Raw genomic sequence first — 144,179 nt, forward strand, 5'->3', positions numbered from 1 at the left:
ACCACCCAGATCACTATGCTTTGCAACCATGGGGCAACTGACTGTCCCTTCCTGACAGAGTCACTCCTTTCAGCCACAGTGCCTATTTGGACTGGTTCCCCTGTGGTGGAATTAACTTCACATGGACGTCAGGACAGCAGAATCACTGGCCATCTTCTCAAACAGACTGAACACCCGCCTCTTCAGACTGCATCTTGGTTCCATCTCAATCCCCGCCCCCTAACTACTACTTTTATTACTTGAAACACATAACATAAGCAGCATTGTGATTTGTTTTGGATACTGTGCATCTAATAACGTAGTTATGGATCTAGTGACAATGATGTACAACAGTGGCTTCCCTTAGTTTCTAGGCTGTCTAGTTTCAGGTTAGCGCAAGTAAACTTGTGGTAGCACTTGAATGGTGTTACGCTCACACTCACTGGTCCAGGAGTGTTGTTAGCCTGGTCTGACACTGTTGCTCATTTAACTTGAAAGGATATACTTCTGTTCTCTTGTGCTCAAGCACTCTGGATAAGAGTGACTGCTACATTAATGTATTGTAAAGATTAATTCATTTTTTCCTCTCAATTTGTACTTTCCTATAACATTTTTTTCCTGAGAGAAACATTGTGCTGAAGAAACAAATTAGCCATATAGGATGTTTTCATTAATATTTTATTGTAAGTGTATTGTAACCATCGCAATTTGATGAAATAGCACTGGTTCTGGTAAAAATGCTCATGAAAGCATTTTGCATTGTCTGTTTGGGATTTCACCTGTGACAGTGATGGACAGGGAGGTCTGGCCATTGTTGATGTTGAACAAGTACAGGATCAAGTTGGTGGCATTGCAGTCCTTGGCATCCATCCCACAGAATAGAGCCAGGGCCTTCACATTGCTGGAGGGAGCCACACATCCTTGCAAGCATTATACATTACTGCCTAGGCAAAGACATAATCCCTCCTCACTGTAATAATACACAGTTTTTTAAAAAAAAATCAAGTTGTCTCTGAACATTACTATTACTCAGAGCAGAGTCAGGGTCAATTTCATCTGCTATACCTGCCACTTGCAAAGTACCCATAAAACACCATATTCTTCAGTGAATGCCCATTGGAAAGATCTAATACACTTCTGCATGTTTGGGCAAGGCACTATCTATGGATTGAACTGATGACAACTCATCAGCTCTTTCCAAAAATGTACATTTTGATGAATAGGAGCCATCAAGTCATGTGAATTGATTTTATCTTCATGTTACATTACATTACATTCATTTAACAGACACTCTTATCCAGACTTCCAGAACATGTGCTTAACATTTGTGATAATGTTCCTTGCATGACCTTATGTAGCAGAGCTGAAGTGATTAGCTCGTGTGAATCCTGCGTAAAGCCTTAGGTAGCGGGTAGCAGGTAGCCGAGTGGTTGCAGCGGCTACGTCACTCCCCCTGAGACCTGGTTAAGTAGCGTTGTCGCCGACAGGCTAACGGCAATTTGCCTTTAGCTCAACTGGCAACGACGCTGGCTTTAAGGGGTTGGCAGCGAGCAGTAAGAACCTCAGTTCGAAACTCGCTCGCTCGCCGACTCGCATCACATCATAATTAAACACAACGCAAGATACCACCCGTTACACTTACACCAGCTTTATCAACGTACACAGCAGGGTTTCATTCACTTTTCAAGTAAAGCAAGCCCAGACCTTTCGTGTCCCATGACACACAACAAGGACAATATAAGGAATCACGGAAACTGTACTGTTAGGTAGTATTTGGAATACACCTTGCAGTGCTTCAAATTTTTAATTTGGAACAAATACAAATACAGTGCACATACATGTGCAATGGCAACTCCAGTTTTTCCAGGAGGAGTCCTCAGTTGGGTCCTCACCCCAGTGCTGGGAAATCAAAAAACAAAATGTACTCAAGGGCTGTTGAGCCCTTTGGTCAGCACTTCAGTATCTCCATTACAATTTAACCTGAAATCTCACTATTGGCAAAGGTCTGGCCGATATAGCACTGCTTCTCCACCACATCAGTCTTGCCGTTTTCTGAGTCAGGGAAGAACTGCGTGGCCTTGAGGAACTGGCTCTAATGGGCACTGCAGGTGAATCCTGCCTGACGTCTGACCTTGATTGCCTGATCTGCCTGCCTACCTGGTTTCACCCAGCCTGTTCCTGTTTTTTGATCCCTGCTCTGCCTTCGGACGGCCTGCCTGGTTTTGACCCTGCCTGTTCTGCCATTACGCTCTTGTCCTACGATTCAAATAAACCGCTTGGAACCTGAGCACGTGTGGTCTGCGTCTGGGACTGTGCCTGAGCCATGACACCTAATGACACCTAATATGAAATTGATCTACAGTGCATCTTCCAAACGAGGCAGTAGAACAGCATATTCAGAACATCAGTTTAGGCATTTAGATCAGTAGTAGGACAGCATCATACTTAATTGGAGGAGAAAAGATGACTGCATGTGGGTGTGTGTGCAGTGGATATGAGGTAAGTGGACATACCGGGAGAGACAGCTGGAGACTCCCTTTCAGGGTCTGGAGTTGCTGCAAATCAAACATCAGACTTAAGTCATACCCAGGGCACAGGTTCTGAATGCAAAGTGCAATAAATGTGGACAGACCAGTCACATACAGTTATGAATTAACATCAATCAATTATATGGTAACCTTTGATAAACATGTATCCTGTTTGTGCTGTCAAGGGTACCATTCATTTTTACACAAGTAATTTTACTTTTACTTTAGTACAATTTCACCATAGTAACAGTACTTTTACTTGAGTAAAATAATTTAGTACTGTTTACACCTCTGTATCAAAGATAGTTTTCAAGCAAACAAAAAAGGAGCTGCATAATTAAAGTATAGCTTACAGTACCTTCCTAAAAGGAATGAGGTAAACCATTACGTTATATACAGACAATACAATGTCAATACATTTAGGGGGCATGATAAGAGATCTAGGAAGATAGAGTATACAGTAAAACACTGAATGGATGAGACATATGCGTTCATATTGACTTTCCTTCATAATTGACACCTGAGAGTTTCGGACCTACCTTTTCCACTATGATGCCGAATATACGACAACAAATGTGTATTGGCAATATTACCAAAGTTCTTGTGCCGACAATATAAATGTACTTTCCGGGCATATGCAATTGATGCATACTATGACAGTCCTAGTTAGCCAGGCAGCCCTCGTTACCACCCCGTTACAGAGGTTTCAGACAACGCGTGACTCCACTAGCGGGCAAGTGGGCATTACGATAGGCTAATAAAAGAAACAACGAGACGTCCATGGAGTGGTGGTGCACCTCAGTGTTTAATAAAGAAATTCGTACAGTTACAAAACCGTCCCAATAGGTTCTGCCACGGTCGCTGCTGCACATGCGGGGATTAAAACAAACAAGCAAAATCCCAACATTCCACGCAGGTTTTGCGTCACTTTTTTAACAAACTGTGTAACAGACTGTGGTGGAAAGTTTCTGGCTATGTGTAAACCCCATGTGTAAATTGTAAGTATTGCGGAGCTTGACGTGGTACGATTAAGCTTGTTACTTGGTGGAGATAAATTATTGCCAGCAAACGTCATAAGCATTACCAATAGATGTTAGTTTTTGATTTTAACCGCAGTTATTAATATATTAACTGAAGTTATTGACATATCAGCCATTTACTCTATTAATTAACCTAACACTATAAGCCTTAAATAAATAATAATGTATCCTATTATACTTTGTATGCTTGTGAGCAGAAACTAGAAAGAAGGGTCAAGAGAGTACAGGAGACTGTGGGGCTCGGATGATGGACCCTGAGTGTAAGATAAAAGAGTTCTCTAAAAAAGGGGGGTCGCAAACAGGGATTCTTCATGGAATACAGCCAAGGCAGTGCAGGTCAAGGGATAGTTATTTTTTATAGAATAGATATGCCCAGTCTTGGAGATAATAGTGTACAGCCTAGGCGGGGTAATTATTTTTAATTAGACAAGTGTGATCTTGGAAACAATAGTGTACAGAAGGTGTGTTATGAAACTGAAGGAGGGGGTCTGAGTCTAAGCTTCAGGAGGAGCTAAGGGAATAAGCATAAAAAGGGAGATGCATTTAGGGACTTTTTGCGGACTGCTTGGGGGGACTGCTTGGGGGACTGCTTGGGGGACAGCTTGGGGATATGACTGATGACATTACTGCTCCGCGGACCAGTCCAGTTTACTGTATGTGATTTCGAACCATATACAATAAACCTATTACATCAGACTTTGAAGAATATTTTGTATTAATTTCTGGAGATTGTTTATTTTTGTATTTGATATAGCTTCCTTGCAACACATTAGCAGAAGGGAGCCTCCAGTCTGACAGGTAAAGGCAGGGAGTGGTGAGGTTACCACAAGACAATCGCTAGGATGTAGTTAAGTGGTTGCTAGGGTGTTGCTAGGTGGTTGCTAACCTGTTGCTAGATGGTTGCTAAGGTGTTGCTAGATGGTTACAAAAGGAAAATGAGATGGTTGCTAGGGCATTGTTGGGTGGTTGCCAGGGTGTTGCTAAGTGGTTGCTAGGGTAAACAATATGGTTGCTGGGCGTTGCTACGGCATTGCTGGGTGGTTGCCAAAGTGTTGCTAAGTGGTTGCTAGGGTGTTGCTAGGGTAAACAATATGATTGCTAGGGACACACCCACCTTTGGTGAGTGTTGGGTCACATGACCCAAAGCAGCATATCAGGTCCTGCGGCTATTGGTCAACTGGTGACCGTGTGGTAAGACTTTGAAAAATGAACTGAAGTGAATGGGAGGATGGAGGGATGAATAAATGAGTAAAAGACAAGTGCGGGTCAGTATGGGTTTCAGTGTTGGGTGGCATGACCTGAGCCAGGGGAAAAAAAGGGATGAAAAAATGACAAAAATTGGAGAACGAGTGTGGGTATGGCTCAGGGATCGGGGTCAGACCGGATGGGTTACAGTTGGTTTGGGGTCGATGTCTCGAAAACTGTGGGAGGAGAAGAAGGGACAAAATTTGGTGGAATAAGAAGAAAAAGAAAAAGAAGTATAAAACTATCAGATAACAACTGCTTCGCAATCACACTAACTTGTTAAATGACTTAAATTGCAGGCAGCCATACACGTTGGCGCAAAACAACCACCACAATGTGATAAACTGCGGTGTATAAAAAAAGAGATAGCGTTTACCAGACACATTTGCATTTAATCATTTTTGACTTACAAGTGAGGCGCAGAGCACAAAACAAGCAAAAGCCATACACACAGTCGCAATAAAGTGCTGCATGACCCAGTCTCAATAGTCAATAGTAGGCACATACTTGGATATGTATCGGCGCAACTGTATGGTTTTGTGGAAGACATCTTTGCGTCATTATGGATTCCTTTACTGTTAACTTTACCCAACACTGAAAAAAGGGTATCGTTGAGGTCCATTTATGTTCTCTAAGGTACAACTGCTGGAGATGTACCCTCAAAGGGTCATAGTTGATCCATAAGGTACTACTAATATGTACCTAATATGTACCTTTTCCAGGTTGATAGGGTACATATAAGTTCCAAACTGAGAGAGGGTCCATGTCTGTACCATTTTTCCAACATATAGGGGTACAATAACAAACATGTCAGTGTGTGACCAAAATGCTGTTAGGGGATGGGATGGTTAGTGTGTCAGGGCTGCCAAGGAAATTGTGAAATTCGGTTTGTGCACGCACTCACATTCATTAAGCCTAGGTTCCGAGATGGGAAAAAATTAAGTCTATATTATTAATGCTAGTGAACCCCAGAGAACTCTTCAGTGAACTCACTGATTCTCAGTCCTGCTCCTGGGGCCCCCCTGCTCTGCACGTTTCCATCTTTCCCTGCTCTACCTACCTGACTGAACTCATCAGTGGCACTTTTGATTACCTGAGCACACCTGATTTAATCAAGAGCATCACACTAATTTCAATCAGGTGTGTTTGGAGCAAGGATAGATAGACGATATGCAGGACAGGGGGGCTCCAGGAGTAGGATTGAGAAACACTGAGTGAACTCAACAATGTAGTGAACACAATACTGACGATCACCCAAAATAAGCACACCCATACTTTTGCAGTAGCCCATAGGTCTGCCATTAACGTAGGTGAAATTTGATGAGCAGTAGCCTAGGCTACATTTTCAGACAGCTATCTCTGAGTTCTGCTCAATTTCATGTGATATTTAGACTGAAGCCTGCTAGAGGCTGGCAATATAAGAATTTCAAATATTTATCCTGCAAACAACATTGATGATTAACTAGGCTAAATGAAGAGCTGCAATGATGAATATTGATATTTGAATGAGGGAGTTCACACATGCGCATTGGTTCTGGCAGACATGTCATTTGCTTCTCCCAACTTTCACTTGAACTTGGCGCGCAAACCTGAGGATGGAGCCTTCAATGGAGGAGCTTCTGCAGAAGCTGGAGGAATCAGGAATAAACGTGACCGACGAGGCACAGAGATTCAGAGGTTATGTTGGGTTGAATTGAAAAGGTAAAGATGTAGTGCGTTCTATGCAACCTTTTTTGTCGAAATTGAATGAACTGAATGGCTAAATTCCTGGCTAGGATAAAAAATTACCAGCCTAGGGTTAGCTAGCTAATTAAAGTCGGCCATTTGGCGTCCCTCCAAAAATATAGGTTACAGTGCATGACCGAAGGTATCGCTTTGTAGACCATCTCTGCTATAGGTTTTGTCTAATTGAGTTGAACCGAATGGCTTGCTTGCTAGCTAGCTAAAAAATCGCTATAGCCTATAAGGCTAGCTAACCTAGGTGTGGTCACTCTGAAGTAACGTGTGAGGTTCCACTTTAATCTACAGACTGAAGAGAAATCATGCTATATAATTTTGGGAGTTTTTATTTTTATTTTACGTTAGCCTGTTGACATCTTTCTGCAGATTTTTTGCAAGGTGAGCTCGCATGAGTGCGTTTGTCCATAAAATATATTAGTGTTGTAAAAAGTTGATAAAAACATGTTAATTCTTTAGTTAAATTCATGATGGAGCTGGCGAAGTGCCATTGTTTTAAAGAGGATTGTAAATAGGAGTGTTTTGTCGAGTACAGGAATTATATTTTAGCAGGCTAAACTTTAGTAGGCTAGTTTGATTGAATGAAGCCCCCTCCACCCCACTCTCTCTCTCACACACACACACACTTTCAGGCTGTGCCTGAAAGAGAAGCCGCTAATTTGTGTACTTGTGTTCCTATTCCTTTGTCCAGGTATGTTTGTGTGTTGTATGCCCATGCTGTTTATTTTCATATAGCCCTCGACTGTGTGTAGCACAGACCGGCTACACACATGCACGCTACTAAACCTGGCGTGTTATTGATCAGGGCTCGAATTTCAGTGGGGGATTGCGGGTAGGCCTATTGCGCATAACTTCATCGATTCCTGCAAATCTAGCAGTTATAATGCGGGAAATTCCCGCACACATTTATAGCGATGTCTAAAGGTGTGTTTTAACCCAGTGTTTCGCAGTCCTACTCCTGGAGCCCCCCTGTCCTGCATATCGTCAGTCTATCCTTGCTCCAAACACACCTGATTGAAATTAGTGTGATGCTCTTGATTAAATCAGGTGTGCTCAGGTAATCAAAAGTGCCACTGATTAGTTCGGCCAGGTAGGTAAAGCAGGGAAAGATGGAAACGTGCGGAGCAGGGGGGTCCCAGGAGCAGGACTGAGAATCAGTGAGTTCACTGAAGAGTTCTCTGGGGTTCACTAGCATTAATAATATAGACTTAATTTTTTCCCATCTCGGAACCTAGGCTTAATGTATGTGAGTGCGTGCACAAACCGAATTTCACAATTTCCTTGGCAGCCCTGAGTCGCGACGCAAATGCATGAAAAGTAAATGGCAGGAGGCGAATGGCTGGAGTTAATCGCGGCAAAACTACGAGGGACGAGAAATGACCGTTCGCAACGGCTCGCTTGAGTTAAAAGTTCAAACCGAGCGAAAATTTCGCCTGAAAGCCAATCACCTTCAAGTAGGGCTAGAAGCCACGCCCCTTCCAGACATCTCCTCTGATTGGTTGGTACTGTGCACCCAAACTGACCGCCGACGCCGGGTCCGGGGGGACTTCCAGCGAAGGTAAAGCATAGCCACGGCACTGACTCCTCGCTGATCCATGATCACAAGAAATGACCAACTGCTTGTGTGCGGTAATTATATATGTTAAGTATCTAGGAGCAGTCAAACAACATAAGTTTCAGGCTAACTGGCTCAGAATATATCCGTGGCTCGAACTTAACGTCAGGGGTGTAGGAACTGGGGGGACCGGGATGTCCCTCCCAATATTTGTGTGGGCTACCCCCCCCCCCCCCCCCCCCAACATTTTAAGTTTTACAAGCTGCAGACAAATAAATGTTTTAATTAAGTTAAACAAAAAAACGTACACAGTATGTACTTTACTTCCATACTTTCCTGTTGTTCAAGGCCACAGATTTTCATCAACGTTGCACCTGTTTTCCCTGGTTATACAGTGAGGGAAAGCCTGTCTGTTGTGTGTTGCCCATATTTGGCAGTCTTCTGCTGTGATTGGATGGCATGCACCATTCATTACATCAAAGTGTAACATTTGGTTATGTGGATTAGTGTCATACACTTTCCATCTCCATGAGGAAAATAACTCTTCTTATATATAGGCCTAATGAGACACATCCTAATGTTTGGTGACACACCTTCATGTTGGGCAAACTCTGCCCTATCTCCTAAGACCAGATGAGCTTAGTAGTAACAGAGGTGTGCAGCTCTTCCTGAAAGCACTTAAGCGGTGTTTACACGCGCATACTTTATTAAGCCATCCTGATATTGTTTTATTCTTCAATCAAGATATATGCTCCTTTAAGGACTGGGATTACGTATACAGACATAAAATTCATAGCAAGTTGTGCCCCCCCCCCCCCCCCCCCATATCAAACTCTCTCCTACGCCCTTGGGTGAAATTAGCTGCTCGATTTGTAAAATGTACGGTGCTGCACCTTTGACCAGCCGATGTTACAAAACGTTAACTTTAAGCCGCCGCTCAGATGGCGTTTCTCATACAGCAGCCTTGAAAAGAAAGTGAGGCAGATTCAGCAGAGAATGTGATGGCTAATGCTATGGAAGTTGCACAGTTGCATTGTGAAGAGGAAACTAAGGGGCTTCTCAAAACTGCCTACTTTATGCAGAAAACAAATTGGCAAATTCAAAATTTGGTCATCTGGTTAAATTCATGAGATGGAGTGTCCTTTCAAAAAGCTGAACACAGACACATCAAGTTATGGAAGCTACCTTAATGAGAAAGGTCTGTCAGAAAAGCACAAAGCTAATGCAAGTACACTTGTGGAGGATGTTGACACGCCTGTGCTAAAACGTCCTGTGTTTTTTCCTTAGTACTGGATGAGTCCACAGACATAAGTAACAGGAAGTGACTCATTACATATGTAAGGTACATAGATGACGACAAGATTAAAACAAAATTGTTATTACAGCAATGTATGTAGTTCAGAGAATCCCTGAAGTTGGAGGAGTGACAAAATGCAATATGAGGTCAGAAAAGGACAAGATAAGACTTGTAGTTAAGCTCACAAGTAGTACCCCAACCCTAAAGTGTATAAATTCCCCCCTATGTGAAGCATTTAAGGGGGAATTCCCCCCCAATTTTGAAAAATGAATTTCAGGCCCTGTTGATGTAGCTAATCAAATTCGTTTACCACTCCGCATATGTCAGTAATGTCTGTTGGACGGTGACCAGTAACCTACTGCTCCCACCGTAGCTATTGATGTAAAGATACATAGTGGTAGACCAAGTTACCAAATCATTGTGCATTGTAAAGTACCTTTGCTTTTTGTACAAGATGTGGTCTATTTACTTTTATATTTTTTTGGTTTGTTTTGAAAAATCTCTCTCTCTCTCTCTCTCTCTCTCTCTCTCTCTCTCTCTCTCTCTCTCTCTCTCTCTCTCTCTCTCTCTCTCTCTCTCTCTCTCTCTCTCTCTCTCTCTCTCTCTCTCTCTCTCTCTGTAACTAAATAAAATAAAGCAATGGCATTCAAGGTAAAAAAGACAATTATCCGTGTTAACTAAAATAGCAGCATAATCTCAAACTGTTCAGTTACCTCTAAAATAGTAAGTCTTGGATGTGTAATCTTTTTTTTTTCCCTCGGTCAAGAAAACTATTGTCAGCTCAGCCATTGAGCTTTATCTTTCCTTTACCTTTCTTTGTCAAAATTCAGAACAGATTTGTATATATTAAACAATAAGAAATGACATTCAACACAATGAGATCTATGACAAAAATTAGAACATTAATAGCCCAACTAGTATAGCGGCATGCCAGCGGCACTAGACTTCTGTGATTGGCGGGGGGGGATGGATGGGTTAGAAAAACTGATAAATTTGTCACAACAGAGGGCCTAATTAGATTGAGAGATACCATACTTAGAAAACATTTTGATGAGACTGATTATATCGTAATCTAGGACTAGGTTATGTCATATTGTAGGCTAATGTTTCACAAAAAAAGAGTTCCAGTGCTGTCTTTATACAATATGTATGAAATGTTAAATGGGCAATGGCCAAATCTCTGCATAAAATCACATTTGTGACTTCGCTATATAGAGATGCACGTGTGCATTAATTCATTTCTGTTGTGGGTACAGGGGATGTTGTGATGACTTGTTTGCTAGCTTGGGGCATATGCATTATCGAAAATTCTCTCCGCAGTTAGGTGACGGTCTCTCCGACACCGTTATTTGCATATGATGTCATGGACGACACTTTAGCACTACGCAAATATGTAGGCTTAAGCTATGTATGAATATGTATTACTACTGCGGAGAGGCTTTTCGATCACTGTATTTCTTTCATGGACATAACAGGGGAGTCAGTCAACTATTACCTGTTGGTCTTTGAATTCGTTGAAAAGGTCGGGATGTTTGTCAGAGTTTTCACTACCGGTTTACTGTGCAACACTAGTAGAGTGTGGCTTGACAGATAACATGGTATCATACTTTTTTCTGGGTCATTCAAAAAACAAGTCAAGTTCAACAAATTTGTATGGGAGCTGAAGGATGTTGCAACACTAACTTTAGAACCAGTGCCCAAAGAATACATTGAGCAGCCTTTGACTGTAGACAGGCAAGTCTCACACAGAATTACAAACATGCCTTAATGGATATTATGAGGTATTATGGAGTATAACATTGAATATATTGTTGCCTTGGTTGCTAATTGTAATTGTTACTTTTGGGTTGATCTATCTACTACTGGTAATACAAGTTCCTCATCCCCTCCCTTCCCCACCCCATGTCAGAAATGAGGCAAGTGGGAGACTGCCTGCTGGATTCGTGATTCCTCCTTTCCCCAGAGATCTTCAGACCAGACTCGATAACAAAGAAGCGTGTCCGAAGTCATCCAGAGATCGACATAGGATCATTTGTGTTCACCATGAAGCAATCCTAGAATACACAATGTAAGTCAGTATTCATTTTACTCATGAAACATTTTAGAGGTAGCCTATCTCCCAATTGGGGAGAGAGGACAAGCACGTGCCCTCCTCTGAGACACGTGATGTCAGCCACTGCTTCTTTGCACACTGCAGTCCACAAGCTAAACTAGCACAGAGATTATTCATATGCAGCTTTGACCCGTGGACCACAGATTCCCGATTGACCAGCAGGGGTCGCTGTTGCTAATGGGACTGAAGCCCCTGCTGACGTACCCACCCCTGTCCCCGATGGAAGGAAGCCAATGCGTTCCGCCTGTGAGCTCTCAGTCACTGTCAGCTAGTGACACGGTGGGGTTCAAACCCGGGCCGTAATGCTCAGTCTACACTTGGAACGAGTGCTTTTACCAAATGAGCCACTTGGGAGCCCCTCATTTGTTGCTTTTAAGCGGTAATATGTTGGTAGAGAATAAATAGCTTTATTCATTAATTTAATCTTTCTCACAGGTATCCCACCAACACGGAAAATGTACAAGTAGTTAAAGCACTTATTGTGAAGTACCCTTTCCTTAAGGATCTGGAGGGAAACGGTTATGTAAGTTACAAAATTTGATAGTTTTGATATTATGCCACTGGTTATTTTCTGATGTAATGATTTTGAAAAACATTGAATGATATAGAATACAATAATGCATACAAGTGATTAATACTTTCCTTGGATACGTTCATTTAATTGTTTTTGAATAGTGGGGGGTTATCTTTGTTTCATTGTTTGTGTTAGCATACCTGGCATCAGTCCCTCAAACGCAAATTCGAAGCGGAGCGTGCATCTTTGATTCATGAAGATGAGGTGAAAAGGAGTAAGGGGAAGTTTGGGCACAAATGAGCCAGAGTCTGTGGAAGCTGCAAGAAGCTGTTGCAGGTCTGTGTCAGGAGTGAGTGGATTCATGTAGCTGCATACATGTATTAGAAAGGTTATTGTGCACGATATTTTACTGGAAGTGTCTGAACAGTAATTGAGGCTCTTTTTGTGTGGTTGCAAAATTCTAGTTCAGATGAGGAAAAAAATGTTTTTGCATTGTGAGGTTGAACTGTTTTCCTTTTCACTTTTTATTTCCAACAGGTGCCTGCTGTAGTCGGTGAGGACATGTCCTCTATTGAGAGGCATGTGCATGTCCTACATATGCAATATGAGAAGATGCAACCAGACACCTCCGTGATCAAAGACCGCATGCAGCGAACTTTTGCATGGCGGGTGAAAGGAGATCGCAGATGGCATGACAGTGGAGGATGTACTGAAGAAATACCCTTTCCTGCAAACACCCTCAGGGGTAAGTGATATGGAGGATCTACCAGATATTCTACTGTTTTATTTTGGTGTGTAGTGAATATTCATAATCAGACACATAATGGTCGGTAAGTACTTTTGTAGAAAATTAATGGGTAGGGCAAAAAGCTGTTTTTGGCAATGTCATAGTAACAGTAACTGGGTTTTCATTAAATTTTCACATTCAATTTACAGAAAAGTCAACATGTTTCCTGAAGTGATTTCCATCTGCTTTGTGTACACTTATTAAAAGGTACTAGGTCTTAAAAATCCCATTTGAAAGTCAAGTTATATTTGAATGTTTGATACATAGATCACATAGCTAAGTGCTGCATTGTACAACTGTTAACGTTATTTCTCATAAATCCACAAAGGGCGCTACATAGCCTATAAATGACACTTTAGAGACTTATTTCATCATGTCTTACAGATTTTGACCAACGTACAGTATGACACTCAAAGCCTCTACCCAACTGTACAGTTGGTACACACTGACTGGAAGATGGCCTTTACCAGGAATGTTCCGGTTTTGGTCAAAGTGGACAGTGTGGATCTGTGCAGGGGAGCAGGAGTTGCAGCCTTCTGTGCCTACTTTGTTTTGGACTTGGCTTACCCACCCTACATGAAGAATACGCTGACCTTTCTCCGATGTACTATACTGAACATTACTGTGGTGAGTGCAAAGCCCCTACTAGTCACTGACCCGAATGATCAATCAACTAAATATGCCACAACCATATAGATGTACAAGGTGTAGAAGAACCACCTTTGCCTTAATGAAACTGGTTCAACATGTTGGTCTTATCCACGCCCACGAAGGCAACTTTAATATCACTTGTGGACTAAATGACAGTCAACTTTTACTTTATACAAATCTTTCAGGCATTATGTGAATCGTAAACATGGGGAACATGTGCTACCTGATAGCAATGACAATGACATGGACAATGATCTACAGCCTAGGGCAGATATACCACCTAGTACGGAGGCACTATTAGGAAATTTTAAAGAAAATCTCTGTAGCTTCATTCTTAAGTGTAGAGTTAAAACATCACATTCCACAGGCTGTCCAAAGTTAATCCGCATGCCTTATCTTCATTTCTATGAAGATATGTTTGAAGTGGTCAATCCCTTAGGCTCAAAGCGAATGGAGCACAAGCTTTGTGCTTTCTACCATACTGTAGGCACCCTTGATAGCAAACATCGATCAAAACTTAAGCATATCCATCTGGATCTTTTAGGCCGTCAAACATTTTTGAAACGTTGTGGTTTACAAACCATCTTAAAACCCATGTCAGACGATCTTAAAAAACTTGAAAGGGATGGTATCAGTATCACAGTAGATGGGATTGAGCAGACTATTCATGCTGTGCTAGCAACATCAACAGAATCTTTCAGTCAACATGTTGGGTGGTTTTACTATGTTCTTTAACTCACAGAATTTGCCACTTTTGCATGGCAGCATACACAGAAATGAAAACTCCAATGAGGACGATTTTGTCTTGAGAAGCCCAGAGGCACACGAGTATCATCTGAAGTGTATGGAAAACCCTGAGCATAAAGTGACATATGGAGTAGATGGTCCTTCTCCATTAAATGAGTTAAAGTATTTCGATGTGACGAAAGCATTTCCACCTGACATAATGCATGACTTATTAGAAGGAGTCGTTCCACTTATAGTGAAGCTAGTTGTGTGCCAAGCACACAAACAGAAACACATAACCATACAGGAAATTAACTAAATTTGCCTTTTTCACCTGCGTTGTCATATTGATTTCAAAACGATGCTTGGGTCGGTAAATGAACATTTCCATTTTTCTAACCACCACTGACAAAAAGGTACAAATAGCCTCCCATGTGGTGATCACACAATGTTAAATCAGCTTAGCATATAAACTTAGTTATGCAAGTCATTCATGTTTGTCTGTGCGTCTGCTTAACCAGCTGTGGGGGGAAAAAGCAATGTTGGCTGCCCGGAAAACCTTGAATGCTCGGTCAGTGCTGACCTTCTGCTGCTGAAGTGAGCTGTTTATTTTCAGGTTGTGACCAAAACAACTTAACCACGGCCATTTTAACTGTCTGATGGCCGCCACAATATTGGCCCCTTTATCAGTAGTTATGCAGGAGATTTTTGTTCTATTTTCCAGTTATGTATGGTTCCCCACAATGCCTCTTCCAAATTGTCGGCTGTATGGCTTTCCAGCGTGAAGCTTGTTTGTAAGCATTTTCATTCGTGTCCACCCTTTGCTGACCTAATGTGCAGTCACTGACATAATAAGGTATCATTTTGCAGCTGGGTCACATGTCAGTTGTCAGGGCCAAATATTCCACATCATGCAGCACTGCTGAAATGTTTACTCTGATGTCGTTGTACAACTTTGGGACTGCAGTCTTTGAGAAGAATTTCCGACCTGGCAGCCCATACTGCTTGTCAAATGTTTGCAGCATGGCCTTAAATGCAATCATCTCTGCTGTATTAAAAGAAACCATTTCTTTTGCTAGGTAGCGAGTTACAGCATCAGTACAGTGCTTCCATCTTTCACTGTCACGTGTTGTACTTTTTGCAAAAGCCCCAAATCTTTGGTTGGTCGTAGCTAGCTATCTTGCTAGGGCCAGTTGCGCGTGATGGCAATGTAGCATACTCCGCGGGATGTGGTATTGGATTTTCTTATAATTTTAAAAGTAAACGAGCCAGACCAAAAGCGCGCTTGGAGAAAAGCTTTATTTGGTGGAGATGGAATCCGGCAGCATTTCTGCCTGTGCAGTTTTAACTCCGAGAACTGTTACCATGATCGGCCTTTTATACCATGAAACAAATGGTAACAGACAATGCAAATCAGAATCTTTTGATGCTAAAGGCCCCTTTGTCTGGTGGTGGTTGCCAATTGCCCACTCCCGGTTGTATTCTACAATTGATGGCTGTCGCCTGTAAAACTAAACACATAACCACCAATTACAGCAACAATACCATACAGGTGCATTTACAGTCCCCTCCAAAAGTATTGGAACAGCAAGGCAAATTCCCTTGTTTTTGTTGTTCACTGAAGACATTTGGGTTTAAGATCAAAAGATGAGTATGAGACAAGAGTTCAGAATGTCATCTTTGATTTCCTGGTATTTACATTTAGATGTGTTAAACAACTTAGGATATATCACCGTTTGTATTACACCACAGAATTTTTAGGTGAGCAAAAGTAAAGGAACAAATAATCTTAAAGTAAATAACATTTAATATTTGGTGGCATAACCCTTGCTTGCAATAACTGCCTCAAGCCTGCAACCCATCGACATCACCAAACTGTTGCATTCTTCATTTGTGATGCTATTCCAGGCTTTTACCGCAGCTTCTTTTAGTTCTTGTTTGTTTCGGGGGGTTTCTCCCTTCAGTCTCCTCTTCAGGAGGTGAAATGCATGCTCTATTGGGTTAAGGTCAGGTGATTGACTTGGCCAGTCTAAAACCTTCCACTTTTTTCCCCTGATGAAGTCCTTTGTTTTGTTGGCAGTGTGCTTTGGGTCATTGTCCTGCTGCATGATAAAATTCCTCCCGATTAGTTTGGATGCATTTCTCCGTAAATTGGCAGATAAAATGTTTCTGTACACTTCGGAATTCATTCTGCTGCTACCATCATCAGTTACATCATCAATAAATATTAATGAGCCTGTTCCAGAAGCGGCCATGCACGCCCAAGCCATGACATTACCTCCACCATGCTTCACAGGTGAGCTTGTATGCTTCGGATCATAAGCAGTTCCTTTCTTTCTCCACACTTTGGCCTTTCCATCACTTTGGTAAGCTTAATCTTGGTCTCATCAGTCCATAAGATTCTGTTCCAGAACTTTTGCGGCTCATCTCTGTACTACTTTGCAAATTTCAATCTGGCCTTCCGATTCTTACTGCTGATAAGTGGTTTGCATCTTGTGGTATGGCCTCTATATTTCTGCTCTCGGAGTCTTCTTCGAACAGTGGATTGTGATACCTTCACCCCTGCACTGTGGAGGTCGTTGGTGATGTGACTTACTGATGTTTTAGGGTTTTTCTTCACAGCTCTCACAATATTTCTGTCATCAACTACTGTTTTCCTTGGCCGACCTGTTCGACGTCTGTTGCTCAGTACACCAGTAGTTTTTTCTTTTCTAGGACATTCCAAATTGTTGTGCTTGCTATGCCCAATGTTTGTCCAATGGCTCTGATTGATTTTCCTTCTCTTCTCAGCTTCAGAATGGCTTGCTTTTCTCCCATAGACAGCTCTCTGGTCTTCATGTTGGTTTATCCTATTTAACAAGAAATGTAAAATGGTAAATGGACTGCATTTATATAGCACTTTTCTACTCATTTGAGTACTCAAAGCACTTTACAGTTATATGCCTCACATCTACCTACCAGTGGCAGAGGCTGCTATACAGGCTTACCAACTGGCCACTGGGAGCTGTTGGGGGTTCAGTGTCTTGCTTAAGGACACTTCGACACTCTGCCAGGATGAGCCAGATTCGAACCAGGGACCTATCTCCTGAGCCACATGTAGTCTTTATAGGTTTAAACCCAGGCCAAAAAGTAGACTAGTCATGCAGAGCTATTTAATGTTTGATCAATCAACCTTAAAGGCAACACCTGGTCAACAAGAAACACCTGTCAGTCACATGTTCCAATAGTTTTGCTCACTTGAAAAATGGGTGGTATGTCCTGAGTTGTTTAACACATCTAGATGTAAATACCAGGAAATAAAAGCTGACATTCTGAACTCTTGTCTCATACTCATCTTTTGATCTTAAACCCAAATGTTTTCAGTGAACAACAAAAACAAGGGAATTTGCCTTGCTGTTCCAATACTTTTGGAGGGGACTGTATATGCTCTGTATCAACAATACCATACAGGACTACCCGGTGACTAAGGCTGTGAGTAGCCCCACTGGCATGATTAATGCATGCTCAGTGCCACCGGTTCTGTATGGCATTCCTAAGTACGCCACCAATTACACAAACAATATCATACGAACCTATGTGGTGAATAAAGGTGTGAGTAGCCCCACTAGACCAACAAGAAGCAGCATACCTTTGTGCATGGACATGTATGTTATTCCTTTTGGTGACCAGACCAGAAGCACAGGTCTGGTTGCATCAGTGTCCTTGGTGAGTTGGCAAACCTATTCACCACAAAAGAAGTCTTAGATATGCAACAGGCCTTCATATCACTGCTTCACAATAGCATGGACAGGACTGATAACTGAAGTAGGAATACAATATGCTGGACGACGGACATTTTTGTGGCTGAGAAGTGAAAATGAGATCAAGCAGCGTGTTTTTCTCCGTTGTTGCTCCATGTATCAGCTGCGAATAACCTGCCTGTGAGTAAATCCTTAATTGGCTTTGCATTCTTTACAAAATAATTCTCATTAAAATCTCCACAGATCAAAACATGGTCATGATCCATCATTCCAAAGGCATCCAAAAGCTTTGTCAGATGTGGTAAGAAGTCACTTGTCCTGTGGTTTGGGGGTCTATAAAAATAGCAGCAACTATAAGTTGTACTGGGGGTGTGACTTTCAGAACCAGAAACTCCATGTCAGTTATATCCTGAGTATACTGCACCACCTGGGCATTTATGAGTCTTTGCATATATTGCAACACCACCACCTTTATGGTTTGCCAACTGTGGGTAACTGTTGTAAGTCACATGTCTGTTTCACTTGTACATGTTGTAGCCTTCCAGATGGAGTCCCTCAGGGACAGCTGATCCAAACAAGTGCATTTCAGTGAGACATAAAATATCACCAAGGCAGATCTCGTGATGTTTACGCATATCATCAAAGTGGCAGTGTAAACCTTAAATGTTATGGTGAATCACAGTGAGCGTTGCGGTATCTGTAGTGTCTGCAGGGGTGACGTGCATCAAAAGTGGCATGATGTCCATTTTTCTTTTTGGTGTGCTTTCCAGTGAGGACAAAACTACTTTATTGCAAAATATTTTCTTTTCATCGAAATCAGTTATGTGTAAGCCTTGCAAAGAGGTAGTCCTGCTGAGAGCCACATAGGCCATACCAGGTTCAAAAATGTGCTTCAAAGATACCACTGATGCTGATGATATCATTCCTTGTACCTTATGTGAAGTGCAAGCATAGGCCAGTTTCAAGGGGAACTGACAACATACCAATCCCTTCTTGCATCTCTCTTCCACCCTCTCAATGTAGACAACATTTTTAGGGCTTCCAGGGACTCGATTGTGTCTTTTGGTTCCTGGGTTATTCAGTTCCAACCCGATTAAATCCACGAATGGATTGCCATCTTGACCTTTCCAAATGTCCCGTTAACCAAACCATCTTCTATGTACAAATTTCTCGTGAGGACAACACACGCACCCTCTGACAGCTGTAATGTGTCAGGCAGATCTGCTTTGCGGCCTTGAAATGGAGCTCCTTGCATTTTCATTTGTCCTGTTTGCTTTTTTATAGTCTTCTGCATCAATACGTGTTATGCTGGGACAGAGGGCAGAAAACTCTGTCACTGGCACACAAAGGTTCCGTTTTCTTCTTGATGCGAAGCCTGTTGAGCAGTTCAGCAAATGCGGCGTCATCTTTCTGTCTCGTATCTGGAACCGATCTTTCCAAATATCCACTGTATTGTCCTCATAGATGCACAGTGCTTTTGCCTTTACCAGTGGCAGCAGCTGAAAGAAGTCCCCAACTGTTAGCACTGACACTCCTCCGAATGGCTGCATATGTGGACTGGAGACTTCAGCATATTAAAGGCAGCAAGCAAAGAACTCTTTGGACACCATAGAAATTTCATGAATGACTATTTGACTATCTGCACGTTTGAGAGAGTGACTGACTACATCCAAAGAATGGTGAGGCGGATTCAGGTTCCTTGGCAGTTTGAATATTGAATGTAGAGTATTGCCAGAGATGTTAAATGCGGTGGTTCCTTTGAAAGATATCAGTAGCACTGTTGGCACTGATATGTCGCCATCTTCACTCATACTAGGCAGTCTTCTCAGAATTTTTGTTGCTTCGTTATAGATGCATTTGGTCAACTGAGATTTCAGCTCCACCCGTAACAATATAAAAAAACTGTTCAGGTCTTTCTGCATTTACAAGCCTGAAGCACCAGTCTCTTACTTTGTAAAACACAGCCACATGGGTTTGATTAAAACCCCTTTGTGCAGATCCAAGTTCAAGTTCATTTTCAAACTATTTGTACTACTATACTATAACACTACAACAGTTATCTGAAGTGGTACATATTGCACAATGGTCATTCAGGGCTAAAATTGAAGTATCCAAAATGTAAAAATGTAACCAAAACCTCTCCAACACCGCATATTGGACTTGGGAGTCCTTTTGAGGCAACTCGTAAGTGCTATTGAAAAATACAGAGAAACTACACAAAGTGGGAGGGATTACTTTTTTGTGTGACATCATACTTTCTTGAGGATATAAAACTGTCCATATCAGAACCCTGTTAGCCAGAACAATTGTAAACATTATACCTGCAATGTGCTGTTACCACCTCCTACGACGTGGACGAGAGGTTGGATTTTAGGAGTGGAAAAAAAAGAACACCGCAAACTCAGGAACTATTAACAGCAAACTCATTTACAACAACTATTTACAAATAAGGCACACAGACTTTTCTGACAATCTGCTCTGCAGATAATGCCACTCTGTAAAGCACAGTCGGTCCACAACTACGCAGTGGCACATTGCAAGATCTGCATTTATACATGGTCTTCATTTTGCAGTGCACACATTTTCTCCTCCCTTCAGTGGCTTTCGGGTGAGGGTCAGTGAACACCTCACAGACTGGAACAGGGAAGCATCCCTCTCTGCTCCGGGCCCTGGGGCAGAGGTGAGGAGGAGAATGCCTCACTGGCGGCCTCTCCAGTTGTGGATGCCTGTGGCTGCCCACCATCAGCCAGCTCCATGCACAGCAGCTCCCTGAAGCGCTTCTGCTGCCTCGCTAGTGCCGCCACCTTGTGGATGATGCTGTTTACCACCGCGATGTCAAAAAAGTAGAGAAACAGCTTCACATACCAACGCCTGCTCTTCTGCATCACAGAGGAGTAGTTTATGAGAGCGTCAGACAAGTCAGCTCGCCCCCATGAACTTGTGTGCCCTCACAGAATCTGGCACAGGGATCTGTTGAGTGGTCCAGGTGCCCTTTGGATATCTGACCCAACGCTGCACAGACTGCCCGCTATGTGGACAGAGGAGCACAGCGTGACTTCTCTTGTGTCCCTCCACTTCACAAACAGCAGTGGGCCATCTCTGATTCCTTCGCATGTCCCCACGGTCCGCTTTTCTTGACAGGGCACTGATGGTCATCCTTGGGAAGCCTATCCTCCTCTTGTGGATGGTTCCACAGGCCCCAAAACCAATTGTGATGGAAGAGCAGCGAGCTAGTGTAAAAGTTGTCAACATACACTGTGTACCCCGTGCCTAGATAGGGCACACGGAGCAGATTGACAACTGCGTCAAAGCTTAGGCCTTTCCTGATGGACTCTTTGCCTTCCCCTCGTAGACACAAGTCACATGTACTCACTGGAGCTGTCAGCGAGGATGAAGAGCTTGAACCCCCACTTGGTAGGCTTGTCCTTCATATAGTGCTTCATCCCGATCCTCGCCTTGGTTGGCACTATGCATTCATCTATGGCGAGGTTCTGGCGCGGGTGGTAGTAGGCAGTCAGGATCTGCTCCTGGAGCGGCTTGAGGCGGAAGAGACCTCGGAGCTGGTCATTCACGGCGTCCGCCGCTGGGTCACTCATGTTCAGGTATGCGCTGATGACCTCATACTGGTACCCAGGCATCACAGAAGCAGTAAATGGGTGGCTGTGCAAGTGGTCCTTCCTCCACATGTCCCGGGCAGCTGAAGGCTTCACCAGGCCAAGGTAGATGACGATGCTAAGAAACCTGAGCATTTCCTTAGCCTCTGCAGTCCTCCCCGCTGCATATTTGTTGGTGTTGCAGCACAGGGTGCGGATCACGTCTTTACTGAAGAACAGCTGGAAGATATCAGAGGGGCTGTACTCCCTCTGAAAATCCAGCTGAACTCCTGGGGTCCTCCTGGGGTGAAACTGCAATGGAGAAGGTTGTTCATTTTCCTCTGAGGGGTCACGCCATCTATCCTCCTCTGCTGCAGGTGGTGGTGCTGCTGCGCTCATCTCCACTGGAGCTGGCCTTGCTCTGTGAAGTGCTGCCTCCAGCACTAGGTAGCCGCCCAGCTGAGATCTGCGAGGAGCTTCCAGGTGGTGGAGGGGGTGGTGTGGGTGCTCTTCTCTTTGCTGGAGTTGGCTTTGATATGCCCCCTGCACTAGGCTGTCCTCCAGCAGATTTTGCTGCTTCACTGCAAGAAAAAAGATAGGACAACATGAACAAATGGATAAAACGGGCAACATGAGAACAAATACAAATTGCCTCAATGTGTCAAAGATCACAACCACCATGACACATAACTTGTGCTGACATTCTCTTGATTGAATTTAGCAAGCACTACACAAAACAAATGCATGCTTGATGCAAAAAAAAAATATATAATGAAAGACCATTTCACTTTTTGAATGTATTTTACAATAGTTTCGATGTAATATGTGCTTCATGAAAAACAGCACCACACAAGTGAAATTTAAATGGTTGCCATGTGACGTTGATTGAGGGGGCATTTAAATCGAATATTATAGTATTATGCATTCTTTCACGCACAAACGTGAATTTAGATGTATGTAGACTACTAACATGTCAAGGATGACATCAATTCCATGCACAAATGTGTCCTCTTCGGCAGAGTCCATGCTAGCAGCCATAGATCCGTCACTGTCCGTATCCTGCTCCTCCTCACTCCTGAATAACTCTTCATGAACCTCGGGCAAAGTGAGCCTTTTCCTCGCCATGGTGTCCAGAAGTGTTTTTAGTCAGGAAAAATGCAAAATGACTGGCAAATCACAAAAAATGCACTAAAACAAGTCACTTGCTTTCGCTCTGAAACGCGCACTTCAGTAGCTAGCAGAGCGCACACAAAGCCGTTTTCTTTACGCGTCAGCCTCCCCCACTCTATAGGTGTCCAATCCAGGCAAATGACCTGTCTGTTTCCATCAGAATGGTTATGGTTACAATGGAAATGAATGCATGTTTTTTTACGAATTTGTGAGCAAGCAAATAAACAACTTTACTGACCAAAGGGAAAGTGTTCAATGGTGTTGTGTAGTTGCTATGATGGTAAAGTTGTTGGCTTGCTCACGACTTTGTAAAAAATATGCATTCATTTCCATCGTAACCGAACGTAATATTCTCGAACTCTTCGCGACCACAAAATGTAAAGTTTTCTGTAGAGTTGTATGTGAATTCGAAACTAAAGATGTCCATTTTCTATGACAAAATCGTCTTGCATCCTAAACATGTTTAAAGGGCTAATCATTCGGAGGTGGCATGCTCCACTTGTAAACACTAGAGAAAGACACAGCGTAGTCAGTATGCGATTTATGGGGAACGGTTACATGTAGACGGCTGAAAATTGGTATGCACATAATTATACTTGTTCTAAGAAATTTGAGTTGCTGTTTTAAGTTGTGTTTTAAGAATATTCGACGCTTAAAATAAGATCTTGTATACGCAGAACGAGCCCGTCATCAGGCTCGCTAAGGGGCGCTTCTGCATGAACAGGTTAAGATTTTGGTACATTGCTGCACAGCTGCTGGACTCAGTAGAGGACATTCTACAAGTGGCATAGCTGCTGTCCTGTTAGAATTTCTGTTGTATTCTGGAACATTGTCTTGCTCATTAACCTCGTCTGCATCCATCAGTTCACGTTCTGAAATGCATTCAATCCGAATGAGTTCCATAGTAGGAGCCAAAGTGGCCCATGCATCCTCAATGGGTCCAATTGCAGCAAAGTCCTCTATTGCTCTCTCTCAATTGCTTCGTTGTCTTTTTCATACCGAGACCTGTTATTCTTCAGTTTCACAAACAGGTGTCAGTAGATCAGTGCCAGGCAGGGTGACAAATGCACATGCAAAGAAGGACTCATATGAATTGAATGTGTTTGACTTTAGTTGATGATTGCTTCTATGCGGAGAGTAAAGTTTAAGAAGAGTCCAAGAAGAGAACTTTTCTGGGTCCTTCCTTTCAGAAAACCAAACCATGCATATCTAATGACAGCAGGTTTGCCTTTTGTCCGCTTCTGAATAAATCCCATGTGTTGAAGGGGCAAGACATTTTTACCATTCTTCTGTCTGCCATAGAACATTCAACAAATTCAACAAATCCCAAATATGCTTCAGCTTGACTTTGGCTTGCGCTTTTGGATTTGGTCCATCAGGATCAGCTGGCCCTGGTTTTATGAAAGTGGATTTTACCAGGGGTTTGGGAAACCCAAAGCGGCAATTCTTCTTACCTTTCTTGCATGACTTGCGATACAATTCAGTTCAATACAATTTGTTTCGCTTTCTGAAGACATTTAAACTTGCTCCATCCATTTGGTGCACCTCATTTAGGTGGGCCAGAAACAGTGAATTGGCTACACATTGGCTATTACAACTATACTCGGAAAACCTGTGATAAGCCTGGTTATATGAAGCAGTTACTGCAATCTCACTTGGCACATCAGAGGGTTGATTATCAGTACTCTAAAATCTAGTGACTGTACACCTGCACGGATTACCCAACCACCAATTTATGAAGGAACAGTAATTGCTGAAGTTCGATATTACACAAGTTATTTCAGAAAATCAAGAGCAGTTAGTGTAAGGTACAATACCCTATGGGTTAACAGCTTAGCTAGCCTTTGCGTGCAGGGAATTTCAAACACGTTTAATAAAATGAAGAAATAGTCACTCAACGAAATATCAACGAAACTTGATCGAAGAAGTCCAAATCAGGTGGTCAAAGTTAGTGAAAATTAACAGAACAGGTGGACGAATGTTGATTGAAGAACGGTCCAATTTATGTAGCTAGCTAGCTATCCAGGAAAAATGGTGAAAGTCTGGTCCAAAATCATGATATTCAAAGTAGCAAAGGTTCTCTGAGCCCATGTCACAAAGGTTGGTAGAGATCAAATGGGAAAAACCGTTAACTTTGAAACTCTTAAGCATTTAAAAATATAATAAACTCAGAAAGGGTCAGCCTATCATTTGCGCTCCTCCACTTCAAGTCAGTGCTGACAGAAGAACTCTGTTACCCCCTTTCCACCAACGTGAACTAGGTGCTAGTTCTGGGCTGGTGCTAGTGCCAGTTCAGTTAGTTCAACTTGCGTACCTTGTAAGAAACCTAAGTAGCACAGCTACTAATTTCTCACATCAATGTTACGAACATAACATTAATGTTATGAACATAAAATGAGTAGTTATGCTTGGTTGGGTAATGTTAGCTGACCAACAGCTAGTTAGCGAGCCATCAATGTTACGTTCGTAAAACTGATGTGAGAAATTAGTAGCTCGCTAAACAGCTAAGAAATACATAGTTGGCTGGCAACCATTGCCTCAAGCATTGCTGTTGCTGAGTTTAAGGTCCCGGTCAGTTGGCATGCTGGTCTGTCGCCAAGGACCGAGTCAAGAAGGTTGAAATCGGGATTTCTCCGTGGCTGAACATTGCCGCTTTGCCCGAGGTCCTTCTTTCGGTCCCTGTACTCCTTTTTCAATTTCTTGCTTATCTGTTCGATGCTTCTGTCATACCCCGCTGTAGCCATCTTGCGCTGTATCTTCGAACACCGGTCTCGTTCTTGAAGCTCCCTCTAGTTTATGCTGAACTTCTGTCGAGGACCACAGTGCAAGGAGACAGTTTGTCTCCTCCACGGACCACTGTTGCTTCGATTTCACGTCCATACTGAAGCTCTGGTGTGTGTTCTTCTTTTTAGTCATGATAATCCCACCGCCAGCCCCTGATGTAAGCAGTTCTTGGTTCTAGACCAGCAATGTGTCGGTGCCACTCTCGGATCAGTTTTCCTGGCTGTTGAAACCCGAAGAACTGGATCGAGATTAGGCACCGGCTCTGAACCCGCCCTCGAACTGCCTTGGTGGAAAAAGGGTATATGTTTCGTGAGTGTTAGGTGGCATGACCTGAGCCAGCGTATGAGGTACTGTGACAGTAGGCCGAAAGGTGACCACGTGGTAAGACTTTGAAAAATGAATTGCAGTCATTGGGAGGATGGAAGGATGAATAAACGAGTAAAAGACGAGTGTGGGGTCAGTATGGCTTTCAATGAGTGTTGGGTGGCATGACATGAGGCAGCATATGTGGTACGGTGGGTGTCGGGCCAAAGGTGAGTGTGCAGTAAGGCTTTGAAAAATGAATTGCAGTCAGTGGGAGGATGGAAGGATGAATAAACGAGTAAAAGGAGTGCTGGTCAGTATGGGTTTCAGTGAGTGTTGGGTGGCATGACTTTCATGCATGCATACACAGTCAAAGTTGATCCTCAATGGAGTAATGTAATGTAATTAAACCAGGACAAATAATGGACTTTCAGTCCCTTGACATGTACAATATTGATAAGATGTATGCTACCCTTAGAAACATTTGAAATGTTTAAGGGAACTGTGCCTTAAAAACAGAAAAAGTAAGAAAAAGGCTGTTGTTCAATGGAATGTTATGCTGCATTGATACCTTTTACATTATTCTGAAAAACAAATTGTAACACGATACGTGTAAAAAAAGGGGGAAAAAAAAAACTAAAAAAGGGTGGGTGTGGGGGAGCTACTGTGTCATGTCAGTTTTAATGTGATGTGTTGATACTGCCAGGGGAGTGGGAAAGGGGGGGGGGGGGGGGGGAAAGTTCAATGGATTGTATTGTATTTCAATTATACATTTTACATTATTCTGAAAAACGTAATATATTAATAAGTGTGACTTAAGGGACATATAAAAAATAAAATGTATGACTGAATGTTAAATGTTGAAAGTGTAAAAAAAAAAAGTCATTGATAAATTATATAATGAATGTTTAGGTTAATAAATGTGATTAAAAAAACATTTTTGACTGTTTCTCATGTTGTACTGAATACAAATTTGCCATCATAAGGTACAAAGTGATTGTCACTGGGGCAGTACCCTCTAAAGGCCAAATTTGTACCATTTCCAAGGGTACATTTTAGTCCTAGAGCATTTAAGGTCCATTGTTGTCCCCAGGGGTACAATGGGTGTACCTTTGAGGGTACTGCCCCAGTGACGAGCTGTTGGACCCCTAAAGGTACAAATTTAGCACATTATTTCTGACAGTGAATGGTAATGTGGGGACAACCCCGTATTAACTGGGTGGCACGTATTATACTTAGCTATGTAAACTGTAACTTTAAGTTAATTATCTGACTATTTAGGTGCAAACTTGAGAGCCTTGATCCACTTATGATCCCTGTTTGTGGTAACTAGGATAGGCAATGGCTAATGCAGCCAACGAGCAATCTAAATTAGATAGCTACACAGCTAGCTAACATACTGGCCTTACTAACTAGTTTAATTCAAACACCTTGCGTTAGTTAAGTCGGTTATTAACAAAACAACAAATGTTTTGAACCAAGATGATATTTTTCCAAAAATAAATGGCTTCTTGTAATCGTCCACCCCATTCCACACTGATGCCTTGAAAATTTTCTTCAATTTAGCTAGCTAGCTAATCTTGGAGGAGACCAACTATAAATTACTGTGAGTTAGCTAAGCTTCTTAAAAGCTTGTCAACAAGCTAAGTTACACTTGTTTCCATTCGCCATGCCGTCAAACCGTTTCAACTGTCCATTTGAAAGTTTCACAAAACAATGTAGTGAGTCAGACAGATCCTTGCTTTCGCCATCTGGTAAATCTCAATCAGGTTTCCATTCCTTCACATTACCCAGGCTGGGTCATACATAACCAAAGTGTGCTCCCTGTCGGTTGCTGAGACTTTCTGTGCAGTTCAGCAAGTTGCATGAAATGCAAAATTGTATTAGTATACACCTGCATCGAGAGGGAAAATCTAGTTACATTTACTGATTATTTTTCCCTTGCTTTACCACTTTATTTACTTTTAAACACAGATGCAATGTATTAGAGAACGGCAACTTGACTATAAATTTAAAATTTAAAAGCAAAGATAATAAAATGCTGGTGTAGAGAAGCTGGCCGATACTTCTCTCATAAATGAGTAAAAAAGAACAAAAGGTTAAAACTATTTTTTTTAGAATACAACCTAAAACAGAGACCAGCCTATGAAAACCAAATGCAGGGACAAAGTGAACCTCCTGCTCTGTAGCCACACCTGTATTTAGTCAGGCCTCAATTAGTATGGTGTGGCTTGTTATCCCATAGGCTGGTACCCCACACAAACTAACCGTCAATTAACAATCATTGACATTGAATAACAATTGACATTTAGGCTAAGGAAGAGGTGGTGAAGGCTCTCCTTCACAGCTGGACTGCTGACATACACCTTTTTTTTCGATTGGCATCAGATTATTTTCCGGTCCCGCACCGCCACCTGATATCAGGAGCCGGGTGTACCATTCACATGCGATGTGTAGGTCAGGTAAATACCTAAGAAATCCCTTTCAATCATTTCATGGATACTGAAAGAATAATGATTACCGACCCAACTTCAAAACGTTCACCTAAATTCTTCACTTTTGTTCCTACACGGTCCACGCATTATATTTGTCATCCAGTGGTAAATCAAAATAGAGGAAATATGGAAGCAGGAGCACGTTTCTGTCAAAAGATGAGTACAATCACAAATGTTTCCACAAGAGGATTTTGAGTGGTCATAGTCAAATGGTCGGTTTGTTCAAGTTTATTCCCAATTATTACATAACGTTTATAGTTACCTTTGCACGCAAAACTTATGATCCCGAATTCACTCGTGCTCATGTAGAATTCAGAGCGGAGAGACACAACGTGGTATCAATTTTGTAACTGCAATATTGATTGTATATTGGGTGGAAAGTCCCCCAGCATGCAGGACTTTTGCTGCCAGTCAGGCATTCTGTGAGGAACCTGTGCAGCATGAAGCCCAAGAACAGCACCACTTGAGTTGACTTGTACATATTCATTTAAAGAAAAAGACTTTTTTTCCTTTTATTTCCTTTTATTCTTTACTTCACCGCGGTAGAGTGAAGATTAAACACATCACACAACATGGCAGGAACACCTTCTCCCATACCTGCAAGGGGATCAAGGGGATCCTACTCACTATCACTCCAATACTGCATCTTTCACACAAATAACTTATTGTAGAGAAAGATGCAAGCAGTAATTCATTTTCAGTTGCTGGGTGCTTTTAACTATATTCAGTCCATCTGCTGGAAAAGTAATTGCAACAACAATGGATCCAATCGTTTTTATTTGGTTTTCATTCTGTGTTGCTGTTTAATGGACACATTTTGTTTGTATCTTTTAAGAAAGTGTCAGTCAACCCCTAAAAAAATTCCATGGCTTGCTTTCAGGTCAGGTCATCAATAATGAAAGTTCCAATTTGTGATTTAAATGCAATCATACAAAATTTGCCCGACAAGCAGAACTCACAAGCAAAACTACATTTACACCAGTGGTAAAATGGGATGTGAAGATACCAAAATGCAATCACATTCCATGCCCTATCTGCAAATGAAAGCTGCTGAGGTGATGTGCGATGCAATCCCATTTCTGTCACCATCCTGCATTCACACCACCCTGACGGGATTACCGACCAGCAGCAGTCATCACTCCCTTCTCCTAAACCCACACAGCAGATAGTTACTTCTTGCTATGGATTGTGCTGTTGCAGGATCACTAATCATCGTCATCGTTTAATAGAGGCGGCCCCCCCTCGCCGGCGGTGGAGTGAGTCTTCTTCCCATGCTTCTGCACATGGTCCTCATTCATCTTCTCCAGCACTTCAATCTGCAGGACAAAAACATTCACAGGACAGAGAGAATTTATTGTGTCACATGTCATATCTAAAATCCCAAGTACAGGGTACCAATTACAATTAGTCAAAAGCTATGATTATTGTCCTGCTCTGGATTTTTGTCATTGAATGGTATATCAATGCAAAGAATATTTTTCCATCAGTCATTATTATACCATAATATGGATAACTGATAATTGACAAGTAAGTTAATTAGCAGGATGGCATTATATTACTTATTACTGGATGGTATATTAAATAAATTTTAAAAAGTGTACCAAGTGGTCCTAAATGTATCTGAGGAAGTGGGGATATTAAAATAATCTGTACTAGATATCAGTACAGATCTGTGCAAATATTCAGCCTTATGATCCAGCTCTACATTTAGGTATAAGAAGACCTGGAGGATCCATTCACTGTCTGATCTCACCTGGGCTATGAACTCTGCCTCATTGTCAGCGATAATCTGGAGGCCAGACACTGCATTGAAGAGGTCATACACGTTCATCGCATCAGCTACACCTGCTTTCTGGAAGAACTGGAAGCAGACGGAAAGAAATTGTAATTCAGAAAATAACAAGGGTATATCAACTGTGCTGAGAATTGTTATGCCTGAGTTAATAAAATGCAGGAGGTTGGATTTTACATGCTTGCCTTCATGGCTCGAAATGGAGAAACTTGGTTTTGGTTCTCTACTGTATATTATGATGACTTCAGAAAGCAACTTGTATAAAAGGATATGCAACATATATCAACAGAGAGGAATTAGTGGTAACCTTTAATGTTTTAATTTTAATTACAACATGTACACCACCATTAAAAAATGCTGACATCACACTTCTAGTCCACAGTTACACAGTCTTCTCACCGTAGACACGTTCCTGCAGTCTCGGAATAGGAACTCCAGTCCGTGTGGGTGGGTGGGTTCCACTGACTGACTCACATCAATCATCCACACCTGTAACAGGCACTCATCACATCACTGACATCACCATTCAATCACTACATATCTAGATATTTCAGCATCAAGGGTGTCAAGGTAGGTGCACACGGTTCACTCCCTAGACACTAAGGCAGTCATCATTTCCTCCAGCATTCCAGCATTATGATTACAAAGCAGAAAGGCTTTGTCTTTACTCTGATGGGGAGCATGCCCTGGGGCAGGGCAGATGCTTATTTCACAAGGCCACTGAAAAAAGAAATCGGCAGAATATGACAAGAAGCGTACCTTCCCATTATGCCACAGCATGTTATATTCACTCAAGTCAGCGTGAACGAGGTTACATTCTTGATATAACTGCTGCATCATCTGAAAGGACCAATTGCAACAAGTTCACAGGAGTGACTGTATTCAAAACAGACAACATAAACACAAACATGAAATGCTGATGTTTTGTAACTCTGGACTGTAATCACCCAGAAGGCTAAGATCCAAGATGGGGGGTACTGCTGTTCTATTCTTGAGCAAGGTACCAAGCATGAAAAGCTAAACATCCACCTTTTAAAATGGATGGTATACAAAATGACAACCATGTAAATCCCCCTGGATTAGGCAGTCAACTAAGCATTTTTAACATTATCATCACCCCAGCTAAAGAGTTATTAGCTGAAGTAGGGGATCTGGTAATGGCACTACCAATCCAGCCTTAGTGGCGTTACTTACATGCAGCACCTGGTAGTAGGCTCCCTTCATGTCCTCAGTGCCCAGCTTTACCTCCTTTAGTTTAGGTGCTGGCACATGGTTCTGGCCAATGAAAGACATCACCAAGATGTGCTTCTTCAGAATGACCACCTCAGGGCAGAGAATGCCAGCCTTCTTCATCCTGATCAGGAAGACCACAGCTTGAGTCAGTTCACACATTGGAGCATACAGACTAAGTCAGGCTTTTCAGTCCTACAGCTTACCATCCATCATTATGGCCTCTAAATTGTGAAAGGGAAATAATGGGTACACAATACATGACAGACCAACGGACAGATAATTGTTGAGTTTGACAGGACTGAGGATTGATGACAAAAATACCCAGTGTTAATTCTTTCAGTTGATTACCTTTAAAAGCACTAAGGATCCTGTATCATTTCAGCAGTCCCATAAAAATCGGAATTTTTGCGAGAGGCACACGGGGATAATCCTTAAATGCATCTCTCACCTGGCTAGATTGTGCATCTCCTTCTCAGCCCACATGCGGATGATCTTGCGGGGGTTCAGTTTGCTGAAGCGGTCTTTGAAGCGGTAGTCGTCCTTGATGTACTTGTCTCGGTTCTTAAACTCATTCAGTGTGGTCTTGAACACCTTCAGAACACATTCCTCTGGTACAGCTTTATCCTCCAGACTTCAAGAGAAAAGAAATGCACAACCACACGGAGCAATCAGCTCATTCACTCATAATAAATCTTGTGTTTTATGAATGATACCTCATTGCCAGATAACAAAAATGAAGCTGCTCCATACAAGGACCATCCAAACCAAACAGTATTTATGTTTTTTTAAATTAACTTTTTCAAAAATCTTAGGATGAATCTTACTGATGTGCAGTGGGCAACTACTGGAGATTATAAGAGAATTAAAATTAGAAGTTAAAATAATTAAATTAAAAAGTTAAAACAATTTTCAAAATCACACAAGATGAGTGAAAATGAATCTCTCACCTCCCTCCATCGGCATGGAAGACCACTGACTCCTTCCCCGTACTGATGCAGCCATTGATTTTCTCCAGGATGCCGGCGTTCACCATCTTGTACATCAGCAGACGAGTCTTGGGGTCCACCGCTTGTTCCTGAGGAGACAGAGCCAATGGTGCAGACGTAAGTTCAGAGGTACAAGGAGGGCCTCATTAAAGGCAGCAAAACAAATGGGAGTTATAAACTACACGCGGTGCGCATCTCTGTCCTCGTGCCAGAAAGCCCTGCTGTCTGCAGGCTACTGTTCCAGCTCGGTACTCAAACAACCTGATTCAATAATCACTGTCTTGAAAGAAGCAGCTTCTCTCACCAGTCTGAGACTGTCAGTGGTAGAGAGAAAACTGGAAAACCTTCTGGACTGCAGTGGTCCTCAACTGCAGGAGTTCAGTAGATGCGATGCATCATGTGACATACAATTTTCCTTTTAAGCATGTTGGACATTGAGAGAACTTATTTCAAGTTAAATGTCCCATTTCAGAACAGCGAAAATACAACTTAAACCAATCAAAAGCTGGTATGGTTACAATCTCAGCTGTTCAGGCTTTAATTTCATTATGGACATGTATAAAGGGCATGTAGCTGTATTGTGATTGCCATAGAGGGGTGCTACGGCGTGCCGCTAACTGCAACCCCTCTCTCCTGTCCGAACACTTACTGCGGTGGAGTGCTCCTTCTTCTCGTGCACGCGTGTGCTACGGCGCTGCTCGGTGTAGCAGTGTTGCTTTAAGGCATTGTAGACGTGATTGGACAGTTTTAGGTCCATCCCTATCCCGTCTCCCACTTGGACTTCAGGTGCAAACTTGGAGGGGGGGGGGGCAACAACAGGGGATTAAAATGAGCACAGGGCGCCGAGTGACAGCAGGCATTCACAGAAACCTGTGTGCTCCAGCACTGGTAGATGTGGCTTACATTATCCATGCGTGCGGTGTTCTTCCTGCCACACACCACCTCATCATGCTTGGTGGTGATGTTCTTGCCTTTTCCTACAAAACCCTTCCTTGGGGTCGTCATGGGCTTAGCTGTGAAATCAAACATGAATCTAAGGCCTGGTCAAATTCACTGTAATTCTTTATTGTCCATAAAACCTGGTGCAAGTGTGGCGAGATATCCTGTTAGACAAAAATTATCTTTGTTGAGAGCTCTGGCTTGACAGATGACAGATGGCATCACCGTGACTTTGGATTCTGAAAACATGCTGACAACCCTGGGCAAACGGTATTGGCCGCTGATGAAACTGCCCCTGCAGTTCCACTGCGCTGTATGAAAAACTCCTAGTGATGTAAACAGTAAGACAGGTGTTGTGTTTCTCAGTTCATTTGATGCCAAAACAAAAAGACAAGAATTGCATTGTTACAATGTGGATGATCTACTTAACGGAATACCACATTTATCTGTGGTTTTATTGCTGGTGGTGGTGAAACTAGTGGATTCCTCATTTCCCAACTGCACACTGCTCATAGTGATAGTTCAGGTAGGCTAGCAGAATCATTATTCGATGGAGGAAATTTTTAAAATACACACACATACATAAATATATAAACACGTAACTTATTGAACAGTACACTGATGCTCATAGGAATGCTTGAGTATTACCAGCTCTGTAAGGGTCATGACGAGTGTCCTGCCAATCAACTTCATCCTCAGAGCTGTCACTGTCATCAAAGGGGTGGACCATGCGGTAGTTCTCAAAAGAGATTGACACTGCAGTACAGGGGGAAGGTTGTCAAGTTTCTAAATTAATGGAAGACAGAACTGCTTTCATTCAGCACTGTAAACAATCAGCTCATCAGCTGATCAGATGACATTCAGAATGACCAAACTATACTAGATGCAAAGACACTTGAGTGTGATTTCACAATTCATTTTCTTCGTTTGATGCTCACTTTCCCAAGCTGTGGGATTCCATGCAATTTTAAAATGAGGCTGTGTAATAACTGGCTTACAGAATCACTTCATTAGTCTGTTTTAAGCACAGCTGGTGATGAAATAAAGATACTTTCAGATAGACATGTATACATCTGAGGTAACTTCATGAGCAATCATTTGACCCAATACAATTTCATTAAAAAAAATCACAGCTAACAAAAATGAATTCAAGATAATTTGCAGTTCTATTTTTTGGTTGAATTTCCATGTGAAGCTTGTTTCTTTTACCAGCAATGTAATTAGAATGTGTGAAGAATGTTTTAATGTGAACTGGTAAATGATACACTGCCAGTGTTTGCAAACTCCCGAAACTGTGCGCATCAGAATTTGCTGCTGCCAGTGACTCAGAGCACATACAGTGCCTTGCAAAAGTATTCAGACCCTTGGCCAAGTTTCACTTTACTAATCAGTTTCATTTTACCAAATTACAAATATTTTGAAATTCTGTTGTGTGATATTTAAAAAAAAAAACTAAACTTGGTTCATAGGTAGAGGCTATAAGGCAATTGTGTATTCTTTTTTTCATCCCCCCCCAAATCTGTTTTCATCTAAACTTACAGCTTCCAGAGCACACTATATTTTTCAAAATAATGAATGCTGACCTTCAGCATTTTTTAAATTAAAAAATCACATAGAACAAAATTTCGATGTATAATTGGTAGGGTTGGGTATCATTTGAATTTTATCGATTCCGATTCTCCTCGTTTTCTTTTCTAAAGTGAAGCCACACTTTTGACTGTTTACTGCGGTCCATCTTGTGATGGACCGCAGATTGCCATGGACCCATGTTGTGATGTTAGCCATGCATGCTAGCTCGTATTTAACCCTTTCTCACGTAACTTATTTTTATGCTATGTAGGGCGTGTGTTACGTTGCGTGGTTTGCTATGTTTTCATCAGTGTTATTAAGCTTCTCATAGTTTTCAGCTAGCATTTGCTACATTTTTAACGTTAAATTGTTGTTTCCTCAAAGCTAAAATTAGCTAGAATTTTTCCAATCTAGGGTTCTAATCGCACCAGTTTTAGCCTACACACTAAACGGCTAATCACACTGGTGTGACTGTACGCGTGAAAGGGCTGAACAAATGGACACGTAGACGTTTAGAAACCGAAATTCAATTTTTTACCGGTACCCGGTACTTGGATTTGGTTCTAATTTTGTAACCGAGTTTCAGTTCCCAACCCTAATAATTGGCAATTCAGTAAAATGTGAGAATTGATCAAGGGTCTGAATACTTTTGCAAGGCACTGTATCAGTTCCTACTTACAGCTCATTTCTTTTTCTTCTGGATTTCACTGAAATGTATTGGTCATGATTCTTGTGCACTGCCAAACACAGCAGAAGACTGCCACACTATGTGAACTCAAAATATCATGGCAGCCACCCACCAAAAAATCTAGCTCTCCTCAACAGAGAACACTGGGATTGCATTCAGCACATGAGAGCAGGTAAATCATGAACACCACCATGGTCATCTGTACTTCAAACTTCCCCCGTGACAGAATCACGGCCGTCTCACCCTTGCTGTCACCGTTGAATTTCTTCTCCTCTCTGCGCAGCTGCGTGTCAAACTCTCGGTCAAACTCCATCTGCAGCATCTGTGCCAGCATTAGATCACTTGAGGTGTCCACGTCTTCCCCAGTAAAGAGGGGCTCATTCACACTGCAAATCAAGCATGAGACAGCAGGCAGCATTACTACCAGTGATTATGCACAAATATATCAGTCACTTTTTCATGGGCTTTACTGTACATCTTCAGTATGCCTAACTCCTCACCTACACTATGCAGATACAGAATCAAAGAAATGCAGTAGGATACACCTTAAGCTCAGTATGAAACACTTTTCCTTTTTTTTGACAGAGATGCTCATAGTGGCACTGCAAGGAATTCTAGATGTGCTGTTAAAAAAATTAAGCCATGACAGTATCAAATGTGGTGCAGACAATGGACCAGGCATAACTCACTCAGGGCAGATGGGAAAGGCATTGCACTCTTCATCCAGCTGTTTGGCCAGCTGTTCGCTCATAACATCTGCCAGGGAGGAAGGGGTCACCACTTTGTTGGGGGCACCCCAGGGATTCTGGAGAGTAAAAACTAGGTGTGAGGGACAGTAGGACCATATCTACAGCTATTTATAGAAAAATCATTAACACTCATCAGAACTTGTCATCATAAAAATAAATTATTTAGATTATTTCAACAACTCTCCTAATCTTAATTTGTGATGATTTACCTAAAATTTAAACACTATTGAGCCGCCTACCCACTACACATAGGTGTTCATTGAGATAACAAGGTACAGTTCTTAATTTATCATCAATTTATATTTGATAGTTTGGTTACGACATCACTGCCGTCTGCTGGGTGGTTGAGGAAGTTAGAATGAAAGGTTGGTTTGACATGGGGGGAAAAAACCCGAGGCAAAAGAGACGCTATCTTGTCCGATGGTTTACCAACATGAAATATCCATTGTTTGATTATGGAGGGAAGAGAAACATACACTACACTAACATTCTGTTTTCTTTATTAGTATAGTAAAAATACTTGCTATCTTGTATGACAAGGCTGGCCCATGCGATTTCTGCTAAAACGTTCATATGTTCTCTTTCGAATGGTCAATATATGACAGTTCCTCGGTTCAGTTACGATAGAGGAAAATACCAGGCCTATATATCACTGACAAATGTATGTTATTAGTACTGACTGAGAACAGTACAGACTGAGAACCGACTTCTTAGCTAGTTAACCCCGACGGCAGCCATCGTTTCTCTACATGACGTCATGGTTTCTGGCGATACCGTCGTTAATACTAACATGACTGGCCAACTAACTGTAGTAAAAATCGTCAACATTCTCATGACAGCTCACAGGCTAGCACGCTAACGTTACATACAGTCCCGATTCACAATTCACAGGTAATCTGAACAAATGTGTGGTGTCCATATTCTATCAAATTCTTGTTGCTCCATGTTATTGTAGCTAGCTACACAGTTAGCTAATCTGTACTTCTCCGGCCTTGTGTCCGGCCAGCTACCAACAGGCTTTCCGTGTCCATCCACAACTTCCAGAAGCTATGACGTTTAACGTCATCCCATTTAAAACGCCAACTAACGAGCGTATATGGAGGGCAGAAAAGGTAGAAAGCTAACCAGTTAGCCAGCCATTTTCCTAGCCAAGCCAGGTACAGGGCATGAACATGGCCGGTTTCTGCTAGGCCACAGCTAATTCCAGTTTACACTGAAAATACATTGAAAAATGAAAATCGTACCTTTGCCTCTTTGGCAGTGATTCCTATTTGATCCATGTTTAATTTGACGAAATATAAAAATATTATACTTACTAACAGGCAACGCTAGTTAATAAATACTCCTTTTACGACAGTAAACTCGATAAATGACAAGTGTAATAGTTGAAGTTTGGCTTGTTTGCGCTAGCTACCCCCAACGGCGTTCTTATCAGAATGACTAAAACGTTAGCTAGTCTCGCTATAAAAATAGTTTTTCAGACACTTCCAGAATAAAGGAGTAATAATACAAAATAGATACCACTGCACGTGATAAATGTAATTAAAGTCTAGAGATACTGCCAAAATAGGCAAATAATAATAATAACTATAAGAATCACCGATACGGCTAAGGTAACGTCGCTGTAAGGCAGAAAGATCTTGTGTGCTGAACCGAACAGTACACCAGGGCAACAACCATGTCTTAAAGCGGCAGTGACATGTGTGCTTCCGCGATCAGCCGGCCGCGCTACTCCTGAGAAACTAAAGGCATTGTGGCGAGAAAAGCAAAACATAACAAACTATTTACATATGTTAACTTTAGCTGGTTGTCTGCATATTTTCTGCATATTAATTTGTGAACAGCATCTAAATCTACCTTTTTGCTGAATGGACAGTAGATCAAAACTATCCAGCAGACTAAAACAATTATTCCTCTCCAAATGTGCATTGCACTAAAATCAATTGATGTTTGTATTAAATGATGCAAGTTTGCTTTAAATACACAGACAGACAAGTGCAAAACAGACTGTTCCTAAAAATGTTGCAATACCAGTGGAGTGCATTTCAAAACACTGATTGCACCAAATGAGAAACTGTACACAACTGAAAAAATGCTGAGAAGCTGTCTCATTTGAACATTTCCAGACAGAAGGAAAGCAGTCAACCTGAGAGTTCTAACACAGTCTATCTTGCTACTGATGTCCCTGTGTGTGTGTATGCACATATGCATTCATGTATGCCAGATGATGATGGGTTACAGCATTTAGATAACATTTACATTTATTCATTTAGCAGACACTTTTATCTTTCTTTACAATGTTATCTATTTATACAGCTGGATATTTACTGAGGCAATTGTGGGTTAAGTACCTTGCCCAAGGGTACAGCAGCAGTGTCCCGGCGGGGATTGAACTGGCAACCTTTCAGTTACGAGTCCTGCTCCTTACCACTGTGCTACACTGCCATCACCATGATAAAAATGCAAGATGCATTAAAAGTGAGTTTGGTTTTACATACTGTATATTGACAATGTATTTGATATTATTCATATCCTGTTTTTATTCAAGTAATCTGTAATGTTTTTATCACACTGTTTTAACCTATTTTGTTACATTATCTCCATTGTTCTATCAATTGGTAACCTGTGTGTTCTTCTTTTAACATTTAGGAGTCATATGTCTCCCACAGTCACACTTCTCATCTTCATGTGTGCAGAGGGGTGCCCTTCACCCAGTGTCTGTTATGAATCAATTACAGATTGTCACCTTTGTTCCTCAAGATATTGCCGCACGAACAGAGACATCATTTTTGTCTGATAGCCAGCTTTCTACTATTCCCTCCATTGCTTTTTGGAACCTGACTAGCCTAACTTTTCTAGATTTATCCAGAAACACTGTGGTCCCTGCCAGTGACACCTTGAGTTATCTAAGTTATCTTACCTAATGTCTCTGGTATTTCAGAAAATGGAATGGACACCATCCCTATATCTTTTATCAGTCTACCCTGCAGATGGTCTGGTGGAATCGGACTGTAAGTCACTTAAGAGGCTCTCCAAATTCCATCATTAGGAAACTACCTTAGCCTTACCCATCCGGACCTTTCATGCAATGCCATACAAATCCAGAATAATACATCTGTAGGCCTTTACAATTTAGACACCTTGATTTTATTTGGCAACAAGCTCGTCTGTCTACCACCAGCACCTTTTGAACCAGTAAAGAAGCTTCAGACCTTGGATTTGTCAAATAATGGCCTGACATAGCTGCCTACAAAATTCTTGATAAAACAAAATTATTTGACTGATTTGATCCTCAGCAACAACAGACTGACAGAATCTATATTACCAGTTCTCAGAGGTTTAAGCAACCTGAAACATCTACACCTGTCTGGTAACAGAATTTCAGCTTTGATGCATTTTCCAGTCAAAACATTTTCTGTCCTTCTCAGATTCATCCTCTGAAACAACTCTTTATCAATACTACCTGATGGATTTTAAAGGGGTTTGGGACATCTATCAGTGCTGGATCTGTTAGGTAACTCTATTACCTACTTACCAAAAGTCATGTTTCAAAACAACAGTACGCTAGAGTATCTGTATTTGGATAGACACTTGTTCTGTAAAATGCCAATGTTGGCAGGTCTACAGGAAGTTCATGACTTAACTTGAGGATATATCAATGGCCACCTGAAGTCACTCTCAATCACGTGGAAGCTTTGGAAATGTATCTAATACTCTCACCGACCATATTGACTTGAATATTGTAAAGTACACTACTAAGTTACAGACTCTGCTGCTGTCTTTCAACCCAATTTGTCTTCAAACAAACCTTTCTGTTATTGCATCACTTCAATATATGTTGTAAAAGGAAAAGTGAATGATTATTATGATTGCATCAAATTAAAACAATGTACAAACAATTTATGCAATTTTTTAATTCATTTGTTGATTGTTGAAATTCATGCACACACACTCACTCTCTCTCTCTCACACACACACACACACACACACACACCGTATAATATTTCCAAGCAACTGTGATTATACTGGTAACAATAACCCCATCTTTACATATTATTGTCAGTGCATTCTATATCAATTATTCACCTATGCTAAATACAATCTGTGGCAAGATTCACTACTATATATAAATAAATAAAAAGGACAGCAAATCGCAAAATCTAACACCCTTGTCTCAATTTACAGAAAGGTGGAGTTTTAGAATGATGTTCCTGTTCCTTTAAGAAATCAGCGATTCCTCATAAGCTTTCCTCATTGGTAGGTAGGGTAGAGCAACGTGTCAGCCATGGCAGCAACATACCAAAGCAAAAGCGGATATTGTGGAAATGCCTCATAACAGAGTGAACATTACAATATAGTGTGTGAAACCAAGTGTCGGCGTTTAAACAAATGCTACTAAAGCGATCAGCATTCGGTGTAATATTTTGCGCCTTTTATGTGATCTCTTATTTCACAAATAAGGTGAGATTCTTCTAACTGGTGAATTCTTTACTGATAGAACTTGATAACTAATGGTAGCTAATGGTTCCTGTCCAAGAGGGTCCTTCGAAATAAGGTACCTGCTCAAGTATAAATCATTATCTTCCCTAACTAGCCAAAAGTGTGGCGTCTCCGCCACCATGAGTCACAGGTATCCAGGTATCGCTGGGAAAAGTCAGTGTTTCCGCTGGGATGCCGCTGAGTCCTGATTCTGTACGCTTTCCTGGTCATCCTTGGCTTCCAAGACAAAAGAAAGCGTTGCAGTGTGTCCAAACTGTACAAGAATTTAGAAACAATGTTTTAATATTTGCTGTAATGAATTTGCAGTCACAGTCATGAAAAATAAAGCAGTAGTTTAACGTTACAATTTTTTTTAATGTTTTAATGTAATGCGCGTCTCACGACGACAGTAAAGAATTTCCGGTAGTCTGTTAAGGTGGCCAGGCAGTTTTTTGTACTTTAAAGTGGCACATAAATGGCAGTCGATAAAACTGCGAATGGGCCTCAACTTTAAATTGCTCTATTTGGAACCTGGCGGATGTCAATGCCTATTGCTATGTTTGAAAGTTGGTAGATTATAGGCTAATGTTTTTCTTTGTGTTAGCAACCTGTTGTCAGTGTAAAGAAAAGTCTACTTGTGTTGGAGTAAATTTGTTGTTTGTTTTTCAGTATGTCCTGTCTGTCTTGAAATTCACGTTTCCCACACTTTTTCAGGGGTAAGTAGAGGCAGTATTCTGCTGCGGCCTGCTGCTGTTTACATGTAGCTGAGGAACTTTCAAACTGGTGATTTCATGTTTCATGCGGAGCAGGCACATGAACTCTTAAGAATGATTGATTCTTAAGAATCGCTTTATATATAATATACTAGGTGCCAGAATATTATAATTAAAGGGCAACTTTACTCAAAATCTATGATTTTAACGTGCTGTTCCTCACCTTTACCATTGTAGTTATCCATATTGATATGAACTTACCTTTTCAAGGATTGTAGGGACAGGATAATTTGAAATCTTGTTGAAATTCGCATTCTCTCTAATGTTGAAATCCCTGAACCCATTGTTCCTCCTCTCCTTCCTTCTGTGCAAATTGCATTCTCGGTACTTATACAATAAAAGACTGCAAACAATTGCTAAACTGTGGACGATACACTCTTTTATGTGCTAAGCTGGTTTGTGTCTTACATGCCTTCCACACAAATGGGTGCGTAGGAAATAATTTAAGTTAAAGTTAAAAATAATAAAATACAGCCAAATTCCATTAGGGGCAGTAATACACTCTACACAGCTGTGATGACATCAGCACATGGTGTCATTATAGAAGGAAAGAGTTCTCTGCTGAGAATCATCTGAGATTTTGAATAACGTTCCACTTTGATTTCAAATGTAGCCACATTTCAACAGGTTGCAATTCTAGTTATATTATGGCTTCTGGTCTTAAAGATGTTCCAAGGAGTTTACTAAGTTGTGTCAATTCAAACTGGCTATTAATGGCAATGCTGTTAGATTTATTGTAGTGGTAAACTGGTGGAATTGAGGAGGTGTCCACGTGTAAACATGTACATTTTCTCAGTTGCTCTTTGGCATTTTCCCTAAAGCCTGACACAAACACAAACTCTTTGACTCTGAAACCTCTTATTGTTGTGCAGGTGGCAGACCTTTGTTGGTGGGTTACTGCTCCTGGTTTCTGGAAAGTTGGGATGGGTTGAAATCAGTAGCTTCCCCAGGTAACAATTCTGATGCTTCCATTCATTTTGATTCTGGTCAGATGTCTTTCCTTCCTATAAACAGCATGCTGAACAGATCATGCTAAAGATATATTAAGGAAATTACTGTTGTAACCTGTGACTTGAAATGTTAGTTTTGTATTTTGTGATCTTTTAAGATAACGACCATCTTTTAAAATAGCTGTTCTTTAAGCACATCACATTTACCCTTTGTATATAGGTCAAGCTAAAGCTATTCTTCGATTTATGCTTCTCACAGTTATGGATTTGTTCAATAGGACTTCAGAACATCAAGTGGAAAATTATATTTAACAGATTCGTTATGTATTTATATTACCATGTATGTGTACACAAAAGGACAGAATGTACTGTTGTAGTGCAACAGTTAAATAAAAAAAAATGTTAATTGTGCATTAATATTAACAATCCAGGGAGCATGTCTGCACAGTATTATGGAAAATACAATTGCGTTATTAGTTGTTTATTTGGTGTTTAGTATGGTTTGTTGTGTATAGGTTATTATTGTTCTCTACATATTTAATATTTTTTATGTCCAATTACAGCCATATTTATAAAATCCATTGTAAATGTGTTTTAGGTAGAGCTGGGCGGTATAGCTGTTGCGATATATCGAATAGCTGTTTTTAGCGCAATAACAGCTATCCCTGGTATGTGGGGTTAGGTTTCTTCCTTTATATTTTTTTTTTTTCGCTTTAGTCATACCTGATGCGGGAGCACACCTCCAGTTTTCCAATGTCATGTGAAATGCTTCCGGGGGAAAAAAACGCCACGCCGTAACCAGTGACGGCGGGTGAGCTGGAAACAGGGGAAGCCTGAATTATTGAATTATTTGTTTTATTGTTAATCAAGGAGGATAAAAGGGAACAGGTTGAAAGTAATGATAGATTTAAAGGTAGTGTTCGGGCTTTCCCGTTTCCAGCTCACCTGCCGCCACTGCTCATATCTATTCAATGTTGATATCACAGCAACAGCACTATGCTGCTTCCATGTGGTAGATAGAAACACATGGCTATAAAGATAAAGAGTAAAAACATATGCTATGTGTTTTTCAAAGCTAATAGGTAAGTTAACCAACATATAGATACAAGTGATATTTTTCTGCCCCGGAAGCATTTCACTGAACTTTGGAGGTGTGCTCCCACATCAGGTATGACTAAAGTGAAAACAATACAGGAAGAAACCTAATGCAGCATACTGGGGATAGCTGTTATTGCGCTAAAATTAGATATACCATATATCGAGACGGCTATACCGCCCAGCCCTAGTTGTAGGGCAACTTTGGTGGCCTGTTAGACTTGGGAAATTATGGGAATTGGGGATTTCACTATGGTAGAGTGTGCTGGCTTATGGATCAGGAATTCTATGAAGTATCTGACTTTGTATGGTTGTACATAGCTGCATATTTCTGAAAACAAATGCAGAAAAATTTAATTAAAATTGACTCAGCAACAATATACTGTACCATGCATTTACCTCAAAAAAGAAGGTAGCCTAGTTGCCTTGATTATTTCTGAGCAGTGAACTGATGACAGCAGTAGGGTTCATTTAGAATTTGCTCATTACAGGTTAGGTTAGAAATGTTTGTTTAGGTTTTTTATATTTAATCGGCTGTAATGAATCACAATGCAATAAATATTACATTGAATCCTTCCTGCATGTTTTATTGCAGCTGTTTAATGATCTTATATTTCTGTGGAAATCTGATGAGATCAAACATTTCTAGCCATTGTGGTTCGTGGTGGACAGACAGTTTGGACGGACCTGATTAAGATAATGGGAAACATGTATTCAAAAACATTTTGATCTAGAAATTTATGTTTAAATGCTTGAAATTTGTTTCTTAGACAAATATGAGTAGTGAAGTTGATGCCTATGTGTGAATTTCATTCCAAAAAATTTTTATCTTTAAAAAATATTTTTGGCTACTTTGAAGAATCTATAATATAAGATGGTTTTGATTTGTTTAATGCTTTTTTAGTGACTGAATATTTCCATTTTTGTTATTTCATAGTTTTTATGTTGGAATGTGGAAAATAGTAAAAATAAAGGAAAACCCTTTTATGAGTAGGAGTGTCCAAACTTTTAACGGGTACTATATACACATACATGCACATACATACACCACTGTACAGATATATTCATTTCACCTTAGTCTAACTCTGTAATACTGTAATACAGTATATATATTGCCACTGTATGACTACATGTATGTCTATATATTATTGCTGAGTTAGACTGAGGAATTGGTGAAGTGAATGTATCTGTATGTTCTGCTCTATTCTATGTACATCCTAGGGCTGAGAACACACACACCCCAAATATAACATCATTGGTGCCTGATGTTTCATTCACATCTCTGACTGACTCAGTGATGTTTGACAACTCTTCAGTACTCTGCGTTTTCTAATCTCCCAGTATCTACCATTTACTCTCAGCTAGCTGCACACATGGTCCAGACAGAGCCAAACAAGGGTTTCTGGTGGGAGTCATTGGCTTTCTGTTGTTGGGGGCTGAAGAGCATTCCTTTCCCTCAGGTCTGCTGTTCTCTCCTGGCTCCCAGGGTCCCTGCTATTTGTTGGGAACATCTATGCAGGGTCAAGGGCTTTGTCACGCCTGGTGAGTGACACCTTCAACAAACTGCACTCTGGGGACACAAACTCATATTTTTATGATAATCGAGAAACGGTTTGGTAAAAAATTGACATGCAGGTAGTTTTCACTGGAATGGACTGATTTCATTTATACTGTATAATGGACTAGTCATAGAAGTATAGCTGACTTTTTTTTTTTTTTTTTACTTACAGAAAAGTAGGATAATCTGTAAGAAGAGGCCAGAGACTAAATGTATAAAGAGCAGAGTTAAAATGTAATAATATTGTATTAGTTTTGTGGTGTTTTTGGTTAGAATGTCTGAAACTCAAGTGCAGCTTTTAACAGAAGACTCAGCTAGGGCTCAGTAATTGCTCTCAGGATTATGGAACTGCACTGAGAAAAGGCGCTTTAGTTGGTATGACTCTGCCATAGAGGTGGTTTATTTTTATGCCTTCCAAAGGAAGTATGAATAGTTCAGTATGACCCAAGTAGTTATAATCAACTAATGCTAATGACTGTGCATTCTCCCTGCCTTCTTCAGCCCATTCCTATTTTCTTTACTCTGCACAATGCTTCAGAATTTGTGACAGTTCTGATCCTGAAGCTTACACAGAGGGAGGTATGAGCCTTTAATATTTGCTGCCATAATACATTATCAATTTCACTGTACTCTTGATTTATATGCTAAATTATACTATAGTCTTTTTCATAATATTGTTCTTGCACAGCGAACATCTTGGACAAAGCTTCTCAGGTATGCATCTTCAAGTAACCCTGTTTTCCAACTGGTACAGCTTGTATATTACCACACAGTCAATTTTATTTGTGATTTGTTAGCAGAGGAGCATGTGTTCCTGATGGACATCCCAACCAGTTAAATATCATATGTTTTTAATCTCCCTTGTCAAGCCCCATATGCTGTCATTCTATATAATTCCTTTAGAACATAGTTGATGTCACCCTATAGTAAGTGTTCAACCTATAAAATTCACTATAAAAGCCTATAAAAGTTACTGTTCACTGCAGTAGATGGTAGCATGCCTCTTTTTTAGTTAATGCTGAGCTGTGTCTCAAAGAGAAACCAACACATGGGTACTGGATAAATGACCTTAGAAGCAAGGGGTGACTATCTGCACACTTACAAGTGCAGTCAAATGGATTTTCTTCCTTACTCTATGTGTCAGCCCTGTGTCTGACTTGGGGTGAGATGTACTGCTTTTCACCTTTTCTGGGTTCATATGTGTGACTCCGAAATTACTCAGACTATAAAAATGCTTGTTTCAAGTATCATTTGCCAACAGTGACAGGGATAGTGACAGTAGCCCAATGGGATTTGTTCTGCCAGAAACAGGGTGGATAGCTGGGGCAGTGGTAACACACCTAAATGTAGAATTAGCTGCCAGAAAATGCTGGGTGAAATTCCAAAATGTATACCTGCTTTTTTTCTCTCCAGTGTAATTCTGTTGATGGTGTCAGCCATCAGCCTCCCTCTCAGTGATGTACAGGTAAGCTACTCACAGTCCTTCACAGACATGCAGTGATGAACTGTAACATATCTTGTCATATCACCAACAACAACCCCCTTAAGAGATGACTGCATATGCAACATTAATCAGAGCTTGTAAGGGCAATATTTATTATATAATACAGCAGAGCACAGTGTCATTTGTGATGTGATTTACCATATTGTCAAACAAACTGAACAGGACTAGAACCCACAGTCAAACTCATATTTGTCACTCTCACTCTTCTTTGAATAAATATTTGGCATAGGGAACTGTAGGAGCTAGGAAAAAGCCCCCGTAGCTCTAGCTTTGTGAGATGTCAGCTAAAATTGAATGGCCTGGAAAGAGATAGTATTGCTCTGCTGTTGAGATTCTTTTCATTTCTTTGTTGACTTTCTGTCTGAGAGGGAGAGGAAACACTGGGATCACTGCAAACCGGAGACTTTTATGTATAATGACATGCTGTTTAAGGAAGCCTGAATGGCATAGAGTTACAGCATTTTGGTAGCTTATCCCTTTTAAGAATGATCTAGATAATGCTCACTTTCTTCTTGTCAGAAGTGTTTCTTATATGTATTCCACACTTCCATACAAAGGGTGCTTAGTGTGGGAATTAAGTGAGCAAAACATTTTTCCTTTCAGAATTTCGGCAGAATGATTGCTCTTTCAAGCCAGCCTAAATTATCCTGGGCAAAGGGTGTATTTAAACTTCAGATTATTTGTAAAAGCCATTATTGCAAGCAGACCAGTTTTTTCTTGCTGGACACACTGATTTCAGATTGCTATGTTCCAAGTACTTTCTGTCCTTGACAGCTGTTCCAGGATCAGCTCACCCAACCCCAGTCCTAACTCCCACCCATCCTAACCTAATCATTATGTGGACCCTGGATTCAGTCCGGGGTCTGTTTCCTGAGCTGAGTATGCCTTGTCTGCTTTGATTTTAGCAGGGAGGTCTCCATTGGACAGTGTTGTGCATGAACGTGTTAAAAGAGCGCGTTCATTGTAGGTGCTCATTTTTTCGGTGAATGGTGAACTTGAACGTATCTGTTTGCAACCAAAGAGCGTGGAGCTTGTTCAGGTTTGCGTGAGATTCAGAATCTTTGGGCGTGTTAAAGTTACTGCTTGATGAATAAACACGGACGGCATTTTTCCTTGAAACATTTTTATTAGTGCAACTCATCAGATAGACAGCTCGACAGCTCGCAACCAAATGCCCATATCCCACGTAACAATCACTGCCCATGTAGACGTACACATAAAATAGTCCCTGGTGCAGCTCATTTAAAAAATGGAAGAAATGAGCTGGGACTGTGAACTTGTTCAAAATTCAAAATTGTGAACTATGAATGTGAACTTGTTCATTTTAATCTGCATGAACTGAACTTTGAGCTAGCTCTTGTGAAGTGTGAACTTGCACAACACTGCCATTGGAGGTCTTCTCACAGTGTTCTCACACTGTTCTTTGAAGAGGTTTACATGGCTGCATTTATTTTCATGTATGCAGCTTGAAGTGGGGCCAACCTTTGAGCACGCTGCACTAAGAAATGCTGGGGAAAAAATTGAAGTTCCTAAATTGAAATTCCATTTCCTAAACTGCTTCAAGTGAAAAGTGAAATGAAATTAAAACATTAATAAAATGTTTCAAAGCCTCTAACATTTTTTATAATGAAACAAAGATGCCAGTTACTTTGTGTAATTCATGAGTGCAGTATTTATGCTGTTTCTTTGCTTTCTTGGAATGCCTCTTTGGTTTTGGATACCCCAAGCAGCCATTAGGTGGCTGTGGTAGACTGTTATTGTAGTAATGCAGGTTCTTTTGTTTCAGTTTGATCCTGGAGGCTATGTATGGGCTGTACTCCACTTTTCCTGTGTTGGTAAGACAAACCATTATGTAATGTAATCACATGAAGTTGAGCTGCATGCGCAGTTTATAATTTATGTATTATTTACGCAGCAGTGTGGTGTAGTGGTAAGGAGCAGGGCTTGTAACTAACTTACAAAGGTTGCTGATTCGATTCTCCACTTTGACGCTGCTGTTGAACTCTTGGGCAAGGTACTAAACCTAGAATTGCCTCAGTAAATATCCGTGTAAATATTACCCGTGTAAATGGGTAAAATTGTAACCCATGTAAGTTGCTCAGGATAACTGTATTTACTAAATGACAATGACAATCATGTAATGTAATATTGAGGGTTATGTTTTTATATAAAGGACACTTGTGAATAGTAGTTGGCCATAAAAGCAGGCTATTGGTAAAGCTTAGTACTACTCTACATCACAGAAAGTTATTAGAGTAGATGGGTATACATTTAAAATGAGATTAATAAGAGGTAAAATTCTACTATTTTAAGAGATGTATTGTAGTGTCAGTTGCTCATTTATTATTTATGTTTCAGGAGGATACAGAGTCTTTCAGAAGCTTCCCAAGTCCAGCCATCTAAGGTATCCTGAAGATGTTGTTTTATGGCTGTTGTATTATATTCAAAGTCTAAATAATCTGTTTTATTAGGAGGAACCCTTGCTGGGCTATGTCCCAAAAGAATTAAGTTAGAGAAACCACTTCATTTCACATAGCAGATGCCCTTTGACTGACGTCTTTGTCTTACCTTAATGTCTCATCTGCACACACGTTGAGGAAAAAACTGCCATGATGACCCCATTTGTGGTTTTGCAAATTGTTGAAAGTGTTGAGTTGTTGAATAGTGTTTGACCTCGAGTGAATATGCTGTGGTCGCCCCTAAGGTTAGGCCTAGAGGCAGTTGGCACTCCATGAAATGGTTTTATGATTCAATTGTCAACTCCTCATCCAGAGGTATTCAAGTCATACCACACAATGCCTTTTTTCTCTGATGGCAGGATTCTAACAGTCACTTACTAGACACTGTTTCAGGGCTTGACCCTCCTGTCCAGGCTGTCTGCACCAAGGCAGCTGAAATGTAGTGATTTATTTGTTTTGTTTTGTTTTTTTTGCTCCGTCCCACATTTCCATCCCCCATTTGCTAGGTGCTAAGAGTCAAATTCGGCAGTGGAAACATTCAATTATTAATGTGCCCTACACGTTAGCATCTGCCTCCCTCTGTTCGGTGCCAGCCGCCAAGGTGGGCCCAAATTCACCAGGAAATGAGCACTCGTCTTTGAAGTTAAAAAAGAACAAACATGAGTCTGGACATCCACTCAAGGCCTTAGACTACATTAAGTAACTTGATGTCCACTCGGGGCCTTAGACTACGTTAAGTAACTGGATGTCCGCTCGGGGCCTTAGACTACTGTTGTGCTTCAGCCTTGTTGGGTGTAATTTGCGTTTAACAGGACATTTAAGAGTGGGTTGTCTCATTAGTCTGCTGTACATATGCCGTCATGCGCATACACATATTCACACCAGCTCAAACAAACACACACTCTCATATACACAAGGGGATTCTCAGTGTTGCCTCATTTCGTAGCATAGACTAGGATGTGCACACAGTTGGTGAGATTTGTGCACTGATCCTGGAAAATATTTGGGCTCTTTTATTTTTACCTACATTTACATTTACATTTTTTCATTTTGCAGATACTTTTATCCAGTACAACACAAGTAAAAAGCAATATAAGGAGTCAACAATATTAGAAGTGCTGCATGACCAGGTTTCAATAGCTAGCCAGACAAGGTATAAGCTAGTTGCTAGAGATATGAGTGCCCTCCAAGATAACCTTCCTACCTTCATCCTGTCAGTTAAGAAGTGTTAAAAAGCAGCAGTGTTTTCCAGTGGGTTGAGGACATATTCTTGTCTCACTTTCTTAACAATTGTAGATTGATTATGACTGTAATATGTTTTGAAGTCCTGTCAGTGGGAAGGAGGTAGATAATTACATCTGCAGTGGTACAGTTTTAACTGTGGGGTGTAGTGTGCATGATCTCGTTTGTGGCTTCAACAATCTCTTTTACTTCTCATTTTAATACCATGAGGACATTTCAAGACAAGGTTGAAAGCAATACTCCATGAAAGTTATGCCTAGGAGCTTAAAATGGGTCTGCACATTTAGTTGGATTCAGACTACAATTTATGCTGATAATGTGACAGACACACATTTAGGTATGCATGCTTCTCTTCTTGTTGCAGTGACCTTGAACAGCAGTACGTTAACTACTTATTCAGGTGAGCTGGTGATCTTTTCTCATATCCACTGTTACATGGACAAAAGATATGTTTAAATGTATGTGAAGAACAGACAAAGAAATGAGACAAGATACACTGACACCTCTCATTTGTAAAGACTCACTTTCCTGTCCTTCCTTGCCAAAGAGTTATTACAAGATTGAATCCCAAGGGGGTCAGTATTGTTGTGCCAAAGCACCTGACCTGAATTGCATTGGGAAATGTCTAGCTGTATGAATGAATAAAATGAAAAAAGAACACAAGAAAAACTGAGTTGGCCTGATTAAAAGTATCTGTTATTCAAATAACTAATGTAATTTGTGTCTGGGAAAAGCTGTTTTCCACTTTTCTTGTGATGGCTTGTAAACCATGATGCAATCTAGTAAAAAGAATGGTGATGTAACACATATTTAATTTAAGATATGGTTGTATCCATAAAAAGATCCCAAGTAAAGAAGATTAAGAAGATTTACTTTGGTGAACTTTCACAACAGTATGCAACAGATGATGTCCACTGAGGTTCAGTTGCTTGCACTTTTCAGTTTCAGTGTTATTTGATTTTACTAATAACCTGATTGCTGATGAGGCCAAGCCAGATTCAGTTTGATGGTTGTTCACTTTATCCTTCACTTTGAGTAGCTCATTAATACATTACAAGAATGCATCAATGCAGTAATTCATCATAATCAGTTACATTTCTGTTTTGTCCACTGTTTTCAGTGGACTTCAGTGATCATTAAACAGATACAGTAATAATTGTCATGTAGAACTTGCTGAAGTACAAAGTACAAATGGTGTTTGAATCAGTGTGTGAGTCTCTTATTGCTGATGGGAATATGTGTGTAACTGGGTTTGTCCCCCACAGTGTTCTGCTGTTGGCCTTCGCTGCGCATCCTACAGGTACACTTAGCTCTCCTCGCTAAAGTCTGTGGCTTCACTATTGTGCAGTTTTTTTTACATTACATTACAATACATTTTTTTTATTAAGGCACAGCTTGACTCTTGAGAGCAAAATTCAGAGACAAAATGGGAAAATGACATACATGAAATACTGCCAGTCCTACAGTCCAAAGTATAACTGAACAACTATGTCCAGAATAAACCAAACTGACTTGGAAAGTGAAGGATGCAACACCAAGTTTTCATTCTAAATGTGGCAATCATTGGGTCTCACTAAGCTTTCATTATACTGTATGTGCCTTGTTGGATACACAGCCTTAGCTATCAGGCTGTTATGTCTTTATAGAGTGTAGCCTGGCTAATCTGTACCTGAGGCACAATGTGGTTTTTGTGTTTGGAGGTTTCACCCGGCCTCCCCTCTGTTCTCCAAGGTGACCTGCTTGGTGCCTTGGAGTTCCCGTTCCTACTGTCCTACAAGTTCCACAGTGGCTGCTGTGCTAGGTGAGACGTATTCAGTTACACTGCAGATGAAGCGGGTATGTGAACATCTAAACAGGATGCGTTTGATGTTAAAGTGGCTACCAGCACCACAGAAACCTTTGTGGGTTTTTATGGTTATTGATAGTGTTCTCAAAGAACATGATTCTAATTACAGGATGTCAGCACTTATGCAATGAAGAATCTTAAAACATCCTCAAATGTGTGCACGTCTTATTTCTTCTTGCATTCAAAGTACATTGATGCAGCCAGCGGTAAATAACTGGTTGTCATTGCACCTGAGCACCAAACCACCTATCTTATAAAGTGGGTTCAGTTCACTCCTTATCCTGTCTTCACGTCAGTGATGTACTGCACAGTAATCTGGAGTTCATGCCACACTCAGGACCAGGGCAGGGCATCTGTGGTCTCAGATGAGCGTGTTGTCCTTGTGCTGATAGTGATGTTGTTTTCCCACAGTGCACTGCTGGGATTCTTCCTGCTGCTGGCCACAGTCAAACTGAAGAGCAGCCTCCCACTGGAGCACTGCGGGGCCTGGGTCTTCCTTGCCAAGGTAGGGGCAAGACAGTTGGGTTTACAGGCTCTCTTAGCTGTGCTAGTTAGCTGACAGATAGGAAGTGGTCTTGCGGAGGTTGAATGGGTCCTTTCCTAGGGCTCCAACTCTGCACTGATCCTGGAAAATATCTGCACTGTGAATATATGAGTGATTCTGGCAATACTAGGTAATTTGTATCTGACAAATTAAAATGAGGCAAAATGGTGCCAAATGATAGAGACCCCAGGAACACATCCCAGGAAGATGAACAGATTATTTTAATGATAAATATTCAGTGGGCCTTGCATGAACAGGATGCTCACTGACTCATGAAGAGCACTGCGGCATTAAGAATGAGAGATGCAGGCTTCCACTGCTTTGAAGCCTCGTGACATTCTCTGTGGCAGCCTGGAGTAATGGCAGACAGGACCAACTTTGTGTCTCTCCCGCTTTCATGACCTTTTGAAAGGTACATATCCATTAAAACTGATATATTAGGAAAATCTGTGCATTAATTACTCCTGATTCAGTAGAAACGCCATATTGGCATGCAGGTCCATTTGTCACTTTACCTTTTCTGTGCTCCTTTTGAATTTTGCCTTTCTTTAACTTTGCATTCTAATTTCATTACTGAACAGTCATGAAGTGACTTTAAAAGCTATACCTTATACCTGTGCAAGGACAGAGGTAATCTTGTGCTTCCTCATTCAGAACAGGGGAAGGTCACCCTGCAATGTCAAAGTGCATTTAAAGGCCACCAAAGGGAACCCAAGGAAAGTTTGGCTGGGCATACCACAAATGTATAAATCAGCCTTGTATAGGTCTTTGTCCAGGTGTTATCCCAGCATGTCAGTTTCCTTGGGATTTGACATTTACTGCATTTTCCCAGAAAACATCAAATTCATTTCAAATGTAGTATGCTAAATAATTCCAAGGTGATCATGAGGTAATTTTGCTGCCAGTACTGGGGTTATCACACATTCCCACTTGCACTGAGAGTTAATAATTCTGGAGGTGACTCTATTTTTGCCACCCTTGATAAGGATGCAGAAGAAGGACTGTAGAAAAAAAAATAATGGAATCAATTAGACATATTGTGGTTTTTTTCAGTCGTCATCTCATCTGACCATAGCACCTGGGTCTAATCATAATTCCTGTGGGCCCTTGTGTTGACTCCGTAGAGTCAACAATATTAGAAGCACTGCATCACCATGTTTCAGAGGTTGGCCAGGCAAGGTACAAACTAGCAACTAGCAGGTAAAGAATCTTTGTTAAATTGTGTGGTGATAATATGTGCATTGCATCCTCTCCCTGGCAAATTTACAGCTGTTCCATGTGTTAAACTTTTTCGTCATTACACTGACAGTGCTTAGTGGTATATGCAGTTGTTTATGTATTTTTAAATCCATTGAGGTGTATGGGCTGACAATGATCTTTTTCTTCTGAATGGACAATTCCCTGACTTGGTGATACATAACAAAGGGATTTTACATGTGTGTAACCTCATTTTTTTACCCCGGTGAAACGGGGTAATCTTAAGGGGTGCCAATAATTTTGACACCTATTTTTTTAAATATCATTTATTAAGGTATAAATTTATTTTGGTGGATTGTATTTATTTATTTGATTTAAGTTCATTGTTTTCCATGTTAAAAACATTTGTCTCGTTGATATTGATTAAATTTTTTTCTCTGCTCCTTTTTCTGCATCTTTATCAAGGGTGGCAGCTCTGGGGATGATTGTAAATCTGCTGTTCCAGGCGATGTGCAGAATGCGGCTTTCATGTCCTCCCCTCTGCACAGGCTGTGGGGAGAAAGAGCCCCTTTGAGACTACAGATAATGCTGCTTTACTGCTCCAATAAAGTCTTTCAGATTGTTTTATAGGATCTATAGGATCTGTTAATGCATTTTTGCCTTCTCTTGTTTGAGCTACACTAAAACATTATCTGTGCTCTTTGGCCGAAAGAGTCTCTGTCTCATGCAGCATGGCCTAGCATTGTGGGCTTTATTTTCCCAATAGCACAGTGCCATGATGTGTTTTTTTTGTTCATCAAAATATATCAAGACACAAAAAGTCATTCTGTGTGCAAGCAATCTGATATTGGCATCACCCTTTCTGATTGCCCTGATACTTGGCAACAGTCCTCCTACAGAGAAGGATGTTGGGCAGAATTTCATGCCATGGTGTTGTATTCAGTATTAATGGAATCACATTTGTGTATTACACAGAGACTTGGAAGAGGAACATAGTTTGCTAAGGAACCAATTCAGTGTCAAAAGCCCAGCTGCAGGTGAAGAATTATCCAAGTTGCTCAGAAATTGATTGCTGTTATTTTCACTGCTGAGTATGGTGGGAAATGGTGAAATGGTTTAAAGTTGAGAATGAATCTGGTAGGTACTGAATACTGTAATTAAATAAGGTGATTCAGTTTGTATTCTTAAATAGTGATAAAATAGAATACAACTGTCAGGGGCAATTAAAATTTTAATCACTTGTCTTGGTTGTTCTGAATGTTTACATTTCATTTGACCAAAAGGAAAATGCCAGTGGTGTCCTTCAAAGAGTACTCTTCAATGTTCTTTAATCCTCCTTCATTACATATTTTTCCATGAGGGGTACATGCCTTTCTCTTAGTGGAAAATGCATATACCCAAGAGCCCTGTCTTCTTTGAATCGGTAGAAGGCACTCTTTTTCTTTTTATTCCGTGACATCACCTCACAAGCAAAAAAGAGACGTGGGAAGGAGCGGTGTGTAATGGCTGCATCTGCAGCACCCCCTTCGCCTTTCTTGCGTGCTGGGAAGTGTTTATTTTGGGGATGAGTATTTCCTGGGAAATGTTTATTTTCTCCTCTCAGTCTGAACGTTAGGGTGACTCTCATGCACAGACCTCACATTTCATTTATTTGGTTTAAATTGTCTAAATGTGTTTGGAGGGCAGAGATCATTCCTCTAACTATTGTCTGCAGGTATTGGTCTTGTTCCTCCCCTGTTTTTATTGTAATGTGCAACCATGCTACTGTGTGTATATGACATATTTAAGGGTTCTTGTTGTCTGGGTATGTTTAAAAGATGTGTTTTTATGTCGGTAAGCTGCAGGAGACAAGTATGTTCCTTACTTAAGGTGTGCAGAATCTGCATGTGGACTCATTACACACATGTATGGCCTGTTAGCCAGAGGTTTTAACACCTGAATTTCATAGGCTGAGACTTGGCTAGCAATGGTGAGAGTCTGTATGGAGACGCAGACCACTGGGTTTCGTAGGCCTCTCAGCCCAAGGTCCTGATTATTCAGTATTTACTACTGCTGATACGTGCCAATTTAATGAACGCTTGCCCCCTAACCCTGCGCAGCTCTGCTCACCTCCTGTCCAGACATCTCCTGTCTGGTTTTGCAGGTTGTGCCCTTTAGGGATTGTCTTACTGCTGTAATTCCCCACTTTGCCCACTGTCTGTAAGGCTACTGGAGCATCCCTCCACTGTGGTCTGCAGAGGGTGATGTTGAGGCAGCTCTTTAACATGCATAGAGTAGGTTGGTTCAGAAGGATCAACTCACAGCCACACAGAAAGAGTGGCGGAAAGGAGCAAAATCCATTGATGCATTAGTTTGATACTAAGCACCAATGTTATGGGCAATGACTGTGATAATGTCCGTCTCATTAAACTGGTGGTAAATGATGTGTATGCAATACTTTTCTGCACAAATTGTAGTGCTATAGTGGGAGTTTAATCTTTTCAGGAAATACTGGAAACAGGAAGGGCCCGCTGAAAGAGGCCCCCTCAATGGTTAAAAACTCCAAAGGTACTTTAAAAAAGGCTGTCTTATAAAGCGTCTACTACATCAAGCTGATGACTCTTGATGTCAGGGTCATAACGACCTGGTCAATGCACTAGGCTAGACTGCAATCCCTCTAGCAAAGTTTGTACATGCAGGGTCCTGAGGACTCACCAGGCATCCCTGAGTCAATTAGCATTGCCAGGAGCAGGTGAGGCACCAGTCACATGACTGAAGCTCACTCAGGAGTTCTTCCGCATCAGGTTGTATCCACTTGGCCATCTTCTCTTCACTCCAAGTGACACCGGTTCACTTACTACTTCTCTGGTTTCAGTAAGTCATACATACATTCAACTTAACTGATCAGTTGCTATTGACAATTCAGTTCTGAAAAAAACATTTTTGTTGGTTCCAAACCAACGACATTGGCATGTTGCAGGCTAGCGCTGAAACCATGTTGAAATCAGCAACCATAAATGTCAGCGAGACCTTTCAAATATTTCCAGTTTTCTCGTCTTCTGCAAAGAGCTTCTAGAGAATGTAGAAACACTGTGGAGCAGATCAGTAGTGATTATGTGGCTTAGCACCCTCTGACTTATTTTTATGTTGCTCATTTGTTCTTCTTGTGTCTAGGTCCTGGCTACGTGGTTGTCCCCATTTGTGTTTGACATTGTTGTCAACGTATCGACTCTTTGTTGGTAAGTATAGCTGTTTTGTGTTTTGGTATGTTTCTCCAGTGAGTTTTCTAAATGTTGAATGTATTTTATCATTTGTACAATGGTGTGATTGGTAATATGTAGTATGCATTAGTATGTGCATACAGTTGGCTGTGGGAGGGGGGAGGGTATTGACTGCTTTAGGTATATCAGAGGGCATGTGTATGTGTCCGTGTGTGTCCATGTGTGTGTAGTACAGGACCCGGTAGTGTCAGAAAATCAGCAAGGGCTGATTCTCAGTCTGCTGGCTGCACTGCTCTGAGGCAGTGATTGCAACAACATTTTCAGATGTAAACTTCATATGGAAATATAGCTACAACATATTAAAAAAAAATTAAGCAATTAAGAGTGGAATCCTGCTAAAAATGAAAGTGCACCCCTAATATTCCAATTTCAATCAAAACTGATAAAAGCTGTCAACGGTTGGCTGATTGCCATTTGTACAGTTTCAATTCCTGTACATTACGGCTTCATAGTGTGTGTGTGTGTGGCTGTGTGTGTGGTTGTGAGTGTGTGTGTACATCTTGCCAGCAGCGAGGTATGTGTGGTAATAATGTTGCCTGTGCTATATATAAGGTTGGGGTGCCCCACTTGTTAAGCCAGCCTGAAGAAGTAAGAGATTATTCAAGGATGCGCTTACTCTTCAAACATGGTCTGGCCTCATTAATAAATAAGCGCTTTCACTGGGGAGTGTCTAGTCTGCATCTGATGTGTGGAACACAGTAAGATATCTAGGGCTGTGTCCTTCAACTGCCTGCTGTCAGTTTCACCTGCTGCCTGAATTATTTACAGTGTAGGTGTAATTGCCATTTAGATGACATCAGTGTGTACCTCTTCTCCCATGAATTACAGTGATGTCATGGGTTACAGGACTTGGTCTTATAGAAATAAAGGATTTTTTCTTTTAATTTCAACATTGATTAATCCATACAAATGACAAATAACCAGTGCTTGGTTTTAGTAGTTGCAGCCTTACCTCAGTACATTAGCCTCATAGCCCCATATTGGGAAACATTTTTGACTTGTTAAAGCCATTAATCTAAACTGTGTTAATGAATTTAAACTAGCCACAGAGTAGTCCAAATGGAAGAGTTGTCATAATTTCAAGAACATTTCCATAAACACATTTGTACTCAGGATCGTGGTCTCCTCAATCAGAGGCTGAGATTAACATTTACACTGGACATGCTGATGGATTCAGCCAGGTAAAAGTAAGTCTCAGCATGGGCAGACCTACAGTATGGGGTCACTGCTGTCCTGTTGATAGTGGAGCAAGGACTTGACTCAGAAGCATACAGTGACAGCTATGATGATAACGTCTTCTGAAGACAAACGACAATAAAAGAAGAGTACATTTGTTTCGGGAAGACCTCCTTCCTTGTCTTCTAAGATGAGCTAGATTCAGGAGAGCAGTAGTGCTTTCTAACACTGAGCTGAGCTGGCATGATGGTGATGGTGGTAGTTTGGGTGTAGTGGAGGAATGGACATTCCTGTGTACATGAGACGTGCTCTTCTCATTAATGCAGAGAGGTGCAGGGATCTGTGGCACTCCTCTCTGTAAATATCAGGGTGTTGTAGCGTAATGGTAGGAATTGTGATGAGGTGCCTGATGACAAACACAGGTAGGATCTTCCCCAGTATCTTGCTGTTAATGTCCATTTGTTTCTTGAGTGGCAAGTATTGCAACAACTCATCTATCTCTGCAGTACATAGTATTACATATTCTAGTGCTGCTGGACTCATGTAAGTGTGATGTCTGTCGATTGCTCTGTGCACTGCTGGTATTCCTTTATAAACAATGACATTTATCAGCTTGGGGAAGCCTGGGGAAGGTTAGTACTCCCTAACCACACACTGTGCGTATGTGAGTATGTGTCTATGCATGTGAGTGTGGGGCAAAACAGGGTTTGTGTATGACAATAATCCTAGATTAGTCACGAAACACCTGGAATCCAGTTCGGGCGAGTGGATTATTTTAGCATCATACAAGCCTCATAAACTCTCCCTCTCAGCTAAGAGCCCTTTGAGCTAATTTGAGAAATTGTTGTGTTTCAGCTGTGGACAATGGTGCTTCCATAACAAAACATCTACATTTCATTTCCTTCTGCTATTTTTAAAAACCAACAAGGTATATATTTAACACAATAGTGCTAAGTTTATATTCAAAGTCATCCAGAAAAGTCATCATGTAATTTAGGAACAAATCCATAGAGAGCTCCCTGGTATTCCTCAGTTAATATCTGAAAATGCATTGACATTATCCTAGGGCTCATAATGAATTATGATCCTTGATTTGAATTTATGTGTTGTACCAGTTATTTAAGGACACAAAGTATCCTTGAAGGCAGAGAGAGAAATGCTAGTCCTGCGGTGGCGTTTTCCCAGAACTTAGGTTGGCAATCACCCAGGCTTCCTGGGTCCAATACACCTGTCCTGAAATGACTTTAAGCAAGTGTAGCAAGTGAACCTAATACAAACTTTGGCAGTGAGCTCATGCTAACACACAATGTTGCTAGGATAACAATTTTTCCTACCACAATAGTCGACACTAATCGTGAGAATAGAGTAAATGATTATGCTCGCGAAACAGTGCAGATTGTCTGTAGTTTGTGTGCTTGCGAAAGCAACAACGTGAGATTTATTAACAAGGATGGCATTTAAATTACGTTAAATGCTCATGAGACATCACAGCTTTTGTGAGGTCTGTGCTCTAAACGTTATTGTTCATTGCACTCAACCTAACCTAAAAGTTTATTCTCAGTAGGCTAATTTAAATCGATTTAACAAAATTTAGGTCCGTTCTGTGATTTGAATTTTGTAACACAAGAAAGCTATAATGCGGCACATTTAAGAGAAAGCTTTGGGATTAGTTGCCACTTAATTATTCAAATTGCCATCCTTGTTAAACAATTTCATGCTGTAGCTTTTCGCAATAGCACACAGACAATCTGCGGTGCTTCGTGAGCATAATGTTTAGTGAGCAAAGTGTTTCGCTAGCTTGCAGCCGCCACTGCAAGCTAGCAGGAACAAACAACAATAAAAACAAGAGAATAGTGCTTTAAAAAACAAACTTGTCCACTACACTTTATACAAGTTTAGCCTTTTGTGAAGCCAAATGTTAAGTGACATTGGTAGGTGAGTCAATGGCAATGTTAAAGTAGCATGCTAACGTTAGCTACTGTTACCAAGGTTACGGTAGCTGGCTAGCTAGCTGTTGGTGAGCTGTTGAACGTAACATTGATGAGAGAAATTAGTAGCTATGCTTGCTTGGCTAATGTTAGCTGACCAACAGCTAGCTAGCTAGCCATCAATGTTACATTCGTAACATCGATGTGAGAAATTAGTAGCTTGCTACACAGCTAAGAAATACATAGCTGTCTGGCAACAAGGTGAAACGTTTGAAAAATAAAACTTTGGTTTTTTCTTCTTCTTCTTTTTAGGCAGACTAGAGGCTACACTAGCTCTGTTTTTTTTTAAATGGCGATCACAAAGTTTTAGTTGGTCACGATAATCCCGCCCCCAGCCCCTGACATAACGCTTCTTTGTTCTAAAGTCTAGACTGATTCTCAATCCTGCTCCTGGGGCCCCCCTGGTCTGCACGTTTTCCATCTTTTCCTGCTCTACCTACCTGACTGAACTCATCAGTGGCACTTTTGACTAGCTGAGCACACCTGATTTAATCACTAATTTCAATCAGGTGTGTTTGGAGTAAGGATAGATAGAAGATATGTAGGACAGGGGGGCTCCAGGAGTAGGATTGAGAAACATCTAGACCAGCAAAGAGTTGGTGCCGCTCTCGAACCAGTTTTCCTGGCCGAGAGCCGGTTCTTTGGCTGTCGAAACACAAAGAACTGGTTGGAGATTAGCCACCGGCTCTGAACCGGCCCTCTAAATGCGTTGGTGGAAAAGGGGCATCAGTGCCCTTGACTAAGGCACTGGCAGAAGAACTGGAGTCGGTCCCCGGGTGCTGCACTGCGGCTGCCCACTGCACCCAGCTCCTGGTGTGTGTGTGTGTGTGTGTGTGTGTGTGTATGTGTGTGTGTAGGATGGGTCAAATGCAGAGGATAAATTTCCCCATGGGGGATCAATAAAGTGTACGATTTTTTTATTATTTAATAATGGATAATATGGGTGCCCTCTGACCCTGTATGGTATGCCCCATAACATATGTTATGTAAGGTGGTGTGGTGGTATGACTGACCTCTTGACTGTATTGCTGTGAAAGTTCTTATCTAAAGATGCCTTTACCACCAGAATTTATCTACAGGCATATATCAGAGCAGAGCTTATCCCGTGTCATTCCCCCCCTTGATCCTTGAACTAAAATGGTTTCACTTAGAATTTGTATAAAGTAAGCCCAAATCTGTTGTATAAGGCAAATTAGGGTCACACAAAACATGTGGTTTGATTCTGTATGTTCAGTGAGTACACTGAAGGGTAAACTGCTGTAGACGTGGGGGGTTAATGTTAATGTCTGTGATGGCAGTCTGCAGTGAGGTCTTCTGTTGTGTTGAGTGAATTGATCTGTGTTGTTGTGCCACCTGCAGTGTCCTGCTCAGCAACTGTGGAGAGGCCCTGCTGGTGTACTCCAATCGCACTGCCGCTGAGCGATGATACCCTGCCAGTGTGGAAAGTGAAGAATGCTCCAATAACAAAAATGACCATGTCTGCGTTGAGGAGGAGATATTACTGTCGAGCGAAAAGGAAACTCGATGCACCAGAAGAGATATGGATGTGACCAAAGGCTCTTGTTGATGAATTGGCCTGGCTGTGACTCTCATCACTTGTGATTCACTAACAGCACACTGAAAACAAATTATATACGATTATTTTTCCAAAGATTGTGGGATTTATGGTTGTGGGAGGGTGTTAATTAGTGTATTGGATACACTTTCTTCTTCAGGTGTAATGTCAGCCACAATTTACAGATCAGTCTTTAAAATCAGAAAAAAGTTAAACCAGATTTAATAAGAACTGTCACCAGTGAGTTTGAAGTAATCACAGATATAGTATGGATTCCCTGAAACAAATTTCGAAAGGTAATATATACTCTTATGTGCTAATCTCAAACCAAAGCACCGCCACTATGGGTGTGTTTTGGTTTGAGATTAGCACGTAAAGGTATGTTTGTAAAGGATTACGGAAAAACATCCTTTACTACTCCCACTGTAACTATGTCTCAATTCTTCTATCATTATGAAAGATCCAACCTCCCCCAGAAAACATATAGTGTCGTCAGAATGTTGCCATGATGTTATAACAGCAGAGTTACATTTTTTGTAATGTCACAGAAATGTGTTAGCTAGCACCTGTCTCCCAGGGAAGACTCAACCTATTTTCTCACACTAGCCTACAGAGATTAAATACACTGTTAAGGGTTTACAGGAAGCCATTGTTAAGGGCATTATTTGAATATTTTTATATATTAAGTAACTTAATAGTATAGCATCTTTGTCTTCTTGCATCTTCATCTGTAGCTCAGATGTGACCAACATGTCTAACAGTTCATGTTTAACAGTTCTTAACTCTGGGCCTTGGGGAGTTCATTGAGAGAACTACATGACGGTAGCCCATGTTCCCCGATGCTCTGATGCTTGGCTGTGTCAAGCAGTGACATCTTTTGCCTTGGCCCGTGTCACCATACGTAGTCAGGTAACGTACGGCAAAGAGCTGAGAGTGTGCCTTTCTGTGTCAAATCTAAACTGAACAATATCAAGCACTGTGTGGGAAAACTGAAATCTTTTAAATCAAAAAGCAAAAGGTTTTTGGGGCATGCTTGTCACAGGATGGCCAATGCCCCCCCCCCCCCCCCCCCCCCCAAATGATGTGAGCAGCCTAGACTCAGGAAGCTCTGACGCCTGCCCTTCTGGTCTGAGACATGTGAAAGGAGCAGAGAGGAAGGGCCCAGGTTGCACTGAACAATGGCTTGGACCCAAGAGGAAGAGGCCCGCGCCAGACATGACCTGTGGGGAGGAGAAGAGGACGGGAAGAGAGACACAGGATCATTAAGATAGCAAAGAAACCATTTTAATTTGGCAGAGTGATTGATAGCATACAGCAGATTCTGTACCATAAAACGGTATGATTGGCTGTTTTGGGGGACTGGTCAGTTGGTCAATGTTATAGTTGATCTTGTAGAGTAGTTTGTATGGCTGTTTCAACTCAAAATGCATGGATATCCTTCTCTGATATGTTTCATCTGTTGAACCAACACGGATATACCAACGTCGGAACAAAACCTTTACAGTTCTCAATGCTGATAAAAAGGCATGTGCATTTCAAACCTTCCAAAAATGCAGCAGTGAGATTTTTTTAAAATAAAAAATTAAATGAATTTAAGGAGAATAACTGAATTTCCTAATCATATTGTAAGCATGTGTTCCATCTAGCACAGACTGCATAAGTGATGGTGAAAGATGATGAAGGAATTGGTGTTGAAATGCTGGTGGTGTTTCTTACCTTTTGACAAAGTTAAGAGAGAGACAGCCTTTCAAATGAGAAGTGAGTGCATCTGAAATTGTTGGTTGTTTTGTGTGATCCTAAAAAGAATGATATAACATCATCATCTACACTGTGATAGCTGATGTAGCACCCTTTCTTTAACTGCTTGTATTAAAGAATGCTCTTTCCAGTTCCATTCTTCACTTGACCACTGGACCTTTTTCATAAAGCATTAGCACCAACTTAATTTTACCCCTTGTTTTTTTTCCAGTGAAACCCCAGCTATCCAATGTCCACAGCCACTATTATGCTCTTCAGATATGAGTTTTAATGATGCATATATTTTCACCTCACCATCCATTCAGCCACAATAAAAACCATATACTGTAGAGCGATGACTTTTTTAGAGAGAACCCCTCCTCCTTGTCTCTCTGCTCAACAAAGACGTGGTCAATGGTTTACATGTTGCTGGGACCACAGGGGCATTCCAAATTCTTATGCTGTTTGAGAGAGCATAGGTGTTCATCTGCACGGTTTTTGCCTTAAAATAAATATTTTTTCTACCTTGCTATAAAACTGCCTCAGTGTCATTTGATATTTAAGTGTGGGTTGGAATTGTGTGTGGGGAAAGTGGACAACATAAATGAAGTGCTAATAAATCAGCTAAATATTGATTTACACTGGTAGCTAGGTAATAAGTAGAGCAGGTAGAAATCACTTCTTCCCTCCTTGTCAAGTGAATTCTTCTGCATCTGATATTTACAACCTTCTTGTGAGGCTATCCAAACAAAGGCACTGAAGGTGTAATTTGCTTCACAGTCTGTTGATTCTGTTTTCTTTCTAATTGCTAATTGTGTCACAACCTTCAGGAATAATGGTGTATGTCTTTAATGTATAATATTTATCATTTGAAAGCACCTTACTCCTCAGCTGACAACATGAAACATTTGTCATTCCAGGAGGAAGTCTTAGCTAATATCTTCATTGTAGTCATCAAATTACAATCTCTTAATTACAATGTTGTCTGTCCCTTTGTCAGTATGCAGTATCATTTTTTAAAAAATAATAATTTCTTGTATAATTAAATAAGTTGTATATTTCCCCTGTATTGCTCAGCTGGAAAGATAAAGGCCATGAAAGTAATATCATCTGACTTTCTGCCATTGGACACATTTTCCTTAGTTTATCTGAGGGGCATGATGGAATGTGACACATGGATTTGCCCATTGTATACTGAAGCAAAGTTCACATCCCTCATTATATCACTAATTTCAGCAGGTTATTTCAAATAAATTTTGAGGTTTTATCTATATCTGTGCTTAGTATTTTGATCTCCCATAAATTTTTTAACATTTTGAACATTTTAATTTTTTTTTTTAATAATCAGTATGCAGAGTTTCAGTGTACAGTATATGAGCATCATTGCCTTGCCCCTTCTTAAGCTGTGTTTTAACCGAACGCGAAGCATTTTTGCGGGTTTGATCGCTTGCCCTGAAAATGAACAAGCGAATTTCACGCCACGTCACAGCAAGCATTTTTGATTGCCAACACTGCTAACAAGTTGCTGAAGGGATTTCTGGAAAGGGGTGTGGTTTCTAGCCTTACTTGAAGGTGATTGGCTTTCGCCAGGCGAAATTTTCTCTGGAATTGAACATTTTTTAACTGAAGCGAACCTTTGTGAACACTCATTTTGCCGTTTCGCATCGCCCGCAGTTTCGCTGTGATTAACTCCGCCCACTCGCCTCCTGCCATTGACTTTTCATGTATTTGCCTTGCTGGTAAATTTCGCGTCGCGTTCTGTTAAAATGCAGCTTTACAGCTTTGCTTCTCCTCATTGTAACAAGTTTTTCCAGGCACATCAATAAATGAGCTTGTGTGAAATCACTGTCTGTGCAGTGGTGGAATTTAGGTGTAAAGGGATCAGCTGACACACTGAAAAGAAAAATACCAGGAGTGGAGTAAAAGAGATGGCCAATAACACAGCAGTGGCAGGACCAGATGCACCGGGACCAATCTGTGCCATTTATGCATTTATACAAGTATGAGTATGAGCATGCATGAGAGAGTATATGTTGAACAGCCAAAGAGTGAACTTCCCACTGATCAACTAACTGGGAACTCACATCAACTAACTGGGACTCATATGTGAGAATGCTGTTCATGGACTTCAGCTCAGCATTCAACACAATCATCCCCATGCAGTTAATTCAGGAACTGGATCACCTGGGCCTTAGCACTTCACTATGCAACTGGTTACTGGACTTCCTCACTGGAAGACCACAGGCAGTTCGGGTCGGCAACCACACATCCAGCAACATCATACTGAACACTGGAGCCCCTCAGGGATGTGTGCTTAGCCCCCTTCTCTTTACGCTGCTGACCCATGACTGCACACCAAAGTACAGCTCCAACATCTTCATCAAGTTTGCGGATGACACTATGGTGGGTCTCATCACCAACAAAGATGAGGCTAACTACAGGACAGAGGTGAGCCAACTTGCCAAGTGGTGCAGCGACAACAATCTCTCCCTGAATGTGAAGAAAACAAAGGAGATGGTCATCGACTTCAGGAGAGAGCACACCCAGCATCATCCTCTGACCATCAATGGTGCAGCTGTGGAGAGGGTGAGCAGCACCAAGTTTCTGGGTGTGCACATAACAGAAGACCTCTCCTGGTCAAACAACACCACATCACTGGCCAAGAAAGCTCAGCAACGCCTCTACTTCCTCCGCAAACTGAGGAGAGCCAGAGCCCCAGTTCCCATCATGTGCTCCTTCTACCATGGCACCATTGAGAGCATCCTTACCAGCTGCATCACTGTGTGGTTTGGGAGCTGCACCACCGCCAACAGGAGAACCCTGCAGAGCACAGTGGATGCAGCAGAAAAGATCTCTGGTGCCTCACTCCCCTCCCTCCTGGACATCTACAACACATGCCTAGCCCGTAAAGCACAGAGCATTGCTGCTGACCCCACTCATCCTTCGCACATGCTCTTCAGTCCCCTCCCATCGGGGAGGAGATTCAGAAGCCTCCAGGCCCGTACCTCAAGGTTGAGAGACAGCTTCATCCACCAGGCTGTTAGGAAGTTGAACTCTCTTTCCTCCCTCAGCCATCTGCTCCAACACAGAACTGAACTTTGAACCCCCCCCATACTGAAGCCTGGACTATTCTCCACCCATTCCTACTACCAACATTAATCACACGCAAACTCACACAGATCTGCACAGTCACTTTACTTATATAACAGTCTATATCATATCCTGTGGAATTTATATTTATATTTATATTTTTATATTTTTATATTTTTATATTTTTATATTTATATTTTTATATTTTTATATTTCTAAACCTACCATGTGCCTTGATACCCTTGCTGTAAATATTTGTAGCTTGTTCTGTCTCTAATGTCACACATTTTATTTATGTCTGTGTTATTGAGCCATTTGTGTTTATTGTATATCTGTGAGAATTCTTGTTCTTGTCTCTCAGTGTCACTGTGTTATGTCGAACTGTTGTATTGTCACCGTGGGCCTGAGAGAAACGCAATTTCAATCCTCCGTATGTCCTGTGCATATTGGAGAATTGACAATAAAGTTGACTTTGACTTGACTTTGACTTTGACATTCAGAGTTGAGTGGCTGCACAAAACCTTGATTCAAGCAAGGGACACCCAGAGCACCAATGATGACTGACTTCCTTGTTACAAACTCAACAGACTAGGGGTTTTGTCACCCAAATGGACAGACTTCAAAAGGGAACACACCAGTAACAAAGGGTTGGCACCTGTCAATCCATGGTTTTCACAGTGGAGGGCTGCTCCAGACCCTGGAAGAGGTTCTCAATGGCTCTTTCATGTGGAGTTAAAGGGGAATGGCAAAGGGGAGGGCTCAGTCACGTTTCAAGCGGGAGCCTATCATATTTTGTTAGCAGTGGCACAGGAAGAGGTTTTGGGGCAGGATTGAGCTTGTTTTCATACTGCCCTGATGGGTTCCATCAGAACTGCATCAACATGAGCCAACAGAACAAGGCCTCTGGACTCAGGCTAGCTGCTCTTGTTCATCCCAATGTTGTTATTGCTGTGCAAGATACAAAACATGGACAGTCTGTAACTGGCAATATACAACTGTTTTCTGTCTGTTTACAGTTAAGTTACATAGGTTACAGTTTTCACGTTATCCATTGAGCAGACTCTCTCTCCACCTTTAAGTCTAGGCTAAAAGCTTTCATTTATGTCAAATCTTTTAGTTGAGGGACATGGCATGGTGCTAGCATGGATCGTAGAATCTCTCGTGGACTAAGTGGTCATTGCTGTCACTACATAATGGCCTGGTGACGGCTGTGGTATGGTGTTGACTGCCTTAGGGTCGCCCTCATGATCGTGCTGGCTCCTAGCCTCTTGTCCCCTAGGCATGCTGCCATAGTGCCTATTTGGCGGGATTTTTCCTTATTACACACATGCATCTCTTTTCCCCTTGTGCATGTCTGTTACATGGACCTTGGTCAGCTAAGCAGAAAGATCCAGGGCAAACATACCATGATACCATCTACCATCCCCATTTTGTTTTACCGGCTCCTTTGTTTGCCTCCTCCCAAACACACCCAAACCACTGACTCTACAAATCAACAAGGATACAGGTGGAATGTCCTAACATGCAGGGTGCCCAACTGAATGATTGAGCATTTCTAGTCTTGGACAATTTTTTGTCAATTGCACCTCTTTACAGTTAAAGAAATGTTTGTGGTTTGGGAGGGAACAGGGCCTACCTGTGCTTCGAAGGGCACCTGCAGGACGGACTCCATCAGCTGAAGAACCCGAGGGCTGAGGGCTGATGGGACTTGTAGGTTTGGGAGAGAGCAGACAAATGGGGCTGACCAACATGGGAGGTGACTGCGGGGGAGTTTCCGGTGATTGCTGGTTAACCTTTTATAATTGAACTGTATTGGATTGTAAAGAGCAGAAATAACCATGAAGCATTTTGGATGAGGTAGGGTGGCATTAGTATACCAGTATTTATTGGATTATGGCCGTTGAGTTAATTGATTTATTTTGTTCTGCTTAGTTTAGTCCAAGCTGACTGATTGCCTTTATAAGAGCAACTTTCAGTCAGTAGGGGACAGGCTGGCAAAGAGTGTAGTGGGATTGAGAGCCGCAGCACAATTGATGTGTTCTCTTTTTGCCTGCTTAGGCAATTATTGTTTGCATTTTGTTTGTTTGTGTTTTTCTTTTCTTTTTTTTTCTTCATTGTTAATTTATTATTATTTGTTGTTATTTTCACTGGTCACGGCTTGGGGGAAATAAAACACCATCCCCTCATCGACCCTTTTGATCTCAGTTTTTTTTTCCCATCGTCTCTTGGTCATTCCACGACACCCCCCTCTGCTCCCCCTTGCCTCCCCACCGTTTTCATTTTGTTTCCTGTCCCTGCTCCGGGCTCCTGCCTGGAGCTGTAGCACAAGCGCCAAATCCCGATTTCCAGTTCAGCAACCTCGCTGCCCTGCATATCAAGCCAACTGTGTGCCAAGAAACAGGCATTCCAGGATTACATGTTATAATTACTCTATTGTGTAATTACTATTGTCTATATAGTTCAATTGTATGCAACTTTAGTAGTCTCCGTAATTCTATCTGCCCAGTGCCGGCCAGAAGCAGATGGGCTCCCTTTCTGAGCTGGGTTCTGCTCAAGGTTTCTTCCTGCTAATTAGGGAGTTTTTCCTTGCCACTGTTGCCTTAGGCTTGCTCTCAGGGGGTCTCAGGCCTGGCAACAATGTAAAGCTGCTTTGTGAAAACTTGTGTTGTGAAAAGCATTATACAGATAAAGTTGAATTGAATTGAATCAAATTGAATTAACAGAGCTGGATATTTTATATGGGTTTAGTACCTTGCCCAAGGCTACAATGGCAGTGCCCCCAATGGGGGATGAAACCAGAAACCTTTAGGTTACAAGCCCTGATCCTTACCGCTATGCTGCACTGAAATTAAATGAAAGTAATTACTGTTTGCAGCAGGGATAATACTAGAACACATGAATTCTGAGCTCTCGAAATCAAATGACCAGATCTGACCATTAATTCATATCTTTAATTTAGGAGATGTCCCCGCATCTTTTCTTGAACTGCATTTTCAGTAAAATTGAGTTGAACTATCAAGACTCCTCTGTGTGCTTTCTTAAGTGCTGGCACTTTTGACAGGGCAGCTTCCAGACCTTCTGGTTTTCATTGGTGAAGTATTCTCTTCTGTGATTTGAAGACTGAGATAGCCATTTTAAAAAAACACCGATGTTTATGCTGTTAACCATTTCCCTGCAGATTTGAATGGGATGGAATCGGCCAAGTAATGCCCACCTTTGGCCACAATTCTTGAACCAGAACCAGGGATCCAGATTTGTGGCCAAAACTGTCCCTGTATATGTTGAAGTTCATTAACTACTTCTATATAAAGAAGGTCTCTAGGCCCTGTATATGTGAATCAACACCACAGCATAATAGCCTCCCTCATATTTTCACAGTGTGCATAGGTCTTTTTCAACATAAATTGCACCTTTTCATTCCAAAGCCAAAAAGCTCAACTTTTCAACTGATGTGCTTCAAATCGACATTCAGATGTAGTATTCCAAAATCAATGTCTGTCTTTCTGGGATTAACCATGTGTAACGGAGCTGCTAGCCCATTACGGAATGCCTCTATAATTCGGACAATAAAAAATAACGTACACGACTGTTCATAACTTACCCGTTTTATTGTACAAAAACAGCTTGCGGAATTCCGGCATAAGTTTGTTAGTATGCAACCGAACGTACTTCATGTTTACAAAACAAAGTTTTAAATTACTGTCAGGCTACACTGTTGCTGTTAGGGTGGCCAACTAACAGGCTCCACATAGCAAAATTGGTCTGGCCCAGTTCTGGCCCACAACATGCACTTACACTTGGCCGACATACCGAAAAGACTGACGGCCCTTTTGTGGCCCAGATCTGGTCACTGTGCTGGTGATGTGTGAGACACCGGTCAAGGTAGAAAAACATTTGAAAAGCAAGACAACAATTCTTTATGGTTCACACTATGAGAACATATGTGTGGACAGATCTGGGCCACATGTGGCATGCCATCACATAAACGATGCCATCATTGCCAGACCTGGCCCACATCCGGGTAACATACCACTTGCCATGCCAGCAGTAGGCCAGCAGTACCGGCTTGATGCCGGATCCAGACCAGACCCATCTGCTATATGGGGGGCAGTGAAGCTACGGACTGATAAAAACTTAGCGGAACAGTTTTAACTTTGTTTTAAATGTTTTATGGTACTGTGTTCGTGTGCTAACTAGCAAACTTCTTACCACGCTTCTGTTTGTGTCTCAGTCAGCAGCCACTCTTTCCGGGGCAAAGGGTGATTTGTTGCACTGGGACTGTATTTATAATATAATGTACATCGGATGGTATATTCCAGTTAACATCAGTTTTCATGTATGTTTATTTTCTGAACAAGGGTAAATTGGAAAATGTGTAAAATGTAGTATAATTGAAATGCTACTTATAATGTAAATTATTTCTGTTATTTATTGAAATATTAATAGTTTGGGATTAAAAAGAATTAACATTGTTTTGGATCATCCCAGCCAGCTAGGGGGGTATTTAAGGGAGTCTTTGCCCTCATTTTGGGTTGTTGGTTGGTTGGGAGTGAAGACTGTTCAGAGTCAAGTGCGTACAGTGAGTGGGTATTACTGGAAAACCCCTGTAAATAGTTTTGTTTACCTGTTTGTTATTTGATTTTTTTTGTTTTTGTTGCATCTTCATTGCTTGAGTTTTTTTTTTTGATACTTTTGCCACCTGCACTGTAGCCTTCACCTTCACCTGCACACCTTGCCACTTCATTTGTTGTTTGGCTCCATTTTTGGATTTTTTTTTTCCTGGCTGCTGTGGTTGTCCTGTCACACCTTGATAATGAATGCCAATAAATAATTCTGTTTGCTTCCACATTTATGTACCAAGGGAGTAGGAAGTCTCTTGGTTTCATCTAATCAGTTTCAGAAGCTTCCATTTAAATTAAAAAACAATGTTAGTGCAGATTTTTTGTTGGATTTTATTGAAAAGATTACTTAAGCGTGATTAAATGTGTCTTCAGATTTTCTCGAATAAAATTTACCATTTATGGACAGTATCAATTCGCCATTTGCAATGCTTGGAAGATTTGATCCAGTTTGTGTTTCTGGGAATGGGGTGTGTGGGTATTTTTTTTGATGAAGTAGCTTTTTAAAACATTTCTGTATAGAGTGAAAATTCAAAATATGATGGAAAATCTGGAGCAAAAGAAGAAAAAGTGGAACACAAAACTGAACTCCCACTGAACATAGATTGCTTTTGTACAAGATTAAGACAACATAACTCTTCGACAGTATCATTTTTATTTGAACTAGCACAGTATAATATGTACATACATTACTGTATGTACCAATGTATATAAAACACACACACACACCCCCCTAGAATTTTTGGAAATTCTCAAAAGTTTTTTGCTTTCTCAAAAAGCCTAAAGTGCATATCCAAGAGGCATGTCCTGTGTTCTGGGCTCAGCAGTGACCTCCATACTTTCCAGGAGCTGTTTGCCCACAATTTCCCTCTGCTAGTCTGCTAATACAACTTAATAATCAGAATATTATAACAACAATCATTTGTGTAAAAAATTAACACGGGATCTGTGCATTAGTGTTCAAGGTAAATTGCCTTGACTTACTGACTCACGATGAAAAAAAGTCTATGCTCTACTGCACACAGGAACAAATGCTGAAAAACCACACATATTTAGCATGGTTTATGAAACAGAACAAAATAATGCATGGTGAAAAAACCTTATGCAAATCATTTATCGGCAAGTACATTTGTGGTAAGTAGAAGTTGTTTCATGTCCATCATCAAAAGGAAACACAAAAAGTGGTGGGTGCACTTATAAACAGCATTTTCCTGTTTTTGGATGAAGACATCTGCAACAGATGAAATGGTAAATTCTTCACCATCAGACTCTTATTTCTGCACAGGATACAATTAAATACATTTCAGGAAAGCAAAAAGAAAATACACTCTTCCTTTCAGTGATGAGTTTCCCTATCCACATAGGGAAATACACAGCCTTATGTTACTTTGACAATATGAATCACCCCCAATCAATTTTCCTTGAAGCAGAATTTAGCCTGTTCATTGACTTTTGCAAACAGGATTGTCTTGAAGAAAACAGCCTCCGACAGAAACAAGAAAATGCTGACTAATATTGATCCTTACAGAGAAGTAGGCATAGTATGACTTCATCCAGACCACAGTGAACAAGGCTGACTATTCTCATTGGAGACATAAGGGCTATAAGAATGAGGCATGCACTCTGGAACCAGTTAGCGACAGGACATGACATCATCACACAGGTGCCATCCTTGTCACCGTTGGCCATGTGCTCCTCGTGTACGTTGCCTTCCACCTTTCCACTCAAATCAGCACCATAAATGTGCTCATAATACACTCTAACATAGAGCACAGGGAGGAAACACTGAAAATAGCAACGCTGGTCATTACCTGCTCACATAAAGCACAATGAAGTAGAAAAGGAAACAGTGTACTAAAATGTACTGTATGAAAGTAAGATTACTAAAATAAATGTCGAGCATTTAAACAAATTGCTAAACTACACTACAGCAACTTACATTGTGGAAAAGACTGAAGTTGTCATCAAACAGAGTGGATATTGCTCCATGACAAAGTGACTGACACATCTACTTGTCTAATGGATTCAATTTACTCAATCATAATGTTAAAAGAAATTAGTTAATGTCTGTTAAAATCATTTACAATTGTTGTTCATGGGTTTTCATTCAGCAAAAGAAAATATGTGGTACCATGTCCATGGACAGAATCTTAAGCTTCCAGAAAAAGTGCACTTCTGGTAGAAACATTTACACAAGCAGAAGTCACTGTGTACCAGAGTGGTCTGGATCCATTTAACACAAAGTGCTGCAGCTTTGATTGAGATCTTCTTCCATTTTTATACAAACGGTCTGAAGGCATCACAATATGGCACAATAAAACTATAGCTTAAACATAAATTAATTCATTTATCTTAAACCATAGAGTGATGGTCCAACGTTTGCATGAAGGGTTGCACAAATCAGAAGTAGTTTCAGTACAAAATGAGATAAGAAAAACTTCAGATAGACTGCCACATACGTGAAGTCACTTGCCAGGAAGAAGCCTCCCATCTGTAGTGTTCTTAATTAAGGAGTTTTAATGCTAACACAAAGTTGTCATTTTTACCCTTCAGCCACCAGAAAGATCTCACAGGAGACCATCCAGAAAAAGAGCACCTCCAAATGGGATAAAGAAAAACATAAAATCTGTTTTGAAACATGTCTTTGGAACATTCCCTCATGGAATTTTGTTTGTTTGTCAACTGAATTTTTTGGACACAAATCAGTTTTTTGAGTATATGTTCTGAGTTATGATTTCTTGCTGACATTTGCTGAGAACGAACACATGGGATGGAGCCACAGAGAAATAGGATTTAAAAGACTGCAGAGCTTCAGGGAGTCTGACAAGAGGAAGTGGTAAAGCCACAGGCAACCAAGTATCAGGAGAAGGCCGAGTCTCTGGGATACCAGCATCAAGAGAGAGTGCAGCCTTGGGGATGCAGGGACCAAGAGAGGGTGGAAGTTGTGAGAATATGGGTCTCAGGGACCTCCAGATCAGGAGAGGGTGGTGGCCATGGCTCTCCTGATAGGAAGCCAGTGCTAGGAGTTCTGCAGGAGTCGTCTGTAGTGGGGCATAATTTCATGCTCTGGGAGGTGAAGGCTGAACTCCAGGGCCACCAGCACTGGGAACTCGAATGCTATCAGCTCCCGTCTGTTCAACCGGAACCTCTCCTCCAATTTCTGCAAGGCACATATCATGGTTCATTTATTTAGAGAAAAACAAGACAAGACAAGCACACACTCCCATGACATCCCTGGAGCCAGGAGGTAAAGGAAGTTGACCGGACAGAAAAGATCATGTCAGTGATTCTGGCCTCCACTACGACCAAGGAGAAAGGAAGTGCAAAGAATAATAATAGATAACTAGACTATTGACTTTTATATTCAGCAAACCCATGTCTGCATGTGAAAGGCTTTTTTACAGCCCTCATCATATTCCATTGCGTGAAGGATGAACCTTTCCCCAAATCTTAAATTCTAACAGACCGTGACATGTATTTATTTGATCATTTACATACAATTTCTGCTATGCAACAGTAACTCTGTAACAGTAACACAGTAATACACTGTGTTGAAGATGGTCAGTTGGAGACTCACGTCTATCAGGTGTTTGACCTCGTGCTTCTTAAGGTCGCTGCCGATCTTGGCAGCGAGCAGCACGCAGGCCCCAGCGCAGAGCTTGCGGTTCTGCTTGTTGAGCTTGCCCCGCAGCGCCAGCTTCTCGAAGTAGACGAAAGCCATGGCCACCGTGGGCTCCTCGTACCCACAGTCCTCCTGGGCCAGCTTCCGAATCTCTCTCTTCAGGCTGTGGAGTGAGGTGAGAGGGCATGAGCATGTGAGATAAACTCCTGTAATACGGGTGACTTCATCTTGTGGTTTGATAGCTGAACCAACAAACAACTTCACTTTCAACAATCTGAGGGTGTGTTCTTGTTGGCTTTGACTCCACCCTGGCACTTACACTTACCTATTTCAATGAAACACTGGCTTCACTTAACAGTTTCAGCTTCTCTAGTTTCAGAGGTATTTATTCTGAATCCACGTCTTTACAATCTCATCATAACTACTGACTGTCAAAATGACTAAAATTAGTTAATTACAGTTAAAAGTAGGAAAAAAATCAGAACTATTTCAGTTTTGATGACTGGTGTCTGGTATAGGTATGTAGATAGGGATAAACAGAGTAATACAGCTATTGAACATCTACCTAAAAGGCAACAGGCACATACCTCGTGATCTTGCTGAGGGTCAGTCGGATGTGGGGGAACTTTTCTTTGAAGGTGTCATTCATGTCTTTCTTGAGGTCAGAAGGTCTGACATACTCGATGACCGTGGTCTAAAAGAAAGATGATAATGATTATGTAGGTAGATCTTCAGTTGTGAATGGCACATGCTCTGTCTGGAAGGTTGGAGAGTCCTGGATGACCGTGGTCTAAAAGAAAGATGATATTGACTGTCGGTAGATCTTCAGTTGTGAATGCCACATGCTCATTCTGGAGGTTGGGGAGTCCTGGGCCTCAGTCTCATTTGCCTGACATCATAATTACAGGGATCCAGTTCCTTCATTTCTGAGAGGTAGTTCTTAATGTGAGATGTGGGCAGCAGGTATACCTCTTATTACATTCTAATACATTGTTTTATAACTCAGCCTGTAATGCTGCTCTCTCCTCACTCCTTTGTACTCCTTCAGAATGTTTCTGCCCTTTCGACTTAAATAATTGACTCAAGTTGTTCCCTCATATTTTTTAGTTTTATTTTCATCTGACAGACTCTGTCTTTGTTTTATAGTCTCCATGGCCTAAGACAGATGGAGGGAGATGAGCCTATTGACTGTACTGATTTCTACTGAAAGTGATTCAATGTTGATTCTTATATTTTGCAAAACAGAGACAAGATTTGCAATAAAGCGGCAACAGTGAGCCACACTAGCACGCTTTTCCTCTCAGCGGTGAAGCACTATGGCCTACTGAGAAGTTAAGTTAAATCCTTTCACCTCCATACATAAACAAATGCCTGACTTCCTGTTCAGGGAACCACAAGAGCAGAGCTGCAGGTTAGCCATTCTTCACACTCACAGAAGGGTGAGCCCAAACCAAAATAAATATAAGACTGTCCTGATGTTAAGAGCAGAGTTTTCTGTTAAAAAAAGGATGAGAAATTTTTTGGATTGTAGCAGATTTTCTGCCATTTCGGTCTCCTTGAGATTATTATTATTGTTGTTGTTTTTAAAAACATCCAGAGTGCTGATGCTGTGGGGAAATGAGAGGAAGCCCACAGGGAGGTCTGTGTGGCCATGTCAATCAACAACCTACTGCTTTTCTTGGCTGGGTGAGATGGCCATATGTCCAGCCACTGAGTCACTCCTAATGGAGCCTGGCATTGTGGCTGACCCCTACACAGGTGTGAAAAGCCACCTTTTTGCCTCACAAGCATTTGGAGGACACAATTTCGCTGTCTGTATTACAATGGGTACTCAGAACATTGTTTATTCACTGTGTGCTGGGGGAGTAAATAACTTTTGCATAAGAGTTAGATCTAAGATCATGAAGGCCTACGAATAAACAGAACTGGAGTGTATCTGTTATTAAATGGACCGTCCAGCTACTTTTCGAACTTTGGCTGTCGAAAGAAATAAACAATATTACTATTACTTTGCCGATGTCTGTTGAAGCTGCCAGTGGTGAATTGGACTTGGTCAATTGTGTAACTGTGCAACAGAGCCAAAACAAGATGAAGATTACCTCTGTCATCCAATTATCTGCATCCCTGTAAAGTCTTCTACTGGCCCTGGGTGTTCCAGGGTGTATTACATTACAGTACAACTAGACACTTCCTGCTGATATTGAGTACTCTTAACAGTTGTTTTAAGAACATAGATTGAGTGCTTTCTTAGAGCCATTTTATTCAAAGGATTATTGGGCTCCAGAAAGACACAAAGACCAATAAAATGTGAACAATACTGAAAATCCAGCTATTTAATACTCTCATCATGCCTCTCTAAAAAGAGCCCACTCTTGGTCTGCCAACTGAATACTTACTCTGGGCCACCAAAGAAGAACATCAAAATAACCACTCTTGAACTGCTTTGGTTTGAATTCTAGAAGCATAACAATACATTTTGGAGTTTTGGAGTTTTGTGGTAGGCTGGGGCTGTAGCACAGTGGGTATTACAGAGGCCTAGCTGTGAATCAGTAAAACAAGCAAAAGAGGGGGTGGGGTAGCCCTGTAGAAAACCTCAATATACAAGAAATTGCAGGAACTAATTTCCCAATTCTGAGCACAGATACAGGAGTTATATAACTGGAAGAGAATGATAAGGAATATGTTGTCAGCCACTGAGACAGATCATAAAACTGCTCGATGACAGTGTAAAAGTCTGTCAGGAAGCGTAAATATGACTATACATTATTGTCGAAAATTATTGCCAATTTGTAGAACAAATTCACTTCAAAATTAAGTGAAAATAAGTTGAAGTTAAATACCTGCAGAAGAATTTAATAGTGAAGAAAAAATCACACAACATATATAAAAAGGACAGTTCAGAGAGTATTTAAGGAAGCATTAGATAGTATTGAAATGAGAGACTGCAGTACTGGAAAATTTACAAAAACTAAGGAAAAATAGGTCAGCAGGCCCTAATGGCATACCCCCAAGAATAAAGAAAGAGGTTATTTATAATCCATTAAAAAAAACTTTATGCACATCATTTGATATATAGATTTTGGAATCCATCATAAGGGAGAGGTTACAATTATTCCTGGAAAAAGTAGTATAGTAAAGGATAGTGAGCATGGTTTTCAGGCAGGGAGATCATGCTTCACAAATTTTGGACTTCTTTGCAAAACTACTCAATGTGTTGACTCACACTGGGCTTTCATAATATATATCTGGACTTTCAAAAAGCATTCAAAAACCTACCACATGAGCACCTTACTATGAAGCTGAAATCAGTAAAAATTCAGGGAGTGTTAAATTGGATTCAAATCTGGCTTCAATATAAAGTACAAAAATGATAAAAAGGGATTTCTTCTGAACAGTAGAGTCCCACAAGGATTGATTTTTGGACCTCTGCTGTTTCTTATTTACATAAATGACCTTGATATTAGAAGGAAAACAGCTTGGAAACTACCCAGGCAATTCAAGAAGAATTAAACAGAATTCCTATATGGCTTGATGCCTGGCTAATGAAGTTTAACACCGACAAATTTGAAGTTCTACACATGGGCAATAACAATGTAAGGCAACATTATTTTACGAGTGTGTTTAACAAGCCTAGCTGGCTGAATGGTCTGCTCTCATAATTAAACTTCTTATGTTCTTTTGAATTGCTTCAAAAGCATCACCCCATACAAATAGTATTTAGTGTAATCCTGACAGCTCCAGACACTGAACTCAAGTTTGAATCCTGGGTGGGATACTGCTATAGTACCCTTCAGCAAAGTACTCTGACTGTAGGCCTACATAGAGTTTTCCGAATTTGTATCATCAAGTGGTAAGCATTACAATTCATTGCACAAAAAAAGACTTCCCACAAACCCCTGGACAATCAAATAACGGGAGGGGTCATGGCACTCACCATGTAGGAAGGGAAGATGAGCACCCTCTTGTGCTTCCCACAGGGCCAGTGAGGATCATCCAGGAGATTAGGGTCATATTCCAGGAAGTCTCCAACATCATTCCCTGCACATAGCACATACACACGTTATACTGAATGATTTCACAATGGTGCCATTTGGAGATAAAGTGAAAGATGGCACAATCATACTGTCTCCTGCAATTTCTATTTGGAGTGTAAACCAAGAACACTTTGCTATTCACCCTGCTTTACATAATGAAAAGAAAGCCGTAGATCTTGTATAAACACACCCGTTAATTCACACTGCATTAACTAGTGGACTTACCTGAACTATCCTCAAACAACAGTATACTCTTAACAGGTTAACACATAACATACTTCGTTTCAAAAATGATGATAGTACAATTGTGTGGCTAGTGTCTTCTAAGAAGCAAAATAATTATCAAAACCACCAGCAAATTTTCTAGTCAAACATCTTCAACAGTTTTCCATGACCACAACACAGCTGTACTTGTGTTAACTTATAATTAAGTTTAAATTAGGCAAAGGAGTCAAAGGAGCACTGGTAAAACTAAATGATGAATAATGATGGTTTGGGAGGTATAATACAGTAGGCGGTTAATCACTGGCAATTAACAGTCATTCTGGAAAAAAACTTTTGTTTGTGATTTGCGAGCACTAAGTCAGTTTCATGCGGGGCTAACATCATGTAAGCTGAATGTGTGCAAGACAAAAGGTGATAACTAATTATTTCAAAATGGTGTTTATATAAGACTAGCTCACCTTAGAAATGTCAAGCTGAAATATTCATGAGAGTGACAGTGACAACAGAGCCCACTTACTCTGTCCACTTCATCAGTATTCTCGGTAGGTTGCATAGAAATGCTTAGCATACTGTGGTTAATAAATAAATGTTAGAGCATAAAAATTACTCAGGAATTTTTGTTTCCTGGTTTCAGGAAGTATGTCACAAATGCATTTTTGTTTTTGTCAGTGACCACAAAAACACAGGGTGCAGGGAAGGGAAACCATTTGCTGCAAATATAGGATGAAATACAGCAAGAATTTACTGAAAGAATTCCACCTTGATTAACATATACCTTGTGAAGATGTACAGAACGTTCACTTGTGATATAGGCATGTATGGTATCTTCAAAGCCTAAAGATTATATCATGAGGCCAACTGACCTGTGTCAGTGCTACCCTGGATGCTGTTGGCACGTGCCAGACTGAGGCTGCGGTGGCTAGCATTGTGAAACTGGGAGAAGGAGGAGGTGGAGTCAATGGTATTTCTGCGACCGCTGAAAGCGTTTGTTGGATACAGGAGCTGCGTGTAGGAGACTGTCTGAGAAAAGAAAAAAAGCAAGTCCATTAATATCTTCTGTGATGAAGAGGAGGGGAAGGCAGGTTCATTTGTCCTTGGATTCATGGGTGTCTCTGAAAGGACGTGGGATTTGGTGAAAAGGGATGTCTTTCGCTCTAGTCAGTGGTGTTACATGTTTGAAGATGTTGGAAAGGAACCTCAATGATGGCAAACAAAGGACATTGATAGCATGCATCACATCAGCATGTTGTTGTTACGATGATCACTGCTCTGCTACATGTTTTGGAGATCTCTTTCAACAGGCAATTGATTAAGACAGGGAACAACAGGAGATGCATATTTTGAGCCACTGACTCCAAGTAAGTAACAAGGAGCAGTTATCTGGATAGAATCTGTAAATCTTTAGTGGACATCATAGCTTTTTGAGGTCTTAAAGGAGTTAAATGTGAAAATAACTGTAGATTACATTACATTATTGGCATTTTAGCAGATGCTGTTATCCGAAGTGATAGGTTACAGTTTTTTTTACATGCTACCTGTTTATACAATTGGGAATTTAATGGGGCAATTCTGGGTTAAGTACCTTGCCCAAGGGTACAACAGCAGTGCCCCAGTAGGGAATGGAACCAGCAACCTTTGGGTTATGAGTCCTGCTCCTCACCACTATGCTACACTGTCGCCCAGATGACCACGTAGGTGAAAATATTCACCTGATTGACATATCCTTTGCTTATGCTCATCACGCCCTACATTAGCGGTTTTACCTAGTGACTGTGATGTATGGTAGTGTGTGCACTTGGCTTCCTTTAGTGTCTAGCGCTGTCTAGTCAGGCTTCACAAGTTAACCTGTGGTAGGGCTTGAATAGTATTACTGCTCACAGTCACTGGTCTGGGAGTCTTGTTAGCCTTGTCTGTCACTGTTACTCAGTCAACGCGGCTACATTTCTGTTCTTTTGGGCTAGAAGTTGCTCTGGATAAAAGTGTCTGCTAAATGAATGCAATATAATGTACCTTTCCATCTGCACCCAGCTCCACACCATCCAGCCCAATCACCATCTCCTTTGCGCTCCCCGATGGGTGACGCTGACGCCCACCTTCCAGTTTCATATCCCTGAAGGGACAGAAGATCACTTTAGTGCATCTGCTAGCCCCAAATGATCTCTTCCTGCAATCTAATCTGATGCTCTCACACACGTTAGCACAATAAGTAACAGGTCAACAGTCACTCAGTACAGAAAATTCAGTCAGGTTAATACTGCTCTACATTTATTCAGCACAGGAACTGCATGTCACATTTTGCTGAAAGAGAACATTTTACAGCAGCATTCTTTATATTTATATCAAGTAAGACACTTGCTTATTTATGTCAGTGATCTCCATTTCAAAAAAGACTATCCAAATTGCTACAAATCAGTCATGCAGAAACATCTCTTTGGAATGAGATGCAACCAGTCCTGACTTTTCTGACAGTCCTGTAATTTTTCAATGTGTACTTTCATACCAGACACAGAGACAGACACAGATCTGCAATCAAGATTGGTCTTGGTCTCAGCTGAGGTGTCTGTGATCCAAAGAAGGAAGACCTTTACACCTTGGAATCTGTATTCAAGTATTGGAGTTGTTATTATATTGGTCACATGACTGGACCAACACTTTGCCTCACAGCCAATAAAGGGGAGTGTCAATGCTTGTAGTTAGCATGCCACCTAACACATTTAGGCTAATTGGATTTGTAGCTGTGGCAGATTCCCAAACATTTTGTTTTCCAAAACTTGAACTGTCAGCAGAAGCCAAATCAGCAGTGTCCAGTTATCTTGGAGTGCAACTGGCTAAGACACATTCCTTCCACCTGGTTTAATTTGTGTGTCATGTACAAGGGTGCCTCATTTAAACCAAGCTGGACAGCCTTATGAACCATGCCACCATATACCCCTACATACACTGATTCATTTGGGAACTTCATGATGCAGTGATACTTAAAAACCTATGTATTTTACTTATGTGTTTTATAAATTCTTTCTGGCTGTCTTCTGCATCAACTTAAGGTCCATTAATTCCAGCTTGAGGCTCCTGATATTCCTAATGTTATTCAGCTGTATGCATCTTAAAACCCTGGAGACAGCGGATCTCCAAGAACAGAAGTATACAATACAACATTATACAGATGTCTAAATAATGGAAAAAGGATGTTCATACGTTAGGAGTTAAATGCCCCAGGAGACTGACACATAAATCTGTCAGAATGGCCGAGTGATCTAAAAGCACCAAACTCAAAATATTAAACTTTGTGGAGTGGCAGGGTAGTATACTGGTAAGGAGCTGGGCTCCTAACCAATAGGTTGTCGTTTCGATTCCCCAATAGGACACTGCTGCTGTACCCTTGGGCAAGGTACTTAACCCACAATTGTAGAAATCCAGCTGTAAAAATGGATAACATGTAAAAACTATAATCTATGTAAGCTGCTCTGCTAAGAGCATCTGCTAAATGACAGTAATGTAACATAAAACACCAGGCAGGAGTGGTCAGTGCTACGGTGAGAAAAAGCAGAGCGGTGGTCTGTGGGCTATAGAATCATGTGTTGCAAATGTGAGGCAACTGGCAAAGGAGGGCATTTTGAAATGAAATTGGATCGATGCCATGAATGATAGTAAGTCAATTAAAAATACAAATCTTTAACCAGAGGCACTTGAATGGAGGGTTAACTAGTAAGTGTTTTTCAGGCAACTGGCAAAGGAGGGCATTTTGAAATGAAAATTGGATCGATGCCATGAATGATAGTAAGTCAATTAAAAATACAAATCTTTAACCTGAGGCACTTGAATGGAGGGTTAACTAGTAAGTGTTTTTCTGGGCTTGAAGGCCCACCATAAGTTGTTTGCTGAAATACATGGCCCCATCCAGTTCAAGTCCAGACTGAACTTTTCCCCTTTACTTTCCCTAATGGCTGAGTAGACTTCCACAGCCATACTGTCAGTGGCATCTCTTACAGAATGACAGTGGCATGAAGCTGCCACCCCCAACTTGTCAAATATTCCATTAGGCAGCCAGATGGTGGGAACATCTTACCCTCTATTCTGTTCCCATGCATGTCCAGGGAATTAAGAGACTGTGTTGGGAGGGGTGGTTCTGATATTGATACTATGTCTGACTGGGAACAATAAGTAAATACTGTGGGAAACACCTTCACTATATTTCCCTGTGCCTTCCAAAGCCTCAGTGTACCTGTCTCTAAAAGCAGGGACAGTAATTCATAAAAGTTAGAGGTGGTTATCATAGAAACAGTTTCATTCTTAGCTCAGATAGTTAAAATTTAGTTAAAACAGGCCTGGTTGTTTGGTGGCTGTTGTCAGTAAGTCAGGAGTTGGTACAGAAATTATGATAGCTTGCAAGGTTTAATGAGGTCTCACCACAAGCCAGCTTGGGAGGCTTTGAACAGGCCTGAGAGCAGTTTTTAAAGGAGTTGCAAACTGAGGGAATATTTTTGTTAGTTAAAGGCTGTCACGTCACATTGTTTTTCATATTACACTACACCATGGTTACATTTATCTATCTATGGTCCTCTTTACAAAGCTGTAGGACAGACAATCTCCCAAAACAATCACACCTGGTACTGGTGTGCCAGCTCTGTTAAATAAAAATGTGTACAGCCAAAGCATGCACCTGTGTTTGACAAGTGACGTTAACATATTCGATTGCCGCTGATGTTGTTCGATTTAGTTACCACTATGCCCAGCCTTGGGAAAGCATGCTTGCAGACATGACTAGGACACAGATTCAATGGATTCACTATGGATTCACAATCTCTTAATCATCATAATTTACAAATGGGACATCTGAAAAATTAATTCATAAAATAGAGAGTAAAATAGAATTGAGTAAAATGAACCAGGATTCTTACAACAAGGAATTGACATTTACTATCCTGACCATTTGCTGTTCAACTCTCTGGAGGCCTGAGTTAATTAATACTGTAATTGAATCACACAGTTAACGAGACACACTGGAGCCAGTCATTTCCTATGACTGAACAGACAAATGGATGCCTGGAAAAGGACTGTGATCAGTCAAAGCACAACACAGACAGCACTTGACCTTGCACACTTTTTTACAACCATGAAAAAGCTTGAGCCAAAGCAGCATGTCTATCTGCACAATACAATGAATCAAATCACAAACCAAATACTTACAGCACAATTAGATTTACAAGATAACAGGTTTAAAGGTGACCACGTTTTAGTTGTTTTCTGATACATCTGAAATGATAGTTAATAGCAGGCTGTCCAAAAACTGCAGGCTGTGACACACGTATACACACACCTGCAAGACTGAAGCAAGCGGCAGTGTTTCAAAACTACAGAACGCAGAAAAAAAGACATCTGTTTTGAATTCGCCCTCTTAGTAAAAGAGGTCTGCACACCTGCCATTACACAGGAAAAAGAGCCAAAAAAAAAAATCACACAGGGCCATAACTGCTGCAGCCCTAAGGACAAAGAACATAATGTTCCTGCCAACACCTTACCAGTAACACAGTTCACAATGTTTTCCCACCTGCTCCTCACTGTCTGTTCTCACTATAGTAACATGGCAGGCTTGGTACAGAGGCTGCATATGATTAAATCAAAGCCCAGGAACAAATCTCGCTATACTGCACACCTATAGGAAGGTTATGGTAGCTCCATCTCAAGAGTTCACATCACATTTTATAAAAGACTAAACAAACAAAAATACACTCAGGTATCCTGATCAACAGATACATTTTATTGAGTAGACTATGTGCACCTTAATTTTAACTTGAAAAACTAATCTTGAGAAATTGTAAGATTAATCCCTGCACAACTCCAAGACCTCAAGGATATAATAATAGTAGCTGATTGGTAATTGAAATGGTAACTAAATTTGCTTGAATAGTTTAGTTTACACAAATCCCTACTGCTTGCTGAAAACTGCAACAGTCATTTGTGTTCTAGAAATAAAGCAAATGGCCCCTTGTGGACAAATCAGTATTGTAGTTGACTTCATTGGTCTGACAGAGAGGGGCTGTGAGACTTCAAAAGCTCTGATTACTCTCCTCATCCATCTATCTAACCAAGATGATACAAACAGGTTAGTGTAGCTTTGTCTAAAATTGCATGGCAAAATATTTCTCATTACATGAATATTAATCTTGAAATAGGATTAGCATTAATTCTCTTACATGGCAACAAGTTCTACAACTTATTTCAGGTAGTATCCTCCTGTAAAAATATTTCTTTTGAAACGAGTTAAGAGAACATGGTTATCATTCTTTGAGTCTAGAACCTGGTGCCCATGAAAAAGGTGGTTATGAGCAGAGTTTTACAGAGTGTTTCAAACGCTGGCATAACATCACACATGTTCACATCACATCAACATAAATTTGTACAAACAAAAATACAAGCTTTCCTGTCTTACAAATGGTGGGTAAAAATAATCTGTCCAATACTGTCAAGACAGATTACTCATATTTAACTCATTACTCATACTTACTTATATTTAAAGAAATATGAGTAATGAGTTTCTCTCTTTTCCTATCATTTAACCAAATGGTTCATACCAGGGAACTGCAGTACAATGTAATGAAGCCAGAAGGAAATCTCAGATGCAAGAATACCACAACCCAGCATTTACACACAAAAAAGTAGACAGGAAACAGGAAGGACTGTGTCAACTGGCATGCTTTTTACTAATTATACTGTTTGGAATACATGCCAGGGCCATTGTGAGATTTGTCGGTTCCAAAATGTACAAGGGGACAATAGTGTAAAGAATGTACACATACTGAACCATGGGGGTTCAGTGTCCTGTGACAATGACTACAGAGTACTGCAGCGGTTTCATAAAGTAGCTCCCGGTGGCCATAAAACCGCTCTAGTCGTTCGCACAAATTTTTAAACCATATAAACAAGTGTATAAATAAAGTTTTGTAGAAGTACGTACTGTTTCACTTTGTGGAAGAAATAAAGCTGGATAGGTCATTGACAAGCAAGTGACGGGAACAACAAAGACATCCGACATACAGATGCACTGCTTTAAATAACAGGCTTTTGAAAGAATAAGAACAGGTCAAGAACACTCTTTTCTATAAGAGTGCCACACAGTGAAATTTAGAAACAATCTCAGGTACATGTATCTCCATTGTTGGGCAGCCATGCTAAGGAAGAACAAATTTGTCCCTGTAACTTGACCAATACAATTTCACTGAGACTCAGACTATGGGTTGAAGCTGAAGAGGAATGTACTCTATAAAAGGTACAAATTAAGGATTCAATTGGCAGATGCAAATTTCATTCATTAAAATATTGCCTAGAGAGAAACAAACAAATAACAATGAGATATCCGAAAAAGAGAACAATCCTACAGTCACACTTCTGTCGAACAAACCACTTCAGCACATTGATATTTATACAGTTTGTGTGAAATGGGAGGGTCTATGTCCTCTGCCTCTAAAAAGTAAACGGTATTTGCAGGGTGGGGCTTTGCTTTGGATCTCCTCCCTCATCCTCTGATTGGCTAGCCACAGGCTTATATTTCAATACAAGCAGAAAAAGTCTCTCCACTATCCACAATGCCACAGCTGAAATCTAACTTTTGTGATAAAAATTTAGGCACACTGCAGAAATTTTCTGTTTCTCCAACTCTGGTGTAATCCCAGCACTGATGTGAGGGAGCAGCAATATTTTTTTCCAAAACCATGCAAATGCATGGAAACACTCAATAACACAGTATGTTGCTGATTTTTTGCATGGTAGTCATTATCAGTAATCATTTGCTAAGTAGTGAGTTGTTCCGATGACAATGACGATGAGTAAAGAAGGGGGTGTTAGAGTATCAGGTTGTGAAAAACTGGCCCAGATGAGAAAAATCACTAGAGAGAGTAACATCCATGCTTTGTGGCATCCCTCGCCCTTCCTTCATTCCTTGATTTAATCCCTCATTTATTCATTCATTCATTCTTTCCTTATAAAATACTGCCTCTCAGCTAAATTCATAAACAATAGTCCTAGCTACAAAAGAAGAAGCTGCAAAAGTAACAAAAAAGGAAATACAGCAGGTGATAAATACATACCCCGCTTGGCTGTGATCTTGATAGGGCAGGACAGAGAGCATACTGCAGATGGATCTTCTTCCACTGATTAGGACTATCCTATAGGGCACAATGATGACAATCCATGTAAGAACAAGTAGAAAAAAAGAGCGACATTCAAATCTACAGGTGAAAAGTCAACAAAGAAGATACGAAAACAAGAGTGTGTAAACATAAAGCCTATCTGTGGTCTCTCTATAAATCTGTATATTCCTCTGTGTCTTCCTGTAGAATTTCCAGTGTCACCACAACTTTCTCTGTGTAAGCTCACAACCTCAGCAATGGAGAGTTTTCACACGAAGCTTTTATCATGCAGATATGTACTCAGTCCGACAAAAGCACCATCCATTGGAGTTTCTGACTGGTGCTCATACAACAAACTCAACCAAGCAGTGCATGGCAGATCCGTGCTTCGTTTCCGGCTATTTGAAAAGCCTGGACAAGCAAAAAAGGCCTTTATCCTCCATACATAATGCTGCAATTCAAGTAAGGTCTGATCCTTTAGCATCCATTACACAACTTTTCATTTTGTCTTTATGGGTCAGTGGGCATGGCCAAAGAGATTATCTCAGGGGGAATGCTGTAAATGGTTATAGAAAAATGGATGTGGATGTGGCAGAATAAAAAAAATCCCAATGGAAAATTCTTAACAGAATTCTTAATTTGTAATAGTCAACCTCTTTTGTTTGTATGCGTGTCTTAGGGTGTAGACTACTCACACTAGGCGATCCGTACCGTGCCTGATCACGTTTGACCCCCAAAGTCCAGTTCGTTTGACCAGGGTGATTGGTGAACTGTGCCCGGCCCGCTTGAAGAGGTGAGCTCGGGCATGGTACGCATCTAGTGTGATCGCTAACCATGCTCGTGCACAGATCTTGAACATGCTTGTCAATGAAAGCTCCAAATTCCTCCCTCAACGTCAGCTGCCTCGGTAAAAATCTTCTTCTACATGCAGCACAATTAACTGAAAATCACTGCATTGCATAATCAATCGACAAATCTATAAGTAGGGGTGCAACGGATCACAAAACTCATCGGATTGTATCACGGTTTTTGAGGCACGGATTGGATCATTTTTTGGATCAGAAAAAAAAAAAAAAAAAGAGACACATATAACTTTGCTTTCCATTTATTACTTAAAGAACACTTACAGCAAGGAACTTTTGCCAATGGTCTTAAATGAAAACAACATTCAAGATGTCCAGTGTTTAAATAAAATCTCAAAATAAAATATTCAATACTCAATTATTAAATTAAAGTGCAATATGAGCACTTGTTCTGCTGTTCTTTGGGTGTGTCTGAAATCACTCCCTAACCACTATATAGTGCATATATATACATTTTACACTTGATCGTTGGACTTACTTGCCAGCTAGCTAGCTAATGCTAGTTTCAACCTATTTGAACAGATGAAGCTGGGTGCTAGTTCTTTCATTAAGTTAGCTAGTAATAGCTAGATAGGTAGCGGTATTATCTAGCTAGCAGGTTAATGTCAGTTGCAACTAGCTAGTCACTTAGCCAGCTAGCTGGCACAGTTAGACACAAAGATGTTCATACAAATGTTCGAATAAACTTGCAAACATAAAACTATATCCAGAAAATTATTAATTTATTGTATGACTGTGTATAGTGAGTGAGTGAACGAGTGAGCAATTTCAGAAGCAGCCTTTATCTTCTCAATGCTTCTGCTAAGTAAGGTTGCTGGTTTTTAAAATGGCGCTTGTATCTTTTCACTGCAACATCGAGATTTAGGGAATTATTACTTTAAAAAGTAACAGTAGCAGTAAAACTGTATTTCACACTATTATGGTTAAAACTTTGCAATTAATCCACAGTTCACATGCATGCCGATTGTGATGATGTAAGCGTGCTCGGGCTTGGAACGTTAAGTGCAATGTGAGCGGGGGAGTGGGGAGGGGGGGCAATCATGCTCGGGCATGGTACAAGGCAACCGGGCCTAGTGTGAGTACGCCCTTATTGACTCCTGCCCAAGATGAACAGGGAAAAGCCACTCTGTATTAACTGTATCAAGCCTGCCAAGAACATTCTCTCTTTCCTTATTTTTTCTCAGGAGCATTTCGGTAACTTTAAAGAGACCTTTGCTGTTAATCCATCACACAAATTTCTCAGACTGTACCCATGCCAAAACAAAGGGCTTCCTGTCTCCTAGTGTCAGAGAAACCCTTAAGCAAGCATTGGGAGACTGGCTGCATTGCTCATGACAGAGGATTTTTTTTTTACCAAGAGCAGAATTCTCCAAAATAGACTGATCATTTTATCTCAAGGCTGTCTTAACCAGGATAGCACATCAGGAAGGATGGAGTATAAATTGCCTGGAGATGATGAGATGTTATATTTGTGTATTTTAATATAACTGGACTGAATTTCTCACAGGTTTTAGATTTCATTTTAAAGAAATAAGTGAGTTGTGGTTAACAATTTATTTGTTATGCGCAGGTAATGCGCAGCCTTCGAGCCTGGTTTCGGCTCAGACGTGGAAGGAGGAGTTGGGGACAGGATATTGCAGGATAACTTTTATTTCCTGATTTTACAGACTAGGGTGGATTGTGTGTGTCGCCGAAAGCAATTATACTTCTATGGCTTCCAAATGGAAGAAGCAATTCAAAGAATCTTGACCTGTTGCTACACTTCAACTAACCCCCTCCCCCCCCCCCCCCTCAAAACCCTGAACTAGCCACTGGCTACCATGCACCCCTTCAAATTTAGAGAAGAAACCCCATAACCCTTGTGACTTTAATTTCTGGCTTTTCTTAAATATACCACATTCAGTTACTCATGTTTCTCAAGCTAAATACAATCATCCCTGATGCTGACAAATGCAATTAAGAGGCCTATCCACTACAGGTAAAGATCAACCTGCAGTGTATTGGCAACCCACAAACTTGTGATAAGCGTGTTCATCTGAACAGAATGGAAAAGATCTGCATACCTGCCGTTGCACGTGTCATGCTGCCTCATGTTCTTGATGAAGTGGATTTTCTTGAAGCTCTTTGGTCTGGGTGAACCTGACAGAGTTCTGCATCTGAACATCATGAGAAAGACAGGTCAACAACAGGAACTCCAAATCACATTTCTGAGTTTCTGGCCACCAAAAAATAAGATTTTCATTTTAACACCTTTACATGCATGCACTAGCTTCACATTATAGTTTAAATTATTTACAGAATTTCAGACTCCAAACTATATTACATGCAGAAATCAATGTATAATGCAATGGGTGTTACACTGTGAAATGAGTGAATGCATAACTCTGTGGGTCTAGCATTCTCTGCGGGAATCTACTTGAAAGTCAAACTCAATACATGGCTGCATTTTCACTGAGGTACAGAACTACCCTCAACAGATTCACAGTTTGACTTAGTCATTCATGGTACATGTCTACCAGCTAAAATACATACTTCATGTGATATATAAACAGTCAAAGGTGTTCCCTGATCTGCAGCACACTAGCAATCAAACATCACTGGGACCTCCAAACATGCTGATATTAGAAATATTAGCAGTCTAGAGACATTAGACACTCTAAGCTGTAAGCTCTACCTAACCCAACATTCTTTGGGTCACACTCTTTTTCTGTAACAGGGCATGAAACACAGAGGCAAAAAGTTTCCATGTACACTGTTTTCTTGTTTGGACACCAATGACCATTGTGCTGTGGAAATGAGTATGGCCTGAGTGCATTCTAATCTTGAGGGACAATAGATTTTTTTCTGCCTGTTAGAGTGCTTGTGCTAAAAGTCATTGTTACATCTTCAGAAAACCCCTGTATAGCGCACACTGCAATATAGATTTGCCCTACAGAATGTGCTGTCTGCTATTTGACAAAGGCATGCAGGAATTCAGTTAACTACTACTTGTCCACTTATAATTAGGTAGTGCCCTAATATAGGGAAATATTCCATGATTGCAATGCATCTACATAGCTGGGCCTCTGGATAGGTAAACAAGGTACTTTGGGCAAGGATTAGATTAAATCCACACAGTACAGTGAAGGGCCCAAAGTATGACTCCACACTGCTGTCTACAGGCGCATCTCCAGTGAGCAGTCCTGTACCCCTGTTCAAAGACAGCACCATGTTTACGAGCAGTACCTGCGCAATGGTGCATTCTCTTCTATATCCTCCAAAGTCTCCAATGATGAGCGCTGAGAGATGAGTCTTCGCCTGCAGGAATGTTAAGGAAGTGAAAGAAAAAATAAGAGGGAGAAAGAGGAGGATGAAAGAGGGAGAAAGAAAGAAAGACAAGGGCACAGAGAGATGGAGTTAATGACCTTGCCACAACAGCTAGCAGAGCTAGCAGCTACCACTGAGCCAGCAGTTTAGGCAAACTATAATTTGCGATTAGAACACGAGATTGTAAAAAATTCTAGCTAATTTTATCTTTGAGGAAACAGCGATTTAACATTAAAAAATATAGCAAATGGGGCGGTGAAAACTACAAGAAGCTTAATAACGCTAAAGAAAACATAACGACCCATGTAACGTAGACTAACACGCGCTATATAGCATAAAATAAGTTACGTGCAAAAGGGTTAAGGTGACCTGCTGTGTTTTGGTGTTTTGTGCAGCAGTTAGACAGCTAAGATTCTCGTAGCCTTTCCAATTCCACGCACCCTTGCTGGTCCCAAACAACAAGCACTCCCAGCAGTAGAGCCTCTTGTGTCAAACTCAGCCTGTAAGCCAAGTGTATCGTTCCCAGTTGCTAGCCTGAAAATGATGAACATAGCCTGTCTTTGCAGGTTGGGCAGCCTTTTTAAACAATGGTCATCTTTTCATTGAATAGTCGTCTTGAAAAGGGTACTGATAAAAAAAAAAATCAGCGACAATATCATCTCCACCTGTTGCCATTTTCGACGTCGGCTATCAATCGCTAGTTAGCACTGAGCTAGATCTCTTGTCGGAGTGAATGAGCGGGTCTTCTAGAATACCCTGGAGCCTTGGGAAAATCTGAAAAAATATGCCCATTGGCTACAAATCCAAATATGACTGGTTGATCAAATTGTCAATCCAAACGTACGCTCTCATTTCATGTCGAAAATTGGGGGTAGCACTGGGCACGTTGCTGGGCCCAGAGGGCATCCTGTCATTGAACATCAAAATTTGATTGGCTGATGATTCTGTCACTAATGCTTGTTATAAATCAGATGTGTGGTATTTCAACAAAAGGTTAGCAGTATCTGTAGTGCTAGCCCCAGTGAGCTGAAATCACTGTGAGGTGTTTAAGTGACTTTTTTGATGTAGGATATTCCAGTTCAACCTCAACAAAACCTTTGTGGACATTACACTAATGAAACTGATAACTAAATACTCAAGAAAGACATTTTACACACACTTGATTTTATTTTTTATAGGGCCAGCAGAGAAGCCCCTGCTGGCCTTGACGGCCCACCACTGCATGTGTGTGAGATGGGAAAAGGTATGTCCTGTCTCAACAAGTCTCAGTGGCAGAACATTAAACATAACAGAGTGGGCAACAGTCTGGCATAGCAGTAAGGAGCAGGACTTGCAAGAAAAATATTGCTGGTTCAATACCCCGCTGGGGCACTGCTGTTGTACCCTTGTAACCTTTGTAAGTTGCTCTGGATAAGAGTGCCTGTTAAATGACAACAATGTAATGTAATGCCAATGTGGTAAAATATAAAATTGAAAAAAGAAGCTGCATTCTTTTGAATGTCAAAATATATATGCCACAATTAACAACTTTCCTGAATGAAAATTTTGCATAAATGAATTTTTTATGTATTCAATTCCACAATATAAACAGATACAAATATGAAATTGACAATAGTTAGTATACTTCTTGATATACATAAATATGTTGAATGTTAAAATCAGTTTCTTTTATTCTGGATTTATATTTGAAATGTATACTTTTTATCTAAGTGATTGCTGGACTGTGGTAGTGTACATATTGACGTTATAGTAGACATATTCGTTTTTAAAGAATGAAATGTTTCCTGCTCTATCCTCCAGACAGGAAAGAGTTAACCCCAACAGCAGAATTTTAGTTTGGCAAAGCCTCACTTTCACCCTACTCTTTAGCTGAGCAAAGTGCACTCTCTGTGGATTTCAACATCAAGGAGAGGGTAATTCATCTCCATGGAGAGGAAGACTGCAGGGATTAATGTGCATTTACACAAAGGACCACATGGCTTAGATTGCTCTGATCAGATAGCAAACAACTGTTAGTCTCTATAGTGTAGAACAATTCTGAAAGAGGAAATGAAGAAATACTTCCATGGGAATTGGTGTCAGAAAATGCAAATGTTACAAAATTGGTGTCTTTCAGCAGGTGGAGCTCTGATCCAAACTGGCAATTTTCCCTGAGGATGCCTTGTCCTTTGGGGAGGTGAGTCTTCATCTTAGCCTTACAATCAACACACGTTTGATGTGTCACACTCAGCTCATTAGAGGGGTTTTTAAGTGACAATGTAACAAGCCACTAGAAATAACAATTAGATTTCATTCAAAAATCTGCAAGGAATCAAGGAATCTACAAAGTTTGTCTGATTTGCAAAACAAAACAATAAATTCAATACCATTCAATTATCACTACAGACAAGAGAGGTGAAAAGGAAGCTTCACGACATCTGCCAAAGGTGTAAAAACAGGGCTCTTCATATCATGTTACTCTAATTATGAAATCTAATATGAAATCTGAAACCTCTTTTAAACTACTGAGAAATGTACTTAACCAAGATGATGTGCCAATGGTTAACAAACTTAACATGTTCAACACTGGATACATAAATCACTGTGGATAAGACAATCTACTTCGGAAACAGATAATGCAACAGATTGACAGCTAACACTCTCAATGAAGACAAGCCAATCTTCATTGCCACAGCTGCCTTGTACTGTCTGCCTCTGACCTTAAATCATGGATACTCAGATACATAATCCAGATAGATTGTGGATTATGACTGTTACCATTGGTAACAGCTACTGTAGTTTAAGTAAGAGACTAAAGGCAATGTAAACAAATTATTAATCTTGCATGAATGCTCTATTCATTCCTGGACTTGTATTACAAACACAGCACTGCTTGTGGGCATACTATACAATATGTTGTTTTATATACTTTTCAAACAGAGAAGAAAATTAAATGACAGAAAACTAACTACTTTTTGGAGTGCAAATTCCTTTCCCATATGAGTGTTTAATAATGATATAACCACAAAGGACTGTAAACTTTAACTCTGTACAAATCACAGTTATATTTTGCAACTTGATGAATATGAAATAATGGGTGATTTCATAATCATGTACTGGTAGGAAGATGTGATAGTAGCCTCAGCAACTAGCAAATACTTTTCGTGCTTTCATAGAGTGAGAACAAAAATAAAAAGAATTACCAAATTGCATGCTATCCAACCACTGACACATTCAGACACATTCAGTGATACATATTTTGAAAGAGATGAACAAGAAATGAAGACATTGCTAATGTTATTTGCTGAAGTGTGTAACAGCTGGAGGTGAAAATAGAGCTCATTCGTCATATAAATATCTTTTACATTACATTACATTTATTCATTTTGCAGCCACTTTTATCCAAAGCAACTTACAATTGATGCAGAGTACAACACAAGCAAAAGCCATACATGGAGTCACAATATCAGACATGCTGCATGACCAAGTTTCAATAGTTGGCCAGACAAGGTACAAGCTAGCTGTTAGAGACACAGATGCATTGATTTTTTTTTTTTTTTTTAAATGGAAAACTGGGTTTAGGACATAAGAAATTTCTTTAGGTGGTAGTTATTCAGGCGAGTATGGAAGTTGTATAGCACGAATCTGTATGATCTGGATGTTGTCGGAATGTGTTCCAAAATAAGGAGCAGCTGCTGTATTAAAAACAAGCTCTCCAGAAATCCTCTGGGAAGAGAATACAAGGCACTCACACACACCTACCCACACACACACAGCTTGTTGTGGAAGCTCACAGATTCCTCTCAGATTGAAAATCACTAAAACTTGTTCGGGCAAAAACAGGCATTCATGTTTCTGGTGATTTTTTAGACTGTATTCTTCTGATGTGTACTGGTAACAATTAAAACTTTTAAACAATTAAAATGTGGTTTACGTGGTTTAGGTGTTCCTCTTGATTGAAATCTTGTCATCAGTAAACAATGACCAGAAGCCCACAGGGGCTGAAGAAACTGGCATTGCTCCACTGAGGATAAGAGTGAGGAAATTGCCAGTGCTTTCCTCGTCTAGCCACTTTTAGGCACCCTGTGGCCCATCAGGCTCGAGCAGGCTGCATGGATGATGTCATCCTCCAGTTTGTGCTTACTTTGCTGCCTTGCACTGGGCAAATTACAGCGTCAAAAATAATGAAAGTACTGCATTCAGTACACAAGGTGCCAGTGTGCAAGTGCATGGTTTGTCATGGTCTAACATTCAATTGGTGATTCCAAAATGGGGATGTAAAGGAGGGAAAATGAATTAAAAATGTATTAAAAACATTGTCAGCTATTGAATTATTACAGCTACTAGCCATGGGGGGACACTGACAGGGAACACATAAAACAGAGTTCTAAGACCCTGCAGACTGACAGATGAAATGAGGCTTCAAGTGTAAGAGGCTCTTGCTCACCTTTGAATATTTTAATTTATCTACCGACAGAGACAGCAGAGGCAGAGTGAGATAATGTTAATAGATGAGATGTGCCACAAAAACAAGACTGCCCTGAGACTATACAACATAATACAGACCCATGCAGTATGATACTGCCACAAGCAAAACCAACAGAGCAATGCCAGTTTGGTGCAAATGTCACTCCTCTGGTGACATTTGCACCAGAGGACTTTGCCATTAATCTGCATGCTTTGCAGCACATTTAAAGTGGTGAGTCTATGTCCTTGGCCCTCTGTGTCAGCTTGTTTAACTGATCCTTTGTTTAAGAGTGCCCCTTAGACTTCTGCTCGGGGCTTCACAAAAAGATGAACACTTGGTCAGATGGCCTCAGACTGAGAGAGCCTTATAAATACACTCCTCCAGTCCTTCCCCTCTTCTCATACATTCAGTCATTTTCTCTCAGAACGCTACACACTTGCACACCTGCTCCAGCTAAATCAACAAGGGCCTTTTTCCAGAGGAGAGAGGCACTTGAGGAAACATCTAGAAAACTAAAGTATGCAGCCAATTTTCTTTTTAATCCCATTCAAACAGAAAAATCTTTCATCCATTACAGTCAGGAAGAAGGAAATTAACACATGGATAATCAAAGGGGGGGGGGGGGGCAGATACACAAGGCTATCATTAAGACAACCATTTTGTGTTTTCTCTGAATGGTGCAATCAGGCCAACAAGAACTGTGGTAACTTTAGCTTTTATTCAAGTGACTCCAGATGTGTTCGTTGCTGCTTTGGTACCACATACAGGTATAACCACAGTAAAATAAAACTAACATAGAAATAAAGGTAATGACACTGTAAATGGAGCATACCTGACATTCTACACTCTCTCTCTATCATGATATTCTAATACAGGGATGCTGAGTGGGCTTTATTTCAAGTCAAATTCTGAATTCTTCATAGAGCCATTGATCAAATGGGTCACACCAAGGGTACAATGCCAGTATCTTGTCTGTCTCACCAAATCCCCCCTGTGAACATAAGTTCAGAAATATTTATTTATTTATGGATAAAAAATACTAATTACTATTAATTTATTTTACCCTTCCAGTTGTGACCTGGCAAAAATCAACAAAGACTAACAAGAAACTAGTGGCCACGTCTATAGAGGCTTGACATCTTGTCAGATCCCTGTAAATCTGCATATCACCATCCTGAGATCCAGATAATAACATCGTCAAAAAGGGACAGGTCATCCCAGCCAGAGTTTTCCCTCACATGTTTATCAAACCAAATGTAACTTTTCACATCCCTTCTGTCCGTACAGTCCTTACAGCCTCATACACTCACTCAGTACTGCACTTACCTTAACAAGCGTCACACACACCAAAGGGTCTCTTAAACTGGCTTAGCTGTTAAGTGTGTTCAGTTACACAGCTGTAGTAACTTAATCAGCTAAAAATGCACACAGGAGAACTGCAGATATGAGGATATGAGGCATAAACCAGCCTACATCACTTCTTTTCAAATTCGAGCTGGTCACCATAATATATTTATCATAAATCATCACCAAAGGCTAAAAATAAGAAGTACAAAAAACATGTTTTCAGAGTTGAGTTTTGCAACCTTACAGCAATCAGGATGACAGTCTTCTTGGGATGATATGGTATTAAAAGGGTAATGTATTTGGCATACTTCAATATAGGACTGCATATCCACACAGATTTAAAAACGCATTCAAACTAAACACTGTGTGTGCATAGCCGAAGGGAACAACTGGGAGACTGCGTGAGCAATGCTGTGTTGATGATGAAATATGCCTGATTTTTTTTCTCAAATCACCACGCCTAGAGGAGAGAACACACACTCTCCTGCCTATATACTATCATGGCTCACTGAAACTTAATGAATGAATCTTTTGTAAAAAAAAAAAGACATATTTAATAACCATATAGTTAATACTACTGAGGGATTTTGTTTGAGATGAGATAATGGTTTCAGCAGCATTCTGAACTTGCTGCTGCACCTGATTTTAGAGGACTTTTCTTTCCCTGTAATGTGTTGGTTAGATGCCTACACAGCTAGTAATAACAAATAATCATCCATCTAGCTTAACTGTTTTGCCAGTGATCAAACAAGCTAAACTGGAGATGACATTTGAAGAAGTAGGAGTCATGACTAGGATATAACATACAGTACTCAAACCACGCGCAAGATCTTCATAATTATTAATAGCTTTTGCATGACAATGCATTTATTGTTACAGTACCAAGAAAATATCAAGCATGGGCCTACTGTATCTTCAGGGTAAGGGGTCATCATCAAATTATCAACATAAGGTATCAAAGATTAGAGGGTAGATATGGTATAACCTTCTCAAATACACCAATGCATTGATGCAATTACCATGTAATTCCATACACTTTGTTTTCTTGGTCGCCTTTACCTCTGCCTTATCTTCAAATGAAATATGCAAATGCACCTCAATTCTCCTGCTTGATACATTCTAATAAGCGCAAAATATGACATTAAAACTTAAATTTGGCATTTGCAACCTTGAGTTATCCAATTATAAGACAGTTTAGGAACACAGAGACTGCCATAAGAAAATGATTTGTGATAATTTAAATCTGGGTCACTCATGCCCCTGGTTTAGATATGTGCGTGCCATCATTCACCAGGGTTTTTACCTGTGAAGTGGTGTCATGCCAGTTCTCTCCTTACTTTATCCTGACTCAAATCCAGACAATGACCTCTTTAAAGATGTGCATCCAGATGTAGACAGTAACCTCATCATACATACACTGGGGGGCTGCAGCTTGAAAGCAAACAAGGGCTCTGGAAGAAATAAGCAAATCTGCCTTGCATAAATCATTACCAGATGTTCAGTGATGGGCTGCAATTTTCTTCAATGATGTCATGTGATGTTCTTGGCTGGTGTATTTCAATGCACACACTAGTGATTCTAAAATCACCTTTGTTGGTTCGCTAACGGCATGCAAATGTAAATAAGCCACCTCTTTGAGGATTAGGAATTTTCAAGGCAAGGAGAGAATTCAGTGATTAAATCAAGCCCTGAGCTTGCTGACTGCTAAAACTGTTTCACTGAGTTAATACTGCCATAAACATCCCTCAAAGAAATATTTGTTGTGACAATGGCTTAATTTTGATTTAGGATTAATGTCATGCCATGTATCACAAGGAATAGCAGAGCTCACCACATAAATCAAAAAAGATGTTTCCATCCACTTGACATGCAATGTGCTTTCATGAGATTCTGGCTTCTGATATGGTTCCCAAGCATGTTTATGATCACCAGAGAGCATGCATATAAGTGAAGTATGAATAAACTGAGTTCTCGCAAAACAGCTTCTTTTAAGAGGCATACCAACAGGCTGTTCTATTTAAGTTTACAGTTAATTTTTGTGTAATAGCTCCATTTTATCCCAGGCAACTCAACAATGAGAGAACACTGCTCTAGTGTTGTGTTTAAGCTTGGCTGAAAGGGCTAAAGTAATGCCAGACAATATATTTGCTCCTGCTTTAGGGCTGTCACAACAAATTGTTGATACAAAACTGCAATTAACCAAAGGGCTCATTAATTGTTTTGAAACCCTACCCTTTACTCCCACTCTATGAAATACGATGTAGCTTAAATTTATATTTTAAAGTACGTTTTTAAAGGATAGTTTTGGTGAAGTTAAAGTGCCATAAGTACACTACTCCAGCCTGAGATTCAAACCAAAAAAATCTGTTGTGACAGGTCAAGTGCTGTAACCACGACTATATGACCATTCCTAACCCATACAATTCGTCAGTCAGCTGCCTGGCTATTTCTGTATAGGAAGTTATCTGTAATGAAGGAGGATTCCTGTGGTCAGTCACAGGTAATATGTAATGTTTCTGCCAAAGCAGATTGACAAACACTTAAAACATACAGTGATTTTCATATTCACACAGAGGACAACTGCAAACTAGCATAGTTTTCCTGTTCCTCAGCTTGGCGGTGATTTCACAAGTGCACAGGCATTCAAGTATTGTTGATTAAATAATGATGCAATGATTCAAAATAGACAGGCACCATATGGATTCTTTGACTAGGCGTGTACCACTCCGTTCATCAATCAAAGTATTCCAGGTCTTCTCCCATCTCTTACTATAATTAAAGCACCACTCTACCACCCTCACTTAGCCATTCCCAGCAATATTAACAAACCTCTCCGATCTGCTTCATGTGTAAGATCTGGGGCATGAGCTGAGCTGAGCAGTCTTTCTGGATAGGCTTATGTCTATGATAGAAGCGTAGCTGATTTAATCAGGTGTCCTAGATCTTTGGGTATTTTTATGTTGTAAAGCTGTGACCCTTATTGTAATTGTTTAGCCACATCTGTGACCCATACAAGTGCTCAGTTCACTGAGGTCAAAACTGTATGGAGGGTTTCTCTCCCAACAAAACCTTCACTTCTCACTTTTTTCAGCAGGGTGGAATAAACCAATATTTTATCATACACAGCTCATATCACCTGACACAAATTAATATAAACAAAAGTCAAATATCTCTGGAATTATACTGTGCATTCTTAGCACAGGGATGCACATCTGGCCCTCCACTGTCCTTGCAGCGAGAAGATGCACATGCTGCCTCTTCATGCTTCAAGACGAACATCACAATGTTGACAGAGATGAAGACTGGCTGCTGGTTTGTTGTCCTTCACATCAAGCAGAACCATAAGTTTTCAGTGGTTTTCCTCTTAAGTACTCATCCCTGCAACAATGTGCTTTACTCCCAGAACTCATACTAGGGTGTGTTTGTGGACTCAGGTCTTCTTGACCAACTACAGTCATTCTTTCTTTCTTTAAGTCTGATTTAGGAAATACATAAAATGTTACATAGAATATATAAAATATTGACAGGTTAAGATTGACAAAGGTTAAGACTGGCAGTTTATCAGACGGTTTCTTTTCACTGGCCGAAAACACGAGGATGGGAAAAGTCTCCAGTGGATCTGGGATAGGAAGTGGAGGCTGCAGAAGAGAAGTTCTTCTGCTCCTGACATCCATGGTCACCAGCCTGGCACAGCCCTAACCCCTGCAGCGCCCACCTCCTGCCCTCTTGCCGAGAAGGGCGGACACCAAGCACACCAGTGCCCCTGCACAGCCATAACAGCGGTTTTGCACGAACACAGTGCCTTTGCATGTCATTTTGTAAGGTGTAGCATCTCCCTTAAAAAAAATGTAATTAATTAAACAGCTGCTGTAAATGTGCAAGACATTATGGCTCTTTCTTTGGTCTGGACATTTCCACAAGCACCAAAAGCTGAATGCACTTTAAATACCATGCACAAGCTTACGCCACAAAATTTATTAAAAATTCATCATGGCAAATCAATGAATTATAGTACTGTATTATGTAAACTTGTGTTTTCAAAACACAGTATATATATACGACCTCTGTAATTCAGTGATTATAACATATGGAAAAAGTTACCTGTTTTCTTGAGAGATGTACTGCGTTTTTACCTACAAAAGTAACTGCCTGTGAAATGTATTTGTACAACTGACCTACAGGTTCTGGATACAGCTACATCAAAAGGAACGTCAGAAGGACACATAAGTCAAGGGTCGTAACTTAACACACTAATAATATCTCTGCACTTACATTTACATTTATTCTTTTAGCAGACGCTTTTATCCAAAGCGACTTACATAGGTTACAGTTCTTTACAATGTTATCCATTTATACAGCTGGATATTTACTGAGGCAACTGTAGGTTAAGTACCTTGCCCAAGGGTACAGCAGCAGTGTCCCAGCGGGGATCGAACTGGCAACCTTTCGGTTATGAGTCCTGCTCCTTAACCACTATGCTACACTGTTATGTTATGCTACACATAACATAAGTGTTATGAAACACTTACCATGTTTCATAAAAATAAATATTCCCTCATAGGACTCTTATTTTTATATGGTAAAGAATTTTAATTTTATTTATCCACTGAGAAAAACATGAAATAAAAAAACTGAAATAACCTTCAAGGACACACAGCCTTCCTTTACATGTTGAAATAGAACATTTAAGCCTCAAAAAGACCAAAAAAAAAGACAAAAAGACATTATAAATGATCAATTTCAGTGTTATCTCAGCAAATAGTTTAGTGCTTCTTTCTTGTCTGCTTGTTTCAACATGGCAAATTAAAGTTTGAGTCAGTAATGTATACACATGCTCATATTGGTGAGGGTGGCAGTAAAACTATGCTGTTCGCTCAGAATTCTAGGAAGAAGGCCACACACACAGCCTGACACAATTACATCATCTGAGATGGCATAACACAGTGTACTGTACAGGTACTGTGCATAAAAGAGTCAGACTTATCCAGCCAGCCTATCCACACTACACCAAATTAGACCTCACCAAAGTGACCTCTGTCCTCTTTCCTCCTCTCAATAGTGAAGAAAGATCCTGGAATGTGCAGTTGTCTGATTGCCTAATCCACACTTGGCAACCTGAGCAAACAGCTCTTAGAAACAGAAAAAATGCTGGAAAATGTAGGGGGTACTACATAAGTAATAACCCTTTTACTGTTCAGTGTTCCATTTGCCATGAAAAAAAAAATAAATCATTAATCAAGGGACTTGGTGGTTCCAAGGTGGAGGGAATGGAACAGGCTTTCAGCAGCCTAATACTCTCAGAGTAGAGGCTGATTTTATTCCCACTGAGACAACCGTGGTTGTTCCACCCGACTATAAGCAAATACATTTCAATGCATCTACAGGGTGTGATGAGGTGCAAACCAGGTGTTGCTACCTGGACTATACTCCTTGAAACATGGTAGGTGTGTAAAATAGAAGATCATTTGTGAATTAAGCTCCCTTAAGTAATGGTGTATTACAAACTACTCTTCCAGTTTACATGGCATCACAAACTGCTATTTACATTAAATGTACACCATCAAGGTGCAAAGTTTGGCTTCTGCACAGATTGATTTAAGCCAGAATGATTATACTCATTATTAGAATACTGAATAAAAATACGGATTAGAATTCCATTTTCTGGGCCCACAATCTGAAATTTAAAATGTAAAAGTAGTCATCAGTTGCTTTGAATTCAAATCTGCAGTATTCTGTGGAACTCACAACTGTTCTGGCACAAGAACACCACACATATATTACAAATACCTTCATATTCAGCAACCACAAAGCAGATTATGTGTCTGCATGGGCAGATTTTGCTCCCTATATTGTTGGCAGTAGGTGTCTGGCATTGGTGGCATTTACTACAGAAAGTCAAGGGGTCTAGATTACCTAGTGAGTCACATCAGACTTTCACTTTTACATGGTCATAAATGATTTAAGACATTTTAGAAATCAATCTTTACTAATTGGACAAACGTAAGCAACAAACTGTTGTTGGAGCCACTAAATTGATAGGATTTTGAATCATTCTTTGTCTCAGCAGTCAGTCAGCCAAGTCATGGTTGACAGACATCTGTAAAACCTTCATGTCTGTGAACTCTTGGCTTGTGACTGAACACCACCACCACACAACTTCTCATGTTCCATGTGTTTCCACTCCGTCCCTCATAATAGGTGTTTTTATTCTTGACATTCATCAACTAAGCAACCCTATACTCAAAAGCAAACAAGGAAAAATAGCGAGCAAGCTTTTTATGTCACCATTCCTCAAGAGTGCATGAAAATAATTTGTTTGGCATGTGGTGGTGTAAATGTGGATGAATTTCCAAGCCTACATGAAGAGTGAAGATTAATCAGATCAACTCTGCCATCTTTCAAATCCAGAAATGTAACATAGTCAGGTAGTTTCCTTAAATTCCTGTTTGGCTTGTTTGTTATTAGTATTATTATTAATAAAACAACTACTTAATGTTTTCACAAAGACAACTTACATTCACATTTTAATCTTCCCCTTTTCTACAACTCACTATAACAGCTCTTTTTCTACAATAGATGGAAACCCTTCACAACTAGTGTTGTCCCAGCTGGGATTTTCAGCCAAAAGTCTCCTCTTGCAACTGGCCAGGCCCTATCTACGTCTCCACACAGGTAAAAACAAAACAACTTCAACAGTATAGAGTATTGCCTTTGGGAAACAGTACCTGATTCTGTCATTCCTATTTCTTTTCTCATCACATAGTGAATTGGAGAAATGACATTAAAGCTTCATCATCAAGGGATTTTCATCAAGCAATAACAAACTTTATCTGAACATGTGAAGAGATAAACGAATTATGGCCTAATCCAATCTTGTATATCCGCTCCTCAAGCTCTGACACAGATTTATCACAGAGCACTCAAATGCATTCACATCTCTGCTACTGTTTATTTTCAGAGGATGCGTGCATTCAACAACTTCAGGACTTGCCTACACCTCAACCTGTTGCCATGACATACCCAGGCAGGTGCATGCGGCTGGAATGCACAAGCACTTCACAGCTACATCCTCTCAGGATGCTCACATACACATGGCTGCTCTGATAAGTGCATAGACTCTGCTATACAGGGGAAGGAAAAGGTCCATATCATTTCAGTTGTAAGAATGTGAATAAATCAGCTCAGAACTGCAGAGTGGGATTTGTCTATGTTTACCATAGAGATGGACATGCTTACTCGGTTTTCTCTTACTGGACCCCAGTAATAATCTCTGTTAAACCCTCGGAACCTACAGTGGATATAACAAGTCTACACACCTGTATGAAATTGCAGGTTTTTGAAATGTAAAGACAGAAATAACAACAACGTAAATGTCAGACTTTTTCCATCTGTAATGTGATCTTCCAACAAAGAAAAATCCAGAGAAAAACAAATACTTAATTATTAGGAACATTTTAAATTAAAAAAAAAAAAAAAACTACAATTGTTATTTCTGTCTTTACATTTCAAAAACCTGCAATTTCATAAGGGTGTGTAGACTTGTTATATCCACTGTAAGACACTAGGTTATCAGAATCTCTGCTGGCTAAACAAATTCTAAAATAAAAGAAATGCTCAATATTTTAATACAACTAAGGACAGATATTTCTCTTTTCCCCTCTTTGCCTCAGTTACCAGTAGGCTGTAAACCTTTGAAGAAACGGATAACTAACTTGCACCTGCTTGGCTGTGCCTTGCCTGTTTGCTTGTGCTTCCTCGCAGGCACACCAACTGTGACCATAGTTCCTGGTTACTGTTCCTTGCTTTTTTATGGGTCTGAGGTAGAGTGTAAAACTAAAGTGTAAAAATATAGGGTGTATGCCCAGGTTTTTCAGCAATGCACCAAAAATAATTAGGACATGATACATTAAGTTACAAAGAGTTAAATGCTGACCAGTCACACAACTGGCTTCAATCGGGGTGATAGTCTGAATGCAAAGAACGCATTGTTCCTCGTCTTCCCACTGTTGTTTACAGTGGACAGAGGCAAGTGATCTAAATTGCTCTCTAATCAAATTTAGTAAAGTAGCTTGCTAGCTAGCGATATGGCTAATGAGTGAAACACAAATCGACTGTAAACCGGAGGCCTGCTTTAACAATAACGGGCACTATGCGTCATCTTCGAACTATTTTACCAGCCGGTCGCTCCTCTGAGTGACTTGTCAAGCACGATTCCAAATACAGTAGTAACGCTAAGCCATTCTTGCCAAGAATAAAATTAGAGAAAAAAATCGGTACCGTTGACTGACTAGCCAGCTGACAAGCCTAATTTGCAAGCACACAAGAGGAAAAGCACCCGTGTTTTAACTTTACATGGTCACCTACGTAAACCTCTACCAAGGGAAGCAGTTCAAACAGTCTAGCTCCTGCTGACTTTTTTTTTCAACTGCTCCTATGAACCTGACAGCTGTTTAACAGGCAACCCTGCTACTCTGCAGCGGTTTGAGGCGACCCGGTTAGCTACGGCCACCAACTGGATGGTAATTTCAGAATTCATCTTTTGGCAAACTAGTGAATTTGTCGCTACATGGAAACAAAACGAAGAACACGGACATACATTTACAACAGTAACCAGAAGTCATTTTAGAGAAGAGTGGAGAGTGTTGGCTACCTGGATCTCTGCAGTTCATAGGCAGTGTTGCCGATCTGTCCACTTTCCAAGCAGCAGTAATTCTGAGATGCTTGCCTTGAGAAGGTGGTCGGTGGAATTCCCTGAGTGAACGTCTGGAGTCTCCCTCTCGTTGCTGTTGGCATTGTGGGATACGGAGAGCTAAAAACAGACTGACCAACATGCACACCGTAGGCGAATTCATCCCCTTCAGCATTCGCGCACACTGGGGCTGCAAGCGGACTCATCCCGAAGTAAGTACGGGAATTACATACGATGGGTTGGTTTGCAGCAGCGAACGCCTGGGCCACGGTTGTGCCAGCTCGCTCTGCACAAACCAGGCTGTGTCTAGTCCTCGCCTCTATCGCTCCTTCCGCATCGCCCTGAATGTCGCTGCCGTCGTGCACTGGTCGTCCATCTAACGAGATGTTGTTGAGGAAAGTGAGAGCCGCTTGTCTCCTTCCGGGGTCTATGCGTTTTCGTGCAAGTTCAATGTTGGAATACTTGATCTGTAGAGTGGCTGTTGCTGTACTGCTGCTGGTGACAGCCGCCATGATCTTCATGAGCGCAACTGATACGATCTTGTAAGTTGTGCCTGCTTTTCACGGGAAATGTACAAGTACTGACAAGTATTTATTCGTACACTCGCAGACTACTGCCGCGCTCTTCAAAGTACAAGGTGAGCCGTATGCGTATCCATAATAAGGGAGGAGGACTCCGGTCATGTGACAACAAAATTATATAACTATTGGGGGAAGAAAGTTGTTTTTCAACGCTTTTCTGACTTCTCGCCACATGGTCCGCGGAAATTACATAAAAACGTGGGGGGTGGGCACAATCAGGCTGAGCCAGTCAGGGATTAATATAATACAAAGGTATGTTCTCCATGCGAGGAGTGAACCTTGAATGGCATGTAACCTATTTTACTCATTCTGTCTCCTTGAGAGTGACGTTACAAAGATGACCTGTTGTGGAAAAAGTCAAATTTGTGCTGCGGTTTTGATGGCTAACTGGTACAAAACCAAACAAGCTATCCTAAATAGAAGTGTAGAATGGACCAGTGTAGCGTGAAGGTGACAATGATTGACACTCTAATTTAATTTTTTTTTTTTTAATTTTGGGGCCACGCACCATGTGATAGTGAACATATGTGGTAAAATGTGACATGTAAACGAAGTCCAGGGGTTTTACAACCTAAAAGGAATGTTGCAGGGGTCCTTATGACATCTTGGAAAGAAATCCGAATTTCTTTCTTAAACTAGTTACATCATTCCTGGAATATACTTTCCATAGGACAGACTTTTGAGAGTAACGGTCATTTAACAGGGATGTCCAACGCTCATCTTACATTTTATGATACAGACTGATTCATGGAAACATGAAGACCTCTGTCGTGTTTTATGAGCCTCAGCCTGCTTTGAAATAGTGAATATTTGGAGGCTGGTGAAAAACTCGCAGTACAATATGTGACGTAACAAGGAATTGCGATATTGGCTTGGTTTAAAAACAGCTGAGGTCTTTCCCCATATGTTTAAAATATTGTCTTTAAAAGATGACAGAGTACTAAAATAGAGGGGCCAGAGTTCAAGTTTAAACCCTCAATCCAGAGAAAATCCTGAGTAACATACTGTACAAGATGTAAATTATGAGAATATCAAATAAGTCAGTAAAGTAATAAAACACATTGGCACCCGATTAAGTACTTCATGACCAAAATTAATCTTAAAATGAAAAAAGGCAAAGCCAAACATACACCAGATGTTATTAGATTAAATAATCCTGTTTAATGTGTCAGTGGTCAATGACCAAAAATATCAACAGTAAAATACCTTGCCAGCAGAAAAAAGGGCAAACGTTAAATGGAAAGTGTTTCATATTCTGATGACATGGCCAGTGGCTGACAAGGTTGAAGAGAGATTTCAGTGAGGTTGACACAAATAAGCACAGCTATCCTGACAAAACCTGTCAGTTTACCATTACAAATCAAAATCCATTTTATCATAAGGAAAGGTCAATAACACTACACTTTTAAAGTCATAGCAGAGAGTAGTATAGTAGTAAATTGAGGATTGATCATGCATAACATGAACCAACAGCTCAGATGCAAAGAACGTGAACACAAAATGGCTAATCTAGGTTCTGTTCGTAACCTACAGTACATAATATGGGATGGTCATTTTTCTGCCAGGTCACAAAGTGATACTGTGTAATTACCGTAGCACTATATTGCTACACTGCGCTATATTGCCAAGTAAAGTGGAATACAGCAGATAATGTATTGTATAGCATATAATGTAATCTGTATTCTCAGTGAGTGTCATATAGTTCATCCCACGAATCCCATGGTTTAAAACAATGCGGAAAAGAATTTGATAAGATGAACTCACACAGTCCAACCAATTTGTGGGAGGTCTGCGTTCTAATTGGTGACAGAAACATTGCAGTTGTATGAAATGCTGTTGAATTACTCCTCATCTTAGACATGTCTCCAGGTCTTTAATACAATGGATAACTACATGGAATTAATAATACACTATTCATTATTTGTGTAACACTCAAACAATTCTCACGTTACTATAGTGAGCTATGATTTAAAGTTGTCTCTTTGAACGTTCAGGCTATCAAGGAGCAGGATTAAACATTATGGTCTATAGTAAGTTGATACTTACTCAGACACCAAAGGAGAGGTGAATGAACTAATAAAATGGTAAACATCAAATCTCCAAGTCTCACAGTTTTACAATACAGCATGTGGGGAAAAAACAACCGGAATCAGATTCTGTTTTTGTCACAACCAGTTTGTGATGAAGCCTGAGGCCCTGTGTTGAACTGGATCATGCACACTGTTTTAATTAAATGCAGGATCAGAGTGTATATGTGTATATGCCTGTGAGTTTGTAGGAGAACTTGGGTGTTGGCACAGCTGGCCAAAATGAAACCTCCCCACTCTGACACCCCCAAAGAAAAGTATCCTTAAAAAGGCCATCAGCCATAATGTTTTCGTCATTGCTTCAAACCGTGTCACAGAAACCTCCTACATTTACATTTATTCATTTGGCAGACGCTTTTATCCAAAGCAACTTACATAGGTTACAGTTCTTTACAATGTTATCCATTTATACAGCTGGATATTTACTGAGGTAGTTAAGTACCTTGCCCGAGGGTACAGCAGCAGTGTCCCAGCTAGGATCGAACCGGCAACCTGTCAATTACGAGTCCTGTTCCTTAACCACTATGCTACACTGCTGCCCTACACTGCCTCCTAGAGACATGTGTACTGCTTGTTGCAAGCACTAGGTAGGAAACAAAATTGCTTGAGGATGTGTTTCCTTATGTTTCCTTCTTTTCTTGCTCCAGCAAAATGGCTAATTAGTTAACTAGCTACGTCTTTACATACAGAGGACATTTATAGAAATGTGGTAACGAATGAATTGTGTAATGATGTGACGGAAAATCACTTATCCAGAACTTTCTCCGACATGGTCCACCGATGGTGGAATGAACTTCCATGCTTTATCCGTTCTGCTGAGTCTGTCACTATGTTCAAGAAACATCTGAAGACACAGCTCTTCCACTCTCACCCAAGCACCTGAAACACTACTACCTAAAGGAATTTCTCATGTCTCAAAACTGTTTCCTACTAATCTATAAAAAAGTAATTAATGGTTTAACTCACTTATCTCATTATCTCTACCAGCTAGCTTGTACCGTGTCTGACCAACCATTGAAACCTAGTCATGCAGCACTTTAATATTGTTGACTCCTTTTACTTGTATTGTGCTTGTACTCTACCTAATTTGTAAATCGCTTTGGATAAAAGCGTCTGCCGAATGATGAAAACATAAATGTGTAATATTGGGCATCTCTAATGAACGCAGACATTGTGTATTCTGAACTATGATGTGCAATCTCAACGTGACTCACTTTGGCCCCCATCTGGCCATCTGAAAAACATGCAGCTTTAGTGTTCTCATCTGTAATACCCAATCTCAGAGGGTACAAGTTATGTCAAGCAGATGTCTTAACAGCAGCATGTAAATGATATTTCGCAAAGCAGCATTTTGGCCACTAAGGATTAACAGCAGAAGCTGTCCAGTTCAACATGTCATGCAAGTATAAAACCCCCACTCTCACACAAGCTAGCCTCCTGAATGGAGAAATAAAAAGCCCCGCTGTAAAAAGCAGTACTTTACAGGGAAAGTTCTCTGATGCCGTAGATGCCAAGAATTATCTTTATTAGCTCCTTGTGAACATGTCAATTTGCAGTTTCAAAGTGGTAACATTTAGAAAGACAGTGAAAAGACAGAAAACTAAAATTAAGGTCACTCTAAGAGCTTTATCCAACGGGGATCAAACCAGCAACCTTTCGGTTACGAGTCCTGTGCCTTAACCACTATGCTACACTGCCGCCCCCTTCACAAAAGAAAACCTGAAGCTAGAGAAATTCTGCCTGGAGGAGTAGTCCAAAAACCCTTTAGGAGTGCCAGAAACTCACAAAACACTCAGGGTAATATATGCCAATCTCTCAGTGTCCAGTTCACCAATTAAAGCAAAGACTGGTATCATTAAGAAAAATAAAAAAAAATGGGAATATAAATAAAATGATGGTCTCAGTTTTGGAAAATCAGCTGAGGATGGCTTTTACCACTCAGTTTTGACAAGCAGATACTGCCATAGAAGATACCATGCACACTGAAAAAATAAAACATGTAAATCTTTTTATTATCAAAAATTTAGTTGCACAAAGAAAGTAGTGACATATCTACTGTACATGGGTGCCAAATGAAATTAAACACATCAATAACATTCATACAGTACAAGCTATTCAAAGACAAAGAAACCTATGGTGAAAACAACAGCAATAAGAATGACTGGACAGAAGAATGTATTGGTACAGTATAATGCCATCTGCATTACAGAACAGGTCAAACAGATATTTGTGGTTCATTACAGGGGCACTCCAGTCAGAATATTTATTAATTATTAATTAGAATATTAATTAATGTTTTAGATGTACAATATGGAATATTTCCTTTATGACTGAGAATAACACATTGAAAGCAGACATTACTGGGCAGACCCCCCTTCCTACTGCTGATGTAACTAATTGGTGCAGGTCTCATATTGATCAAATGCACCAAACAGGTTGTATACTTACATCATCCCAGTCAGCAGATATACTCTTTTTCTGAAATATTTCTGATACTGGATTACGCCTCACCCCTTCCCACTGTACTATACAAGATATGACAGTGTGGATTTTGTGTCCATTTAGGCTTGTGGAAGTCAGCAACCTAAACCAAGATTAACTTTAAATGTTGGTATAAATGTGGTTTTTAAAAGTTAATACTGATATTCTCCGCATGGCAGGCATTAAAGTTGCTCACAAAAGTACCCTGTTAAAACAACATGGTTTGCATTAAGTTTTAGCAGTGTTACATGTCTTGTGAGGCTGCTAATTAGTGTGAAAGACCTGGACCATAATATGGACCAGCTACTTTTCTGTTACTTCAGTCCATAGAGATAATGAACACACAAGCTGGCTTACACAATTCGTACAAAGATGTTTTGAGTTAACTCTGCGAGACAGCCAATCACAAGGTCCATGCATCTAAAGTGAAGTCAAGCCTTCTACCATAAAGCACTGTGTGACCTAACAGACTGAGGCAATCTCACCAAGCAGATTTTTTCTATTAAGAACCCAACGGCCAAAAAGTCACGTAACCCAAGCAGGTACTGCAGCTGAAGATGCAACATGTTGTTCTTTCTAGACTTTCACCAGAAATGAGATATAACGTTTGTTGAAGGTACATGCACAGAAACTCTCCCACTTCCCATTCAGGGAACAACTGGGCAAATGTCTTGAGATGCACCACTTAGGAGTCCCCTAGAATAACGGTGATGAATACAACATGCAGGAGCAAGGTCTGTTGCTGTTTTTTCTGTTGTTCTTTGTTCATGTGTATGAAAGAGCAAGTGATTATGTCTTCTGCTCCTTTGCCTTGGGAGAGAACATGGCATGGTATGGTCTCCGTCTCCTCATACGCTGGTCTGGTTTGTGATCCTCTTTAATGTAACCTGGAGGAAGAGACTGAAATGTCTGATAACATATTTTTGCTGGATGGAAAAAACAAACCAGTCCAGGACAAGTCATACAAAACTCTGGCTGGCTGAGTTACCTCTCTCCACGCAGGTCTGTGTGGAGGGGAAGCCCACCTCCCAGAAGTTCTCCGGGGTGGAGGGTGGGATGTATCTGAAGCGGTGCCGTGAGCAGGCCGACAGCTTCTTTTGCCGCTCCGCGTCCGGGAGATCCGCATAGTACTGAAACACAAAGCACATGGCTTGGGTCACCCCAGGACCACTAGTCCTGTAAGCACTAATCAAGAATCATTTGTGTAGCACTTTTCATCAGGTCTCTCAGCAAAAGACTGACAGGGTAGCATAAAGCACCTGCCTATATCACAGCAACTGCCCAGCTTTTTTCGCACACAGATGTGTGTATAAACAGAACATGCTAAAAACACAAAGCAAAACAAGAAACGATACATTGGCTTACCAGGTTAGATACTGCAGTGTGTGAGGTGGGCAGGAGTGTGGTGTAGTGGGCACATAAGCAAAAGGTTGCTGGTTCAGTTCCCCACTAGGGCACCACTGTTGTACTTTTGGACAAGGTACTTACCCCAAAACTGCCTCAATAAATATCCTGTTGTATAAATGGATAAAATAGTAAATGGATAAAGTAGTAAGTCGCTCTGGATAAGAGCTGCAATCTCCCATCTCACTGAAAGATGACTAATTTCTCATTCTGAAGTGGCTGATTCATAAATTTAATTTTTACAACAGTTTAAGACAAAGTGAAGGCCTCCATTAATATTTAAATCTCTGTAAATATCTGCATTTTTCTATGATGCATTTGCCCCCCCAAGAACTGGAGTTTCCTGGGCTGTTTTGGTAGCTTAAGAATTTGATTTGCAGATGCACTTACATGACAATTTTTATGTTATCCCCTTATACAGCCAGGTATTTATTGAACTAATCTGGGCTTAGTGCCATGCCCAAGGGTACATCAACAGTGCCCCACCAGGGAACTGAACATATAACCTTTTGGTTACAAACCCTGCTACTTAACACAGTATTGTACACCACAATGCTATACCACAATAAAAGAGAGCCAGGGTGGTACATCCAGACAGCAAGGGAATGAGTACTGATTCACTCACAATTTCACACTCCTTGCATGTGTGGCCCTTCAGTTTCCTCCTTTCATCTTTCTTGCGTACAACCTCCACGTGAGCAAAGGACGCGTTTTTTCTGGAGAATGAAAAGGAGACCAGACTGGTTCAGTTGAACTGCATTCTGCTGTATGATGGGATGAGGAGCTAAAGTCACACATTCAGGGTCCTGACAGAGATGGGGAATGGCAGTCTCACCTTTCAGTGTGATCCACTTGGGATTTCACAAAGGCCTGATTTGGAGGAGTCTGGCTTTTGTCATCAGCCACTGATGCGGGGAACACAGGAAGGCAAACGATGAAAAGACAATACAATTTAAACCAGCATAATGGTACTGCTGAAGGGCACCTGAAGGGTACTGAGAATTATTGGTAGGTTTCTGGTAGGTTAATATAAAGTATTTCTTAGAGAATGTAATGTTTAGGATCAGGGATTCGAATAGTTGGTCTTAGTATGTGGCACCCATCCTTACTGTTGACAGGTTCCTCTTCCTCCTCCACTGCTTCATGAGGCTCTTCCTCCTGCTCAAGGTCTGACTCTTCTTCCTGCAGGCAGGACTCATACTCCCCATAGGCACTTCTATCAAAGATCTCCGCCAAGCTGTCATTGGCTCCCTGACCAATGCCTGGGAGGAGGTAATCAGAGGTGTACCTTCAAAACGAAGATTCCCTATGAGGCACTTCTTTTATTCTTTCTGCTAACTTATTGTCAACAACTTCTTTATATAATTCATCATGCATAACCCAACAAGTAGAGGACTGTTAAGTCAATGTTAGGGTATGATGCTAAATAATAAATTCCCATAAATGAGCAACACAATTTCCCTATTAAAGGGAATGAGTTAAATAAGCAATGCAATTTTGCTACTAAATTTAACAGCATAACTGTGTGTTGGGTATGTTTTGCTGAAACTGTATCAAAGCTAAGAGCAGTTGTAAATCTAAACTTTAATGCATTAACTTCCCACTAAAACAGAACAGCACCAAAAAGACTTTTCGTGACAGCATGACTACTTACAATGATCATAACAAACTATGCCAAATCAGTGCAGTGCACCTTCAGCTGAAAGTATGTTGGAGTTGATATTGCTTATACTACACTGCTTTTAGTATTATTGCTGCAATACTGTAGACAGTTAAAACTGTATTATGACTATTATAATACTGCACACTTTAATTGCCTGTGAATGGCTGCATGAATTGTTGTCATTGATACAGTAGCTAAGCAAGAGAAGTGACAATACCACAAATTTAAAAGGAAATGTCATCTTAACTAAATGGATGAGTAGAGGACATTTGATCTGATTCAACAGAACCTGATGCACCAGCTATACTGCACCAACCCAACATTCTTCCAAAACACTCTCATGATCTTATCATACGTGACCACAGTGAGGTAACTGTCTTACAGTTATGCCTTTAACTCGTAAAGTGAGAGAGAGAGGGAGGGAAAAAAAAAAACTTTGTGGTAGGGCACACAATATTCAGACCAGAAGAAGTCAATGCACAGGACAATTAGAATGGCTGGTAGTGTATCTGCTACAGTCTAATTTCTCCGTGTTTTATCCACGTGAGTATGCCTCTATAGACATAGAGAGTACTGATGCCAGGGTTATCATGACCCACTGTGTCTCGTACCCTTGAGGAGCATGCTGCGGCTGACAAAGGTGCAGTCCATATCCACGGTCTCACCCTCTGGCCTGGCAGCATCCACCTGAGGAGGGACAAACACACAGCGTCTGTCCAGGGAAAATGCATGCCCAGATGACTCATGACCTGCAATACCATGTCTGACAGCAGTGGGAGCTAAATGGCCCCGAAACATGTGACAGCAGTGTGGCACTGTGGTAAGAACCAGGGCTTATAACCAAAAGATTGCTGGTTCAGTTCCACACTAGGACACTGCTGTTGTACCCTCAGTAAATATCCATCTAAAATGATTAAAACTGTAACCTACTGCACCTACTGTTGCTCTGGATAAGAGCGTCTGCTAAATGACAATAACGTAATGTAACATGTCAGTTTATGGATCAGTCTGAACCCAATAGATTTTAATAGATTTGTGCTGACAAGGAGGAATTAGAAAATGATTCTGATGTGACCCTACCTCAGAGTAAGTGGGGCTGTCTGTCACATACTTGGAGAGAGGAACCCCTTGGTCCAAGTTCCAGGTCTGGTTGTCTATGACAGGAGGCTTGCCTTCATGCAAGAAAGCACACAGATAACACATAGATTACAATACATTTACATATATACATTTATAAGGTTGATAACTTATTAGCCTAAAGACATTTACACAGTGAAAAGATGAAGTTAACTCTTTTTGGAACAGGAATGATCAAATTGCAGTGTCAAAATTCTCTGAGAACACAACAGCAAGAAACCTCAGAGAGAAGAGCCAAATCATTACAACTTGTTGGAACTGGTCAAGACCTGATAACAAGTTAACACTAGACAAGCACAAGACATAAAATTATTCCATATAATCCCCCACCTATAACCTGAGTAGAACACACCCATATGTATCGCTTGCACCACGAAACACTAAGAAGCACAGAGAAGATCTGTATTTCTGTGTGTGCACCTATACTTAAATACAGGAACTCATGCAATAAGGGTAAGGGTGGAAATCTTTTCTTTACTCCTCCCACCTGAAAATGTAACTTTCTTCATTCTTAAATAGGCATCCAGGAGATGTAATGTGAGTGTGCAGCTAAAGACAGTTTTCCAGCAGTATTGGGCAAAAGTGCTGATTAAGTGATTTTCAGCTGAACTGTGTGACCAGAGTCCGGAACAGGAATGATTGCATAATCTCTCCCCCGCGGAGAGCCTGTCACATCATCCTTAAATGACAGCTACTGGGGACTTTAAAAAAAACAAAAAAAACAAATTCAATTATTTTTTTTCTCTATTATCAGGTAGCTACAATTAAACTCTTGAATGTCCTGCATTTTTAAATTTCTACCCTCCCAGGTAGAACACAAAATGTAGGTAAAAGTTAGCAACCTGCTTACTACTTTCTCCAGTAATGACAGGAAAATAGCTTTGTAATCAAGACTTCCCTGCTTTTTGTTCATTCCAAAGTGCAGCTAGAGTCTGCACACCTTTTCTCTACAAAACTGTGTGTGTGTGTGTGTGTGTTGGGCGTAAGCTGCAGTGTGCTTGCTGGGCTTGCTGACACTTGAGAGACAATGCATGTCTGTTATTGGCTTTTCCCAGGTGCAAGGGGCAGCTCTGCGCACTGCTCAGTCTGCTTCATTGCTCCACAAAAAAAGTCCCTTCAGTCTGGGGCGTATACCTCCCTCTCTCAAGTCAAGACATGATTTGAGAGACAGTTAATTGTATTCAAAAAATGATCAGGGAGCGCTAAACTGTTAAGCACTACAATGTGCAGCCAGTGTTGGGCTAAGGGTTCTAGACTAGAAGGTGGTGGGCTTCAATCACTTGCAGGGTAGTGTAGTAGTACCTGTACTTTGGACAGAGCCATAGTGAATTCAGTGATTTAAAGGCTACTTTGCTGAGCAGGGAAATAATGTCATGTAACTTAACATCAAATGCCTGGTTGAGCAATAATGCCCTAGTTTGTGTCCATGCCCCTGGCTTTTCCTATATGGTTCCTGTCAAACCGCATTCCCGAAAAAGTAATCCCCCGGGGATTTTAGTGAGGGCACAGTACCATCCTGATCCTGTGGGGGGCTCCTCTTCACCCGAGCACAGGGGTTGAGCTGCAGTACAGAGGTCTGCTCCAATTCTTTACCCGTGACCCGGGTCCTCTTTCTGATTGGCTCCTGAGCATCTGCTGTCTGTTGGACCAATCATATCAATTTTAAGTGCAGGGAAAACCCCGAGCAAGCAGAATATTAACATTATATAAAAGGAATTTCTTCTTAAAACAAATGTCTTTTTTAAAATAAGAACCTGAGAACAGCACACTCTGAACATGAACATCAGAACCATACACAGATCTGAGGCCAGATTATCTCTGTCCAGCGGGCCACTTCATTATCCTCTTTAAAACCTGAGGCATAAAAAGATCTATTTGTTAAGTATGAGAGTGTAAAAAAAAAAAAAAAACAAAAACTCACAGTGAATCACAAAACAAAAAAGCAAAAATCACAACTCTGGTCCTTTTATGTTCACAAGGGGAAACTGTGACCTACCATGTCGAACAGGGTCTTGCCATGGGGGGGTGTAGATGGCAGTTTGAAGACAGTAGGGTGCTGCGGCTGGTCCTGGCCACTCAGGGACCTACAGATGGCATCCTTCAGGTAGGGGTCATCCTGGCAATCTGTGCCTGGGAAGCAGCTGCCATTGTAGGCCTTCTGCAGGGTCAGGGGGGACCTGTGGGTGTCTTTTTGAAACTCTGGCAGCACGGTCTGCCTCAGCCCGTCTTTAAGCGGGGCACTGCTCTCCCCATGGGGTTGGCGCCCGCCCAACACTCGGTCTGACAAGTCCAGCGGCTTATCCGCAGTATTGTCGTCTATACCGTTGTCCGATTTCTTCCTCTTCCCACTCTCCAACCCCTGCCGCCTTGCAGTGGACTGCTCCTGGACTCCGGCTGCTCCCAGCTTCTCCCCGTTCAGAAAGGGGTGTCCATTGGAGGCGCACGTTTTCATAGGCGCAATGCGGGGGATACCCTCTGTGGGGGGGCGGAGTCGCTCCAAGGGGCCAAGTTTAATGCCTCGGAAGATGGGGGGTGGCCCATTCTCTGTGGTCTCTGTGTGTTTGAATGGCGTCCCAGATCTTCCAAACACTGGGGAGGTTTCTCGATGCTGCAACCATTTCCTGTCCATAGAGAAATCAGGAGATGTCAAGGATTTCCTTGGGAAAGAGACATCAGTTTTTATGTGGTGTAAGAATACAGTGGCACAGTAGGAAAAAAACCCAACTTTCTAAAACTTTATCTCCTTATTTCTTAAATTTTATTAACCATTTCCTTATTTCCTTTCTTTATTTAAATAAGTACACAGTATCTTCCTCTTCCTCAGAGTTGTACATGTACACAAAATTTATGTACATCTTTCTGTTTTATGTTAGATGTTTTATGTTATGATAGATGAAATTTATGTTCATCTATCCGTTTTATTCTCCCATGGAAATTTTCCACAATTCCTGGATTAATTCAGCGTATATAAGCTGAAATGGTACACTGGCACCTGAGTTTGTGAAGTGCGAGGCGTAACAGTAATATTTGCCCTCCTGAGCATAAGACAGTCTTTCTCCATTTACTGTTCAGTGCTGGGTTACACAAGCACTGAGGATTAGGCAATAGCCAATGAAATATAACCAAACAATGTAATGTTTTTAATAACAAAAAACAGCAATTTTCTGTACAGTATGTTTCCTGTAGAACCACAGATCCGAGCTGCAAGAGAGCCCTGAAATAAGGAGGATAAAACTCAAGAGATGTGAGTGCCCAGCTGCAAATACACACTGGACAGAAGCGGAAGATAACGGATTGATTACCGCTGTACGCAAACAGTTACCACAACAAACCAACAAAAACATAACTTGAGAGAAAATAGCTAGGCAGCTTAATAAAAACAGTTCATGTCTTTGTGTGTCTTGAGATTGTTAAGTTTAAGTACTTTATATCCTCACAAAGCTGCATGACCAGTAGGCAGAACTGTATGGCTGCTAAAACTCTGCAGAATCAACACAGTGGGATTGGCCTTTTTCCGCCTGTGTACTGCATCAGCCCCAAATTTCCTAATATTGCAATGGTTCTTGCATAATGTATATCAGACCTGAACCCCCCAATTCAGTAGTGGATATCCCAATACTTCAGTTGCAGTCACTCACTTGAAAAATTCAAGAATCATATGAACATAGACATAGAATCTTATGTGTAAAGTGACATAGAACTAGTAAAACCCTGTTCAATTCCATGGAGCAGGAATGATGAATTCTTAACATTAGTAATCATAAAACATCAGCATGCACTGTTACTACATCTGCAACTTTTACATAAGATAAATAGATAAACAAATAAATATAGATTTTCAGTATGACAAAATTCTGGTAAAAGTTCATCTAACATAGCGGAGTTCACCCTAGCCATATGGTGATATAGAATTTACATCAAGGAAAATGTGTGGTATGCAGTGTACCGGATTTTCAGCAGAAAATGTTATGTCTCCCTCAAGTACAATGGGAAAATTAAAGACAGAGCAGAGATGGGTCTTCAAAACTAAGGGACATAATCTTCTCCTTACCCATGACTGACTACTCAACAGCTGATATCTTTGGCTAACATTTACATGCTGATGCTGTGATTAGGTTTGGTGAACCAGGAATGATTTAACACACAAAATGCATTCAGATTAAGGTTAGGTAAAAAAAAAAAAGTCAGTACTGGGTGATACTGAACAGAACAGTGCCAAAACAGCATTTTTTTTTGTACCGGGGCACCCAGATAGCCTTACTAGCTAGGCAAAAATAGAGGACGAACTTGATGTTAGAAACACATGCCTGCTTGTTGGAAGCTGCAGTGGTCTTTTCTTCTGTTCAAGAGGGCATGTTGGTATTTCTCAACAGGAACATCAAACATTTGAGTCTAACTGCCTCTTCAGCTAATTTTATATTTAACTTATTTTTCAAAGTAAATGGCAGCAGTAGTTAGCCTAATAAATCTGACATGTCTATGAAGGCTACTTTTTGAAATGCTTTAACAGAAATACTCAGTTGGAGTGTAATTTGCATTTACTTTTATTATGATAAAAATTAATTTCCACGGTACTTCTGAGAACTGAGGTATGTTTTGCATCAGTATGTTGGTGCTAAAATTTTATAAAGATCATAAGCCTATATCAAATGAAGGTTTTTTTTTTGATCAGATACCATTATATTTAAAGAAAATGTTACAAGACTCTCATTTTGGAAATTCACACACTAAATAATCTACATTTGTGAAGATGTGTTAAATCTCTATTGCATAATGTGATAAGCAACCTTACCTGGAACTGACTTCATTTCCTGTTGGAGAGTCCCTGTCTTGGGTGACAGTGTTGGACTGAGAGGCCTCTATGGTGATGGAGTCTAACACGGTTTGGGACTCCTGGAGGGACAGAGCACATCAGTAAAACGTTACTAATTTGCCATCTATGCCAATACACTTCTCCGAAAGAGTTCTGCTCACAGTTATCACAAACACATTTGCTTGTATCTAGTAGTATTATGAGAAAAAGTAAGTTGTGTACTGGCATTTAAAGACATGAGACATGTATTCTATTACAGTTTATTTCAGGACCTTTGCTCTGTCTATTCATATTGCCTTGAGCCAGTCTGACTTGTTCAACCAGAATATCAACAATTATAGCATCAGATATGTAGTGCAGATATTTTAAAAGAATGAAAATCTCAATATTCTCTCAGACTCTTTAATTCTACAAATCATTAATATAATCATAAAAATATATTTTAAATAAAAGGTTGAACATTTTTACTGAACGTGAGAACAGCTTTGAGTTGTGGGGTTAAATCAAAACTTGAAATTGGGTACGGACAGCCCCCTCTATACTTGACAGTCCATCTGTTATCTTCGAATCCCACTGTATATCTACAGGTTCTTATGTCATTAAATAACCATAGAACATGATAATGTTCTTAAAACAAGTATGTAGGTATGTATGTGATAATCTTAATTATGTAAAGCGTCTGTAGAAATGTTTAAAATCATGTTAAATGTTCTTATGTGGCTCCCAAATCTTAATATCTTGAAAACAATATCGGACAAGTAAAAGTATTTGATGAAAGTACATACTTTGCAACGTTATTAAGAATATTAACAGAATGAACACCTGATATGTACATAAGGTGACCTACCACCTCCTCCATTTGGCAAGTCTCTGACACCACAGTGATACCCGTTCCCCCATGTCTCTCTGTACAGCCTTCTGAAAGGTAAGACAGGTACCCACTCTATGAATGTCTCACTGATACTCTCAGCAACTTTCAATAGCACATATGCAATTCTGCTTCTCTTTCAATCTCCCCTGGGATTTAATAACTTGTCTTTAATACTATGTTAAATTTATACATGTAGGCAAGCACTGATCACTTAAGGTCACTTCAGTCACTTAAGTGCCTGCTGACCATATAAAACATGCCATCTGTGATGAAATGTCCTTACTTGTGTTCTGGGAGACATCCATCTCACATGTTTCTGCCACCAACACGCCATTGCCATGACTGCATGCATTCAACAAGGAAATACCCTTCCTGCAGTCTACAACACAAAAAGGCAAAGCATACAAAGGCAACTCAAAACGAAAGCTCTTCAACCACAGACTGAAGGATGGCTTCATCATGTTTTAACATGGCTTGTGTGTTTGAGTCTTGGAGCAGGGATTAACACAGCAGAACTGCTGGTGCTTGCACCTCTTTGCTTTGCTTTCACGGATACAGTGGACATAGCTTAATAACTATCCAGTCATGCACCTCACTGCAGGAAAACAAGTTCCTTGCTGAGAAAAACAACCCCAGCTGGGATTCTGTCTTGCAAGGTTTTGCGTCTGAGCAGCTGCTTAACCACCACAGCATGCTGCTAGCCGTTGCCCCAAACGTACCCTCCGTGGGTGGGGATCTCTGAGACAGGGGCGCAGGCTTCTCAGCGTAGCGCACAAGCTTGTTGTCTTTCCTCCGCCTCATCTTGTTGACCGTAGGCAGGAGAGGCTGCTGGACTGGGGAGTCAGGGATCACGCCCTCTTCGGGACCGGGGGACTGGGCCTGTGGGGTCCTGGACCTTGGGTGGCGGGGTTGAAAAGTCATTGTCAGAGCAGCCAGGTGGAGGTAGAAGAGGTGGAAGTGTATATACCGGGGTCTCAGCCATGCACATTCTCACCCGGAAGTACGCAGCTGCTCCACCTCCTGGATCAGTTTCTTATTCTCATCCTGGAGATTGTTCCTCTCATTCACTGACAGAGGGGACATCACATCAGTAGGACAGGTTAGATGAGAAGCATGGGAGAATATCAAACTAATGCAGTTGTCCTTATGTTAAAGTGGCAATATAGCAATACATAAGACTACAGCAGTATGACGATGTTAAATGTTATCTGAGTAAGACCAGTATTACCACATATTTAACTAGTGTACTTTAACTAGTGAGCAACTTATTGCTTCCCACTGAATACAATACATTTAGGAAATCAAAGAATCCCACTAATGTACTGACTGTGTTTTTCCAGACTATAAATCAATAAAATCAACTATTTAAAATGACACAAACTGTACCTGTGAAGTTTTACTACTGAAGTGATTTGTTATTAGGAGTAGAAAAATCACATGCTGAAGTTCACCAATTTTGTATGGTGCATTATTGTGCCTTCATCTCAGTGGTCTAGCAATGGAGCTGTCTCCATGCCAAGTGGAATACCTCAAGCTTTAGGTATGAAACCTTTGGGAAGATAACACTGTTTCATTCTTCAGGTTTATTTGTGAATAGCACAGGAGCCAGGAAACAAAGATATCATTGAGGTTCACCTTTTTAAGAATATGAAAAAAGCCATTTCCCCTTTGAGCCAGGCCAGCAGATAAAACCTGCCTTGGCCAGCCCACATTTATCTATAAGCTCATTGTGCTGTGTGCTGAGAGAAAGAGATCTAGTTTCTGCTTTTGCCTTCAAGAGTTTGAGAGCACACGTGTGTGTGTGTGTGTGTGTGTGTGTGTGTGTGTGTGTGTGTGTGTGTGTGTGTGTGTGTGTGTGTGTGAGAGAGAGAGAGAGAGAGAGAGAGAGAGAGAGACAGACAGACAGACTAGGGGGAGATCTGTAGCCCCTTAGAGATGCAAGAACTGATTACATTTTTCAGATGTTTTGCTATTCAATGCAAGCGGTTTGCTCATACTGTGCTGCTCCTGAAGGTACATCATACAGTTACCATGCTGCTGTAACAACTTTCAGTTTCAGAGATGCACTTCACTAAAGCTAATATTATGATGTTGTTCTTCTCTTTGCTATACTGTCTCTCATTGCGAATCAATCACAGCACCTGCCTATTTTATTACAACACTCATGATAACAGAAGTTGGAGAGACAGGGCACTTCAGCACTCAGAGGGGGAGTTCACAGCAAAAATCTAGTCCAGTATCTGCTTGTTTTTATATGTTACTGATCCTCTCAATAAATGACACACTGCTGTTGAAGCAAGATTTAAAAAACTGATTTGGATAGGTACTTAGGCAAAGTTATAAATGCTACACAAATTGTAACTGCGCATGATGCTGGGTTTATACAAATTTTGTAAATCATCATCAAACAGCTAATAATATGTGCATATCCACTAGAAAAAATGGGAAGAGGTCCCTTCAGAGTCTGTCAGATTGCTTACAGATGATAGCTAATGCCAAGTAATTCATTTCCTCTAAAGAGGGAGGAGCAAATCTCTGCTGGCATAAAGTAGGGTGACGTAAAGCTCATCATAGTGGCGTGGCTCTGTCAAGATATCAAACGATAGGTAATCAGGTATGGGAAAGTGTAATTGCAGCTTAAATGGTACAGCGGTACGGTCAGTCATTAAACAGCAGACAGGAGTAAGAGAGGAGGACTCACTGAGCTCAGTTATGAGGCGCAGGTTCTGCTGCCGCACATTCTCAAACTCCACCTGCTTCTTTCTCATGTGCTCCTCGGTCACAGCGCACCGGTCACACAGCCCTGCCCGCAGCCTGTGGGGGGAGAGAGAGAGAGAGACCCGGCCCACTGCATCAGCTCAGACTCATCTCAGATTTATTCCGTCTGCGTTCCAACCCAATCAGTAAAATGCAACCGCTTTGAACACAAAAAAAAAAGTATCTTCAACAGGTTCTTTACCGAAGATGTTGAGATTACATAAGTAATTCAGAATGACATTAGACAATAGACTGACACTACACAATTGGTGACCAAACATGATAATTGATGGGTGTGTGTTTTCTCATGGGATTTAACTGAGAGGTGCTTTTAAATTTCTTATAATGCTGTGTAAGATACTTATGATATCTCTAATGACTACAATACACTGGATATAATTCCTGATGCTACCCACTGCAAAACAGATGGTTTAGTAGTTTATGTATACTGCCACTCTTTGCTTTGCTGTTTGCAGCAAGCCAATGAAAGCCAAGTGAAAACCATGGATACAGAGCTCTAAAAGGAGTGTGAGAATGGGCAGTGCATAACTGTTGGCTGCTGATGCTTCACCGTAAACAGGGATTGGGGTTTGAGAGTGTACAAACCCCTTTGATTTTTCAATCTGTCAAGTGCTGACATGGTCTGAACACTCCCCACTTTGAGTATATGCAGCAGTAGCTAAAAGGCAGATAGCTGCTTTTATATTCATGAGAAACCGAACAGTGTCTGTGGGGTTTACCTGTCCTCCAGCACTTTTACATTGTCCTGCAGGGCTTTTTGGTGCTCCCGTAGCTGCTGGTTCTTGCTGTAGAACTCCTCCAACCTCTGGGCATCCCTGTGGAGGGGGGCTATGAAGGTAACCATGGTGTGTGACCTGCCACGGTCCGAATCATTACTGCCTTTTTTTCCTGTTAAAGTATCACTGTGAAAGAAGCCTTTGTGAGCCTTGGTATCAGCTCTGACACACGAAACCCGCCACTCTGAGGGAGAGTCAATGGGGAACGGCCACTTTCACTTAAGCTCATTAAATCAACAATGACATGCTTGTGTAATGAACACAGAAAACTGTAATTACATTCTTTGGAATTACATTCTAGATGTCACAACAGACTAGCAAAGATTAATATTGTCTCCTTAGCTTAAATCATGAATCACAGGAATGGCTGTGGATGATGACTCCTTGGTCCATTGTGCAGTTTTTGGGAAGAATTCACATCCATGACCACAAGCTGTTGGTACTAAAATAACTGAAAAATTTTCAAGACTTTGATATGTTAGCTCTCTTTGGAGATAAAATATCAAAAGCCTAAGATCACTCACTTCACCACTTCCTCAGATGGCCACATTCCTTGGTCCCAGTATCTTTTATTGAATACTAAAACACTAATACTAAAGCTAAGGCAGGCTGAGGTACGTCTGTCAGAGGTAAATGTAACAGGAGTTATTCTCTTTGAAATTGACAGATACATCTTTATCCAGCCATTGGCCAATTTGCTTAAACTAAATCATTTAAAGCATACTTTATATGTGCGAGTGTGTGCGTGTGAGTGTGCATGCATGTGTGCAATTCAAGAAGGAAACAGAAGTTTAAAGGCAAACTTGCCAGTGCAACATGAATATAGAGCAGGGAACTACACTTACAAACAGCGCTCCTTCTTCAACTTGTTAATTTTCACTTGCAGTCCTACACACCGTCCATGAAACATCAACAAAAAAAGTTATTTTTCAGTGTGAACAATGAATAGAACAACTTTTTTTCACAAATGATTGCAGCATTAAATATTTCAATTATTTCTCTGAATTTATGAAGGTTCTTGAGAATGTAGGCAAAAATTTAAGTTCAGATTATTTAATATCAGTACACGTACAGGTTTAAAGTGAATACTGCCTGATGTCTCCTTTCTCAAGACCAGGCTACACATGGAACAAACTGAACCAGCAGTTTCCCCACCATGTTATTCCTGTGAAACATCTACTGACATGCAGAGGCACAGCTGATGTCTGATTCACTCACTCGGCTCTCTTTTAATGGACAACTCATGATAGGCGTTCCCCTTAACTGAGACAACTGGTATATTACTATTGAAGAACAGAACAATGCTAAATTTGTCTGCATGTTATGCCATTCCAGACATCTGCATTGCTGCAAAGACCTGCTTCTGCTTCTTCATTTATCAAGCTGAATCAAACAAATTTGAATGTCATATGTGTCATATCAACTTGATTCATAAACAGAGATTTTCTGACCAAAGTACCAAGACAAGACAACCACAATGCATAAAATTCCCATGTTCACATGTCTAGCGCTGTAACTCGATCTGGCACTGAAAGGCCGTGAATGTCATTGTGACAAGAGGAGTGGAGGTAAATAATGTGGAAAGATGGGCTCTGCTGGCCACTGAAATACTCTAAGGAACCTTTCTTTATCTCGGGGAGCCCATTAGGCCCCTGCGAGTAGCTAGTGTCCTGTCAAGCAGACCTGACATGTAACCGAATAACAACAGGGGGAGTTTCTGAAAAAGAAAAACTGTTCCTTTTTCACCGAGTCAATTAGGCAGCTGCAATTAAACCCCCAATAAAGTGCACTTTAATCTGGGTCCACACCCAGGCAGAGGAATGAGCAGGGGAAACAATGCCACTCCTGTGCTGACAGGCACTCTCGGGTGGAACAGCAGCAACCTGAGCTCGGGCAAGGCCAGGCAGCCCGGGCAACCATGCTGCTGCCTGTAACTCCATCTGCTCCCCTGTCACCATGAAGGATGGTAGAGAGAGGCGGACAGAGAAAGAGAGATTTGTTTCTTTGAGCAGCAGTTTGGAGTGATACAATGTTGTGGCCAACTGTATAATCTAACAGGTGTCTGCTTACTGGCAGATGTAGCTACTTACACATAAATTAACAAAGCACCAGTACTGGACACCTTTGCTATCTAGACTACAGTTCTGTTCTTTCCCTCAGCACTTTGGGGAAAAGGCCAATAAGCATTCCCTTTTTGAGTCACTGAAAAAAACCCACAAAGTAGATGCTTCAGATCAGATTTGATAATATGACTCATTTCCAAATGTGTGGGTGGTCATTGGTCATGTTCTGTAGCAGGAGAGAAGGAGCTCCTTGGCCTGGAGGCACTACTGTGGTCTGTGGTGATGTCTGTGTTGATGGGTGGGGTGGGTTTGGGGTACGTGCCTTGCACCTCAGAGTCGTGGCACTCCTTCAGTCGCACCCAGAGTTCTTTGAAGAGGTCACCGGGGGTCTCTGTGGGGACGCCAGAGCTGGGGCTCCCACCACTCACCCCCAAACTGTTCATTGCCTTGACCCCTGTGTTTATCTCTCTGTCTGTGTCTGCCCTTCCTCCTGCTGGGATATCACATGGCTGGCCCGCCCTGGACCTCCAGACAGCTTTGCTATCTAGAAAAGTAAGTTAAGAGTGAGAGAGAGTGAGCAAGGACACAGCAACCTGACGACTAAAAAAAGGTTGACAGACCCTCATTCTGTGATTGGAAAAATACAATAAAGGGGATTGAGGGGCTTTTGATTGACATGAGCGACAATACCCACTACTCTGTGAGCAAATTTGCTTAAATTGGTCAGCTAACTCATACAATCTGTATGGATATCTAAGACATGCAGACTGAAACCAGCTTCATAACATTAATGACACTCAATAGGTGCTCCTTAAAATTCTACTCAATGTAAACATTATATAATACAAAAATCCTGTGTGACACTGTATCAAAAACAAACATTTTCAGCCCAGATGCAACTGAAGATAAACATTGATGGAGAAAAACTGCAACTTTTATAATAAATACACAATAAACATTATACAAATCACTACTGGGGCATGCATCAAGTGTTTGGAAAGATTATTGTGACTTTTTTTATTTATATTATTTTTAGTCTAAAGCTATGAAATTGGAGGAAGTGGTTTAAAAAACAAACACAGAAACACAAATTTGTCCATTCACCACTAATAAAAACAGAAATTGATCAAAATATCAAACATTTATCTACGACATCCACACACATGCACGGATGCACAGACAGTAAAATGATGTGGTGAGAGTAACACGCAGCTTGGTTGAAAAAAAGAAACACAAACAGGCAGTACACCCATCTGTCACACATTTACATTTCACTCCGAATACACAGCTCTGCACAAGTGTTTGGCTACGACATATTCCTGCACAGCACAAACAGCAGTAAGCTCTCTCGCTCCCCTTCCAAATATTCTCCAATAACAGTGGAACTTGTTCCTGCTCCAGGATATTCAAACACAAAAGTGCTTTGCTCTGGAAGATTGCCAACTACTCTTCCGTGGGAAAATACAGCATGGCAACAACTGACAACCGTACAAAAGTTACAGTGCACCACCTGCAACGTGATGCGTAAAAAAAAAACACATGCAAAAGAGGAAGCAGCAGTGCTCCATGAACGGTCCCTTGTAGACGTGGGATTTATTAGCAGTCTACTCTCTCAGCTGAGAATGAGCTACCCAGCCCTCACCCCCTGCCCCCTAAAAAAGCAATGACACTCAATGAACATTCTGCACGTGTTTATTTATTTTCACGAGCATCCGTGAGGAAACCTTGTATTATTAATAAATGAAATGTTGCTGCACTTATAAGTTTTTCCCACCCATCGCTGAGGGGACAGGACCCCTCTGGGCATGACTTCCTTGAGGTATGCGGTGCACATGGTGATCTCCGTCACAGACTGGGCCATCAAAATATCAAGGTGCCCTCAAATCTCACTGCTATTTTCACAAAGGAAGATCATGGTTGTTCAGGCGCACACACGTGTCTTCCACAAAACAAGCTTATTTATTTCCTCGCTTCCTCTCAGTCTGTGCTGACTGCTGTCTGAGGACCACTTCAATTAAGCGTCTTTCTGATACAGACACAAGTAAACTGGGTTGGGTTTAAACAGTTTATTTATCTATTAGACAAACTGGCTTTAACTACACGCGTCAGTGCTTTTAGTTTTGGTGCTCAGCACTGAGGCTGGTGTTCCAGATGCAAAGTGGCATAGCCTCACACTGGAGAGTTACTCACAAAAAGGGAGACGTGATCAAGCTTGCCTTCATTCCTTTCTCTCCCACTGCTGGTATCACTGGGTGAATGGTGGATAACCACTACCCAGATGTTGAAAGATATCTTCTTTGCTTACTTTACAACTAAGCAACATTGTATTTCAGTAATAATCTCCCTCATCCATGTTACTTTTTCAAAAAAAAATATACCCTTCATTTTCTAAATGTTTAAAAAGTACATTAATGCATCTATCCATATAACAACTGAGATTATACTAGAACTCTGTTAGGTAGTATAAATTAATACATTTGCAAATATAGAATGAGTCAAATTCAGAAAAAAAAAAAAAACAATACAATCCCACTTTAAAACTGAGCCAAAACAAAAGTCACCTCCACTCACCCTGTTAGGAGCAGTACCTGATTTAACTCTTAATGTGGTCAAAACTTTCAACCCCCAGGTGAAACAGATTCTCTCTTCACCCAATCAAACAGTCCCATGGACCACTGCAGACAGAGGAGAGAGAGAGAGAGGTGACTGCAAGAGGACAGCTTCCAGACTATGCAGCTCAGCTCTCCTGCTCCAGAGTATATAATGTGCAACAGATAACCTAATATGCCTTTCATCTAACTGGCTGGGCAGGTTTTTACATTCCCTGGGACCTGAGATCATACCAGAATTTGTTGGCATAGGTAGCTGGACAGACCGGTTTTCCCTTCAAATAAAAACCGGTCCCGCCAGTCTGTTTCTTCAAAGGAAGGAGAGGGAGGAGGAGGGCATGTAGTGGCTCAGCACAGCACTTCACTGCTCTCACACACACACACACATACACAAACACACACATACACACACCCCCCTACTACTGGCACTGGAGCTCAGGAGGGAGAAATGTTATAGCCTGCAGCTAGAAAAGACACACACATCATTCCCCGGCAGGCCACAGCCCAGCCCAAGAGAGGGAAGAGGCGTGTGATTGATACAAGCGCATGTGGTGAATGGGGCCTTTAAAGAGATTAGGAGTGTTCTACAATAAAGCTGTGGATAGCAAACACTATCACGCAAATACCCACCGACCCCCTCCTGAGTCAGGAGATCATTTCTTCCAATAAATCCTATTCAGTGAGCACAAAGAAAGAATAAGCATTTTCTCTTGCCATAACTCTCAGCTGTTATCCTGCGATGATAATGATGATGAAGACGGAATTAACTCACTGTCCCTGTGCAGCAAATCTGGTCTGTTCGTTACCCAAAATGTGAAAGCTAACTTGACTGTTTATGGACAAATACCACAGCAGCAAAGCTACCGCTTTTTTTATTGTTCTTATTCTTGCACATACGTTCATCAATACATTTACAATTGCAGTAGGCAAAAGAAAACTTGACTCGAATTTGTAAAAACAAACACAATATTTAGCAGAGTGGCTAAAATGTGTGCTGCATGCACGTCTTTAATGGAAGTCAGGGCCCAGGACCCCAGGGCAGTGCTGCACATCTGCAGAGGAATGGATACATCTGAAAGCAGAATAAACTGCAGTGCTTGAGGACACAAAGCCCTTCTGATGCACAGAGACGTGTTGAAACAGACCACATGCCTGGCAAGCAGAGAAAACAGCCTCTTAAGAACCTCTTGAGCTGAAATATCAACATCTATGGGACACTGTGAAAAGGTGATCTGGGCAGTCCTGCTTAAAATCTATCATAACAACACATTCTTGACTATTTATCACATACCGATAACACTGGAAGATATTACTTTAAATTACCAATCAATCCAGCTCTGCCAAACTGAATGATCCATCAAACATGACTGGTGGTAAAAGCTATTTCCAGGTAATACTCATATCATTACCCTAACTACACAGTCACAGGAAATGCACATGAGATTTTCTACTCATCACTATGCAACAGCTGCACTTGGTACAGTGGTATGAAAAAGTATTTGCCCCCTTCCTGATTTCCTCTATTATTGCATGTCTCTCTCACTGAATGGCTTCATATCATCAAATGAAATGTAATATTAGACAAGGGAAACCTGAGACAACACAAAACATAGTTTTAAATCATTATTTCATTCATTTAATCGAAAAAGTCACCCATTACCCATACTGGCCCTGTGGAAAAAGTCATTGCCCCCTTAGGTTTCAAACAAAGAAATTGACAAAATGCAACTTGATTATTAGATTAAGGTGACTGAACACAGCTAGGCATGACTGTAGCAGCCCTGTTGAGTTTAAATGGCATATATGTATTGAACCTTACCAATAGAGAGAAGTAGTCACCACAAAGCTTCTACAGGCACACAATGCCACGATCAAAGGAAATTCCAGAACAGCTGAGGAAAAAAAAAATTGAGTAGCAAGGTGGAAACCACTGCTCACCAAGAAAAACATTAAAGCTCCTCTCACACTTGCTAAAAAGCAACTGGATGATCCCCAAGAATTTGGGGATAATATTCTATGGACAGATGAGTCAAAAGTGGAACTTTTTGGAGTGTACAAGTTTTCCTATGTCTGGTGTAAAGCAGATACAGCATACCACTGTAAGAACGTCATACCTACAGTGAAACATGGTGGTGGCAGCGTGATGGTGTGGGGATGTTTTGCTGCCTCGGGACCTGGATGACTTGCTATCACTGAAGGAAGCATAAATTCTGCTATGTACCAGATAATTCTTAAGGAGAATGTCCCACCATGCGTGTGTGAGCTGAAGCTAAAGCGTAACTGGGTGATGCAGCAGGACTATGATCTAAAACACAGAAGCAAGTCCACATCTGAATGGCTAAAAATTAAAGCAAAATTAAAGTTTTGGAGTGGCCTAGTCAAGGTCCTGACTTGAGTCCAATAGAGATTATGTGGCAGGACCTGAAAAGAGCTGTTCATGCTGGAAGACCTATCAATCTGAGAGATTCCTCCAGAGATGTGCAAGGCTCATATCAAACTATAGGAAGCATTTAGTTGCAGTATGTTAACTATTTTCACTGAAAGAACAAAATAAACATTAAAATACTGCATTCTGTGTTCACTCAGGTTCACTTTATGCGATATTACATTTTATTTGAAAAATCTGAAACCATTCAGAGCTCCTAATAGATAGTGATAATAGAAAATATCAAGAAGGGGGCAAATTTTTCACGCCACTGTATGAGGTTCCATACCAAGTATAATTCTATTTTCTAAATTGGTTTCACAATCTGTAAATATTAAACTATTGAACAACACACTGACAAAAAAGAATTAACCATTTTGCAAAAAGCAAAGATTTGTGTCAGTATTTCTGTTCAGGTTTCAAGGAGCTAAAGCATCTGCAGGTAGTGCGAAGTAGTACACAAAGTTACTTTGCCTAAAAATGTGACAGGGTACATTATCTGCTCTGCAATAGAATGAATCTGTTTTTAGACACATAATAAGCCTTTTCCCTTTGTTCGCTGCAGACAAAAGGAAATAAATGTCACAAATGAATTACAGACATTTGCCAATTTTTTTCACCTTTGCTGGTTAAGGGAACTGCCTTATAATACCCATGCTATCTCCCACAGAAGAATAAATAGAATAAGCTATCAAAAGTTGAATCACATAAATGCAAAAAACTTCAGAGCATTGGCCATGACACAATTAATTTGAAAATGGCATAAAAACACAAACCAGACATGGCAATGAGTAAGTCCTAATATACATTAACGCTGGGGCTAGAGATACCCTGGGGCTATATCTAATGGTCATGTAGGTAGCTATACTACCTGAAGTGTTACAGTACACAGAACAATCACATCTACTGTGGAGTTTTTTAAATGGCCCAATGGTATGACACTGAAAACAATCAGAATGACCAGCCACATACAATACATACTTCACGTATAGTACACACAATGCAATTTTTCTCCTGGCTTAATAAACATACAGTGTTTTGGAAAAAACTGACTTCAAAGCCTTGAGATACATGAGCAGGCATGTCACCCTGAAGCTGAACTAGAACACCTTCTTCACCACAGAACAGTGCTGGCAGGTCTGCAACTGTGACTCCGAATTGCCTAATTTAAGTTTTTGCTGATTTTGCATTTTCAAAGCAATGGTGGGGGGTTGGTGGGCAACAGGTTTGTAGAGTGAAGAGTCTGATCTGGAGACGATCCTGCACTCATTCCATGGGGACAATGTGCCACACGGTCAGGGGACGTCAAAGAACGAAGAAGAGCTCTCAGAAGAGGACAAGCACGGTCATGCAATGTGAAAGAATATACAGGACACCCTGAATGGAACGAAGAGTTTCAGCTCTCAAAAGCCTAACTAAACATAGAGCATTTTACCCCACTCCACCCCCACCCCCTAATACTGCAACGAACTTCATGAAGTAAAAAGTCCCTTCTTCTCCTGGGTGGCACACAGCAGAAAAGAAAAGCCTTACTATCTTATCTCTGCGCAGTGAAGTTAGTGAACTGGAGGGGGGCGGGGTGTGGCCAGGGCCCGGGGGTGGTGTAGGTGGAGAATTCTTTGTCTCTGGGATACGGATGAGATCATTTTCTGCCCACCACCCTGATGGTAAGCTCTGCACACCCTCCAACTCACATTAGGTTGTGCACGCCTTGGGGCTGCTTGTGCTCATCCTCCTTGTCCCCACCACCCACTTCGCTGTCTGACTGCTCCTGTTGCCTCTCCCCGGCTGGCCAACAAGTGAGGACTTGCACCTTCTCTGTCCCAGATGCAGTCAGCTCCAGCATGTGCCAGCTACACTCACGAGGACAGCTGAAAAGACACAAGGAACCTTCTCAGATGTACATAGCACATTCCTCTTTTACCCTGCAAAAAAAGTAAAATGTGGCCACATTTCCATGAAACCTGTTACATTGTTAGTCAACAATAATTACATCACCATTCAAGATCATATAAATCATACCATGTAAACAACTTATTCTCAATAAAACCTTCTAAATAAGGTAGTATTCTGAATATAATTTTAGGGATGTAATGATATATCAAATTTCACGATATCACGATAAAAAATGTCTTGATACCGTCGTGGGACTGTGACGAAATATACCAGGATATTACATGGTTATTTCACTAGTATAGCTGCTTTCTACTATCTCTCCTGGTTGAAAATTGTATTGTTTTTGTTTCGCAATTGTACCAGGGGCGGTTTGTTCCTTAGGGCGGTCAGGCAACGCACCACCAAAGGGGGAAAGGGAGGTCATTTTTCTATCACATTCTACCATGTAGTGTTATACTAGCTGTGACTGTTCTAAACAATTTGTCCTGCCTCTGAATATCATAGTCCAATCAACGTCAAGTCATGTTCCGTGGAGTACCGCCCCTTTCGGGCGATTTCAGTCTGGTTGAAAATCGGCCAGATCGCTGTGATAGACTCTCATGTTAAGGCAATTTTTTTCGAACTGCAGGCACTGCAATACAATCTATATGGGTTCTGGGTGGGCTTGCACTAATGTGCTTTCGTCATACGTAACCTGGTGTAGGGATCACTGGGTCAGCCAGCAATCATGTCACATTCAAGGACAACATGGCTAATGTTACCTCAACTCAGAGCAACTTGATCGTGTCATTAACAGAACTACCATTCAGTCATCGTAGTAATCAGGATAAATTAGCAACTAAAGTATTAGGACCACCCAGACCAAATTTAAACATCAAGCAAGTATCTACAAGGGGGGGAATTGTATAACCTGTGATTTTCATGGAGCTGATATGAGCCGCCACTGAATTGTACATATTGTTCAATCATTCATTGCCAAAGACAATTCATGCCAATTTTTGCAAATGCTTAGGTCATGGCTGGCTACTTTTATTTTATTTTATTAAAGAAGGAAAGCAGAAGCACTTTCAGTTAAAAGGAAAAACAAATTTTATATGAATAAAAAAATACTGATTTATTACTTAATAAAGGACATTTTTTCAAGTCATCTTTTCTCTTTGTTTTTTAATATTGCGTTAAATATCATATCATGGACTTTTTATTGTGGTATTATCGTATCGTGAGTTTTTGGTATCGTTATATCCCTAATTATACTAAAATAGGCTAGTTCTATAAAAGCAAATTTGATAACTTGCGAGTGACACTGCCTGGACCGAGTGACATAATACTATGCATTATAAAGCACAATAATGATATATGACAATTACCACTCATTGGTGAGGCCTTGAAGGCCCCTCCAAAGATCTTCCTACAAGATACACTTTTACCAGTAAGGCCAACATGGAGACTATGCTGTGGGAGATGTATTTGTAGAAATGTACTCCAGTTCATGAAATCAGAACTATGGTTGACTATTCAGGAAGAGATTACAAAGAATTTTCCAACAATTCAATCAAAAAATGCAAGTGTAACTAGCCAATTTTGTGTAACACATATTGGCTTTTTTTAAATGTGAATTGAATTGTTGTAGTATGCCATTTTATTGGTGTAAACATCTGCCTAACTAGCATTTTCAGAAACACTGATACAATAGATCAGCTTTATGTTTGAATCTGCCTTCAAAAAAAGATGAAAATGTTCCAGCATGTCTGGACCAGAGTAGTCTTGACTGATTAAAAAAAATGAAAAACACAGCAGCAGCATTTAATCATATTTATATGTCAGATTGGGTTTCTGAATCAAAATCCAGATCAGAATAATCTTGATCATACTCTGGAATTTTGAAAATCGTAATTTTGCAACATAACCCTGATCAGGTGACCAATTCTACTCTCCCAAATTTTGAAAAACTGGCCTTAGAAGATAAATGTTGGTTAAGAAAACTATTCTCCGTGCTCTCTTACGCCAGTTTGTTTACTTTGAAAGCATGAAGGCTCTTGGAATCACTGGCATGATTTTATAAGGTACAGGCCTGACAGCCTGTACACAGGGCCATACACCCACTTCAGATATTTCAAGATGATTAAACAGTAAAGTACAGGTTGCTCTCCAAATATGTCCATTTGAGAGATATGCAAGAGTGTATGCTTGAATGTAATGTATCACTGTACATGTGTTACAGATATTTAATATTAATACAGTATATAAGGTAACAGACTTTTTTGGACAAGCGCAAACATGAAGGGCATGGAGTGGTACGTGATCGTAGGTATCACGTGAAATAACCTGTACCAACTAGCCACATTCCAGGGCATCTGGTAAGTAAGAATTCTAACAACAGTTGTCTCAGAGACCTCCTCTACCTGTTTTAGTCTCTCCTAGTCATGAAGATCTCTTAATTTTTACATCCACACAGGTTTTGGAGATCCTCCCTCAAAGTAAATGGCTCACAACTGGAAAAGATGGTGACTCAACTAAGAAATTCAGATCCGACGTGGTATGAAAACCAGAGTACTTGCAAACCACTGCTCTACTTGGACCACACCAACTAACCCAGCAAGGGGACCAAAGGCTTTTAGTGATCGCTCATGTCTTACACTTGTAAAATAATCTTCATTCAAAATGACTTGTGACCTCAAATGCTTACATCTTACTTTCAAAATATGGGGGTGGCAGTATAGTACAGTGGTAAGGAGCAGGACTCATAACCGAAAGGTTGCTTGTTCAATTCCCTGCTGAGGCACTGCTGTTGTACCCTTGGGCGAGGTACTTAACCCAGAATTACCTGAGTAAACATCCAGCTGTATAAATGGGCAATGTAAAAACTAAACTATGTAAGTCGCTGTGGATAAGAGCACCTGCTAAATGCCAATAACAAAAATAATAATAATAATACATTATTATCACAGCTGAATACTGGCTAAGTACATTACTGAAGAGGAGTATATGACACTCATAAGATGAGTGAGTATTTAACAAAGGTGTACTGCTAGAATATTTGTATTTATCTTCACATTTATCTATCATCACACTTACATTCCATGATTGACCAGGTCAGGTTTTGGTTCGCTCAATCTGTTACATTGACTTACACTGGAAAAACAGCTTCAGTAAAATGAATGATCAAATTTAATGAGCTGGTAAGTCAGCTATATTGGTGAGGGGGGTTGCCGGCGGTGTACCTCAAGCGCCATCTACTGTTCACTTACATGGCAATACTGTACCTTACTTACTACCACACAAGCAGCTAGCGTTAGCCAACTAACGAACGATACTAGTCGTAGCCACCCTGCTAGCAAACACGCCTGCAAAAGAGCCAGCCAAACTCTTCCTTCAGACCTAGCACGAAATATCTAGCGATCCAATTACGCCAACCACGCGTTTGTTTCAGCTGTGGTAAGGAAGATATAGTTATCACTAAGTTATCTACAATTGTATTTGTCTACAATTTAGTAAGCTGAAAAAACAACGTTACTACTACTATCACGGCTGTTTTTTTTAATTGACGGCTAAGTTTAGCATGGAAATCCGGGCCATGTTTTGTGGCACGGCTGACCGTGACATCGGCATGCACGGTTTTGCAAACTAGTATATTGGACAAAAGCTTAACTCCTGATCTCACTGTCTGCCCTCCTGTTGTAGTCATAGTGAAAAATAAAGCCCAGAAGCTGACGAGCTAGCTGGCTATCTAACTTTAGCCTACCAGAAAAGCTGTCTTAAGATAGCTCGCTATCCAATTCAATGCAGTGTGGCGAGGTAACATCAACGAGAGGTGATCCCCCATATACATGTATACATGTATGTTTTCAAATCAGTACGTTATCAGATTCTCACTACAAACAGCTCATACGCTTAAGAGAAAATATTCAGCTAGCTACCCATCTAGTAGTTTCAACTAACAACGAGTTCACCTCAGTTATTAACTTACCCTAAGAAGTTATAATCTCTTCTGTTTTAGATTCCGCGCTCTATATTGCATTCTGGGACCAACTCAGACAACTTCCGTCTTTGTTCTTAAAGGGACATTGTCGAACTTTCGTAACAAGTGGTGTCATAAAGGCCACTTCAGTGCAATGTCATCTGACTGATCTTGACACTCACATACAGTATATAACACAAACTATAAAATCATATAATCGTAGTCTGTATTTGCGCCCATTCGTGTCATTCTATTTCACTTCAGTGTGTGAGATTAGCTTTACATCTGGAGGTGGTACGCCATTGCATAGCGGTCATTTCGCCTGTTGCTTCACGTTTCTGATTAGGTGAAACTAAGAAACAGACAAACCTTCTTTTACTTTTGTAAAGTTCTTTTATTTAGTGGTTGTAGCCTCGTATAGAGCCCTGCAATGGAACAGGTACCCTGTTCCCATCTCAATATTTGCTGTTGCGGGACAAATTTACTCTGTGGGCGGGACGGAGTCAGCTTAACACAATTAATGATAAAATTAATTTGGTACAATATGATACAGTATAATGTTATTGTTATTTCCTCCTTTGCCATCTGTCTCTTATGTCTGGTTCTGAATTTTTCTAATTCATAAAAAAGATATATTGATAGCTTCACCAGACATTTTAACTTATAATTAATTATAGTATAAATAGTATTTGCCTCATGTTGTAAGTTTGATTCAAATTTGATTCAAAACACTTGTAGTCACTTGACACTTTGCTGTAGCCTTTTGCTTTTAGCTCAGTACTGCTCCACAACCAAAGCAATTGAATTTAAAACTACCTTGATGACTGGCAAATCTGCACTCTGTTGGAGACCCATGCTTGGAGAAGTACATAGAGGTGGTGCTTTCACACCTTTCCCATTTGGGAAAGTGATTTTAAAGAAGCATGTGGTGGTTCAAACAGACAGCATCACTCCAGTGCCATTCATGCATTCATTGTGTCCTGGTGCATTATCTTCTCTTGTGGCCACACACTTATGTCATGGGGAGCACACCACTCAGGTCGCAAGATTCTAACCAGATTCTTTTATTATTTATTTATTTTTTTTTATTAGATCCTTTATTTGAGGAATCAACCTCCCCCCACCCAGCACCCCACAGAATTGGGGCAATTTTTATTGATAATTCAGTTTTAAAGACACATGCAAAACATACAGACACACAATTTCCCCCAACTACACACTGCAATTCTCCCCTTCTTTCCCACTCCACGGAGGGCCCCTGCCAGGCATGAAAGCAAGCATGCACTCCTTTCTCACACATATAACTGCACGCACTGCAACACTAGGTGGGACCACCCAGTGACGCACTCATGCACAACTAGGTGCACGATTATGCACAGCACTAAAATCCAGATCACCAAACACCTAAGGCCTCTCCCCAGATCAATCCCCAACTACAGCCCCTACTCATGAGGTACAATTGGCCAAGGCTAGGGATTTTTTCTCGCTCCATACATTCACACAAGATGACACATGAAGAGGAATACAGGCCCAGCAGAGTGGCCCTATCTACACCCCAGTGTAAAAAAATTAAACTCCACTCTGGTCCACTGCCCTGATCTTGTCATCTCACCTCCTCTGTGCAGCTGCTTCGTCCTCGCTCCCACCCTGCCAGGAGCCACACAGCTCCATAAGAGAGGGAAAACAGCCCCAGCTTACTGACAGCACCAGCACTCTGTAGCACCACACACACACACACACACACACACACACACACACACACACACCCTTGCCACAGCAGGTGAGCACGTTCTTTACTCTGTGATGCTCTCTCCACCAGTCCGGCCCTGGATTTTTTATCCAAACAGGCCCCCAGAACACACACACGTTCCACGCCCCACTGCCTCTTGCCCCCACACATACTTTTTCCTACTCATGGCCAGTGTTAGACTGTTACAGAACCCACACATAGGACTTAACTTTCAACAGTAGATGGTGCCACCACAGAACACACACATACTGTCAATAGTTGACTGCAGCACTAAAAAACACACACATGCTGTCAATAGAAAACAGCACTGCTATAGTACACATACTGTCAGCAGTAGATGATGATGTATACAGCAGAATACACAACACACACTGTTAATTGTAGATGTAGCTACTACAGTGCATGCATGTTTAAACAGAAAATAGAGACACCACAAATTTAAATAGGCATAGCCATTTAAATAGAAAATTAGCCATGGCTGCTTTCACCCCACGCCCATCTACCATGAGGCTGAGTAGCCAATGGAGTGCTAACTTGGATATCATCAGATGTGGCTGTGACGACTGTATGACTGCTATGGGTTTGGATAAGAAAAGTCTGGAAATTCAAGCAGTGCCTTTGAGGAGTGTGGTGGACACTCAGTACTAAACAGCAGAAAGATGCTGAAGTTGTATTGGATGCATTGAAGAGGTACTTCAAGCCTGCAAAAAACATGATTTATGAGAGATACTTATTTGGCTGCTGTAAAAAAAGAGGAAGTGCAATCCATTGATAATTCTATTACATATTTGAGGGAGAAGTTAGCCTTTTCTTATTTGTGATAAAATAGTGACAAGTGTCACAAATAAAATGTCAGGACTCAGGCAGGGACTCAAGCACAGACAGGGGTGGAGGATGCACAAGCGATTTATTACAGTCCTCAGGGAGAATCCAGAAAACAGGATCAAAAACAGGCAATGTCAAAAAACCAGGAAAGCGCAGGAGACAGTACAGAATCGGATCCAAAAACTTGTTGTCGGGAAAGCAGGCAGGCAGGCAGGCAGGCAGGCAAACAAGATGAGAGAATGCTGGTTGCGAAACAGATAAACTGAGACGAACTAGCAATGAGCTAGGAAACAGACGGGGTATAAATGCACAAGCTAGATAGATAGATAAGATAAATTTGCACAAGCAAATGAGACACAGGTGAACAAGCGGGCAGGTGAAACAGATGAGCAATCAAGCCACAGGCGGAGAAACAAGGGGTGGGGCAGGCAAACGAGATCACAGAAAACAAAAGTACATGGCCGGGGAAAACAAAAACAAACCAGCTACGATGCTGCAGTACTGACATAAGAGCACATTCAGATATCTCTTAAGGAGGCCAGACCTCAGAATCAACACAAAAATGCCTCAATAAGTATCTAGCTGTACATATGGATAACATGTCAAAAAAACTGTACCCTACGTAAGTCACTCTGGATAAGAATGTTTGCTAAATGACAATAATGTAATATGTAATGCTTCTGAATTGATATTAGGCCAGTCAGACTAATGCCAGTCAAACTTATCCCAACAACACAAAGTTCAGACTGTAATTTATGTGAGTTGATGAACTCATTGGATATCTCTCTAGACTATATGCATTGCTCACAGATGTAAGCAAAAATGAGATTTTGTTAAGGCAACCAAAAACCCCTATTGGTAGGCTGACCATGTGAGCATGCGGGCCAAATGAACTACACAAATTAGAATACAGAATACAGAATGCCTTTATTGTCATTGTATTAAAAATACAACGAAATGGCAGTGCTGCTCTCGTAAGGTGCATCCAGAAAACACACAGTAAAACACATTCACTCAATAAATACTTCACTTACACTCATTCACCCAATAAAAGCTCAGTAGAAAAATAAATAAATAATAATAACGTAATGAATTATAAAATACATAAATAATTTAAATATGTATATAAATGTACATAAATAAATTACTATGTGTCTTTGTGATCAGGAAAGTTTTGTGTGATTTAAAGCAATTATTGCTTTAGCAAAGAAGCTGTTTTTCATTCTGCTGGTTCTTGTTTTAAGACACCTGTAGCGTCTGCCTGAGGGCAACAGTTCAAAAAGCGAGTGTCCTGGGTGGGAAGTGTCTTTAGAGATTTTTTATGGCTTTAGTGAGGAGTCTGGAGTTTGCAACTTCTTCCAGGGAGGGAAGAGCACAGCCAATGATTTTTTGCGCTGTGTTTATCACTCTTTGTACCGCTTTTTTATCTGCTGCTGAGGACCCAGCGTACCACACAGTAACACAGTACATCAAGATGCTCTCGATGGTGGAGCGGTAAAAGAGCACCAGCAGTTTTTCACACAGACTGTTTTTTTGAGGAGCCTGCTCATGGGGCAGCAGTCTAAGGAGCAGCTGATGCATATTTAATGATGCATTTAAGGGGCCGGCAGAGTCTGTTTCTGGAGAGGTGCACTGACAGCTCACCCCAGCTTAGTGTGCCTATGGCTGTGAAGGCAGCTGTCAAAGCACAGCTGGACAAGAATGAAGCTGACAGCAATATAGCAGCAATAACGTGAATCAACAAACTGGATCAACAACATGGTCATAGTGAAAAAGCCTGGAAACTGAGGATATGCACTGATCCCAAGCCAATGCCTAAAGTGCTTCCACTACATTATGCCAACAATCTTCTGAGAAGATGAGAGCCATCTTGGACATGCCTCACACTATAGGGGTGTAATGTCTCACTGGATTCACACACTATTTGGCAAAATCCCTGCCACATGTCTGATGGTACTGGCTGCTGAAACAGCATGCCGCAGTGCAAGAGATAAAGTTGTTAGTTACTACGACATCAGTCAGCGCTCCATTAGTGTGTAACACAACAAATGAGTGGCCCCAGCCAAAGTGGGCTGGGATGCTGCCCCATGCAGGAGAGCCAGCTCGTAGCAGTTTCTTCCAGAGCGCTCACCCCCAGAGAAAAAACATTCTCCCATATAGATAAAGAATGTCTCCACGTAGTTTTCTCCTGCCAGCATTTCCAACATTACCAATTACAGCTGTGATGTCATTACAGCTGAGACTGACTGCAGGTCACTCATTTCTATTTAAGTAAGCCTGTTGTCACTGCATCCAAAAGACTCCAGCTGTACACAGGACCTGAGCTGCTGGTGGAAGAATCTATCCGCATGCACCTACTGCCAGGGGAGTGCACGGACCTCTGGAGTCACGGCAGTTGTGTTGGCTTCATGCTGCAGAGTCAATACCTCCTCAGAGCCCAAAAGCCTGTCCTCAAAAGCCCACATCTTATGCATCCTGCAGCACCGACTGGTCAAACCAGGGGCGATTTTAGCATCAGACCTTTAGCGGGGCTCAGCCCCTAATGAGAATGTGACATGCATGCAGTGCCTTGCAAACCCCACCTGCTAAATCACTCATTTCACTGGATTACAGTTAATACATCAATATTTTTCTATATATGATATTTTAATTTACAACAACCATACTTAATGAATTACTAGTAAGTAACGTGAGTTTTTAGGGGTGCTGAGATGAAATATAGGTGTGCTTGAGCACCCCTAAAAAGAATCTAAAATCACCAATGGGTCAAACCCACATTTACACACACATTGAGAACTGCTGAGATACATTTCTGCCACCCTGCATGCCAGCTCATGGCTCACAGCATCCCAGCTATCTCATATTTATCAAGCATCTCAAAGTAGGAAATAGGTCCGAAGTGCTTGAAAATTCTGAGAGTGACATCAGTTTGGTCCTACTCTTACACCCTAAAATTAAAAGACTCTTTAGACTTAGAAGTACTCTACTCCATAGGCATTTAGGAGTTCTCCTGAGCTACACTGAGGCAACATGCACCCATTTTCTGGGAGACCACATGCATTATGCATTTGTCAACACAGGGCTGTTAAAAAGATATTGATCAAATAAGAGGGGTATTTTATTTGTTTTATTAGAGACGTTGTAACTCTAAATGACACTGCTTTAATAAATGTAATTTATAGTTTGTTTCTTGGCGAGGTTTTATTTGAAAACAACTTTACATCTCAAGATTAACAGTTTACTAAACATCAGACATCTAGGTTGCATTTCAGTTTTTGCACAATATCTAGCACTTCATGAAACCAACAGATGATTTACAACATTTCACACATATATTAAGTCAACTGTAGAGTACATGTACTGCTGTGGAGACAGGAATTGTGCAGCTGGAAAAGGATATTTCACATTCTTTACAAATAAATTCGCCCACGGCCCCAAAAGAGCCAACTGCATGAAGTAGCTGGCAAAATTCTTCACAATGTTGGCATATATGGGATTTCTAGCCTATTATCCTCAAGGGGGAATCAGAAATCAAGGAAATATTGACCATAGAGTACAATTTACAATTTGGCATTTCGCAGACGCTTTTCAACCAAAGCGACTTACAATTAGTGCATCAAACAGGTTCAGCTGACTTCCTCATAGGCAAAAGATCACAGTAGGAATGCAAATTAATTATTTACAGTATATCCTGTACTGTATATCCTGCAACAATAAAACAGAAATCTGCAAACAAAACATGCAGCACAGAGACAGCGTTAGTACAGAAGGTTTTTAATAGAAACCTAACAGAAAGGTTACACAATAGGGGACAGGTAGATTCTGAAAAGGTGGGTTTTCAGGCTCCTGCGGAAGATAGCGAGTGATTCCGCAGTTCTGATGAGGGTGAGGATGGTCATTCCACCACCGCGGAACAAGGGCAGAAAAAAGACGTGGCTGACTGGAACGGCTGCCAGGTTCCCAAAGTGAGGGGACCGCCAGCTGGCCAGAGGAGGTTGAGTGGAGAGATCTAGTTGGAGTGTATGGAGTGATCAGAGACTGAAGGTAGGACGGGGCAGAGCCTCTTGTGGCCTGGTAAGCCAGTACCAGTGTCTTAAACTGGATGCGGGCTGCTACCA

General features: G+C 40.8%; 5 protein-coding genes across 6 annotated transcripts in view; 2 read left to right on the forward strand and 3 right to left on the reverse strand.

Annotated features, from left to right (window-relative positions):
* rmc1 (regulator of MON1-CCZ1) overlaps positions 1-186 on the forward strand; it is a 10,103-nt gene extending 9,917 nt beyond the window's left edge. Inside the window, exon 20 of the mRNA XM_036553566.1 lies at positions 1-186. This exon is cut by the window's left edge and continues 637 nt beyond it. The gene's annotated coding sequence lies outside the window, so the exon portion shown is untranslated.
* A 28,572-nt stretch (positions 187-28,758) lies between these two features.
* On the reverse strand, positions 28,759-37,847 carry riok3 (RIO kinase 3 (yeast)). The gene is made up of 13 exons (XM_036553590.1): positions 37,458-37,847; positions 36,154-36,269; positions 35,708-35,850; positions 33,856-33,963; positions 33,172-33,281; positions 32,918-33,061; positions 32,230-32,357; positions 31,731-31,913; positions 31,244-31,403; positions 30,809-30,889; positions 30,449-30,538; positions 30,011-30,118; positions 28,759-29,573 (listed from the first exon to the last, which is right to left on the reverse strand). The coding sequence occupies exons 1-13, from the start codon at positions 37,491-37,493 to the stop codon at positions 29,463-29,465; spliced, it is 1,518 nt and encodes a 505-aa protein (XP_036409483.1). The 5' UTR covers positions 37,494-37,847; the 3' UTR covers positions 28,759-29,462.
* A 2,661-nt stretch (positions 37,848-40,508) lies between these two features.
* LOC118795200 (transmembrane protein 241) lies at positions 40,509-62,904 on the forward strand. 2 transcript variants are annotated; one of them, XM_036553601.1, is made up of 15 exons: positions 40,509-40,674; positions 41,362-41,408; positions 42,338-42,415; positions 44,971-45,052; positions 45,570-45,647; positions 45,757-45,782; positions 46,482-46,533; positions 48,359-48,407; positions 48,931-48,976; positions 50,638-50,673; positions 51,539-51,573; positions 52,005-52,074; positions 52,531-52,624; positions 57,014-57,078; positions 61,644-62,904. In XM_036553601.1, exons 1-15 carry the CDS (start codon positions 40,603-40,605, stop codon positions 61,708-61,710), a joined length of 897 nt encoding a protein of 298 aa, XP_036409494.1. In that variant the 5' UTR covers positions 40,509-40,602; the 3' UTR covers positions 61,711-62,904. The 2 variants fall into 2 exon arrangements, with proteins under 2 accessions (XP_036409494.1, XP_036409502.1); XM_036553609.1 differs by lacking the exons at positions 57,014-57,078; positions 61,644-62,904 and adding an exon at positions 54,836-55,076.
* A 10,457-nt stretch (positions 62,905-73,361) lies between these two features.
* On the reverse strand, positions 73,362-106,612 carry LOC118795183 (CDK5 and ABL1 enzyme substrate 1-like). Its single transcript, XM_036553578.1, has 10 exons — positions 105,906-106,612; positions 91,381-91,452; positions 90,219-90,311; positions 87,251-87,328; positions 81,177-81,276; positions 80,030-80,186; positions 78,842-78,945; positions 75,495-75,601; positions 74,863-75,070; positions 73,362-74,445 (listed from the first exon to the last, which is right to left on the reverse strand). Exons 1-10 carry the CDS (start codon positions 106,463-106,465, stop codon positions 74,305-74,307), a joined length of 1,620 nt encoding a protein of 539 aa, XP_036409471.1. The 5' UTR covers positions 106,466-106,612; the 3' UTR covers positions 73,362-74,304.
* Positions 106,613-111,800: 5,188 nt separating this feature from the next.
* Positions 111,801-129,310, reverse strand: rbbp8 (retinoblastoma binding protein 8). Its single transcript, XM_036522674.1, has 20 exons — positions 129,170-129,310; positions 126,921-127,142; positions 125,381-125,423; positions 124,479-124,574; positions 123,683-123,795; positions 121,976-122,048; positions 121,701-121,876; positions 121,265-121,360; positions 120,867-121,028; positions 120,639-120,691; positions 120,090-120,190; positions 117,294-117,918; positions 116,810-116,936; positions 115,241-115,332; positions 114,772-114,847; positions 113,607-113,759; positions 113,333-113,402; positions 113,123-113,213; positions 112,082-112,223; positions 111,801-111,980 (listed from the first exon to the last, which is right to left on the reverse strand). The coding sequence occupies exons 2-20, from the start codon at positions 127,039-127,041 to the stop codon at positions 111,883-111,885; spliced, it is 2,508 nt and encodes an 835-aa protein (XP_036378567.1). The 5' UTR covers positions 127,042-127,142; positions 129,170-129,310; the 3' UTR covers positions 111,801-111,882.
* Between the last annotated feature and the right edge of the window lie 14,869 nt (positions 129,311-144,179).

The sequence above is a fragment of the Megalops cyprinoides genome, chromosome 2 (genome assembly GCF_013368585.1).
Source record: "Megalops cyprinoides isolate fMegCyp1 chromosome 2, fMegCyp1.pri, whole genome shotgun sequence".
Taxonomy (NCBI): Eukaryota; Metazoa; Chordata; class Actinopteri; order Elopiformes; family Megalopidae; genus Megalops; species Megalops cyprinoides.

Bases quoted from the DNA above. Each gene is read 5' to 3' on its own strand.
- LOC118795200 (XM_036553601.1), top strand. From the start codon at position 40,603: ATGCTACTAAAGCGATCAGCATTCGGTGTAATATTTTGCGCCTTTTAT. The intron at 45,053-45,569 runs GTGAGTGACACC...TGCCTTCTTCAG, and splicing joins CAAGGGCTTTGTCACGCCTG to CCCATTCCTATTTTCTTTAC. The intron at 46,534-48,358 runs GTAAGCTACTCA...CTTTTGTTTCAG, and splicing joins TCCCTCTCAGTGATGTACAG to TTTGATCCTGGAGGCTATGT.
- rbbp8 (XM_036522674.1), bottom strand. From the start codon at position 127,041: ATGAACAGTTTGGGGGTGAGTGGTGGGAGCCCCAGCTCTGGCGTCCCC. The intron at 120,692-120,866 runs GTCCGATATTGT...AAGAACCTGTAG, and splicing joins TTCATCAAATACTTTTACTT to ATATACAGTGGGATTCGAAG. The intron at 111,981-112,081 runs GTAACTCAGCCA...CTCTTCCTCCAG, and splicing joins ACAGACCTGCGTGGAGAGAG to GTTACATTAAAGAGGATCAC.
- riok3 (XM_036553590.1), bottom strand. From the start codon at position 37,493: ATGGATCAAATAGGAATCACTGCCAAAGAGGCAAAG. The intron at 31,404-31,730 runs GTGAGAGATGCA...CTTCCTGATCAG, and splicing joins GAGATGCACAATCTAGCCAG to GATGAAGAAGGCTGGCATTC. The intron at 29,574-30,010 runs GTGAGATCAGAC...TTTGTCCTGCAG, and splicing joins AGGCAGAGTTCATAGCCCAG to ATTGAAGTGCTGGAGAAGAT.
- LOC118795183 (XM_036553578.1), bottom strand. From the start codon at position 106,465: ATGAAGATCATGGCGGCTGTCACCAGCAGCAGTACAGCAACAGCCACT. The intron at 80,187-81,176 runs GTACATTATATT...TTCTTTTCTCAG, and splicing joins AGCTGGGTGCAGATGGAAAG to ACAGTCTCCTACACGCAGCT. The intron at 74,446-74,862 runs GTGAGTCTCCAA...TGTGCCTTGCAG, and splicing joins AGGTCAAACACCTGATAGAC to AAATTGGAGGAGAGGTTCCG.